Here is a 121,896-nt window from a genome sequence, read left to right as displayed (position 1 = left end):
ATACAACTAGCAATACTTTACTGTTTAATAAGACTTGACTGCCTACAGGGGGCTGACACACAGAGCAGTATGTAAGATTTGTAATGGAGGCTTGCAGCCTCATGGTAGTGTTCCCTTTAAAGAGGGAAGAACCTTTTCCTTCATCCATGTGTTACCTAAGAACTCACACATATGAATACAAGATGAAACACGTTGTGATACAAATATTCATATTATAACCATCTTATGATATTACTATGAAAATAGTACACAAAAAGTTCATGAATTATGTGGGGAAGATGATGTCCTTGTGCTCATCTTTAGGCCAGCTCTTTGCTGAATGCAGATTTGAAAACTGTGTAGAGAAGGATACAGGGCTCCTGATCATGGTTCATCTCCAGTGGCAGCGCGATCTATGGTCTGTTCCCAGGGACACACTCGGAGCCGACATCCGGAACTGCTGGAAAACCATAAACCCAGTGAAAGGTGCACTTTGGGCAGCCCAAAACCTATTGGTCTTTCACCATACTGAGATGTTAGTCCTGGAGTGCTGGCTACTGGCTACAGGAGAATGTGCTGAGGGACACACTGAGGCTTGGTGGAACCAATACAGGGGTATTGTGGGGTAGGACACAGTCTAGAATCCTCCCATTACTGGGTACTGAGGGGAAGCCAACAGAGGTGGGGGGGGGGGGGTGAGAGTGAAATGACAAGGTGCCACAGTGGTGGTAACTGGGTATTGAGAGAACAAAATATGTACTTTGATGAGAATTCTGTAAAATCAGTGATGAAATTGCTCCAAATCTCAGTCCGAATTCTGCAACTGGGTCCTTGGTGCTGGACCCCTCAGCCAGGGGAAGCATTTACTTGTCAAACACTTCAAGAATCCATTTTTTTAAAAAAGGTTGTATATTTTTACTGCCTTGCGGGGAGAAACACAAGGCGGGGAAGAACGGCCAAGTCATCACCTTCCCCTGCAGGGAGCGGGGCTGTGTGCCACCAGAGGGAGGTGTTAGACGAATTCTTAAAATAGTGAAATAACTGTAGTCATATTCTCAGGAAATTTAAATCTGCATATTATCTAAGTAACTGGTCATAGTTTCCCGTTGCGGTTGGGCGCGCAGATATGACTATAAAAGTTTGCAATCTCGCCTGGAGTTTGCAGTGTTCACTGTGAAAGCAGCAGTAGACATCTCTGGAGAAAAAAGAGACATGGCACAAGGTGAGTGAAGTTGAGGACAGCGGATTGTTGTAAGAGTCTAGACTATAAGTTGGGGGGGGGGGGGGAGACACAAACTTTTTTCCCCTCTCTCGAAGTTAGAAAGAGTTGGAAAAGTTACGTGAACACCTGTTAAATGATCTGAAATCTTAGAAAGGGTGCGGAGAATGGAATCACTTTCGAGAAAGTGAGACTAATTCAGTGGGTTTTGGATTTATTTTAAAATCTCCCCCTCTTTGACTGTTCGGCCCGCAGCGCTGCAAGGGGCAAGCTTCGATTTGCAGTGTCACGCTAACAACAACGCGCACAACACCGCCGCCTTCGGCTTCACACGTCTGGTCCTGAGACGGGGCCAACGATTCACCGTCACGGTGAACTTCACCTCGAGGGGATACCAGCCACAAAGGGACACCATCGCCTTCATCGTGGAAACAGGTAAAGGGCGCAAACCAATTTTGACATGCACGAAGTGATGAGCTTGCATTGGTGTGCCGCTTGTCCGCACATCCCAGCCCAGGGATGACCCTAGGATGGTGGTGGTGAAGGTGGCGAAGCCGATTTCCGTCCACGATCTCACCGCCAGATGATGGCCAGGGGGTGCCTTTCACTGCGATGACAGCCAGAGGTTGGCCAGCCTCCGAGTGGAAGGGAACTAGAATTAGCACGAAGTTGGCGAGTTGTCGCCAAGTTCCCGTGTTGGTGAAATGAAAGGTCATTGACCCCCCTCCCCCCCCCCCCCCCCCCCCCCCCCCCACCTTCACTCTCCCCCTCTGCCCAGCCTGTTAGGGCATTCGGGCAGATCACGCTGACAGCAAAACTCTCCTTGTCAAAAAGAAAAACCAGCAGCAGGTTTGGAGGGGCTGCTTTAGGGGGAAGGGAAGTGTGGATGTTGCAGGTCTCTCCTTCCAAATGCCGAGCGTCCTTCTCCCCTCCCCGACACCATGTGGCTTCACTTGGTGAGATCCTCCAGCAGTTTGTGGTTTTTTTTTGCTCCACGTTCCAGCATCTGCAGTCTTCTACTCTGTAACTGGTCAAGAGACACAAAATTAGCCAGAACCTGATAAATTGCTTTCAAGTACCTTTTGTGGGCTTGCCCCTCTCCTGCTTCAACTTGACATAGTCTGAGGTACCTCTAAAAGTGTTTCCCTCAGCATTGCACCATTTGAAGCAGTTGACGGTGACTTGCCTTGTTTGGATCTTCCATGGAATTGTTCAACTCTGAAATTGTCTCCCTAATCCTCCTTACTTTCATCTTTAAGGTGTTGGACAATCCACCTTCCTGACAAAGCCTTTTGGGTCATCTGCTGTAAGATATGGCTCAGTATCTATTTCTATATTTTGGATATCATAAATATGAATTGTTGCTCAGTGTTAATGCTCTTTCCTTTCGATTGAATTAACATTCAACATTGAATATATTATGTTATTTAAGTTTATAGGTTTAAATATTTGTGATTGCCTATCGCGGCCATGTGTTGGGCATCCTCTGATATCAAAGCTTATCTACATACTTTTAATAAATCATATTCTTCACAAGATTTGTCTCCAATTGTTTGAAACTGCAGAATGGTGCTTCGTACAATCAGATAGTGGGTGGGCACACTCACGGCATGTTACAACCCTCTTATTTATCATAGTTTTATTATATGAAGAAGAGAAATCTTGCTGTCATCCAGTTTGTTGCCATGTGAAGTAGTTATTATCAAATCATGTCGTTCATTGAAGTTAAATTACTCTTCTTTGGAATTTTCAACTGAGAAGCAATTGTTCTCCAAATATGGAAGAACAATACAAATTCCAAAGAATATAACAAGGATGAGTTAATGGCCGGAATTTTGCAGGTGAATTTCAGCATTTACATAGGTATCTAATAAGTTCCTCACGTAACTGTGGTAACTTCAGAATTTCTACGTGAAACTCTGAAGGTTGCTGTTAGTATCTCAGTCTCCAAATGTGCTCTTTGTGGAGTCCAGAATGTGTTTGAGTTTCCACTACTTCCGGTGAAGAATTTGCCCCTGTGTCATGCACCAGTTGGCTATCTTGATCAAAATCAGACAAAAGAATTTGGAGGAACACTGCTAATCTGCTTTTGGACAACATGTTTATAAGACTTTCAGAAAGTGAGATGAAAATGAAAAATTAAGTTAAAAATGGCTGTAAGGCCAGGAGGCAAAGAGAAAGAGCAGAACCATTTCTGATCATTCATTCTAGTCCAACAATTTTATTTTGGTAAATTAAAATCATTTATTACTGATGAATTTCTCATCAGAAATGTGCAATGTCTGGTTTTCATGATCACACTGAAACCTTTTATGGTAAAGATAATGCTGATAAATATAAAGAAGATTTACCCATTTGGAGGTCTGGAATTCAGGGGGTTGTCTTAGGATGAGAAGTTGACCACTTAAATCTATGATGAGGAATTTCTTCTCTCTGAGTGGAAGGGAACTAGAATTAGCATGAAGTTGGCGAGTTGTCGCCAAGTCCCCGCGTTGGTGAAATGAAAGGTCATTGACCCACCCCCCCTCCACCTTCACTCTCCCCCTCTGCCCAGCCTGTTAGGGCATTCGGGCAGATCACGCTGACAGCAAAACTCTCCTTGGCAAAAAGAAAAACCAGCAGCAAGTTTGGAGGGGCTGCCTTAGGGGGAAGGGAAGTGTGGATGTTGCAGGTCTCTCCTTCCAAATGCCGAGTGTCCTTCTCCCCTCCAATTTGTATAATTAAAAACTGAAAGATCAATTCAGCCTTGTGGTTCGTCTTTAAATTGATAGGTGAGAACTGCTGGAGAGGGCATAAAAAAGTTTTCCAAGAACAATTCCAGGAAGGTTGTGATTATTGGAGTTATCTGAATGGACCAGGACTCTTTATGATGGAAGAAAATAAAAGATGGATACTAGATTAGTTGTGTTTAACTGTGAATCCCACATCAAGACAGAGAATGTGGGCTAATGCTGCTCCTTTTAATGAAACTTATGGATATATGGAGGAGGGAGCACCCAAGGGAGAAGGAATACTCATATTATTCAGGTAGGCATAAAACATAATCAAGGATTCCACACAGCCAATGTTTTTGAATATTTTAATATGAGATTTCATATCCAAAGTACAGAGAACCTATGGATAGATGTTAAAATTCTCAAAGATACACTACACTTAAAATCACCAATGCCTGAAGAGGACGCACAAAATCAGTGCGGACTCGAAAGGTCAACATGGCCTGTTTCCGCTCCGTAAATGGTTATATGGTTATGGTTATATGATTGATATGTTTTTGTTGTCGGCCCATATTCAAGGGAGAATTAAGAAAACTGAATATAAAGCTAGATTGCTATCTGATCACTCACCCCTGTTGTTAGCAATAGAACTGGAGGACATCCCACCAAGAACATATAGATGGAGGTTAAACTACATGCTACTTAAAAGGCAGGAATTTAGAGAGTTTATTGAACGCCAAATTAAAATGTACTTTGAAATAAATATGGAATCAGTGAAAGACAAATTTATATTATGGGATACAATGAAAGTCTTCATTAGAGGGCAGATAATAAGTTATGTAACTAAAATGAAAAAGGACTACAATCAGGAAATAGAACAGTTGGAAAGGGAGATAGTAAGTACAGAAAAGGAACTAGCAACAAGGGATGATATAACAAAAAGAAGAGAATTGGTGGACAAAAAAATAAAATACGAAACATTACAAACGTATAAGGTGGAGAAGAACATAATGAAAATAAAGCAAAAGTATTACGAACTAGGAGAAAAATCACACAAAATATTAGCATGGCAACTTAAAACAGAACAAGCTAAAAGAACTGTATTGGCATCAAGGAAAAAGGAGAAACAAATTACATATTATAATCCAATGGAGATTAATGAGAACTTTAAGGAATTTTATGAACAATTATACTAAACTGAGAATGAGGGGAAAGATGATAAAATAGAAGAGTTTTTAGCTAAAATTGAACTGCTGAAATTGCAAGAAGAGGAACAAAACAAACTGATAAAACCATTTAAAATAGGGGAAGTACAGGATATATTAAAAAAAGCTGCCGAAAAATAAAACGGCTGGAGAGGATGGATTCCAAATAGAATTCTATAAAACATTTAAAGAGTTATTAATTCCTTCTCTCCTGGAAGTAATGAACCAGATAGAAGAAACACAAAACTTGCCAGATTCATGTAAGACAGCAATAATTATAGTAATACCAAAGACGGGGAAGGATCCATTAACACTAGCATCATATAGACCAATATCTCTACTTAATTCAGATTATAAGATAATAGCAAAATTTTTAGCAAACAAATTGGCCAATTGTGTACCAAAAATAGTAAAACAAGATCAAACTGGATTTATCAAGAAAAGACCAACAGCGGATAATGTCTGTAAATTTATTAAGCTAATTCATGCAGTTCAAGGAAATAAGGAGCCAACAGTGGCTGTTGCTTTAGTTGCAGAAAAAGCCTTTGACAGGGTAGAATGGAATTATTTATTCAAAATATTTCAGAGTTTCAATCTACCAGAAAAAAATATATTAATTGCATTAAAGCATTATATAATGGACCATTGGTGAAGGTGACAGTAAATGGATATGTATCGAACCAATTTAAATTAAGTAGGTCAACTAGACAGGGATGTCAATGATCTCCCTCACTGTTCACTTTAGCAATAGAACCATTGGCAGAACTGATAAGAACATAAAATAAAAGGGATAAAAATAAAGGAGGAGTATAAAATCAGTTTATTTGCGGTTGACATCATAGTATACTTCTCTTTGGCTTGGCTTCGCGGACGAAGATTTATGGAGGGGGTAAAAAGTCCACGTCAGCTGCAGGCTCGTTTGTGGCTGACAAGTCCGATGCGGGACAGGCAGACACGATTGCAGCGGTTGCAGGGGAAAATTGGTTGGTTGGGGTTGGGTGTTGGGTTTTTCCTCCTTTGCCTTTTGTCAGTGAGGTGGGCTCTGCGGTCTTCTTCAAAGGAGGTTGCTGCCCGCCAAACTGTGAGGCGCCAAGATGCACGGTTTGAGGCGTTATCAGCCCACTGGCGGTGGTCAATGTGGCAGGCACCAAGAGATTTCTTTAGGCAGTCCTTGTACCTTTTCTTTGGTGCACCTCTGTCACGGTGGCCAGTGGAGAGCTCGCCATATAACACGATCTTGGGAAGGCGATGGTCCTCCATTCTGGAGACGTGACCCATCCAGCGCAGCTGGATCTTCAGCAGCGTGGACTCGATGCTGTCGACCTCTGCCATCTCGAGTACTTCGACGTTAGGGATGTAAGCGCTCCAATGGATGTTGAGGATGGAGCGGAGACAACGCTGGTGGAAGCGTTCTAGGAGCCGTAGGTGGTGCCGGTAGAGGACCCAGGATTCGGAGCCGAACAGGAGTGTGGGTATGACAACGGCTCTGTATACGCTTATCTTTGTGAGGTTTTTCAGTTGGTTGTTTTTCCAGACTCTTTTGTGTAGTCTTCCAAAGGCGCTATTTGCCTTGGCGAGTCTGTTGTCTATCTCATTGTCGATCCTTGCATCTGATGAAATGGTGCAGCCGAGATAGGTAAACTGGTTGACCGTTTTGAGTTTTGTGTGCCCGATGGAGATGTGGGGGGGCTGGTAGTCATGGTGGGGAGCTGGCTGATGGAGGACCTCAGTTTTCTTCAGGCTGACTTCCAGGCCAAACATTTTGGCAGTTTTCGCAAAGCAGGACGTCAAGCGCTGAAGAGCTGGCTCTGAATGGGCAACTATAGCGGCATCGTCTGCAAAGAGTAGTTCACGGACAAGTTTTTCTTGTGTCTTGGTGTGAGCTTGCAGGCGCCTCAGATTGAAGAGACTGCCATCCGTGCGGTACCGGATGTAAACAGCGTCAACAGAACCAGAAATATCAATAAAAGAACTACTTAAGAAATTGAAGTAATATGGATAAATAGTGGGGTACAAGATCATTGCAAATAAAAGTGAAGTGATGCCAATGAGTAATGCGGATTATACAGAATTTAAAAAAAGAATCACCATTTAAATGGCAAACACAAGCAATCCGATACCTAGGAATTAGGTTAGATAATAATTTAAACCACTTGTACAAATTAAATTATCAGCCACTAATAAAGAAATTGCAGGAAGACTTAGAACATTGGAAAGAATTACCGCTAACATTGATAGGGAGGGTAAATTGCATTAAAATGAATGTCTTCCCAAGGATACAATACTTATTTCAATTGTTACCAATTCCCTTAACAGATAAATTCTTTAATGAACTAAAGAGGAAATTTTATGGAAAGGAGAGGAAACCGAGGATAGCATTAGATAAATTAAAAGAGGTACAACCAAGGTGGTTTGCAGTTACTAAACTTTGAAAAGTATTATAGAGCACCACAATTAATGTATTTATCAGATTTTTATCAGACAACGGAAAAACCAGATTGGATTAAGATAGAGCTAGATAAAATAGGGGAGAAGGTACCGGAACATATACTTTATAAGTGGGATGAAAAGCTGGTACGATATAAAAGCTCACCAGTGTTGCATCATTTACTCAATATATGGAAGAAGATTCACTTAGAAAGGAAAAAAACTAATTACCAAATACCAAATTATTATTGACGTAAAATCAGCTAATCGCTTTTACAATAGATAACCTTTCCTTTAGAGAATGGGGGAAAAAAGGAATTAAAAGAATAGAAAATTGTTTTTTTGGGGAAAGAATTTATTAACATTTGAACAAATGAAGTACAAATATGGAATAACTCACGGTACAATGTTTGCATTCCACCAATTGACAACCTACTTAAAGGGCAAATTGGGAAACAGACTGAGATTACCAGAAGGAAGCAGCTTTGAATATGTGATTACAGACTCAATGATAATTAAAAGATTTATAACGAACATGTACATCAAGCTGCAAGAGAAAGAAAATGATGAAATAAGCTATAAACCCAAACAAAAGTGGGAAAAAGATTTAAACATAAAGATAAAGAATGAAACATGGGAAAAGTTATGTTCTGGAACTATGAAGAATATAATAAACACAAGATTACGGATGATACAGTATAATTGGTTACACAGGCTATATATCATGCCCAAAAAGTTAAAAAAATGGGATCCAACATTATCAGATAGATGTTTTCACTGTAAGAAGGAAATGGGAACAACAGTACATGGGAGAAAGTGAAAAAGTTTTGGGAAGATCTAAATCAAGTATTAAATAAAATCACAAAAAAACAACATACCAAAAAATCCAGAGATCTTTCTTCTAAATAATATAAGAAGTAAGGAATTAGGCCTCAAAATGGATGAAGTGCAAAAAAGATTTATTATGATAGTCTTAGCTGTACCAAAAAAATGTATAATGTCAACTTGGAAATCGGAAAAGAGCCTGAGAATACAGCAATGGTACATAGAAATGAATAAATGTATTCCATTGGAAAAAAAATAACATATAATTTAAAAAATAAAGTCACATTATTTGAACAAATTTGGGACATAACAGAGAGGGCTTGCCTCGGACCTTCACCCCCTAAAATGATAAGAAGACAAACTGACTTGATCCAGTGTGTAAAAGTAGATGACAGATTTTTCTTGTTTATTTTTCATTGTGTGATGACATTGTTTAATGGTTTTATTGTATTGTATATGTTGAATGTTTATTGGTTTTGGGGGGGGGGGTGGGAAGGGGGGAAGGGAAGGTAGGGGGGAAAAAAGGGGAGAAAATGCCACTGTGTATATTTAAGAGGCAAACGTTTGTATGTATTTTGGTTGATATGGTTCACAGTGTGAAAAATAAAAAAAATATAAAAAAGTTACAAATGCTTTCTTTGGGGTAGCTGTCGAGAAAATAATTCTGAGTTCAAGTTTAGAAATAAAATGTAAGAAAGTCTTTAATAGAAAATTCATTTTGAACTTTACCCAGATAAAATGATGGAAAATTGCTCCCACATGGAGAATGTTTAGAATCATATGAGGTGACTATAAGTGGAAAAGAGATAAATGTAGAAGGAAAGAAGTGATAATGCTGTATAGGTGGAATGGGAGGAGGTGTCATATGTGCGATATTAACACCAGAATACACTGTTTCATCTCTAAATTCAGCATGATATCCATATAGTAAAATAAACAGAAAACCAGCAGCCTAAGCTTCCATTGGTAGTGGTGCTAAAAGAAAATATTCTCTTTGTGATTAAATAGACATTAAACTTGTACATCTTGAGACAGCAGTGTGAACAGCATCTTTCATGAGGGAAAAAAACAGTAAACTCTTTGTTGGAGTTCTTGTGGTTAAATATTTTTGCTAACTACATATATGGTTTTCATCTTCCAAACTGCCTGCAAAACAAATCAACATTTGAAATCATGTTGAATAATGTTCGCTTGTACTAATGCCTGCTGAAATCCTTAGATATTCATTGAGCTTCTGCATAAAGTAGGCACTGTAAAGCATGGAGATGGAAAGCTGTGGAGGTAAACGGGAAGTTTGTATGTGATTGGTATTAGATGGGTTCATATTATATTAAATGGTGTTCACACCTCAGCCTGACAACGCTGTATATGCATTTCCTGCACTAGTCTTTTTCTTTGGCTTGGCTTCGCGGATGAAGATTTATGGAGGGGGTAAAAAGTCCACGTCAGCTGCAGGCTCGTTTGTGGCTGACAAGTCCGATGCGGGACAGGCAGACACGATTGCAGTGGTTGCAAGGGAAAATTGGTTGGTTGGGGTTGGGTGTTGGGTTTTTCCTCCTTTGCCTTTTGTCAGTGAGGTGGGCTCTGCGGTCTTCTTCAAAGGAGGTTGCTGCCCGCCGAACTGTGAGGCGTCAAGATGCACGGTTTGAGGCGATATCAGCCCACTGGCGGTGGTCAATGTGGCAGGCACCAAGAGATTTCTTTAGGCAGCCCTTGTACCTTTTCTTTGGTGCACCTCTGTCACGGTGGCCAGTGGAGAGCTCGCCATATAACACGATCTTGGGAAGGCGATGGTCCTCCATTCTGGAGACGTGACCCATCCAGCGCAGCTGGATCTTCAGCAGCGTGGACTCGATGCTGTCGACCTCTGCCATCTCGAGTACTTCGACGTTAGGGGTGTAAGCGCTCCAATGGATGTTGAGGATGGAGCGGAGACAACGCTGGTGGAAGCGTTCTAGGAGCCGTAGGTGGTGCCGGTAGAGGACCCATGATTCGGAGCCGAACAGGAGTGTGGGTATGTGCACTAGTAAGTTACTTTTAAACCAGCGTTATGACATTCACTTTGTCCAGTATCTTCCTCCTGCCACCCCCCCCCCCCCACCCCCACCCCATGCATAGTGATTCCAACCCACAGAGAGCCTGGATCAAACAAGGTTCTTGAAGCCCATAATTGTCCTGTTACATTTCATCATTCATTGATATTATTTTAATTTAGAACATCAATTACACCCAATTGAGCTATAACTCACATACACTTTGAAAGGCAAGGAAACAGGAGCACCTGCAATAAACCCACGTAAACGTGTGGAGAACATACAAACTCCTTACAGACCGTGCTGGACTCAACCTGGTTGCTAACACTGTAACAGTGTTGCACTAACCGCTACACTAACCCTTAAAGTTAGATAGACTTCTGTCTGACTATCTGGAACTACCAATGGTTCCAGCATCCAGCTCACTTGGTGACATTTGCTTATGGTCCCATCCACTCACTGAGGCTCTGATACTGCAGACTTCACTTACTTATCAGGGCCCCATTTGTCGTGCCTTCTTTCCCCTCACTTGGACCCTGATTCCTGCATTGTCTTTACATTCACCTCCTGCTATTAACTGTGCTCCCTTGAAGCATTTCTGTTTCTGTTTCTCACGATCAGTTTAAATGACTGGGGCTTCATTTCTTGCATTCTCTTTAAATAATGTTGAAGAATTTATTATTTTGCCACATACCTGCAATATTTAAGGAAAAATTGAATTAAATATGTAAGGGAGTACTAATGAAATAACATTCGATAGTCCAAAAAATCTGCCACTCCAGCACCACCAAAATACCCATCATTGCGTATCAGTGGAGTTTTACTGTAGATCCCACATTAAGACATAGAAAAACCATAGCAAATCTTGTAGAGCTCTCACTAGCAAAGGTTTTACTCAAATCAAGATAATGATGTCAGAAAAACTTACTTTTGAAATGAATAGTGAAGACAATGCAAGTATCTAGCACCAGTTATCCAGTTATTTTCCTATAACTATCCAGTCTTGGGCTTCCTGCCTTGTATAGAGATGTCCAGACATGAACACCAAGCTGCCTGCCTTCCATGTTTGGAGATTCTGAACCAGAATCCTGGAAATTATATTTTGGAGAAGAGTTTGAATGTTGCTATAGGCAGAGTGCTTTATTGAATTATTTGTATAATGTTACAGATTGACCAAATGGAATTTTTCCCACCATACAGTATCTATGCATGGAATAGTCAAATTTTGTGTACCAATTTTTTTAGGGTAAAATTTAGTGGGTTGACTATTGCACACATACTACTTTTGACTGCGGTAAGTACCTGCGTTGTTTGGTTTCAACTTCTTTTTTTCTTTGGCTTTGCTTCACGGACGAAGATTTATGGAGGGGGTAAAATGTCCACGTCAGCTGCAGGCTCGTTGGTGGCTGACAAGTCCGATGCGGGACAGGCAGACACGGTTGCAGCGGTTGCAGGGGAAAATTGGTTGGTTGGGGTTGGGTGTTGGGTTTTTCCTCCTTTGCCTTTTGTTAGTGAGGTGGGCTCTGCAGTCTTCTTCAAAGGAGGTTGCTGCCCGCCAAACTGTGAGGCGCCAAGATGCACGGTTTGAGGCGATATCAGCCCACTGGCAGTGGTCAATGTGGCAGGCACCAAGAGATTTCTTTAGGCAGTCCTTGTACCTTTTCTTTGGTGCACCTCTGTCATGATGGCCAGTGGAGAGCTCGCCATATAACACGATCTTGGGAAGGCGATGGTCCTCCATTCTGGAGACGTGACCCACCCAGCGCAGCTGGATCTTCAGCAGCGTGGACTCGATGTACTTCGACGTTAGGGATGAAAGCGCTCCAATGAATGTTGAGGATGGAGCGGAGACAACGCTGGTGGAAGCGTTCTAGGAGCCGTAGGTGATGCCGGTAGAGGACCCATGATTCGGAGCCGAACAGGAGTGTGGGTATGACAACGGCTCTGTATACGCTTATCTTTGTGAGGTTTTTCAGTTGGTTGTTTTTCCAGACTCTTTTGTGTAGTCTTCCAAAGGCGCTATTTGCCTTGGCGAGTCTGTTGTCTATCTCGTTGTCGATCCTTGCATCTGATGAAATGGTGCAGCCGAGATAGGTAAACTGGTTGACCGTTTTGAGTTTTGTGTGCCCGATGGAGATGTGGGGGGGCTGGTAGTCATGGTGGGGAGCTGGCTGATGGAGGACCTCAGTTTTCTTCAGGCTGACTTCCAGGCCAAACATTTTGGCAGTTTCCGCAAAACAGGACGTCAAGCGCTGAAGAGCTGGCTCTGAATGGGCAACTAAAGCGGCATCGTCTGCAAAGAGTAGTTCACGGACAAGTTTCTCTTGTGTCTTGGTGTGAGCTTGCAGGCGCCTCAGATTGAAGAGACTACCGTCCGTGTGGTACCGGATGTAAACAGCGTCTTCATTGTTGAGGTCTTCCATGGCTTGGTTCAGCATCATGCTGAAGAAGATTGAAAGGAGGGTTGGTGCGAGAACACAGCCTTGCTTCACGCCATTGTTAATGGAGAAGGGTTCAGAGAGCTCATTGCTGTATCTGACCCGACCTCGTTAGTTTTCGTACAGTTGGATAATCATGTTGAGGAACTTTGGGGGGCATCCGATGCGCTCTAGTATTTGCCAAAGCCCTTTCCTGCTCACGGTGTCAAAGGCTTTTGTGAGGTCAACAATTCAACCATTACATGTGTATTTATGCTACTAAAGAGATTAACTTAAAATACACAAACTTTCATGTCAGAATAAAGATAACTTGGAGAAGCCATTCAAATGACTGTCAAAAGACATCTATCTATTTCTCTACTAGGGAAAGGTAGCATGTGTTTGTAGAGTGTGTATCTTTAATGATCTTTAACAATGCAGCATTTAGCTTGAATGAGCATGTCACCTTGGCTGAACTTCTTCAGTTGGTGGATGTGTTGCCTCATTAGACCCTTGAAGTTCTCATCATGGAGGCTTGATGTTAAGTGGAGGATGATGCATCAGGAAACTTTTGCTCTATGGTGACAGTGATCATGAAATCTTTGTAAAGACAATGGTCAATTCAAGAACCTAGTGTCAAATCTTCAGATGAGACAAGACCTTGTCACTGAGTAGAACCTGTTCTCTTATGACTGAGATGAAACAGTGCCTAGTGACAGAAGTAATATCTGAGTGAGAACAAGCAATGAGGCCTCTTGACTCGCTACCAATATAATAATAATAACCATCGAGCTGCAGGCAGGTGTAGCCTTGATCATTTTGTCGGTTGTCCCAGTCCAGCAGCAGGAACTTGGGTGGGGAGAGTGGGGTGGAGAGGACAAGCCACATTTGTAGGACAGTCAGAATATCTGAAAACTGGGACAGACATACCTCCAGATGAAGCTGGGTGTCAATGCAGCCTAGACTTGGAATGTTTCTTGCTAAAACAATCATTTAAAGATTTTAACTGCATAAAATGAAAATTAAATCACTTGCCAATATAAAACATTAAAATAATAAGAAACATTAGAGTAAACTCAATTGTGTTAAAAACCTTTTTCAATCTTTTTATTAGTCATATAGGTAAATAATACATGAGAAGAAGAAAAAATATGACATCACATGATGTAACATGTTGTTACACCACAATTCACAAATATATTTTCCTCTCCTCAAAGTGAAATCTTCAAAAAAAATAAAAAAATATTATATAAAACCCCACCTAATCTAAGGAAGAAAAGTCTGAGTAGCCTATCCTGGGAAGTTATGAATAAACATGGTCTTCACCAACAAGGAGAAAATCAAATCTAGTCCGGAAGGGAAAATAATTATATGAAGTAATTTAGAAATAATTTATAAAAAGCCAACAAGTCTTGCCAAAAACTGTAAACTCAGTTAGTCCAATGCTATTACAACGCCAGTGACCCAGGCTTGAATCCAGTGCTGTCTGCAAGGAGTTGGTATGTTCTTTCTGTGTCTGTGTAGGTTTCCTTTAGGTACTCTGGTTACCTTTCACTGTTCAAAATGTACCAGGGGTTGTAGGTTAATTGGGCAGCATGGGCTCATGGGCCGAAAGGGTGTTACCATGCTGTACTGTATGTTTAAATTTAAAATCTAAATTAAAAAATATATAATTTAAACCCTTCTCTCTTGAAGTCATTCATTTCCATTGAAGTGAATGAGCTCCATCTCATGCATTTAAAACCATGAAAGTTCAGCAGTCAAATTTCTAAGCAATTACAGCAGCTTTGTGCTCCCCTGCCAAACCAGAATGATGCCAATGCATGAAAATGCTTGCACATTGTTGGTGCTGTACTGACAATAACCACACCAGCAGTGCGAGTATAAGACAGCTTTAATAAACTAATATGTACACTAAGAGGTCTTGGCTCTCTGCAAGATGAACCTGGAAGGCTAGACTGTAGCTCTGGACTGCTTTATATACAAGGTCACTGAGGTGACCCCTGGTGGCCTAGTGGTGTAATTACATATCACCACAGGTACAGCAGACATTTTTGTCATGCTCATCTCCTTAAGAGAGTGGAGATCAAAATTCCAAGAGATCGTGTCTGTGAAGTGGCCCCCTTCCCAAATGTTGCTTTCAAACATCTTTGGTATGAAACTTGAAGCCACTCTCCAAGTAATTCCCCCTGAGTCAAAGCTAACCTGTGACTGGGTCTCGCTGCCTGAAGTGCATGATAAAGTTCAATGAAAAATAGTCAAGCTTGAAGACATCAGCAGTAAGTCAATCCACCTTCTCTTTTTTTGAAACTTTATTTATTAATTTTAACATATAAAGAAAGTCAGTAATTCACATACAAAATGAAGTAATACAAATACAAAGTAACATAATTAATACAATACCAATCTCAAAATCTCCCCCTGACAACTAAAAACAAAGACTAAAAGAAAATAAACTATTTTTAATCCCTAAACCCCCCCTCCCCACCCCCACAATAAAGAGTGAAGAATTAATAGTTAGTATAATAAGAGAAATTTTTTTTTAAAAATCTTAAAAAGAAAATCAATATATATATTTAAAAAAATATTAATTAAGTATTAATTATTAGTCCACAAAATTTTTATTATATAAAACTATATATATAAAAAAACAAAAACAAACAAAAAAAACCTTAAAACGAAAAAAAAGGCAACTAATAAAAAAAACTAAAAAAAGGAAAGAAAAAAAACATATATATAGAAAAAAATATATATATAAATGAAAAGTTTTTTTTAAAAAAAAAGAAAAAAAAAGAAAATGAAAAAAAAAATTAATTCAAACTTATTTAAATTGTATCTAATCAATGAATGGGGTCGACTTTAACTCATAAAAAGACATCTTATCTTGTATAGAAAATGATATTTTTTCCATGACCAAACAAAACTTCATCTCTGAATACCACCTATCTAAAGACAATACATTTCTATTCCAAGTAATCGCTATACATTTCTTAGCCACTGCCAACGCTAAATAAATAAAAGAAATCTGGTAATTATCTAATTCTAAACCAATCAACGGTTGCATATTCCCTAATAAAAATATATCAGGGTCTAATACAATATGAAGATTATAGATTATTAAATACAGATTGAATACCTTTCCAAAATTGTTGTAACCGATCACACAACCAAACAGCATGTAAAAAAGTACCAGAAACCTGATCACAACGAAAACAAAGATCTGACTTACTAAAACCAAATTTTTTTAATTTTTCGGGTGTTAAATATAATTGATGTATAAAACTATAATTGATCATCGCCAATCTAGCATTGATCAATTTTCGAACACTGTTACGACAAATTTCAGACCAATCTTCTTCAGTTATTGTTAAGCTTAAATCTTTTTCCCATTTCATTTTATCTTTATCCCAATCTATTTTACTTTCACATTCCAACAAAATACGATACAAGCCTGATATATAACCCTTTTTTGGAAATGAGAGCACGTATTTCTCAAAATCAGTTTCAGACAATAAATTCATTTGGCGACCACATACCTGTTTTACAAAAGATCTTAACTGATAATACACAAATATAGAATGACCACTTATATCAAATCTCTTTTGCAATTCTACAAAAGAACAAAAATGACCTTCTAAAAAACAGTCAGATAAATTATGTATTCCTTTCTCCTCCCGTTGTTTCAAAATAGTATTAGATACCGTGAAAGGAACAAGTTGATTATTAAATAATGGTAATCTTCCCGACCACTTATTTTTCAATCCCATTTAATGTAATTTACTTGTCCATAAATTCATTAAATGTTTCAATATTGGTACATCATAAGTTCGTAACAAATTTTTATTCCATCGAAATAAAAATTCATTCGAAAATTTTTCAGAAATAACTGCCAATTCTATCTGTGCCCAACTAGGCATTTCTTGTGTGGCCATTAATACGCTAAGAAATCTAAATTGAGCTGCTTCATAATAAAATTGAAAATTAGGTAGTCGTAACCCTCCAAATTGAAAATCCCACATCAATTTTTTCAACGCCACCCTAGGGAATTTTTCTTTCCACAAAAAATCCCTAATTACCTTATATAAGTCCTTAAAAAATCTTTTTTGTAAATAACAGGGAATTGATTGGAATAAATATTGTATACGAGGAAAAATATTCATTTTTATAGTATTAATTCTTCCAAATAAACCCAAAGGTAAATCTTTCCATTTAACTAAATCTGCCTTAATCTTCTTCATTAAAGGAAGATAATTAAGTGAATATAAGTTTTGGTAATCAGTATTAACATTAATTCCCAAATATTTAATTTGTTTCATCCACTTCAAATTCGTAATATTTCTAAACATTGAATAATCATCTTTACTAATTGATAAAATTTCACTTTTAGTCCAATTAACCTTATAACCAGATAATTGACCATAAATCTCTAAAGAATCTTGAAGTGCTGGCAGAGAAACATCAGGATCCACCAAATACAGCAAAACGTCATCTGCAAATAAATTTATTTTATAATCTTCATTCAAAACTCTCATATCTTTGATACTTTCATTCTGACATATTAATTGTGCTAAAGGTTCAATAACTAAAGCAAACAAAGCAGGTGATAATGGACATCCTTGTCTAGTAGATCTTGTTAAATTAAAAGATTCTGAAAGCAAACCATTAGTAACAACTCTAGCTTTCGGGCCATTATACAAAGCCCTAATCATACCAATAAATGAAGGACCAAATGAAAACTTCTCAAGTACTTTAAATAAAAACTTCCACTCTACTCTATCAAATGCCTTTTCTGCATCCAATGAAACCACCATTGGATAATTCTTCTGAGATTTAGATCTATTTATTAAAGTAATTAATCATAAAATATTAACCGAAGCATACCTATTTTTAATAAAACCTGTTTGATCACGATGTATTATCTTTGGTAAATACTGAGCTAACCTATTAGCCATAACTTTAGCCACTATTTTATAATCTACATTTAACAATGATATAGGATGGTAAGAAGCTACCTGCAAAGGGTCTTTATCTTTTTTTGGTATAACTGTAATTATAGCATTAGAACAGGACTCAGGTAAATGAAAAGTATCATAAAGTTGTTGTATTACATTCTTAAATAAGGAAGATATATCAACATAAAAAGTCTTATAGAACTCAATAGAAAAACCATCTCCACTGGACGCTTTTCCATTTGGCATATCTTTTATAGTCATTTCAATTTCATTATCCATAAAAGGTTTATCTAACTCCTGTCTATCTTCTTGAGTTAACTGTGGTAAATTAATATTTTTCAAAAAAGAGTCTATTGCATCTTCTTTTATCTCTTTACATTCAGTCAAATAAAGTTTTTTATAACAATTACAAAATTCATCATTAATTTCTTTTTGACTAAAAGTAATACCCGATTTATTTCTAATAACTGATATAATCCTAGATAACAGTTCTTTTTTTAATTGCAAAGCTAATACTTTATGGGCTTTCTCACTCCATTCATAAAATTTATTTTTTGAACGATTCAACAGACATTCAAATTGATATGACTGTAACTTATTATACTTCAACTTTAAATTAGTTAATTGGATCTTTTGAAATTCAGTAGCTTTCTTTTGAAATTCTTTTTCACAGATTGTTATTTTCTTCTCCAAATCCTCAGTTTCTCTAACTCTCTCTTTCTTCAATTTAGATGCATAACTGATAATTTGACCTCGTAAAAAAGCTTTCATTGCATCCCACAAAACAAACTGATCAGAAACAGAATGAACATTATTAGCAATGAAATCCTCAATTTGTTTTTTCAAATAAACAATAAATTCTGGCTTTTGTAGTAACATAGTATTAAATCTCCATCTTAAAGTATGTTGTGTAACTTGAGAACTTTGATATTCCAATAATAACAATGAATGATCCGAGACTAACCTTGCCGTATAATCCACAGATATAACTTTATCCTGTAAATGTGCCGAAATTAAAAAATAATCAAGTCTTGAAAAAGAATTATGTCGAGAAGAATAAAAAGAAAAGTCTTTCTGTGTAGGATTAAATCTACGCCAAATATCAACTAAATTCAAATCTTTCATCATATTAGCCATATGTATCGGCATCTTTGATTTCTTAATTACCTTTGGATACTTATCCAATAACGGTTCTAATACCATATTTAAATCCCAATAATAAAGATATTTCTGTAATAAAAGCAGAGTCTTCAATATTTGGGGCATAAACATCAATCAAAGTCCAAACTTCATTAGAAATCATACAGTTCATCTTAAGTAGTCTTCCTCCATTTTTCTCCTCGTCTTGCAATTGAAACGGTAAATTCTTATGTACCAAAACCGCAACTCCTTTTGCCTATGAATTAAATGAAGAATAGAAGACTTGTCCAACCCAATCCCGCTTAAGTTTCAAATGTTCTTTATCTGTCAAATGAGTTTCCTGTATAAAGGCCACATCTACTTTAAATTTTTTTAAATAAGCAAGTACTTTCTTACGCTTTATAGGATTATTCAAACCCTGAACATTAAGAGAAGCAAACTTAAATTTTGACATATCTTTCAACAATTAGAAAAAAAACCCAACTCTTACCCCTTTACCCTCTCTTAATACAATCAAAAAAAAAGAAAAAAAAGAGGAAAAAAAAGGAAAAAAAAATTTTTTTATTAAACAAAAATAACCCCCTTCACTCTTTAATCTGATAATACAAAAAAAAGAAAAGAAAAACCGGGTAGGAGGTTAAAAATACCTCCTCCCATCTAAACCGCACAATGCGGTAACTCCCCCCCAAAAAAATGGGTGTGAGATAACTCACACGTAGCTGATGACTGCTGGAAAATACTGCCCATCCAGCCCCCTCTCCCAACCCCCATATCATATTAACATAATCATTATCTAAAACCATCTCCAGAATTTTCTTTTAATCAATTTAATCTCTACGGCCACCCTTATCTCCATCTCTTCTTGGGGATCATTTCCCTTCTTCCATCTCCAAATTTTTCTGAACAATTTTATCTCTCTTATCTCCCTTATCTCCATTTCTTCTTGAAAATCGACTCCCTTCTTCTGTCTCCATTCTCTTTGGAGACCGTGGTGGACTACGTCTTTCTTGAAATTGCGTAATTGACAAAGATTGAGCAAAATCCATAGCCTCCTTAGGATTATCAAAAAATTTAGGTTGATAACCATCTTGAAAAATCTTCAATACTGCTGGATATCTAAATGTTGCTTTATATCCTTTTCTCCATAACACTTCTTTCACAGGATTAAATTCACGCCATTGAAACATAACTTCTTGACTCAAATCCGGATAAAAGAAAACACGATTATTTTCGACCATCAAGGGGGATCTTCTTTGTTGTGCATTTCTTATAGCCGTGCGCAAAATTGTTTCTCTATCGCAATAATTTAAACAACGAACCAAAACCGATCTTGGATTTTGTCCTGAAAAAGACTTTCTTCTTAAAGCTCTATGGGCACGTTCCAAAATTAAACCATCTGGGAACTTATCCCGTCCTAACACCTGCGGGATCCATTCAGTAAAAAATTTTCTTGGATCCGGTCCTTCCATACCTTCTGGTAAACCAACAATTTTTATATTATTCCGTCTAGATTGATTTTCTAAATAATCAACCTTTTTCATCAGATTCTTATTCTGAATTTGTAAATCTTCAATTGTTTTATTTACTTCTTGCATTTGTTCCTGTACTATATCCATTTCATGATCAACATCTTCAAATTTTTCTTTCACTTCAAGCTTGAAAGCTCCATAATCAGCCATCTGTTTAGTGATAGTTTCTGTCAAAACCTTAAGCTCAGTATTAGTTTGAACTACAACTCTGGATAATTGCGTCATTGTAAGATATATCTTGGTTTCAAAATTCTGAAAATACATATCCATTTGAGTAGATTCAACTACAATAGGCTCCTGCCGTTTCTGTTTCACTGAAGGATCTTCTATTTTTTCCCTCATTTTAACTTTAGCAGTTTTTCTTATAGTTTGGCTGCGTGTAGAAACCCCTGCCACAGCCTCCTCAGCAGTATCTGGAGGTCTGTGGCTAGGGATATTCTTACCCCATATTTTATCAAATACTTCTTGTAAATCGGGTTTTAGTAAAGTCTCCTTTGTTAATAGTACATCTTGCAGCACTGGTGCTTTATCCAAGGTTAAATCTCCACTCCCTGTCGGATTTTCAGCAGACAGCGTCTCAGCTGGTTGTAGGAGTAAAGGTTCATTCATAATATTTACAGCTAGTGCTGTTTCTCGCACATGCGCCCGGCTAGCCCTTTGTTCTAAGGGCTGCCGGGCGCCATCTTCAAAGAGTCCTACCGACAAAGAACTGGACTCCGCTGCCGAACCTCGGATCTCCTCCCCTGGGTCCATCTCGCACTGTAGTCTGGCTTCCCGTGTGCAGGTGGGCTTGGAATCTTTAAGTCCTGGAAAATGTAGTTTCTTGACAATCTGTTGCCATTTTTTAAAAATTTTCTTCAACAACTGTACCATCAGGGATTAGCCTAACACCTCTAACTATTTTTAAACTTTTAAAAAGTTTTAATGGGCATTTCTAGACAAAACAATAACAAAGAGTCGGGAGAGGACTGGAAGGCACGTCTGATTCTTATGCCATCTTGCCACGCCCCCCGTCAATCCACCTTCTCTGACGGTGAGGTTACATGATGCGCATTGGTTAATACAGGCAGGGAAAGCACATGACAAAGTGGTAAGACATTTAGACTGCAGAACAGAAGATACTTAAACAGGGAGTCAAGATTTTTGACCCAACAGTTAAATAGCCTAGTTGGTCAAATTGATGTTGTTTAGATGAGGGAAGCTGGTATTCATCATGGCAATGGGACCAATACCCTGGTGGATGCTGAAGATTGGGACACTGGAGCTAAGGATCTGGGTGGTGATTAATATTTGGAGTGAGAAGAGATAGGGGGAAAAATGGCAAGTGAAGAAACAGATTTTAGCAGAACAACAAACAGAAGGAAAGTGACACATTTGTAAAACTAACAGGAATTAATTGGTAAATGGATTGGATTAGCTGAGAATATATATCAGATTTATTTTGAACAATTAATTGATGAACTTTCAGTATCGTAATTTAGGTTAGCTGTCTAGTTCATCTTTTGGAAAGTGCTTATCTTTTATTTTCCAGGTTTAGAAGCTGTGGAGATAACTGAAAAGGTCGAGTTTCCACTTTCACAATCACTGGCTTACGATTCATGGAATGCTACCCTTGTGAGCAATGTCAGAAACCAAATGACCTTGTCTATGTGCTCACCGCCCACCAGTAAGATCGGCCACTACTCCCTGAAGATGTTGTGTTCAACACAGGATCTGTCCAGCCTGTTTAATCTGGGAGAATTCATCCTGCTCTTTAACCCCTGGTGCTCAGGTAGAATATCTATGTGAAATTAATTGTCTCAAAGACAAAACAATTTGTGGTAATTGTATTTTAGTCCGCATTATCTACAAACTATGAACAAGAAACAAAATAAATCTATCTAATTTATGTTAAATTACGATGTTTTGAACAGTTTTGGTTCAATAACTTTGAATAATTATGCAATGATTCATAAAATTTTCGTCTATATTTGATTCCTTATATTAACAGTGTTGTTTTTTTATGGGAAATATTAACAGCCTGAGGAACAGAACCTTTCCAACATTTTATGTTGCCATTGACATATATCCGGGAGAAATAGCATCTTCCCCAATAAATTCCATCTACTCTTCTCTACTTGTAAACTTGGAAATGGTCTTCTTGTACACCTGGTTTCTGTTTCTTTGAAAGGCACCTTCCGAATGCTTGTAATTTTATAGTTTAATCAACATTGGGCAAAGGACAGTACCTACTGGTTAAGGATTAAATGTGCAGCTTTTCATGTAATAATGTTGTCAACTGTTTGACAGTAAAATGCAAAATAAATCCTCCTAATGAGTTTTCCCAAAGCCCCATGTACTCAGCAATGTGTTAGAGTCTTAACTGCTACTGTGTTGAAACATAATTAGAATAAACTAGAATGGACTGCCAGACATGGCATTTTTGGTTCCTCTGAGACCCTTGTCTCAAATGATAAACTTCAATCCCCTGAAGGACAGGGGCAGAAAGCTTGGAGGTCCCATTGCACCACCACATTCAGATCATGGAAATGTAATGCTGTCCCTTTATCATCATACCACCTCAATCCTGGAACCCCCTACCCAACATCAGTTTGGGAATATCTTCCCCTCCTCTCCCCCCCAACAACAACAGTTCATTAAGGTAACCCATTCCCCATCATCTCAGGGAAAGACATGGTTCACCAATAAATGTTGAGCTTGTACATGAATGAAAATTATAAGTGGTACACAGATACAAATGAGCAGAACTATGTGTGGATTTGCCTGTTAATGGCTGAAGCTGTGATTTTTTTTCAAATTTCAGGTGATGCTGTCTTCCTAAATTCTGAGGCCCAACGAAACGAATATGTGCTGAATGACCAGGGTCTGACATTTTCGGGTGCAAGTAAAAACATTTTCTCCTCAGCCTGGGATTTTGGGCAGGTAATGATGATTTTATCAGTGTGAATGAAGAATGTATTTAAGGAATGGTTGCAAGCTCATGGATGAACATGCACACATACTGTATATGCATATCAACATGCACATGCATACACACACTTTATGAACATGTACAGAAACAAACATTTATGCAGTAAACACACATGCATAAAGTATATTGCACATGCACACATTCAAACACAAACACACACACACACACACACACACACACACACACACACACACACACACATGTCTCTGTGTTACTTGGGAGGCTTCTTAAATTATTTGAGAGATGCAAGATTCAAATAACAAAAGAGAAAAATTTACTCACTGATACCTTCCACCATCTCAGGAAACTGTTCACACACTGCCATATGCATATGCCCCACAGTGGTGCACTACAGTTACTACAATGAGAAGGGTGTATTCTTAAGCAGTTACAAAATAGTTCACATTATCCTAACTATATAATATCCCTCATTCTCAAGATAAAGAATAATTTAGTGTTCTTTATCACTTCCTTTCCAGTGCAACTTAAGTAACTGAACTTGTACACTAGTTTATTTACACAATTATTTTTAAATAGTTATTTTCATTATCGCTCTGGCGGCAGTATGTTGTTTCGCCATCTTGTGGCTTTGTCTGTGACCATTGGGCTCTGTGTTGCTGGTCCACGTGTAGGTGATGTAGCTTGTTGTGCTTCACCTGACAACTGCTGTGTTGATGTTTCAGTATTAGTTGTTGTGGTCTCTTCACTTGATACCTCGCTTGGTATTGGCTTTGTTGGTATGAACACTTTCTGCTTCACCACATCTTGTGTCGGCCGGATGTGTGAATTCTGTTGCCCTCAGCTGATTTCCAGAGTCTGTCTCGACAACGTATGATCTTGGTGTCTCAGCTTCTCTGATGACCTTTGCTGGGGTCTTGAATATGCACATTCTGCCCTCTGAAGAGTTCTGGCAATGTTTGTGTATGTTTGTTATAATGTTGGTGTCCTTCTTCTTGCGTGTCAGCCAGTCTTCTTCCAGTTTCCTCCTGGTCTGGTGGGTGTACATAGGATTATACATAGGTAGATGGGGGGGTGGGGGGGAGTGCCAGGGGGCAGAACCTGTCATCAGTATAACACACCACCAGTGAATCTCAGTTCACTGCATTCACCCTTTCCTGCAGAATTTAGGATCTGTGCATGAAGACAGAGAACATTGATTCAGAAAACAATATTCAAAATATACAGTAAATTATAAATTTAAGCAGCCTGAGCGTCTGGAGATCCTGGTGGAGGGTCTAAGCATGGGAGGCCCTTGGGCTCCTTGGGTCTCCTGGTTTCCTTGTGAGGGAGAAGTGGCGGGCGGGGTCTCTGGCTCTACGGTGGAGGGGGATACTCTTTCCTTTTGAACTGGATTCCCTGAAGCCTTGACTGGGAATGGTGAGAATGAATGCAATAGACCCTCTATTCTGGAGGGTGCCAGGTCCCTGATGAGACGGTGTCCTCCTTGCCATCCAGGTATTCCACATAGGCGTATGTGGAATTGGCTTGTAGCAGTTTCACCCTTTCCACTAGGGCGTTGGTCAATGACAGAGAGGAAGAAAGTGTTCCCATTGGTGGAGGGGAAAGATCCCTTAAAATCGACACTGAGCTGTTCCAGGGGCCTGGATGACTTAATGAGGTGTGCCTTTGTAGGGCAGTGGAAGTGCAACTTGCACTCCATACAGACCTGACAAGTCCTGGTCATTTCCCTGACATCTTCCATGGAGTAGGGCAGATTGCACGCCTTGACAAAATGAGACATGTGGGTAATCCCTGGATGGCAGAGCTCATTGTGTAGAGACCGTAGTTGGCCAGTGTGTGCAGCGGCACAGTTTCCTCTGGATAAGGCATCTGGAGTATCATTAAGGACTCTTGAGCCATAAGCAATGTTATAATTGTAGTTGGAGAGCTCGATCCTCTACCTAGCAATTTTGTCATTTTTGATTTTGCCCCTCTTGACATTATTAAACATGAATGCAACAGAGCGCTGGTCAGTGAGGAGCGTAAATTTCCTACCAGCCAGGTAGGACCTCCAGTGCCTCATGGCTTCATCAATGGCTTGAGCTTCCTTTTCCACAGAGGGATTCTGGAGCTTGTGGCCTTGCAATGTCCAGGAGGGAGGGAATGCAACTGGCCTGCCCACCTGGTTGAGGGTAGTAGCCAGAGCTACGTCCGAAGCGTCACTTTCCCACTGGGAAGGTACATTCTCATCCACCACGCCCATGTCAGCTTTCGCAATGCGGTTTCAGAGGTAGTTAAAAGCCATTTGACCTTTGACCGGGAGGGAAAAAGAAATGGTTTTTAAGAGAGGGTGAACCTTATCAGCGTATTGAAGGATCCACAGGGCATAATATGAGCAAAATCCTCAGACATTTCCTCAAAGCCTTCAGGATCCTGGGAACGGGGAGTTCTAATAGGGGGAACATCCTATCAGGGTTGGGGCCAATGATGTCATTCTCCACCACGTAGCCAAGGATAGCCAGACGTTTAGTCCTGGACACAAACATGCTAGTTATAAGTGAGGTTCAGGGCTTTCACTGTGTGGAGAAAACTCTGAAGGTTGGCATCATGGTCCTCCAGGGTATAGCCACAGATAGTGATGTTATCGAGGTAGGGGAAGGTAGCCTTCAACCCATACTCATCCATTATTCTGTCCATCTGCCTCTGGAAGATAGAAAATCCATTAGTAATACTGTAAAGGACCCTTCAGAATTGATAGAGACTACTGTTAGCTTTAAATGCTGTATATGGACGGACCTCGGAATGGATTGGCAGCTGATGATAAGCAGCTTTCAGGTTAATGGTCGAATAGACCTGATACTGCACAATATCATTCACCATGTCCACAATTTGAGGGAGGGGGTAAGCATCCAGGAGCATGTACCAATTAATAGATTGGCTATAGTCAATTACTACCCTGCACTTGTTTTCCCCTTTTACCACAACCACTTGCGCTCTCCATGGGTTGGTGCTAAGTTTGATGATACCTTCATTGAGTAGATGTTGTGTCTCAGACTTTATGAAGTCTCAATCTGCTGAACTGTATCTCCTGCTCTTGGCAGCAATAGGTTTGCTGGAAGAGAGGTTGTGGGGGGGGGGGGGGGGGAGACGATATTCAGTGTGGAGAGGTTGCATGTGGGTTCTGATTTTTAGAGGCCCTCCATTCTGAACCATTATGGGGGGAGGGGACCAGAATACTCCAACGTCACGCTTTTAAGGTAACACAGGAAGTCCAGACCCAACAGCATTCAAGCACACAATTCATCATGTACATACAGTGGTATCTTACAAAATTCCCCCCACAAATGAAAAATGTACTATACAATGTTGTTGAATATGTGTAGAATGCGAATGAGATGCAAGGAATGTATGATAATTGGAAGGATACATCTTTGTTGTATTCTTGTACAGTCTGTGAGTCTATGAAGCTTTCTGTAGAGCTTGTGTTGATTAGGCATTTAGTGGAATGTCCATTTACCTTCACAGTCAGTATGGAGTTCCTAAGATGGTGAGGTCTGTCTTGTTCTAGAACCATTGAGGTTAGGACCATTGAGACTCCGTACTTCTCCCTCATGTCCCCCACCATCCTGGGTTGCCAGTGGGTAAGATTTCTTCCTCCTCTGACGATGATGGCGCAGAGTTTGAATTTGAGTCATGGCAAGATGGTTGCCGAGCCTTTTCGCACAGTTTTCTTGCAGGCACCCTCCTTTGCACCTGGTGCATAGTGCAACAATTGGGTTCAGGTGAATTTGGGGCAGATGATTTGCGGCTAGAATCGGATCCAGGAGTTGTGCAGGCCATGGGCTTCCTCTCGCGTGGAGAATCCTTGCCCAATGTCCTTTCTTGCCACAGTTGGAGCAAACAAAGTCTTTATCCGGGCAACGAGATCGAGGTGTTGGCTCTTGGCGCAGAAAAAGCACACCATTGCACGGCAGCGCTCCCTAGCACGGGAAGTGGCTGCCATTAGGGCTGGGGTAGCAGGTAGCAGAAAGGGGTCACCTGGGTGAGTGAACTTGCTGGCTTTGAGGCTATCATTCTGGAGCTTGGCCTGTTCCAGTGACTTGGCCATTTTGACATGGCTAGCCAAGTCCTTCTTACCCGACTCGAGCTGTCGCTCTCTCATGTTCCTCGACTGGATCCCCGCAACTAGAGTGTCCCGAATCTGTTCTTCACAAATGTGGGCCATAGCCATTTCATAGCTGCACTTCTTGGCAAGCATCCCAGATCCAGCAGGTAATCATCGATGGTCTTTCCTGGCCGTTGGCGACATAGAGCGAGTTGGTGCCTCACCATGACCTTGTTTTGCAACTTCAGGTACTGAGCCTTCAAAACCTTGATGGCAGCATCATATGTAGTTCATTCCCTGATAACTGGATTCACTTTCGTTCCTACCCTTGAAATGAGTGCCAACCTCCTGAGTTCAGGAAGACGCCACTGGTCACGTTCAGGTAGGTCTGGAAACAGTCTAGTCAGTACATGAACTCTACAGCCACGTTGGGGACAGGGGGTCTATCAGCAACATACCTGGCTTGAGCAGCTCTTCCATCTTCTAGGGAATAAACTAATAAAATTGTAGCATGAATAAAAGCTCTCACGACTGGAAGGTGAACATACACTTTTATTAACTTATAACTGAGGGTAAGGTCTCACAGTAGTCTTCAGAAGGGCTCAGGTTTTAGGCAGGAAACCAGAGTTATATATAAGTAGATAGGTGTGGAGCCAGCCATCAGTATAACACACCACCAGTGAATCTCAGTTTACTGCAGTGTCCTCATTGTTGTTTCCTTTTATGTGGTGGATCTTCTTCTTGTCATTTTTCTTCACTGGTATTACTGTTTTCTTCATACCAGACTTGCACATCTTCGCCCAGTGGTTTGCTTTACCACAGGCTCTACATTCAGAACCTTACGGGGGGCATTTGTTTCGGTCATCGGAGGAGTGCTGTCTGCCGCACTTCCTGCAGGTCTTGGAGGTTTGCACTTTTCTGATTGTGTTCTTTGTAGCATCAACCTTTCCTTTTCTTTGTTGTGGGTGAGTCTGCGTAGTTAGGGATTTCATATGCATCCTTGTGGCTTTGACGGCTCTGGCTGTGTCTGCAGCTTTGGCGAGCTTCTCTTCCCTATAAGAGACTTTTGCACTCGAGATGGGCACTCCCCTATATTAGTTGATCAACTAATCTTTCCCCTATATCCTTAAATCTGCATTTTGCAGCAACAATTTTTAGTCTAGTGAGAAAGTTATCAACAGTTTCATCAGTCTCTTGCATAAAGCCTTGAAATTCACAGTGTTTAATTCTAGGATTAGACCTGGGTTCAAGGTGAGAAGCAAACTTTGCAAATACCTGCTCTGGATCATTTTCTCCACCTCTATAAGCTCCCAGCTATTAAATAAGTCAAGGCCTCGTTCCGGTGTCCAGAGAAGTAGAGAACTGACCTTCTCTCTGCTGTTGCATTTTTAAAATAGCTTTTGAATGATAAATTGCCCTTCTGTTGAAACTTTTTAAATGATTCAACAATGTCTTCAGCCTCCACGTCCATCACTGGGTGAACTACTGTTACTCCAGCCATTTTATTTCCAGTAATATTTTTCTCTTCTTCCCCTTCATATTTCAGTGACTTACAATCAATTATATAGCTTTATTCTTGTTCTCTTGTAACTGTGCTATGTCTCTGTGTTACTTGGGAGGTTTTTTAAATAACTTAGAGATGCAAGATTCAAATAATAGAAGAGACTTTACTGTGAGGCCTTCTTGATTTTGTTAGAGTTTTGGATCAGGAGCTCAGATGCCAGTGGTTTGGACTGAAGAATGTGTGGCTGCGGGAGTGCAGGAAGTGAATTCATGGAGAGTCAATGACTTTGGGAGACTCTTTTGTGTCTCTTACTGACTGTAAGGGACACTGGGCAATTTCTGATGGCAAATCTTTGCCTCACGGTAGACCAAAGGAAATTTTGTGTGAGATGATTTTTGTTTTATTACATGACAATAAAATAATCTTGAATCGACTGTTTTACATGAGGTGGATTTGGAGAAAAAAGATGTACCAGTTATTTATAACATTCTTTAGTTGCTGGGATATGTCCCACAAATTGGAAGATATCGAACTTAACTCCACTATAAGAAATGATGGAAGAACAAAATGGGACTGTTACTGACCAGCCTGACAGCAATACAGGCTGACTCTGGGTAATGAACGTTACAGATAATCTTTCCAGTAAGTGGGAAAACGCACAAAAGATTTCTCTGAGTTATTGAAATAACTCCCACTGCAAGTGTGATTAGAAAGTGGAATTGTTACTCTGGTTAATTTACCGAGAATCCATGGAAGAAAAAAGCATGGGGTTATAGATTAGAGAGCATCTGGTAGCCCAGTTCCAAAAAAAAAAATTGGTGGTCCAAATGAGATGTATTTCTTCATTTTTTTAAGGGTGATGATACCCACTCTTGGGTATAAATGGGATTGTATAGGATTTTATTTATAAATGGAATTCCAGAATTATAACCAACAGGACAGATTACCCCATTTTAAAACACTTGGTTATAATAAATAAATGGACAAGGATGTGGATGATGAAAAAATATTGAGGTCATTCATTCTGGAAATGATCTCCCTCCCCCCCCCCCCCCCCCCCACACACACACACACACCAGAAGGAATGTGAGACCTCATTCATGGGTACCAACCATTATTTTATTAAATGGGAGATATGTCAGACTTCACAATGTAAAGTGCAGCACACTTTTTGCCAGAATTTGCCACAAATCTTGCCAAAGTTTTAGAGGTGTGGTGGAAAGTGTGGTGATGGCTGCATCACAGTCTGGTATGGGAACCCCAACACCCCTGAGCATAAAGCCCTCCAAAAGGTAGTGAACACAGCCCAGAGCATCAGAGGTAAAGTCCTCCCCACTATTGAGTACATCTACAGGGAGTATTGGTGTCAGAGGGCAGCAGCAATCATCAAGGACCCACACCATCAAGCACATGCTCTGTTCTCGCTGCTGCCATCAGGAAAGAGGTGCCACAAGACTCGTATCACAGGTTTAGGAACAGCTGCTACCCCTCCACCATCAGGCTCGTCAATGACAAACTCAGAGACTCATTTAAATCCTCTTTTGTTTATGCTGTGTACAGTTATTTTGTACTACCAATTAGTGATAATTCTGCCACACCGACAGGAAAAGGGCTCTCAGAGTTGTATATGATACATGACACAAAATCTGAAATCCTTATTATTGTTTCTTACTTTCAGTTTGAAGATGGCATTTTGAATATTTGCCTGAAACTCTTGAACAACAGCAAAAACTTCTTGGAAAATCCAAAGGAAGACTTCTCCAAACGAAATGATCCGGTTTACATCAGCAGGATTGTGTCTGCTTTAGTAAGCACCAAAACTTTATACCTGGCATTACTGTTAGTGACTTAATAAACTTCATATTGGAGGAAACCAATAATTTTTAATGAAAAACATCTACAAATGAATTTTGAAGGAATTATTTGTTGACCCTGCCATATTAATTTGGTAAGACATTTGAAGCTTCCATTGCATTAACAATGGACAACAAAAAATTTTCTTCCTGAACAATTTTGGGTATATTTTATGGATTTTGGGCTGCTGGTCATGAAAATCACCTCAAGGTTTTCCTATTGTGTGCTTTCTTTTTACATATAAACTATTTTTATGATTTCCTGTCATATTTTAAATCTACTAGTATATTGCTCACAAAGCAAACTGTTTTGGTCAGTCCAAGCAGGACTGGACATGCACTTAGTGCAGGTGCTATGCAAATATTGTCTTGGCAGACAGGCTATAAAAGCAGCTCACATATACAGATGCTGTGCATTACATTGATATAGACTAAATGCATGTTGATGCACATGAATGTTAACATGTTTCAAGCTTGCAACATTTCTTATTTGTGTAACACACGTCAACTCCCTTTATTGGGAATTGTTTGTTTTCGCATAAAGGTCCAATATTTACTTTATCCTCCTGTTCTGCATTTAGTGAGATTGAGGGTGTTGCTAATGTTAGGTGCTCCCCAGTGTGACTGTACCTTGAAGAGGTGGAACAAGATGGGGCATCTGACTCAATACCATCTTTATTGGACGCCTTCCTTCTATAATCACTCATGATGGTGTATGAGGCTTGGGAGGGAGGAGGAGAACAAAGAAAGGGAGAGAAGGGATGGGTGTGGGAGGTCTTGAGAAGATAAGTGGGCTGAGGTTATAACTGAGTCTGGTGTAGAGGCACCACAGGGGAAGAAAGCGGAGGAGGGAATAAAGATATTTGGTGGAAATCGGGGAATATCTGGGGTAATGTGGATTAGGGTAATGGGATGAGAGAAGTGTGGGCCTACTCAAGGCATCAGCAGACCAGCAAACAGAGAAAATGTTGGGGGGGTTGGGGGGGGGTTAGTTGTTAGGTGTGATCGCTCCAGATGTAAAGGTTGATGCATCCTCAAAGAATCATCATTGCTGGCTACTCATTAGTAGCCCGATGAGGAAGAAGGAATGGCCTGTTAAGGTCCATGCTGTTCATCCGTGGAATGCACGCAAGGAGTATTGTGCATTGCCCCACACCATCCACATGTTGCCGCATCACACATGGCATGGAATCTTCCCCTTGTATTCAGTCAGGTCGAAGAAAATCACAATGACATAATATGCTGTCCTGTCACTTTAATATTTTCAAGTAAAAATAGTATTCTGTCTTTAAAAATTCCCATACTTTGTGATTTTATTGCAGTTTGAATTCTCTCTAAGACCTGGTGAAAGTGGCATTAATGCATGCAACAAATTCCTGATGTAGGTTCACTCAACCACACAGGAGATTTGATAACCAAAGTCTTGCATCTCTGCTCTGCTCAATTAAGCTTAAGAACAGGCATTACGTCCCAGACAGCTGGTAGTTAATCCTTACTGCACTGATTGTGGTCAATTGATGGCAGTAAGTTTCATTTACCATTTCAACCCCTTTCCCTCTCCATTCAAAAAACGTTCCCCGTTCCCCTGTTTGCTGGCATGTCCTCCCTCCCGTATCCACTTATTACCTCCTGCCTGTGAGATTGTGCTCCTCCCCTGTCCGTCCCCCATCATTTTGTTGGGGCACTTGCCTCCATTTTGTCATACTTTTACAAAGGGCTCCAGCCCAGAAACATTGGCTTTTTGTCTTTATCGCTGGACTGTTTGAGCAGCTGAGTTTCTCCAGCATTTTGTTTTCACAAACCAAGTTTATGTATTGCATTCAAACCACTAGTTCTAAAACACTTAGTTGAAGTCTACCATTTCCAGTATTTCCTGTTCATTCTATATGTTAACCAGAACTGTAATCTTCAAAAGAAATTTTACTGCCATCTAAACTGGGAAAGGAGATATTGGTCCATGTATTTGGTTAATGTTCCAATTGATGAGTGTGAAATACACATCTCAAAGGCCAAACCTCCAGTCTTCCACAGACATTTTGCATCTTATTTAATCTTGAGAGATGTATCCCTCATCCTTACTTCACTGTTTAGTTTTTGAGTTTGAATGACTGTGCAATAACATAGACTTGTTCTCTTTTCTTTACAGGTGAATTGCAATGACGATGATGGGATCCTGGAGGGGAGGTGGGACAATGATTATTCAAATGGAGTACCTCCATTAGCATGGAATGGAAGCGTTTCTATTCTTCGTCAATGGAATAATTCAGGGTGTCACCGTGTCCGCTATGGCCAGTGTTGGGTGTTTGCTGCAGTCGCTTGTACAGGTATGTAACCCTTCAGGCAATGATTTGATAAGATATAAGATTTAACATCAGGAATTAGCATACCCTTTAATTGCTCAGTTTGGATTAACTGATAATGTTTTATTGACTAGATCTCAAAGCCAAATTTGATCTTTTACTTAATTAATAGCCAGGCATGCAATATTGATCAGTGGAAGGGCCACCCTCCACCTACACATACACAATGGTTAAGTGATATGATGTCCTGATTAAGTTGAGAAAAAAGTTATATATACCATTAAAGATTCAAATACTAATTTCTTAAACACATGGTGTCCTTTCATGGACCATGAACACAATCTAAAGTTTTAAGACTGATCAAAACTTTGATGCTGTGTTGGCAGGTTTCAAGTTATCATCACTTGATATCTGCATGTTAGCATTTTTTTCTAACCTTGCTAGATGGAAGGGGTTTTGCCAAAAGGGGTTTTTCCTCCTTCTGTACAGTTTAATTTTTATAATTTTAAATTCCAATTAAAAATATTTTGAAAAGAAAGGAATTAGCATGAAAGTGAAAAGCTTTGGATTAAGAAACAGTTGTGATTCCAAAGCAATGAAGTGTTCAAACCTTATTATTTCTGTTTTGATTTCACACATTTTCACGAATTCAAAGATCAAATTTTATTGTCAGTGTACCATCACACACACTGAGATCCCTTCTTCCTGCTGGTCAGGCAGAATTTCTAATTACTGGTTGTGATAGTACAGATTCTATCACCAATGTGTATAGGTACAGATTGTAGTGTAGGATGACTGTGATTGGCTGAGAGTGTAGCCACGCCTACTGGCAGGTCTTAAAAAGGTTGCTCCTAGCCAGACCAGGTCATTCTGGACTGGTCGACCTACATGTGATACGCTCCAGTCTTCTAGTTAATAAAAACCTTGGTTTGGATCAACAAGCCTTTGATTCTTTTGACGTGCTTTACACTGGTAACTATAAACTTTACTTAAGAAGAAAGAAATGTAAATAAACTGACTGCAAATATAGAAACATAATATTCAGTAAATAAACTGACTGCAAATATAGAAACATAATATTCAGTAAATAAACTGACTGCAAATATCGAAGCATAATATTCAGGAAAAAATGAGCAATGTGATGATTTAAAATAATCCTTTGTTTTGATAAAACATTTCTTAAATGGTTATATTAAAACCATTATTTAAATGCATCTCCTTGGTGTGGATTATATGAATGAAAAAAGATTTTACTTGCAAAAAGGCTCACAAAGTAAACCAGTGTGATTCTATTGGGAATAAAATTATAATTTTGTCTACTTCTCTCAGGTTTGGCCCTTCAGCATTAGAATGAATTGTAGAACATTATGGCATTGAAGGAGATAATTCAGGCTATTGTGTTTAATCTGGTTGAGAAGTACTAATTTGCCCGTTTCGACCTGTTATCCCCAGCCTGGTTGTGGTACATCAAGTATACATTCAAGTGGTTTCTTCAAAGCGCTGGCAGTCTGGCTCATCAACCCTCCAGCCATAGTATTCTCTTTCCTATTACATTTTCCTCAACATCTACTAATCTTCTTAACAATTGCCTTAAATGTGTGCCTCACTACTTCTTAGCCTCACTGATAGAGACAAATAGACTCCAACTACCACTCAGTCCCTAGCTTTCATGATTTTACACAACTCCATTTCCTTTCAGCTTCAAAGAAAACAACTCTAACTTAGTCAATCCTTCTCTCAACTGAGTATCCCCCAGCCTTGGAAATCTAGTTGTAAATTTATCTGCACTTTCTCAGATAACTCTTGCATTCTCCTAAGAGTGGAGTGGCTGGAAATGCAACTTGTATATAATGCACTGTGACCTAACTCAAGTTAAGTATAGTTTAAGTATGTTGTACACTTCAATCAATAAAGGTAAGTACAGGGTACTTCATCTCTCTCTGTTTAACACTTTGTTAATCCATTCTGTAACATTCAAGAATCTGTGGACATGCTTTAAGTAAATCTTCTTTCAGCTTGTATTACTCAACGAAAACCTCTTTTTCTGGAAACAAAAGAAAAATATTCATATAGGCTAATTCAATGCATTTTGTCTCCTCAAACTGATTGTTTTATCTTTAATATCCATTTCTTCCTGTAACATCAATGTTCAGAGTGTTCCATCACTGTAGTTAACAATGTTTTTATTGCAATCTTTTCCCTTGAATGTGTTCCCTTTCCACCATTGTTCTGATGTTTATTTACCAACGAGTAACTTTCTCTAGTTTCCTTGCTAATTAAATCTCATCCGAATAAAATTGGTTCTCTTCAGTTTATAACCTTGCCTTCACCTTTTCCTTATGGTGCCAATTTGAATTTTGATCACAACTAGTTTATGCAAACTAAGGAAAGCTCATCACTTCCCTTTCATCCCCCACTTGGTCTCTACCCCTGCGACTGCAAGAAATGCTATACTTCTACCCACACCTCCTCCTCCTCTCACCCCCCACCATTCAGGGCCACAAACAGATCTTCCAACCCTCCCCACCATTCGGGGCCCCAAAGAGATCTTCCAAGTGAAGCAATTCTTCACTCGTGAATCTGAAGGGTCATCTTCGCATTTTGTCCTCCCGTTGTGACCTCTTCTACATCGGAGAGTCTGGGCGAAGACTAGGAGATCTTATCACTGAGCACCTTTGCTCCGTCCCCTACAAGAACGGGGATCTCTCAACCATTTTAATTCTGCACACCATTCCCACACAAATGGTATCATGCAGGGCCAAACCAAAGTTACCTTCAAATTGGAGGAACAATACCCTGTCTGAGCACTCTCCAACCACATGGCATTAACATCGGCTTCTCCAATTTCCATTCGGCCACTCTGCCATCCCTCTCTCTCTTTCCCGAACCCTCTGTCTCTTTTCCTCAAGGCCCCCCAGCCCTCTTCCTCCTTCAGAGACCTACCCTCTTAGCTTTTTTCGCTTCAGCCCTCCCACCTATATCCATTTATAACCTCTTATCTCCTCCCTCCGCTCCACCTTTTTATTCAGGCACAAAATGTTGGTTACCCTTTACCTTCTGCAATGCTGTGTGATCAGCTGACATTTCTCCAGTGCTTTAGTGTATTGAAAGGCTCCTTTGAATGCATTTTATGATTTCTGATCACATTATTGATAACAATTCACAGTTCCTGCATGTTTGCTATTTTCTCTCTTTTCCATTCTCTCTCTCTCACACACTCACATTCTTTCCTGCATTTCCAGCTATGTACTATATTGCACCATCAATGGCTCTGAAATGCAATACTTTTGAAGTAAAAGCTAATAGTTTTGCATTGATCTTCAGTGGGACTGACACTTCCTCTTCTATGTTATGATCACATTGTCTCCATCGGATGCCTTAAAAGATTCCGGCAATTTTCTGATTATTCCATTATTCAAGTAAAAACCCTGGAGGGACTTATTTTCTGCTGATCTCCCACCACTGGTAGAACCTTCTGGCAAATTTATATGCAGCAGGCTCCATCTTAACTACCACTTTATTGTGCTTCTCTGAAGCTTAAGTTAACCCTGATGACAGAGACCTTGTGATCTTTCAAGTAATTTATTATCTCAGTTAGGATGGAGCATGTGGAGTTGTTCAGGGATAAAGAACAAAAAGGAATCATGATATCAGGTAAACGTTCCAACAACGTTAACCATGTTAGAGAATTGGAGCTGGAGTTGGATGAACTGTGGATCATTTGGAAGGCTGACAAGGTGATAGGCAGGAGTTATAGGGATGCAATCACACCTCAGATGCAGGAAGGAGGTAGCTGGGTGATGGTCAGGAGAGGAAAATGGAACAGGCAGTCATTGCAGAGTACCCCTGTGGCCATTCCCCTCAATAACAAGTATACCTTTTTTAATACAGTTGAGGGTGACAACCTCTCAGGGACAAGCCATGGCGGTCCCTGTGGCTAAGAAGAGAAGGGAGGAGAAGAGGCGAGCTGTAATGACAGTAGATTCCATAGTTAGGGGGGCAGATGAGAGGCTGTATGGAAGAGATTGAGAATCCCCAGATGGTATGTGGCCTCCCAGATTCCAGAGTCTGAGATATCTCATATCAAGTTCAGAGTATTCTGAAGAGGTAGATGAGCAGCAAGATGTCATAGATTTGCAGGGAGATGGGAACCAGAGAGCCAGAGGAGAGAGTGGAGTAGAGCAGGCAGATGATGCTAAGACTGCATTTTGAGACAAAAATCAAGGGTTGTGCATGGTGGAAATAATGTTCTCAGGTGCATCTATTTCAATGGAAAGTGTATTGCAGGAAAGTCAGATGAGCTTAGAGCATGGATTGGCACGTGGAATTGTGGCTATTAGTGAAACGATTGTAGGAGGGGACAGGACAAACACAATAGAGTGGGAGGGATAAAAGGGGGAGGAATGGCCTTGCTTATGAGGGGAAAAAATATCACAGCTGTTCTCAGACAAGACAGACCAGAGGGGTTATCTATTGAGGCTCTATGGGTGGAGCTGAGGAACGGGAAAGATATGACCACATTGATGGGGTTCTATTATAGATTAGAATTGAAGGAGTAAATCTGCAGGGAGACAGCAGACAGCTGCAGGAAACATAAAGTTGTGATAGTAGGTAACTTTAACTTGCCACATATTGCCAGGGACTCCCATTCTGTAAAATGGCTAGATGGTTAAAAGTTTGTCAAATGTGTTCAGGAAAATTTTCTAAATCAATATGTTGAGGCACTAACTCAAAAAAGTGCAATTCTACAGTGCAAATACTTAAGTGACAGAAGTATGTGTAGGGGAACATATGGGTCCAGTGTTCATAGTTTCAAGATAATTATGGATAAGGATAGGTCTGGTCTTAGGGTTGAGGTTCAACATTGGAGAAGGCCAATTTTCAAGAAATGAGAAAGCATCTCAAAGGCATGAATTGACTAGGTTGTTTTATGGCAGTGATGTGCCCAGTTAGTGGAAGACCTTCAAAGGTGAAATTTTGAGAATAATGAGTTTATATGTATCTATAAGGATTAAAGGCAAAGTGAACAGGCAGAAGGAGCATTGGTTTTTGAGGGATATTAGGGATCTGGTTAAGAAGAGAGGTGTAGAGCAGATATATAGTAGGCAACATCCTTGACGTGTATATATTTTTAAAAAAAGTGAAATAAGAAGGAAATCAGGACAGCTAAAAGAAGTTGAGGTTGGTTTGGAAGACAAGGTGAACGAAAATCATAAGGGCTTCTATATTAGGAGTAAGGGACAAAATTGGTCCTCTTGAAGATCAGAGTGATCAGGTAAGTATGGAGCTAGAAGACACGGGGGAGATCTTAAATGTTTTTGCCACTGTATTTACTTAGGAACTGACAGAGTCTAGGGAAGTGTGGCAAACAAGCAGTAAGGACATGGAACTTGTACAAATTAAAGCGGAGGAGGTGCTTGCTGTCTTAAAGTGAATAAGGTAGATAAATCCCCAGAGCCTGGAATAAGGTATTCCCTTGGACTTTGAGGGAGGAGGGTGCAGAGATTTCAGAATGTTCCTTGCCACAGATGAGGTGCCAGTGGATTGGAGGGTAGTTCAAATTGTTCCATTGCTTTAAAAAAAAAAGACTCCAAAATAACTCAGGAAATTATAGGCTGTTGAGCCTGATATCAGTAGTACGTAAGTTATTAGGTGTTCAAAGAGATTAGATGTACCAGTTTGGCATAGTAGGTCGCATTTAACAAATCTTGGTTTTCAAGGTTACCAGGAAAGTTGATGAAGGAAAGGCTTAGATGCTGTCTCCATGGACTTTAGTACGGCTTTTGAACAAGGTATCACATGGGAAGTTAATCATGTAGGTTCAGTTGCTCAGTATTCATCATGAGATAGTAAACTGGATTAGACATTGGCTTGTGACAGATTGTTGTGTTTGTTTTATATATAGATATGTATTTGGGAGATAAATTGGGACAGGTTTTTTTTTTAAGTGTAGGTCACATACAAACACTTCAAAACTGATCTCATTTAATATACTGGAACTCTGCTCAAGCCAGACAGGGTGGCTCCGGGGTCCTTTGCAGAAACTTTGGGGAATGCCCAAACGACTTCACGAATGGATTGTTGTTTTGAAAAGCAACAGATGAAAGAGATTGGAGGAGGAGTTTGGAGCCGTTGGCTGTCTGGAGTGCGGCTTGCTGTTCAGAGAGAGTCAAACAGGCGTTTTCTCAGAGAGAGAGAGAGAAATCATGTCTTTAGTGTTACAGTCAGCAGCAGCCGGGACTAGAACAGGACAAGCTGGAAAGCTTGTGGAAAAACCCCATTTGGAAGATGGGTTGTGAGTGCTTAGTTCAGCCTGGTCAAAGCCCTTGTGGTCCATGCAAGAGGAGAGGACTGGCTGCCTAATGTTTCACTTGACATAAGAGAAACAAAAAAGGAACTCTGTGGTGACCTCAAAGACAGAGGTTATCATCTGGAAAATCCTAGTGGGGCAAGTTTCTTCGGCAAGACTCTTAAGTGGCTGATTAAAATGGATCAGTTTGTGCCATAAACAACAAATCTCTCTCTGAAAAACTGACAAGAACCTCCCTGAGGTTTCAAGCATCAAAGCCTGGTGAACTTCATAAATGTTAAATTCTGTGCACAGTATAAGTAAATTCTGTGCACTGCAACCAGTGAACTTAAACGAATGAGAAGTGAGATTGGACTGCGAATCAACTTTTCTGAACGAGCCTGCACATTACATAAACATGCGCTTAGAATTAGAAGGGGATTAAGTTAGGTGAGTTAAGTAAATAGTGATAAATTAAAGTGTGATCCCGTTTTCATGTTTAAAGATAATTAAAAGAAACTTTTGTTTAAGTAACCATTTGTCTTAGTGAATTTCTATTGCAGCTGGGTTTTGGGGTCCTCTGGGCTTGTAACAGACTATATGGGAGAAGTCAGAGAGTGATAGTGGATGATTATCTCTCTGACTGGAGGCCATGACTTGTGGTATATGTCAGGGATCAGTGCTGGGCCCAATGTTGTTTATCGTTTATGTCAATTATTTGGATAATAATGTGGTAAATTGGATCAGCAGGTTTGCAGATGACACTAAGATTAGAGGCATTGTGGACAGCGAAGAAGGGTTTCAAAGCTTGCAGCAGGATCTGGACCAACTGGAAAAATGGGGTGTAAAATGGCAGATGGAATTTAATGCAGACAAGTGTGAGGTGTTGCATTTTGGAAGGACAAACCAAGGTAGGATATAAACAGTTAACTGAGGAGTGCGGTAGAACAGAGGGACCTGGGAATACAGATACACAATTCCCTGAAAGTGGTTTTGTGATAGTACGGATTCTATTACCAATATGTATATATTGTGGTATAGGATGGTTGTGATTGGCTGAGAGTATAGCCACGCCTACTGGCAGGTCTTAAAGGGTTGCTCCTAGCCAGACCCAGATCATTCTGGACTGGTCAACCTACATGTGATACGCTCCAGTCTTCTAGTTAATAAAAGCAACAAGCCTTTGATTCTTTTGATGTGCACTACAGGTGTCTTGGGTTGTAAAGAGAGCTTTTGGCACATTGGCCTTCATAACTCTAAGTATTTAGAGTAGGACTTGGGATACCTCTGATGAAGACATGGGTGAGGCTAAATTTGGAGTATCATGTGCAGTTTTGGTCACCTAACTACAGGAAAGATAAATTAAGAATGCAGAGAATATTTACTAGAATGTTGATGGGACTTGAGGAACTGAATTACAGGGAAAGGCTCAATAGGTTAGGACGTTAATCCCTGGAGCAGGGAATAATTAGTGAGGGTTAGGGTTAGACATATACAAAATTATGAATGGTAATAGATAGAGTAAATGCAAGTAGGCTTTTCCCACTGAAGTTAGGTGAGATACAAGCCAGAGGCCATGGGTTAAGGGTGAAAAGAAAGATTAATCAGCACATTGGGGGGAATTTCTTCACAGAGGACGGTGTGAATATGGAATGAGCTGCCAGCTGAAGTGGTGAATGTGGGCTTAATTTTAATATTTAAGAATAATTTTGACAGGTACATGGATAGCAGGCTATGGATAGATATAAAATGAGTGCTGATCAGTGGAACTAGGCAGAATAATCATTCAGCACAGACTAGAAGAGCCAAAGGGCGTGCTTTCTGAGCTGTAATGTTCTATTGTTCTAATCACCGCATCTAAAGGTGCCTTTGTAGAGCTCGTCGAAAGAACCAAAGACTTGTTGATCCAAACCAAGGCTTTTATTAGCAAAAGACAGGAGCTCTTCACAGGTGGCCGACCAGTCCGGAATGATCCGACCTGACTAGGGACACAACCCTTTAAGGCCCAGACAGTAGGTGTGGCTAAGCTTTCAGCCAATCGCTGTAAGCACAGTCATTACATACTCTAGATACTGTAACTATATACATTGGTGATAGGTCTGTACTATCACAGCCTTCACTAAATGTACAGCTATCATTCTTCCAGTCAGTAAGATACTCAGAGAAAATCAGATGGTTGCTGGAGAGTTGAGATTGGGCAGTGACCATGGTGGCTTAATCCAATCTTAAATATCATTTGCAAAGACCTCTTCCTAACAATTGTTGCTCTGTTCTAGTTTTGAGGTGTCTTGGAATTCCCACACGAAACATCACAAATTTCAACTCTGCCCATGACAAGGAGCAAAATTTAAGAGTTGACAACTTCAGCGACGAGAATGGTAAAATCTTGAATTTATCAAAAGATAGCATATGGTGAGTTACATATTTACAGATACAAACACAACAGCTAATACAGTGGAAAGCCAAATTTTGTATGGATGAGATTAATAACTAGTAAAGTGTATCTTTAATCTCTGACATAGTGGTGACCCTTATCATTCTGCTAAGCAGTAAAAAAATTATTTCAACATATTAATGGAGATTTCAGTTTTATTGAGTTTATAGAAACATTGGCTATGAATTCAGAGTAGTAGAATTTATTTTTAATTTTCATGGCTGGAGAAGTGATTCTGTTCCAGAGGGGAGAATCATAACGATGTTTTGAGGGTGGAACTACATTACTTTGGAAATTTGACTGTAGTTTCAGATACAGAAAGGTCAGTGATGATGTAGTGGTTAATAGGCCCAATTCTGTGATTTTCAGCCCTGGGACAAACTGTGTTTATGTGGGTGATACATTCTGCATTGGATATGTATTTAATGAAGCCGTTCTCCATTCCATTAGAACATCACTGGACCAAAAATTTCATATTGTTGTATGTAACATGCGCCACTGCTGAAGGTTTTAATGGTGTGACTTCTTCTGCAGCCCTGCATTTGATCTCTCTGGAACATTGAAATGACAGTCCCTTTTTCTTGCTGTAACTGCAACTGTGAACATTTATTTATCTATCCCTTTGCACTTATTACATGTCAATTTAATTTGTACCAATGCAATTGGTGTATCTTGCATCTCTTGTGTGATACCAGCAAGTAAGGATTTCAGTTCATCTGCACATTGCACTCCTACATATGACAATAAATTGTCATATCGCTTATGGGAGGTGTGCGGAGGTCTCAGCTGAGGTCCACATTAGTTTAGTTATATACCTCCCAGCCAGAAAATGCACAGCTGACCAACCTGCCCCTGTCTCAGTTCTCCCAGGACACCCCCTTCACCGCAACCTAATTCATGAGCTGAAAGTGCTCATTTGATGAAAGTTCTGCACATGCAAATTACAGTCTATGACCTCACATTAACTCAGGGGCCAATATAATTATACAACGGGCTGTCCACTCACACCACGACCAGGATGTGTACCTGAGAGTTTCTCCGCGTCCTTATTTTGCTTTGGCTCCTCCACCTTGGGTTGGCTCATAGTCAAAATACTTGTGACAATGCTGTTTTATGGCCACTTACCAAGTGACTGCAGGCAGTGTTGAATTCTAGGCTGTAAAGACACCAATAATTTACCAGGCTTTCCAAAAAAATTTTTTACTTTTGTTGCAGATTGCCATTAATAAATTTTGGGATATCCATCCCTGAAACCAAACAAACCCATATTTGGTTTGTTTGTTCCTCTGTTTATAACCAAATTATAGTCATTATTTTTGACCAATCATGTAATATCTGACATTGTTGGATACACCACAACCTGATTCTTCAGTGGAATGAAAAATTGGAAACAATTTGTAACATTCTTCTGATCTCACAATCAAAAAGATCATTACTAACCCTTAAATTGTGCCAAACAACAAGGAGCAAAGAGCACATTACTATCAGGTGTCTTCATTAAATGTGAATTAAACAAGGAAAATGTTCCATCTATACAATGTTTAATTACAGTGCGTTTCCAACTGCAGGGTACAGAGTGAGGGGTGAATATACTGGGAATGCAATTGGAAATAATACGTAAACAAATTGCTATTTTCTGAAAATGATTGTATTTTGTTTTCTCAGTGATTTCTTGAAGTTAGTAACATAACTTAAATAGGAAAGCTAACCAGAAAATGGGCCTGTCTCCTGGTTAGCCCATTGGTCTTGTCAGGGGGATGGCCTCATTTTATTTCTGGCTAAAGGCAACAATTTAGACCAGTGGTTTTCAACCTCCCCACCCCCCCCCTCCAAACTCACATTCTACCTTAAGCAATCCCTATGCTCCAGATCTAATTGTTACTGAAATATTTTGCTTGAGAAAAATTTCCATGGACTCCCATTTCCTTTGGAGTTATGGACCCATGCACATAACGAGTCAATTAGATACGATTAAAACAGTGGCTTTCAAACTTTTTGTTTCCCTTTTTTTTTTGCTTAAGGTCAAATTTCATTTTAGGGGGAAGTTTTGAAACCACTGCTTTAGACAGAGGTGGATTAATACCTCCCTAAGTAGAGGATTCTCTTAACCTGGTTATTCAAAGCAACCTTTGAAATAAACACTATCTATGGGTTAGAGGGTGGTTTCATTCCATACCATAAGGGTAGATAAGGTGTAAGGAGGGAGGGAAGACCAGATTATTTTCAGAGTACATACATGTTATCATGTACAACCCTGAGATTCTTTTTTCCTGTGGGCAAGGTAGAATTACCATTTGTTTAGAAGTGCAACAAAACTCGACTCAATGTACACGTAAACAAATAAAGAAATGTAAACAAACTGCAATACAGAAAAAAAAATCAATAAAATGCAAAAGTAAGAGTCCTTAAATGAGTCCCTGATTGAATTTATTGTCATATGGTGGAGGGGTAACAGCTGTTCCTGAACCTGGTAGTACAAGTCTTCTGGCACCTATACTACTTTCCTGATGGTAGCAGCGAGAACAGAATGTGTGCTGGTTGATATGTATCCTTGATGATTGCTGCTGCTCTCTGATGGCAATTCTCCCTGTAGATGTTCTAGATGGTGGGGAGGGTTTTGTCTATGATGTCCTAGGCTCTCTCCACTACCTATTGCAGGGCTTTTATGCTTAAGGGTGTTGGTGTCCCACTATCAGACTATGATGGAGCCCATCAGTACACCTTTCACCACACATCTGTAGAAATTTGTATGGTTTCAGATGTCGTTACCAAACCTTTGAAAACTACTGAGGAAGTAGAGTTGTTAACATGATTTCTTCATGATGCCATTAGAGTGTGGGTCCAGGAAAGATTGTCCGTGATGGTGACTCCCAAGAACCTAAATTTGCTTGAGCATCACCGACATGAGACTGTCTTGGTTTGAGATATTTGATTCCTGGGTTGAGGAGTGAACAGGTGATCTACCATCCAACTGGCCTGCAATGTGCAGATGCATTTCCAATCCCAATTCTCATATGGATCAAAGTCCTGCAAATCTTTCATCCTACATACGTCCTGAACTAAAATAATAATAATTGTTGTCTGTAATTTGGACACTTTAATGTAACTTAAAATACATCTTTGAAGAATTTGTAACCCAAGCTAACATTTATTTAATGATTTCTGAGAAGGTTTACTTCAAGAGCCGATATAGATAGTTTGGAATCTTTAAGGTGAAAAATATGTGATCTATGGAATGAAAAGCCAGGAAATGCAAGGTGCCTTTGAACTTGATGGCTTTCTGAATGGTGAAGTGGGAAGTACATAAACGTCCTTGAAAACATTAAATCCTTAACTGAATATCACTTCTCTAGATTTCACAGCTTAATCATCTGATGAACATACACTTTGAAAAGAGAATAGTTTTGTGCTCGATTGTACAAATTGTTGTTAACTCAAGTTATTCTCTTGTGACATTGAAGGAACTTCCACTGCTGGGTAGAATCTTGGATGACACGCCCTGATTTGAAACCAGGCTTTGATGGCTGGCAAGCATTGGACCCAACCCCACAGGAGAGGAGTGGAGGTAATTGCTAATAACACAGGGTATACAATGTCTTTTTATTAACAGATTTCAGATTTATTGTCAAGGTGCATACATGACATCACATCCAACCCTGAGATTCCATTTTCCTGCGGGTGTGGCAGTGCAAACAATAAATTGTACACAGCATAAACATGTAAACAAATAAAAGAACTATAAACAGATAACAAATGTAAACAAACTGTGCATTACAGAGAGAACAAACGAAAATCAATAATGTGTACAAGTTAAGAGTCCTTAAATGAGTCCATGAAAGAGTTTGTTGTTGAGGTGTCTGATGATGGCTGTTCCTGAACCTGGTCATGCGAGGCACCTATACGCCTTTCCTGACTGCAGCAGCAAAAACAGAACATGTGCTTGGTGGTGTGGGCCTTTGAGGATTGCTGCTGCCCTCCGATGTCAGCGTTCCCTGCAGATGTTCTCAATTGTGGGGAAGGTTTTTACCTGAGATATCCTGGGGTGTGTTCATTACCTTCTGGAGGGCTTTACGCTCCACAAGTATACTTGGGGATTTCTTTCTCTGTCCAGCATAAATATAATGCAGCAATGAGTGTGAAAACACATGCTCTCCTCAAGTAATATTTTTTTTATCCCAGTTAGCAGATGTAGATTGTTACCCAGTGAACTAACAGCGATAATCTCTGTCAAAAAAGAAGATTGGTTGAGTTGATTGGTTGAGTTGAAAGTCTTCCAATTTGCAAATATAGAGATAAAGTTGTTCCTAAATAACTCCCAATGAATAGGCAACTCAATAATTTGGTGGAAAAATTTCTGAAATGAAGCTTGAAAAATTACAAGCTGTTGTAAAGATCCTTTAGATTTAACAATGTCAGCTTTAATTGTTTTGATGTGTGCCAATAACCTTCCTTCTTTTAGGAATAATTGAAGCATGGCTGTAACAGGACTGATCATGTCAGCAGATCAGCACCAAACCTGCCTCATATCCCATGTACCTAACTCTGAGAACCCTGGTGGAATTTCACTGGCATTATATTTTCTAACAAGTTAAGTCACCTGCCATACAAACTCAACCCCTCATAGTTAATAATTACCTAAAGCCAAGGTATAAGCACTTCTGAGCCTCCATTACTTGGGAATATAATTGGTAAGTCAACAATTAAAATTGACTATATGCTTAGATCATGAAGGATTGAAGTAAGAGCACATCATTCTACACCTTGCACTTGCTCTACCAGTCAGATGATATTTCACCCCATCACCATTTTTCTGCACTAAAGCTTGTCATTATTAATTCCTTTAATATCTAAAAATCTAATAATCTCTGCCTTGATTGTACTCAGCATTCACAGTACCAGTGGATACAGGACTTCAAAGATTCATAATCCCCTAGGTAACCTAATTTCTTCCTATCTTTAACAAGAATGGTCCATACCTTATTCTAACACCATAATCCCTGCTTGTATACATTCTAACTTCAATCTACAACATCTCTGCATCTACACTATCATGCTCTGAAATAACTTTAGAGAGCCAAGATCCTGTCCATTTAATCACAGGGCCATCCCTCTATAACTCAGAATCAGTTTGGTGAAACTTCCTCTATTGGAAGATTTATCCTTGCTTAGGTAAGGAATTGAAACTGATAAACAGTATTCCATGTGCTGGAAGCTACAGCAGCATAGAACAGAGTTGGTGTTATACATGTTTAAAATCGATAATGGTGGAATGTTGTCATGAGAGTGATGTTAATCTTTGTTTATTTTAGGAATTTTCTGCTGTGGACCAGCTTCTGTTAAAGCGATTAAAAATGGGGATGTTGATCAGGCATATGATTGTCCATTTATCTTTGCTGAAGTCAATGCAGACTGTGTGACTTGGCTTGTCCATAAAGATGGTTCAAGGACAGAACTTGGTGTTAATAATAAATTAATTGGTCAGCACATCAGCACAAAGGCTCTTGGCAAAGATGAACGTGAAGACATTACACACAATTACAAATATCCAGAAGGTAAGCAGAGAGGAGACTGATCTTGGCACTTGAGTAAACATCAGAAATTGCAGGGGATATTTCAGACTCAATTGGATTGATTAAATTTATATACTTTTTAAATTTAAACATGCAGCACAGTAACAGGCTCTTTCAGCTCACATGACCATGCCACCCAATTGACTATGCCACCCAATTGACTTTCAACCCCGGTACGTTTTGAATGGTGGGAGGAAACTGGAGCCCCTGGGAAAGTCCCGCACAGGCACAAGGAGAACATGAACTCCTTACAGACAGCATGGGATTCAAACCCAAGTCCTGATCACTGGTGCTGTAACAGTGTCCCTTACGCGAACCATGTTGCCCACTGAATGGAATTATGAAATGTTAGATATGAACTGCTACTTGGACATTGATTCCTGAATCAACGAGCATACCCTGACACACGTACAAGTGACCTCCAGCCGAGCATAGATCTTGCTACTTTCGATCACCCACGTCTCCAAACCCCACTACACTCCCAGCTGACCAGCATCAGAGAGAGATTGGAAAAACTAAGCTGGTTTTCCTTAGAGAGCAGGAGATTGAGAGGGGATCTTATCGCAGATTATAAAACCATGAGCAGCAAAGATGAGGCGAATAGTGACTGTCTTTTCTGTAGAGTGGGAGAATCTAAGATGAGAGGGCATAACTGTAATTTTTTTTGGGGGGGGGAAACGATTTAGAAGGGAAGTGAGGAACAATTTTTCACTCAGAAGTTGGTGGGCATATGAAATTAACTGCTAGACAAGGTGATGGAGACAGATAACTTGTTTCAACCAAAACCTGGTTAACTATGTGGATGGGAAGGGATTGGAGGGGTGTGGGTCCAAAATGGGCAAGTGGGAGGAAACCAAAAGGGCACTTTTTAGAGCAAGGACACACTGGGTGTGTGGGACTGTTTCTGTGCTGTCGTACTCTATGATCTGATGCTGCTGCTTGCACATTCTGCCCCAACCCCAACTTATTCATGAGAGTTCATAGCTCTGATTATGTTTTCCTTAGGTGCAAGTTCACCTGGATTTCACGTACTGGATGTCAGACTTATGAGTTTACAAGTAGCATCATTGTGCTGTGGCGCATAACCTATCAATGCCCCTCTGCAGGATGTGGTGAACCTCTGAGCCAGCCTCGCTTTTATAGAACACAGAACATTTCAGCACAGTACAGAATGTTTTGCCCCATAAAACTTACCCTCTGGTATTTGCTACAGATGCCCCACTAAAAAGGTGATGGCTGTCCACCCTCTCAATGACTCTTGTAATCTTTTAGATTTCTACTGTCACCTCTTATCATTTTCTTCAAATAGAAAAGTCCTCGCTCTGTTAACCTCCCTTCCCCACTCTCCCATTAGACACATTCTGCAATCCAGGCATCATTTTGTAAATCTCCTCTGCACCCTCTCTAAGCTTTCACAATCTTCCTGTGATGAGAACAATATTCCAAGTGTGGTCTGACCAGAGTTTTATAGAGCTGCAACATTACCTCTGTGCACAAACCTACAACTAATGAAGGCCAGCATACCACAAGCTTTCTTCTATCAACCTGTACAGCAACATGGAGAGATGTATATGTTTGGACCCCAAGGTCCCTCTATTTTTGTACAGTGTTTAAGAATCCTACCATTAACCATGTACTCTGCCTTCAAGATTGACCATTCAAAATGCATCATTTCACACATCCAGATTGAACTCCATCTGCCACTTTTCTTTCCAACTCTGCATCCTTTCTATATCATCCTGTTGTTAACCTTCAGGCGCGGTCAACCTTTTAATTTAGATATACAGTGGCAACAGGCTCTTTTGGCTCATGAGTATGTTCCACGGGTGTAGATTTATTGGGCAGCACTGACTCGTGGGCTAAAATGGCCTTAATTTATGTCTAAATTAAAAAATAAAAGGTTGACCACCCCTGTACACTATCCACACCACCTCCACTCTTCATATCTTCTGCACACTTACTGCCACATCCCTCTACTTCTTCCTCTAAGTCATGTATGAAAATCACTAAGAGCAGGGATCCAAGAACACCTGCAGAAATCCATTCATCACTGACCTCCAGTATGTTCCACCTTCTATCACCCTTTGCTTTCTGCAAGCAAGTCAATTTTGAATTCACATAGCCAAGGTTTCATGGACCTCATGCCTCATAACTTTGGGGATCTTGCCTTACTAAAATCAATATACACCACATCTTCTGCTTTATCTTCATCAATTTCAGCTGACCTCTTCCCAAAAATGAGTTGTACAACAGAGGGAATCCAGATGAATAATGACATACAGATGATTAATAATGCTAGTTATCTATGTACAAAAAAATGTGTCACTTAAGATTTCTTTTTTTTTGTTTACTTTTGGTGGGAGGAAAGAGCATTTTTAAGCTGAAAGAATTTTTTTTCACTTGTGAGTATTTTTCTGATGGAAAGTTTTGCACAAAAAACTGAGGTACTTCTTTTTGAACATTAAAAAACTGTTTAATTTTTCAAAGGTTCGGAGGAAGAACGGAATGTTTTCCGTAAAGCAGACAAGAAAGTTAAATTGCCCAATGAGCCAAAGAAACTTTTCACTATAAAACTGAAGAGCAACAAAACCAATTTGAACGGGAGTAATATTGATGTCTCTCTGACTATCTTGAATAATTCCTCTGTGTCAAAGAACTGCAGGGTCATCCTGTGTGCCCAAACTATCAGGTATAATGGGAAACCAATTGAGGAATGTGGATGGAAAGATGTAGAGCACGCCACAATTGGACCTCAGGAAGGTAATGTTGCGATGGTGAAGTGTTGCATGGTTAAAATGCGAGTCTTCAAGATAATGTTAGAACAGCTTCTACCTTGACTATTTTCCATTTTGCGAAGATGTTTCATGAAAACACAATGCAATGTTTGAATCTGAGTGCTTAGAAGAGTAATTTATGTGGAATAGCAAGTAAAAATTACAAATACTCTGCACAACAAAATGGGTAAGCACACTGGGCAGTTATAGTCAGTTGAAGGGAGGATTTGAAGAAATGAATGCTCAGTTATAGCTCAAAAAAAAGATTTAGTTGAGGCATAGGGGTAGATATTCCTCGGGAACGTGCAATTAACAGATGATAAACTGCATTACACAAATGTACAGGTAAAACACCGTAGGTCATACAGCATCCATGTGTTTGTGCATTGCACTCAGCCTCTAGCAACTGCATACTTTCTTGTTCAACAAGATGACATAGTATGATGTGGGGTTTCTATCAATATCATTGTTAGAGGTGAAATGTGACAGGAATTCACTAAATATGTCATCATTTTATTGGTTAAATAAGCAAAGATGGTCTTTCTCTTAACCCCCCCTCTCCTTTCCTCCTGCTCCCCATCCCATTCCCTTCCTTCTCCTATCAAAGAGCTCCCTTCTACTCTCTCCCCATCCCTACTCAGCTTTTATTCTCTTCCACCCACCCACCTGTATCCACTTATGACCCTATACTTGTTAGTCTGTGCTCCTCTCCCAGCCCTTCCTCTTTCCTCTCCTCCTACCCGCTCCACCTACCTACCTTGTCCCTGATGAAGGATTCGGGCTCATATTATTGGGTTACCCTTTTTACTTCCTATGGATGCTAATGAGCTACTCCAGCAGGTTGGTGTATTGCAGAAATGTTATTTGTACAGTTGAGTTCCTTGGCACTAATTTGTATCCTGTGTGGTGGAGAAAATCACAGTCAGGGCAGTCTCTCCTCAGTCCCACAAGTATCCTTGTAGGTCTCTTCTGCCCTCACTCCAAAGCTTTCACATCCTTCCAGTTGATTGGTGATCAAAATTGTATTTGCATCATTTCATGTAATGTTAGACCAGATTAGCGTATACAGAGCCGTTGTCATACCCACACTCCTGTTCGGCTCCGAATCATGGGTCCTCTACCGGCATCACCTACGGCTCCTAGAACGCTTCCACCAGCGTTGTCTCCACTCCATCCTCAACATTGATTGGAGCGACTTCATCCCTAGCATCGAAGTACTCAAGATGGCAGAGGCCGACAGCATTGAATCCATGTTGCTGAAGATCCAACTGCGCTGGGTAGGTCACGTCTCCAGAATGGAGGACCATCGCCTTCCCAAGATCGTGTTATATGGAGAGCTCTCCACTGACCACCATGACAGAGGTGCACCAAAGAAAAGGTACAAGGACTGCCTAAAGAAATCTCTTGGTGCCTGCCACATTGACCACCGCCAGTGGGCTGATATCGCCTCAAACCGTGCATCTTGGCGCTTCACAGTTTGGCGGGCAGCAATCTCCTTTGAAGAAGTCCGCAGAGCCCACCTCACTGACAAAAGACAAAGGAGGAAAAACCCAACACCCAACCCCAACTCACCAATTTTCCCCTGCAACCACTGCAACCATGTCTGCCTGTCCCGCATCGGACTTGTCAGCCACAAACGAACCTGCAGCTGACGTGGACATTTACCCCTCCATAAATCTTCGTCTGCGAAGCCGCCAGAGAGAGAGAGAGAGAGAGAGAGAGAGAGACCAATGGTTCTCAATCTATTTTCTTTCCACTCATATACCACTTTAAGTATTCCCCATGCCACAGGTGCTCTGAGATTAGTAGGGGATTGCTTAAGGTGGTATGTGGGTGAAAAGAAAAAAAGTTTGAAAACTACTATTTTAATCGTACCTAATTGACTCATTAAGTGCACAGTTCCATAACTCCAAAGAAAATGGGCCAATGACAATTTTTCTCAATCAAAATATTTCAGTAACAAATGGGTCTAGAGCAATGATTCTCAACTTTCCCTTCCCGCTCATGTACTACCTTAAGCAATCCTGTACCAATCACAGAGCACCTACAGCATAGGGACTACTTAAAGTGGTATGTGAGTGGACAGATTAAAGCTGTCTTAATCTCACACTGCTGGTGTGATTATTGTCAGTACAATTTAGTAAACTAATATGTACACTAAGAGGACTTGTCTCTCTGCAAGACAAACCTGGAAGGCTAGACTGTAGCTCTGGACTGCTTTATATACAAGGTCACCAGGATGACCCCTGGTGACCTAGTGGTGTAATTACATATCACCACAGGCACAATGTTTAGTTCTATTTGCAATATATTAGATAATGAGGCAGTCCTTTATTGCATGCAGAGAGCACAGAGAAATTAATGGGTAATAAGTGGCCAGACAATTGCATGATGTGGATCCTCTCCTACAAGAGGATATTTCACCTTTTCCTCTTGATGGGTATAAGGTGGTATGTGGGTATATTTACTATCAAAGCCCTGGATGTTATTATTGAAAAGTAATTTAACTAGAGCAGATGCCATGGCTGCAACAGCTAACCAGAGGCTGTGGTGTCACTACCTACAAAGGATGCCTGGATAAGCATAGTCTGAAAGGCAGACTGACCATTCTGCATGCTTTAGGACAGATAAGCATGTATTATTGATGCTCCCCTATTATTTAAAAAATACTGATACTATCACTGGTGAACAAGGGGCCAGAGCAGTCTTTTGAAAAGAGCTGAGACCTCTATCACCTGTAGTGTGGAGGAAACTGATACATAGAAACAGAACTACCTCTCTCCATATGAAATGTATTAGGGGTAAAACATGAAAGTCTGCAGATGCTGTGAATGCAGTCAAAACACTCAAATGCTGTCAGAATTCAGCAGGTCATGCAGCGTCCACAGAAGGTAATGACATAAAGGTATCTTGAAGAAGGGCTCAGGCCAGAAACATTGATTATAGTGTGATGGGCCTAGACGACCCCAAAATCCAGCAGCAATAGAAATTCGCCAAGACAAATGGTTACTTAAACAAGATACTTTTAATTTTCTTTAAACATAAAAACAGGATCAAAATTTAATTTATAACTATTAACTTAACCTAACTTAACCCCCTTCTAATTCTAAGCGCATGTGTGTGTATACGTTCAGAAAGTTCTTTGATTCACAGTCCAATCTCACTCCTCCAAGTTCACTGGTTGCAGGCAATTCTTATACTGTGCACAGAATTTAACATTTGTGAATCTTCACCAGGCTTTGGTGCTTGAAAGTTAAATGGTTACCACTCAGGAAGGTTCCAGAGAGAGATTTGTAGCTTGTTGGATACACACAAACTGCTTCCTTCCGATCAACCACTTCAGTGTCTTGCCGAAGAAAGTTGCCCCATCAGGGTTTTCCATATGATAACCTCTTTCTTTCAGGTCACCACAGAGTTCCTTTTCTGTTTCCTTTATTTTGAGTGAAACATTATTCAGCCAGTCCTCTCCTCTTGTATGGATCACAAAGGCTTCGAGCAGGCTACAGAACCAGACCCAATCTTCAGAGTCTGTTCACCTGTTGCTTTCCAAAACTATAATCCATTATTCCACAGCAGGTTCAATTAATGCCTATTTGTGAAGTCCTTTGTCTTTACAAAGGCATTGGGAGCCTGGACTGTCTGGCTTGAGCCAAGCTCTTGCATTTTAAATGAGATCAGTTTTGAGGTGTTTGTATTTGTTTGTGACCTACACTAAACCCCTCAACCCCCCCCCCAATAATTTATCTATTTTAAAATATATCTATATACAATATAACATAATCTGTCACATCTTTATCACCTGTTGCAACTATTTTCCTTTATAATTGCCTGGAGAATCTAGAATGTTATGATTGTTTATGATTCATTCAAAAAAAGATGCATACCAAAGTTCAACAGAGTTTTCCAAGTTTTATTAAACCTTATATATGTTACTATATTATTACAACTTTTTTTAATATGACTAAATGATGCTTAAAACGATACTTAAAACGGTCAACAAAAGTTTTCGGTCTATTCCAAATCCCTCCATCTTTGCAGATCAAAAGAAAATCAAAACTGAATTGCTTTATCTTAAACAAACAGAGAGAGAGACCTTGGCTAAGAATATGTTTCTATGGAGACACTCAAAAATTGTCAACAACGTCTTCACACAGACTTCTTGAAGAATCTGCATTTTAACCCTACATCACCTACAGATGCTGTGTGACCTCCTGGATTTTTATGTTTTTGATGAAATGTATCGAACTAACTTCTCAGTTGCAGAACCTTCATTGCACGATATTAATTGACTTAAACATGTGTCTCATCACAACTTTCTCACATGAATTAAAGCTGAGCAATTAGTATTTTCTATGCTACTAAGATCTATCTGCCATGAATAAATAAAAGATCCAAATACTGGGATGAAAGTCATTTACTCACTGGTTATACCTCCTCTTTAGTCAAGGCTCATGGTGTTTTGTTTACCAGTTTACATGATTACATTAAAGGATGTTCTCTCAATACAAAGTTCTAAAATGAACTGAAATTAACAACTTGTACAATAATTATTAAACCCTTCTAATCAATATATATGTCCTATTCTAAAAGTACACTTCACATTTCTTGACCAGGCTGTAACCATTAACTTTTAATTAACCAGAGATGATGTGCACTAACCCGGTCAGTATCCAGTTTTGTGATAAAACATCCCTGTGATTCAACCAAATAATGACCATCATATCCCTTCAAAGGTCATTTGTACCTATAGGATTGTTGTATCAGAAGCCACAATGATCTCTTCATGCTTGTGTTTCAAAGTTATTACCTCTCCCCATATTCTCAGAGAGGTTATTGATTTGGGAACCAACCTGTGGTCCCTAATTGATCTGAAGGTCAATTAAATCATTAATCTTCACTTATTTGTTCTCACAAAGCTGTTAGCTCACTTTCAAAGACAAAGTCTGACAATGGGGACATTTGGACTTTTACACTGTTTCAACCAGCTGCTTCAATGTTCCAAATGCCCCAAAAATATAACCTTACAATACTAGGCACCAACACCAATAGGAAAGCAAGAAAATCCATCTATTTTTTAACAAAATATAGTTGAAGTTTTATTCAATGTTGTTTCCTTCCTTCAGTGAAAACCGAAACACTTCAGGTGCATTATTCTGACTACAGCAGGACCATAACAGAACACAATCAGATTTGCATCACTGGCCTTGTAATAGTGCATGATGCAAATGAAGTGCTGTTTGCCAAAAAAGTAATCTCACTGCAGAATCCAGATCTGCAAATTAAGGTAAAGATTTCCAGGAGATGCAGTTTTAAAAAAAAATCATTGTTAAATCTTTTATGTATGATATGCATTTGTACTATAAAACATGCACGATCTCTGTTCCTTGTTATCAAGTGGTCAGCTTAGTGACAAATACTTTGGAATTCTTGCATCTGAGTTTGCCTTTGCCAAATATTAGACCAGGGTTCAGATTTCAGATTTATTGTTAGAATACATATATGACATCACATACAACCCTGAGATTCCTTTTTCCTGCAGGCGTGACAGAATCGCCACTAATTGGTAGTGCAAAAATTAAGATGCACACAGGGTGATTATGTAAACAATCAAAAGAACTGAGCAATACAGGGAGAGCAGTTGCTCAATGTTGTTTCTGACTAACAGAAGTGATTGTTTAATGTGGCAAATAGTGTCCAGCACACCAGACACCACTGGGTAGTACATTGGAGCAGCTTGCAGCTCCCAATGACCCAGGTTAAGTCCTGACTTCCAGTACTGTCTCTGTGGAATTTGCACATTCTCTCTGGAATTTTTGGGTTGCCCAGGTGTTCCAGTTTCCTTCCAGGTCCATGAAATGCACAACTTGGTATGATAACTGGCCAAGCTAAATTGCCTCTAATATGTCAGTTAACAGGCAGTTGATGGAATTGTGGAAAGAGTTTTAAAGATGGAATTACGGGAGGATTGGTGGAAAAGTAGGTGCTTTATGATTAGCCTTATCCTGAAATATTTCATTGCTGTATGGCTCTGTGACAAGAAATAGTGTGTGTGTGTGTGGCTTCCCAATCTGAAACTTCTGCTAACTCCTGAGAACCACTAAATCAAACATGGGGGAAAACCTGCAGGATTCCTTTCATTGGTTTGGCAGTAGAGGCAAGTGAACTTAACCCAAAGTGGTCCATCCATGCTCAACTTTTCCCCTATTCAGTCCTATAATCCTTTCCAAGGTGTGGCCATTGCATCCCTTCTTATAGAGTTCAGCGTTATCCTAGTAGTTGATGGTTAGCTGACCAGATGGTGGTTTGCTGTTTATTTTCTTTTTTTCCTTTCTAAATGATAAAGTCAAACTTGCCACCCTTAGCAAGAACTATTGCAGAACTTTAAGCAAGAACTTCAACAGTTTATACACCCATCTCTTTAAAAACTCTATGGGAACTTACCTTGTTTTCTGTGATATAAATCATTGTGTTTGGAGTTATTAGCTTTTAAGCTCACCAACTCCCCCAGTAAGATTTTTTGACTAAGGCTTCCTTTGTTAATCTAGTTCCAATATTTCTATTCCGAGAGACATTGAACCAGTCTATACATGCCCAATCCTTTGTTGCCTGCACTTTGCTTACCATCACTTTGCAATTGCCACAAGTTCTACTTTCCCCTTCAACCTAACTCAACTGCTTTCCACTTCTGTTACTCAGCCTTCTGTTCTTGGTGCCATTGCCAGCAGTGCTTTGAATCTCAGCTGCTAAATAGATATTGTTTAATCATATACAATGCCATTCAGCATGGGCGATCATGTCTCTCCATCTATCGTAGTCTCTGACACTCTGAATTGTATTTGTTGCCTCCACTGTTTCTAACCATGATGTTAATCCATCGATTATTTTCATTATCTGCTGCCCTCTGCTTCTTTTTCCTTCCAGCATTCATACATACCGTTGATAAAAGCACACTTTAAAATTGTTATTCAATGCAACAGGACGTCAGATCAAAGAAGATAAAATTTGAAAAGTCCTGCTCTTCACTATCAAAATGAAGTATTTTGTTAATTTAAGAAATGAAGAATAATTTCATTTGAAATAATTGATTTAAATTTTTCACAAAACAAAATGTATCCCTTGTTTCTTGGTGAGAATTAAAATGAAGCTTTTACTCCCTCAGATCATTGGGGAACCGATACAGCACCGAGAACTAGAGGCAGAGATTTACTTTATCAACCCACTGCCAGAGGATCTGTGCAATGGTGTTTTCTCGATAGAGGGAGCTGGCCTCACCAATGAACAGAAGATTCAGTGCCCGTAAGTAGAACACCTGGTTGTCGGGGACCATGTAATGTGCTGCTTTGGAGCATCCTTACCTGTAACCAACACTTGGATATGGTCTCCAAGCACTGATGGAATTGTAGATTTTGATTTAAAGCAGCCATCCTCAATGTGGTGGTGGTGGGGGGGGGGGGGGGGTGGTCACTGTATGTCTCCATCCTGGGTGTCTCAGCACATTAAAGGGAGGCCTCGGAATAAAATCATAATTTTTTTTAAAAAAGTTAAGTAGTCAGTAGGAGAGAAGTATTGGAGGAAATCATCTCAACTTACTGCTTCACAGGGAAGGGGGCCCATAAACTTGAGAGGAGACCTAAGGGGGGGTGGGGGACAGACCCAAAAATGGCTGATTTAAAATATTAAATCAAAACTCAACTGGCCCCTTGAGAGAACATAAAACATTGAGGATGTTTGTGCTAGTTCTCTCAGAATCCTGGCCAAGATTTATCCCTTAAGCATTTTAGTAAAATAGACCAGCCTAGAAATTCATTCATGATCAGCACCATGCAAATTCAGTGAAGGAAAATTCACTTTCTTTTAAAAAAAAGGAACAAAAATAATATCAAGTCAAGTTACAATTTTTGTCATTCATACCAAACATTGCACAGTAAAGATAATGTTTCTCCAGGACCATGGAGCATATTTACATAAATATAATTGAAAATAGAAGTTAAAATATTAAGGCATATACAATAAAAGTTCATGGCACATTATCCACATATGTTCTGGTAGTTCAGGAGCCTGATGGCTTGAGGAGAAAAAAACTGTTGCCCAATCTGGACGTAAGAGCCCGAGTCCTACCAAATGGCAGAAGGGAAAAAAGTTTACATGAAGGATGTGTGAAGTCCTTCACAATGTTTATTGCTTTCTGTGTGCATCTGGTGTTGTAAATGTCAGTCATGGTAGGAAGAGAGCCCCCAGTGATCTTTTCCACTGACTTCATTATCCTCTGCAGGGTCTTACAGTCTGAGTGACATGGTTAGCGTAGCAGTTAACACAATGGTGTTACAATGCCAGCAGTCAGGGTTCAAATCGAGCTCTAAGGGGTTTGTTCATTCTCCCTGTGTCTGCGTGGGTTTCCTCTAGGTGTTCCGGTTCCCACTCACCCTTCAAAACATACAGGGGTTGTAGGTTAATTGGATGTAATGAGGCAGAAAGGCCTTTACTGTGGTGAATTTAAATGTTAAATATAATAAATTATAAACAAAAGGGAACTGATTTATTCCAAATAAGTAAAACTAAATATGCCATATAGCTTTGGCCACATAAAGTTTTACTCATCAAGGATAAATGTTAGTTTCTTAGCTTTGTTCCTTTTTTCCACAAACATTCCTGCCTATCTACATCCTTTAAATATTCCTTTAAAAGATTTTTCTTTGACTGGCTCGGTGTCATTTTTAAGCTGAAGTACTCATGCTGGGTAGTTTGCAAAGTTTTATAATGTTAAATACAGAGGCAAAGTGCAGTGGATTCTTTCCAGCCGTTCTTAAGAGATTTTTCTTTCTGGAGAATATAGCCCTGGCAAAGGATTAATTTGAGAAAGTGATAATGATCCCGCCATGACTCTCATGTTGTGTTGTGTAGAATCCTGAGTTCACCAAGTTGGCTGGTTGATTTTTAGTCAAACTGACATAAATTGAAATTTTAAAATGGCCAGCACATTAACAGTTGAATAACCTTCCTCTTTATTTTTTTACAGGAATAGGTCAATTGGCCCAGGCCAGGAAGTGAAAGTAAAGGCTAAATTCATCCCTTTGAAATCAGGTCTGAGAAAACTGCTTGTTGATTTTGACTGCAACAAGCTGAAAGATGTGAAAGGCTTCAAAAATGTGATTATTAAGTCAAGCTAATGCTAATAACCGAAGGAAATGTTGCATCTAGGATTACACCTTTACGAAACCAATAGATATTAGGAATTGCATTCCCTTGTCCCTTTAAAAGTATTTCACTGATATAGATAAAATGAACCATTGTTGAGTAGCTTTACTCCATTTTGCTCCTTCTAAAGAAACAAACTGTTTGTCTTTGGTGTTAAACAGGAAAGTCTGCAGACACCAGGATTGTAGTGTGATACACAAAAGTGCTGGAGAAACTCAGCAGGTCATTCAACACCTATAGAAAGCAAAGGGAACCCATGTTTTGCCTGAAACATTGGTAACCCTGTGCTTGCTATAGATGCTGCATGTCCAGCACTTTTGTGTATGGATGTCTTTGGTGTGAGGTTTCTGCAGCGATGGGGAAAGAGAAAGCACGGGTTACCAATGAAAATTCAGAATGTCTATTAAGATTTTTACTGAATTCCCCGTCTGCTGGCTCACCTAAGACCATGTCCATAAGACATAGGAGCAGAAATGGGCTATTTCGCCCTTTGAGTCTATCCCACCGTGCAAACATGAGCTAATCCATTTTCCCATTCTGCACTATGGCCTGGCCTTTCCCCATCACCTTTACCACGTTGGCCAATCAGGAACCTATCAATATCTGCCTTAAATACACTCAATGACCTGGCCACCACAATGGCATGTGGCAACAAATCCCATAGATTTACCACCCTCTGCCTGAAGAAATTCTTTTACATCTCTATTCAAAATGGACTTCAAATCTGAAGTTGTGCCCTCTTGTGCTAGAATCTCTAACCATGGGAAACAACCTTCCAACATCTACTCTGTCCACCCCTTTGAACATTCAAGATATTTCCATGAGATCACCCCTCATTCTCCGAAATTTCAATGAGTCCGAGGCAAAAGCTGGCAAATGCTCCACATATGATGCCGCTTTAATTCCCAGAATCGTCCTTGTGATTCTTAAATAAGGAGCCCAAAACTGCTCACAATACTTCATGTGAGGTCTTACCAGTGCCCTTATAAAGCCTCAATGTCACATCCCTGCCCATATATTCTATACCTCTTGAAATGAATGCCAGCACTGCATTTGTCGCCTTCACTCAACATGCAAGTTCACTTTAGGCTATCCTGCACAAGGACACCCAGGTCCTTTGCATCTGGGTATTTTCACATTTCTCCCCATTTAAAAAAGCTGCTCTAAAAAGCCTTTCTGTAATCTAGCAGCCATTAAACCCTGCAACATAATGACCCTAACAGGCATAAAGATGGGAAAGATTCACAGAGGGACTTGCAGTAAGGATGGAGTGTTCTTGAGTGGTACGATGAGGGAGGGGCAAATGTGAGGAGTGGAACCATACATTGTAATTGTGGGATAAAACACAATGAGCCAGGGGCTGATGATCAGTTGTGTGTTTCTAAATCTTTCAGATTTTTGGTATCTGAATTTTTTAAGCTTCCTTTACTGTGATGTTCAGGAGAATTATTTAGAATGTACAGAAGTAGAACACTTGGTCCTTCCAGTTCACATGGGTCATCCAGCTTCCCTAATGAACTGCATTATCATATTCTTCTCTCTGCTTGGACATGTTTTGTTGCCATGAAATGAAACAATAAAAAAATTGCGAACCATCCACTTTGATCTTGCATTGGGTGAATGTCGTCAGAGAAGGGGGAATGGGCGGGTTCGTTTATGCAATACTCATGGGTGGTGTGTAGGAGGCTGAGGGGAGACCTGATATAGATGTATAAGTCATGAGAGGCATGATAGTGTGGATCTTTTTTTCTGGGGGAAAAAGGTTCACCCACATGAGGACTAGGAGGGTGGGAATTTGTTAGGGCATGGACTAGTAGTGGTTATATGGTTATAGGAGAAAGATTAAGAGAGATCTGTGGGGTGCGATGAACTGCTGAACTGCATTGTATTCCTGAGTTCCTCATCATTATTGTTTAACAGTACTGTGTCCACAGATGGAACATAGGACATAAAAATTTACAGCACAGTACTGCCCACAATGTTGCACCAATCTAATAACATACTCTAACAAATTCCAGGAACCTCCCTATTGCCTAACCCTGCAGAGTCTGACATACTATCAATGATTCTACCTGGTTTCCTAGCTGTGAGATGTGTTGAATGTCCTGAGTTTGTAGAAGTTAGGGTATAAATACAAATTCCTTCTTCAATTATCTTTAAATCAGCTTCAGAAAAACTGCCCAGCAAATCTTGGAACGTCAGTTGAGTTTAAATTTTTTAATTATACTTCATGTGGAATTTTAATGGGAGCAATACTTTATCTGACAAATCTAAGCTTTGACTCTTTTGCAAGCTATTCTGCTTATTAGAATATTGCTGATTATCCTATCAATAAAATGTTTTACAAACACTAGAGAGGAGTTGTGTGGTTTTTCTCAAAGTGTTCTTCTATAAAATTTACAACTTTAAACTGATTTTTGTCTTTTAGTTTAGAATCCTGTCACATCCTCATGCTTACCTGTCCTTTGGAGAAGAGGGGACATTCTGCTCCAATGTTTTGGCCAACAGTCCATTTACACCCCTATGTATATCAGGCAGTTACTGATTAAAAAAAAAAAATCCTGCACATTTTCTGCCAAGCAGAAACTAAGGCCCCCATTTATTGCTTGGCTCCTTGGGGCCAGTTGCAAGATTAATACAAAATAGTGGTGAAAATACTTCTTCAAATGCTTGTATTTATGCCTTCCATTTCACTCTAGGTTTAGTTGTCAACATCTACCTAGTAGAATGAGAAGGGTCCTTCTTTGAGCAGTCTAATAAGTTATTCCTAACAATCATACAGACTGTGTAAAGAACACAATTTGCAGAGTTTCAAGGAAAAGAAATAGCAATTAGTCCCAAGAAAGGGGAGCATGATAACACTTTAATGGGATTTATTCACCAGCCTGATGACTGCAGGGAAAAATCTGTCTCGAAGTCTGTTGCATGTTTTCACACAGTTATGGATTCTCCCTGGCAGGAGGTGGGAGAGGAGAGTGTGTCTGGAGTATGATGGGCTTTTAAAAAATACATTTTGCAGTTCTCTGGGCACAAGGGAAGATGGGCATTAAGTAATTCAATTGGGCTGCAGAGCTGTGCAAGCTTTGGTGAACTGCCACTATTTTATTTCCAGTTTTGACTGTGGATCAAAATTCCACTTTATATCAATTCTTTCACTATTTTCACTCATGCAGACACCAGAAGACTAGAGTAGGCAGGTGGCAAAAACACAAGTTTTATAAACTTGGGCTTGATGCAGGAATCCCTAGAAAATAAAATTCAGCAGAAGGAAGCTGTTTGCTTTCACTACCTACACTCATGCTATTAAAAAGGGACTATCAGATATGAAGAGGGGCTGGAGTTGTTTTGCTGATGTTGTGAGAAGTTTTTAAGAAAGAATATTATGGAAGTGATGTGGCTGAACCTGCATCAACTGGAACCTTCACCTATTCTTGGTTGTGACAATATTTGGGATATTAGGCTGCTGTGTGCCAGTGAATGTGGCAGAAAGACTAACAAGGCATGTGCCAAGAAAGCCAATCTGCTTGAAAAATGAGGAAGGGAATGTTCATGGAACAACACTCACCCATGTATGCACCTCAGAAAAAAAAAGCAAAGGCACAAAGACTCCTTATTTATTCAGAAGGAGGGCACAGAGTTCTACCACATGATGCAGGTGCACTGATCAGAGCCAGGTGTGCTTGTTTAATGGCCAAAGTAAGCCAGGTAACTTCGCCTGCTGGACGCATCAAACTTAATGAACAGCTGGTCTGTGGTTAAAACCAGACCATTAAACCATATTTTAGCATCTGCATTTTGGATTTTCATTTCCTGAATTACTTTATTTTCAAGATGCATTTTATTGGATTCTAATGACAATACTTTAAATGTAAAATAACCAATCCTGACAAATAAGATAAAAAGAATTGAGAAAAATATCTATTGATTTCTTCAGAACAAAGCTGGGTGTTGCCTGTGTGTTAGCTTCCCTTCCCCTTGATCTATACCAGGGGTGGCCAAACTTGCTTAATGTTAAGAGCCACAAACAATAAAGCTCAGATGAGAAAGCAGGACATGAACAAAATTCACCCACATGTTTTTATTGTTACATACACATTTTGTTCAAAAATCTTATATAAATTTAAAGAAATGCATATTTAAGCATCTTCTTGTAAGGTAGTGTCAATCTCTGTAACCACTCATGATGGATAAGGCCTGGAGTTTATACTATTCTTGCTACAACTTTATGGGGTCATGAAAGAAAGTCTTTGAAGGATTTCCTGTCCGGAAAATAGGCACCATCCTTATTATAACATCCTCATTAATCAACAAGTTAGTGCAACCTTTGGAGCTTAAGCACAAACAATTCATCAACTTTAATTTCCATTCAGCCTTTCACACAGTAAAAACTTTCAAAACACAATTATCAGACAAATTGATAATTATCCAGATAGGCATGTAATAAGAGAAGCAAAAAGGATTTGATCAATGGAAATCGGAAAGTATTCCTTAAGCATAAAAAGTATACTGGGGAATTGAGCGTATTAAACACTGAAAAGAGAATTTGTGGATGGATTCTGAGGCAACTGTCATGGTAATAAATTAGTATTTGTATTTATTTTCACCAAGGAAGAGGGCTTTACCAAGGTAATAGTCAAGGAAGAAGTAATTGTCCCAAGATATAATAACATTTAATAGAATGAAGATATTAGAAAAGATGGAAAAGAAAAGGTGTCTTGGACCCACAGCCCCTCATTTATCAGGAAGGCATCACAGCAGATATACTTCCCAAGGAGTTTGAGGAGGGCAAGGCTACCAGCCCCCATCTTGACATTTTACAGGAACACAATTGAGTGTCCCTGCATCACTGTATATAGAATAGCTGCAAAGCATCAAACTAGAAGACAATAAGTGGAGCATTAAGATGACCAAGATCACTGAGGTCTCCCTTTTCTCTATTGACAGCATTCACTAGGACTGTTGCTTTAGTAATAGGAAAAGTTTGAGAAGCATTGAATCCTGCCTATGATTGATTGATTGATTAATTAATGTGAGCCAGCTTGGACTTATTAAAGCCAAATCAAGTTGAACTATTGTAATTGACATATTTGATGAGATCTAGTTAGTTGATGAGGGTAATGCAAAGGATGTGGTTTCAATGGACCTGATCAAAGGTTTGTAAAAAAGGACGACTTATCAGTAAAGTTAAAACACATGGCATAAAAAGGAACATTGATTACATGGATACTACATTGGCAAGGTAGCCAAGAGTTGTGGAGAAAGGAAAATTTCTCTGAAATTGGTTTTAAAGACATGAAAAAAAATACAATGTTTTTTTTTCTGTGGTCTGTTATCCACCTGTGATCAGATATCTGACATACAGATGTCAATGCATGAAGGGCCTCTGCATGTGATCTGCTGTTTCATTGCTGGAATAATTCATGTTTAAGGCCATCTTTAATGATCTTACCACTCAGCTTTATACTGTCCATAGTTGACACCTGTATGGTGGCTATCTTTCATTGTGAAGGTAAGAGTTTAACTTTTAAAACTTTTTAAAATAAATCAGATAATTTATATTATTTAAATGTGGGTTGAAATGAATGTATAGTCTTTCATTTTTAATGTATTGATTGCTTTAGTATTATGAAGCAACACTAAAGGCATGACAGTGTGATTTTTTTAAAAAAATAACTTTATGATATCCATGGGCAGAGTTTCACTTTCTGCTACCTGTGACTTGTTATTCATGGTTGATTCATTATTTGGTGAAGTGTCCCTTGAGGTGAATACAAGATACGGCTTCACCCTACTAGGATCTGGTCCAGGTTTATTTGTTCATAGGATCTGAATGTTTATTGGCTCTCACTAAGTGCTTTTGAAAAGATGATATTGAATGGCCTTCTTGAAACTATGGTTGTTTTGGTTGAAATGGATATGGGATTTCCGTATATGGATTCAATAGCAGTGAAAGGCCAGTGAATTTGAATGGGACTGAATTATGTTCCTCTACACATGCTGCTCTTGTCCCTTTTACTGGGGGAGGTCATGAGTTTTGGAGATACTTAAGGAGTAGCCTGGATGAATAAATAGAGTGTGTTTTGGAGATGATGTATGATGTTCCCTGCTGGTGGAGGAAATTAATGCTTGGGGTGCTTGATGAGGTGGGTAATTTTGTCCTGGTTAGCCTTCAGCATCTTAAAACTTTTTGGATCTACAGTCATGCAGGTAAGTAGAGAGTGTTCTGTCACCTTCTTGTGACTAGAGGAAAGGCTGAGTGATGTGAGAAGGTGTGATGTTCTCCTCCAAATCCCTAGCCTTTGACCTACTATATGGCTGTTCTTGTTGAGTTTCCAGTCAAGGGGAGTCATAATATTGATAGTGTGAAACTTGGTGATAGTCAATGGTTGGAGATTGCCATTCCCTTTTATTGCATTAATGTTACTTGCCACTTATCGGCTCATCCTTCACTGTTGTCTCATCAGCTTCAAATGACTTTGAAATGGGCCCATTAGAACTTTTGAAGCAATGTTTTGCTCTGGCTGAAATAAAGATGTAAGCCAAGATAGGACAGTGTGGTTAGCATAACGGTGTTACAGCACCATGTCAGTGACCCAGGTTCGAATCCAGTGGAGTTTGTACATCTCCAGGTGCTCAGGTTTGCTCCCACTGTTCAAAAATGTACCAGGGTGGGGTCAATAGGTGGCATGGGGTCATGGGCTAAAAGGGCCTGTTACCATACTGTATGTTTAAATTAAAATGCTTGGACACCACCTAACTTGTCTGAACTTTATTGAGAACTCATTGTTAACCTGCATTAATGGAAAACCACCTTAACAGTAATAAAAAAATGTGCAGTAGAATTGAACTAAAATACACTAATCCATTAAAGTAAAATAAGTTTGTCTCTTGTATATGAGTAAAATATACAAGTGGTAATGGCATCATGGTGAGTATAGGAGTTAGCACAGTGGTTCCCAACCTTTCTCTTCCCACTCACATTCCACTTTAAATAATCCCCATGCCATCAGTGCTCTGTGATTGGTAAGGGATTGCTTCAGGTGGTATGTGAGTGGGAAGGGAAGGTTGAGAATCACTGCTCTAGACCCAATTGTTACTGAAATATTTTGCTTGAGAACAATTGTTATTGGCCCATTTCCTTTGGAGTCATGAAACTGTGCACATAACGAGTTAATTAGGTACGATTAAAACCGTGGTTTGCAAACTCTTACTAATTACAGAGCATCTATGGCATAGGGAATATTTAAAGTAGTATGTGAGTGGAACGAAAAAGGTTGAGAACCATTAAGCCCAATACTAATGCCACCACCAGTGATCTGCGTTTGTATCTGCTGCTGTCTGTAAGAAGTTTGTTCATTATGCCCCGTGTCTGCGTGAGCTTCATTGGAGTGCTCAGGTTTCCTCCCACCATTCTAAAATATACTGGGGTTGTAGGCTAATTGGGGTATTTGGGCAGCGCCAACTGCAGGGGTGGAAGGGCCTGTTAAAATCTAAATTCAATAATGTTTGTAATTCTTTCCTCTGGTTTTTTTTTTAAAAAAACAAAAGGATCTTGAGTATTTTAAGTAATGATTCAGTTAATTGTTTAGTTCCTTCTAATATGTGTTGCCACTTATAAAAGAAGTGAAATGGAGCAAAAGGAGTTGGATTAGAGCTATGGTTCAGGTGTCTTGCTGTATGGTGTGGGCGATCATGTCTCTCCATCCATGACCCTCTGAATTGTAGTTTTTGCCTCCCCTGTTTCCAACCTTGATGTTAATCCATGGGGAATGCAAGAGGAAAGCTTGGAGTAGATAAAGATGGTTCATTAGTACACAATGCTTTAACATCAATGAATTTTTGAATGGCTGCAAATATCTCTTGAACCACCACAAGCCCTCCAATAACTCTTTGGAAGGACTGAGCAAATCCTGGAGAAACCTCTTGCAGCACATGGCTCGGTTAACAGCTTGATTTAACCAATTGTGTCTGTGCTTAAATCTTCTCTGATATTGTTTGCATCACCTGAACTTTGCAAAACTGACAACAGCACCTCCAAATGTAAATTGGAATCTGTAAAAGCCAGGGATCAAAGTAATTAATCCAGAAAGTAATTAAAATGTAATTAACCATGCATCCTTTAATGGTTTATTGATTGCACTCTGGTGAAAACACTTCGTCTTAAGACTAAACTTTGTTAGGATGCACCAATTCAACTGCAATAGGCACAGTGGAGATAGATAACCAATGACCTGCCAACTTCAAAGAGAATATTAAGTCAAAAAAACAGGGAAACCACATTCAGACAGGATCCTACCACAGGAAATGGAAAGGCCACTCCAGATTAATTCTCCAGAACACTGGTCCCAAAGCAAACCAGGTGGACACAACTAGATTTGGAGAAACTGCACTAAATCAAGAAGGCCCCAGATCACAATACATAGGAATATCGAATACCCATCCAAGCAAGGTATTCTTTCAGGGCTCATTGGAAAGAGCATGTTTCCAAGTGAACCTCAAATTGTCAAAAACAGTCCGAGTAATATTTAATAAATTTATTTTAAGGAAACTTTTCTGCCTGATGTCTGCACAAGACTAAATGACACCCTTTCAAACTGGTTAGTAACTCTTGAAGTGGTATATAATTGTTAGTATTTTGTAAATTTGTTTGAAGCTTGTTTTGCCCTGTTTGTCTGAGAAAACTGTTCACCAACGATGTATTCTTTAAAATGTTCAGTAACTTGATAATTTGCAGAAGGTATAAAAAGATTGAATAAATCATTTCAAATAAACTGTGGGCAGCAGAGTTAGTGTGGTGGTTAGTACAACTCTAATACAGCACCTGTATACTCTACCGGCCTCACCTACGGCTCCTAGAACGCTTCCACCAGCATTGTCTCCGCTCCATCCTCAACATTCATTGGAGCGACTTCATCACCAACATCGAAGTACTTGAGATGGCAGAGGCCGACAGCATCGAATCCACGCTGCTGAAGATCCAACTGCGTTGGGTAGGTCGCGTCTCCAGAATGGAGGACCATCGCCTTCCCAAGATCGTGTTATATGGCAAGCTCACTGGCCACCGAGACAGAGGTGCACCAAAGAAGAGGTACAAGGACTGCCTAAAGAAATCTCTTGGTGCCTGCCACATTGACCACCGCCAGTGGGCTGATATTGCCTCAAACCGTGCATCTTGGCGCCTCAGTTCGGCGGGCAGCAACCTCCTTTGACGAAGACCGCAGAGCCAACCTCACTGACAAAAGACAAAGGAGGAAAATCCCAACACCCAACCCCAACCAACCAATTTTCCCCTGCAACCGCTGTAACCGTGTCTGCCTGTCCCGCATCGGACTTGTCAGCCACAAACGAGCCTGCAGCTGATGTGGTCATTACCCCTCCATAAATCTTCATCCGCGAAGCCAAGCCAAAGAAGAATACAGCACCAGTCACCCGGGTTTCAATCAGGCACTGCCTGTTAGGAGTTTGTACATTCTCTCTGTCTGCATGGGTTTCTTCAAGGACTCCAGTTTCCCCCCACCCTTCAAAATATATCTGGGTTAGTGACATGTTGGTTAATTGGTGTATTTGGGTAGCATGTGCTCATGGGCTGGAAGGACCTGTTACCATGCTGTATATTTAAAAAAATTCAATTTAAATATTGTCTGGTCTTTTAATGTCTATGATTGCAATAGGCAATTTATGGAAACTTGCTGGGCAAAAGATAGCTGCATTTGGCCCAAAGGAATTTGCAAAACAGTGGAGATGTGAGTGAGAAATTCATCTATAATTGCTAGACTGACAGATTTTCCCATGCTACTGGGAATTCTTGTTATTTTAATTAAGTGTTGATGTAGTATCTTCCTTAACATCCATCATGTAGAATGACCATTCCACCAGTGGGTATGCTTAGTTGCTGAGATGGCTATGCCAGAAAGATCGGGTCCAGATTCATCTTGTGTGTGTTTCCTTTTTCTGAATCCACTTTATTCAGGAAGTTGGCATCTTTGGAGAGGGTCCATCTTCAATGATGTAATGGTAAGCTTGAATCCACTTTGAGCAGCATGGTTGGCATAACAGTTAGCCAAATTCCTTTACAGCGCCAGCGATTGGGACCAGGATTCTCATTCTGTGCTGTTTGTAAGGAACCCACCACCACCATGTCTGCATGGGTTTTCCCTCCCCACCATTCAAATTGTACTGGGGATGTAGGTTAATTGGGTGTAAATTGGGCAGCACGGACTCGTGGGCTGAAATGACCTGTTACCATGCTGTAGGTTTAAATTTTAAACAAACAAAAAAATTGGTGAGGGAGATGCGTTACCATGTTCAAGTGTTCATCTTGATCATTGGTGTAGGTGAAGCAATGGAGACCTGGGTCTTACTGAGAATTGCAGTTCTGATCTGAGAAAGGAGGGAAAAAATATTAATTGGAAAGTTCAGAAAAAATAATGGCTGCTCCAATGATTATTTAACATGCACATCATTCTCTTGATTAGGTGTGATTAACTCCCAATTTTATAATATGTATGCATAATTCAATAATCTTTTGTCCTGTTCTTTGGTTTTGAAATCTTCATTGGCACCTGGAACTTTAGTTTTATCTCAAAGAATTTATTCAGTACCTCAGTCCATGGTGCTCAGGAACAATCATGTTTCAAAGCTTTTTAAATTGAAATTAAGTTTGATTCTTTTATGTCGTTTAATAAAACAAAATGTAATATTCGATAATATAACTACTTCAAAGACCGAACAAAAGGATATACAATAATTGTTTTTGGCAAGATTACCTATAAATCTATAAACCTAAAAGAAAAAGAAAACAATTCTTTATTTTAAATTAGCCTGAAGGTATTTTAATGTTGATTAATTTCTCGCCCATTTGTTTGGTGAGGTAGCCTATGTAGGTGAGCTTACAGTCAGTTTTTTGTTGAAGGCAGCATTTTTCCAGAATGCTTAATTGTGTGATCCTCCCTCTAGTATTAAACATTTGACGAGAACTGTTTTTTTCCAGTCCACTCACCAAATGCTTTCCTCTGGTTTAATTCCAAAACATCTGAACGTTGCACCTTTTTTTTCTGGCAATATATTTGTCAGTTTCTCATGGGAGCACTTCTGAGGAAGACCTGGTGATGGGCTAGAGATATGGACTTGTAATCATGGCACTGAATGCATCAGGTCCCTTGAGCGGAGAGACTCCAGTGTCAAAGACAATGCATGTTTCAGACATGTTAGAACAGGTGTTTTGGGATCATCTCTTTTTGGACCAAGCTGAGAATGAACAGCTACAACCTCAGCAGGTCCAGCAAAGATGATTCTAACAAGGAAAATTGGAAGCCACCTCTCTATTGACTGAAAAAATGAAAGAAATTTGTGCCTGAGGAACAGAGAGAGTGGAAGTTCTCCAAGTGGTCATGGCACTAAAGCAATGGGTAGTAATGTGCTGGCATCATTAAAATTGATTTTTGAGGAGTGCCCATCTGCATTATTTGGGCCAAAGGAGGAGAAAAAGGTTTTTTTTTTGAGAGGTAATCCAAAATCGAGGAGAAAGCATGTCAAAATTGTATGTGGGAGATTGACAGAAAGTCCACAAATGAGGAACCAAGAGCTATAATGGAATTGTAAAATGGCAGATGGAAAGGTGTCCGACCCCATCATGGTTGAATTTTGTAATTTCCAGGTAAGTAAATGAATGCTCAGACCTTTCTCATAAAAAGGGAGTTTGAACACCGAACTCCAAGAGCAGTGTGCATGCCTGTCTCACTGAGGCAACAAGCAATACCAACATTGCTGTCAAAGGGCAGTGATGACCTTGAGCAGAATATCCCTATCATGGAAGCTCACGGGTGGAAATCTGGCACTGTGTGGCATAAGATCAAGAAAACCAGAGGTTTGGGTGACGGGGCAATGTATCAAGTCAAACACTGTCCAGTCTCAGCAGCCTAAACCTGAGTAGATTTTGGACAATGTGAGTATTCAGTCTTCAAAGCAACCAGAACAAAACTCTGACCAGTTTCGATAATTTCTAAATTGAGTGGTTTGATAGTTTCGGAAGTGCCATCTGGATCACCATGGATGCATTAAATAACATGTTTAAATGGACAATTTCTTCAATGAAAAGTGAAAATTGCTGTGAAGAAACCAAATTGTACGATAAAACTAAATACATGTGTAAAGAACTTGGTGTTATGATTTCAATAAAACTGAATGATTATTGACCTGCCTCTTGCATTAATGAAATGATAATGTCCTTGTTATTGCCTAGCATTGTAAAATAAATTGGATGATTTTTTAAAAAAATTGATAAACAAAAACCAAAAAAGTTGTGATCGTTATCAATATTAAATTTTGGCAGAATATTAGAACTTGAAAGAGAAGATGATCGTATGGAAGAGTTGAGGATACTAAGGGTTAATGAATTCTGTCTGAACTACCTAATCTGAACGTATAGCCCTTTTCACATTGGCTAACTGGTAAATTGTCTGTTCAGCAAAACATTTTTAAAGATGTTGTTTTTAGACCACTGTTAATGGTTCTCTGTGTCCTTTCAGACACGCCACCAGGCCTCCCCAGGGAGAGGGGTGTCTATCCTCCACCGGTGACATTCTGAGTGACGTAATAGGCAATCACTGGAAGTGTCATCTCCTCCTCAATCAATGAGATCTGTATGATTGTCTTGAAAATGTGCACTTCTCTCCAACAGGCAGATCCTGTCAATATCCTTTTCAGAAAGATGACGCTGTAACGGAGCCTGATCAAGACCATTTACACCCTCTCAAGTGGGTGAATTTGAAGATGACCATGGAAATTTTGAGGAGGAAAGTGGGGCTGAGCTGAATAACTGTCAACGAAAACAGCTGGTGATCTTAAAGAATTTTGAACAGTTATAATAACAGAAAAATCTGCAGGATAGATAGACCACAGGGGCCCATTTTCTGGTCTAGTATCATCAATAATTTTGATGATGGGCAGTGGCGTGACCATTTTGGAATGTCTTGGAGTACTTTGGAATTTATTGTGGATCTCCTCAAGCCAGAGCTGGGGCAGAGGGACAGCAACTGCCAAAGGTCCATGGAACCTTTGCTCGGACTTGCCATTTCTTTTTGGTGGTATGCCACCCCTTGTAAGTATCGATCCATCAGTGTTATCTTTGGTGTGGGTATCTCCATTATGTGTACAGTGGTGTGCCAAGTGACTGTCGCGTTGAGGGAGACCCTGATGAAACATTGACCTGCTGAATGGAGATTGCCTTCAAGAGGCAATCGATGTAGTCACTGTCTTCCACCACCACCTCCTCCTGCAGTGCTAAACTGGCTTCAGGTGAGTGTACAGGAGCCTTCTCACTGGCAATCAGGGAAATGGGGTACGCTGATCGGCTGGTACCCCAGATATTGTAGGCCAGGTCGTAATATGGCCAGTCCAGGTGGTCCATCCACATCTACTATTGTGATCAATAACCTGAAGAAACTTCCTCTGAAGAGCCTTGAGTTTATGATCACCTGGGGCTGGTCCCTGGCAAACACCATGGCTCTGAGCCTGGCTGCAAAACTTGCATATAATGGGCCATTTTTAACTGTGCCAATTAAATGAAAAGAGGTTGCCTCCTCAAAATGTACACTGGCTCCTGGTCCTAATAATTAACAGCCAATATACTGGTTAAGGGCCTGTAGCGTGAATAAAAGTGCTCGCGACCGGAGGGAGAACAAACACTTGTATTAGCTTATAACTAAGGGTAGGGTTCAACAGTAGTCTTCAGAAGAGTTCTGGGTTTAGATGGGAAATCAAGGTTATATGTGGGGGCAGAGCTGGGAAGCAGGGCCAGCCATCAGCGCAACACCCTATCGGTGAATCCGTTTACTGCAGGGTCCAGTGTGCAGGTGTTAAATCGTGCTGGGAATGGACTGCCTAGTTAGGTTATATCATCCCTGGGGCCTTTTGATGCCTGTGTGCTGATTTAACTCCATGTGAAAGGGACATGGACTATCCAAAGACACAGTTGATGATGTTTTTGCATGAGTGCAGGTAGGTGAAGGAAACAAAAGATTAAAAATATATAAACTTTCTCTCTCTCTCTCCAGTCCTTGAGAGAGAGAGAGAGAGAGAGAGATCTCTCTGCCACTTGGAATTCTGACAGGGCCAGTCTGCTAATGCTCTTTTCCCACAGTCTTCATTATGTGGCTGTGTTTTATATCACTTTCCCACTGACATTTATAAAGGTTTATATAGGTTGGCACTATAGGGACTGAAGCTTAATTATGTTATAATTAGGCATGATAAATTTTTAAATACATGATCATAATACATTGATCAGCATTTAGGGCAGGTCCACCGTCGCTGGATGTGCCAGTCAGACATCACCAGTGGAGGATAGAATCCCCTTGAAATGAATGTGAAAGGACTCAGTGATTTGGTTCACAGTGATCTAGTGTGAATGGAAAAATGGCTTCTTTAACCAGTTCATGAATGGCCAATTTACTGGTTAGCCAGTGTGAAAAGCTCCCTATCAATCCCAATTCAAGACTATTTTATTTCTAAGTCTGAATTAATGAAGGATTGGGGAGAAGTTGGGCCTGCCTGTACCTCCGATGACATCAGGAGACTGAATCAACATGCGGTCACATGCACTCGCGCAAATACGTTATCAATGTGTCACTAAATTGTCCCAGGATAGCCCAGTTCTTTTCACACTAAACCAATTGGCACACAGGCATCAGATGGCCCAAGCGATGATACACCCTATTTAGGCAGTCCATTCCTGGGGTGATCTGACGCCTACATGCCGATTCGCACTGGTGCATTAACCTGCATATTGGCAGATAATTACTGGAACAAAGTGCTGGTGTGAATGGGCCTATAGTCAGCCAGGCAAGTTTCTGATGTGTAATTCTTTCTCTCCTTTCAGTAATCTTTGTGGTTTCTCCCTTTTTCAAATGCAAAAACTTAACACGATATAGGAAACAGAGAAATTGTTCTAGATGTTTAAAACAACTGCAATGAGTAACTATTACTGCTTATGTTAACTAGGTCAAGCATTTTTATATCAAATTAAGTGCAACAAGATTTCAAATACATGAGTATACTAAGAGTATGTTGCTATCTTTGGCTTTGGGCACTGGACAAATAGCTCAAACATTTGACATTAATCAGTTTGGACTCAAAATCCCAGCTCACTTACTATTTCAATTCTATGAATTGATCTGTTTAATTCATCTGAAGAACAGTTTGCTTATTTCATGATGGGGTTTCTTGACTTGAAGCTAAGCATTTGCAAGCAATTAAAAACACTCGTCAACTATTTATGATCAGGCTTAATCATATGGATAATGCCCCATTTGGCTTCCCTGCTTCCAGAATGTGTGAAGCATGGCATTAAAGGGGCAAGCCATGTTAAAGATGAGCTTTATCAAAAGCAGCGGTGGGTGGTGGGGGGGGGGGAAAACTCCAGGAAATTCACTAGTGATTCATTTGAAAGCATTCTCGGAGTAAATTTAAGACCCACACTGTTCTTTAAGATCAAATCGTAATCGCTGTCCTGCAAACATTTCTGAGCTGTGATTTTAATTCAAATTGGTTTATATTTTCAAAGTTTATTTGGTACAAAATTCCTGGTACAGTGAGAAGGGTTCTTTTGCAAACAGACCAACAGGTTATATCTAACATTTCATACAACCATGTGAAGAGCACATGCAGAATATAAAATTATAATGATTGGAAAAATGTTCATTAGCACCAAACAAGGGCATTGTTGTGGGGTTGGTCAGGAACCAGATGTCCAAAGGGAAGAAACTGTTTTTAAACCTGTTTGTGCATGTTTTCACTCTAGCTTTCTCCCCGATGGGAGAAGAGTATATCTGAATGGTCTTTCTGCATATTGGCTGCTTTCCCAAGTCAGATGGAGGGGAGGAAACTCAGTTGGATGGGTGGTGCATATTGGAGTCCATGGAGGGGTGGGAGGATTTCATTGTTTTCTGAGCTGCATTCATTATTTTCTGTAATTTCTTCCAATCTTGTGATTAGAAAGATCTGAAGCAGAGAATCAAACAGGAATTGGACTTGAAGTGAATTATTTTGTCAGCCAGCTTTCTCTAATGCACCAGTCTTCTGGAGTTCAACAACCTCAGGCATTCAATCAACTAAATGCAGTCCAGCCTGACAAATAGTCCATGCAAAGTTCTTTCAATATAAATACTTAAAATACAGATGCACTCCAACAAGGTAATATCTGATCTCCTCTCAAGTCATCAAATAGACCATGGCTGTTACTCTTGAAGGTTTCTTAAATTTGGGATCAGATTACATTAGTAAAACATGAAGGCCTGCAGACACAGTGGTTGAAGTAAAAACACTAAGCTGGTCAAACAGTACTTTATATAGTAAAGATACTCAACCAACATTTCAGGCTTGAGCCTTTCACCAAGGCATAACAAAATGTCAACAGACACCCGAACATAATGTAGAGGCAGGAACAGTGCACGGTCCCACAGGCAGAAGGTAATAGATGGATAAGGAGGAGGAGGGATGGTTTTGTTAATGGAGAGGGAAAGGAATAGGGAGCTGGAAGGAAAGGGAAAAGGGAAGAACAGAGAGGAGGCTAGCAGAAACCAGTCAAGGCTACATTGGAGAGTGCTCAGATGGAAAATCAAGTGTAATTCCTCCAATTAGCCAGTGGCCAACAACTTCATTTCTGCCTCCAACTCCCATTCTTACGTCTGTCCATGACCTCATGCTATCCTACCAAGACCACCCATAAATTGAAGGAACAACACTTGATTTTCTCTTTGTGCACTCTCCAACCAGGTGGCATTAACATCAACTTTTCCAGTTTCTGCTAGCCTACTCTTCTTTCCCACCCCCCCCTTCCCATTCCCTCGGTCATCTTTCCTCTAGCTCTCCACCCCCTTCCCTCACCATTTACAGACCCATCCCTCCTCCCCTGCTGCTTGGCGTTCCCTCCCTCCCTTATCCACCCATTACCTCCTGTCCGTGGGACTGTTCTTTTCTTTCCCCTACCCCAGCATTTTGTTTGGGTGCCTGTTGACATTTTTTTTCATGCCTTGATGAAGGGCTCAAGCCAAAAATATTGGTTATTTATCTTTGTTACATAATGAACACTATTTGACCAGGTTTTTTTTACATCAGATGACATTATTTAATCTCCATAGCAACATGCTAATCAAATAGATACTCTTACTTCACATTTAACCAATTGAACTAATGTATCCATTAATGTTAGTGTGCAAAATTACATTACTGAACAATTTTTTTAAAGTATGGCAGGATCAGCCTTTGTAGTCCTCCACAAGTCCTTCAATCACTCATCACCAAGGACCTTGTCCACCAGGGAGTGATGGAGAAGAACATGCAGAATCTGATTATCATTTAATTTATTTTGAAGTTGATCAGAAAATATTTTAATTCACAATTTAAATTCTTTAATTAAAGTTGTTGACTGCCTCTGTCAGCTTCCAGAATTGAATTTTCAACCCATAATTTTTAAGTGTTCACTTCATTGGTTTCCTGTCCAGTCCAAAATTCTTTTTCTTCATTTAAAAACTTTCAAATTAGGAGATATGAGCAGAGATGTCATTGTACCACCTGTCCAGGACCCTAAACAAATGATTGGAGCCATCGAATAATTACAGCATGGAAACAGGCCACCTCGGCCCCTCTAGTCTGCGCTGAACCATTTTTTCTTGTCTAGTCCCACTGACCTGCAATCAGTCCTTACCTCCTATCCATATACCTGGCCAAATTTCCCTTGAATGTTGAAATCAAGCCTGCATTCACCACTTCAGCTTTCACCTTTAACCCACATCCTCTTGTTTGAATCTCACCCACCTTCAATGGAAAAAGCTCATCTACATTTACTCTGTCCATCCTCTCATAATTTTAAATACCTCTATCAAATCACTTTATTCTTCTACGCTCTAGGGAATAAAGCCCTAACCTGTTTAACCTTTCCCTGAATTCCAGGCAACATCTTAGTAAATCTTCTCTGCACTCTTTTAATCTTATTGATATCCTTCCTGCTCTCTCTCTCTCTAATTGATATCCTTCCTGTAGTTAGTTTTCAGAAATCCTGAAACCAAATCCTACAAAGTCCACTTGAGAGATTAAACTAACAAAAATCAGTAAGTTTAAAAACTGGATCTCTGTGAAATGGCAATGATTCCTGTCAGATTCTCAGAAGAACTTTATTCAATGCCTCCTGAAAATAAACCCATAGTCCTTATCCAAACTATCCTGAGTACATCTTCAATCCCATATAAATGAGCTTTGAAAAAATCTCTATTGGGTTCAGAAATAAGAACCATTAATTTTTGTGTCTTAATTGTTCTCTGAAGTGATATTACAAGAACTTGTAGATACACCGCCCTCAAAAACCTGCTCCTGGGGAAGTTTGGCCTCACTCACCAGCAGCATGCTTCCAGGCTCTTGCACCTGGATGGGTTGGGGGAACAGCAGCCCTTTAGCTCTCATGGATGAGATGCTGGCCCTGGTTGAGGATCACAAGCCGTGTTTCCTCTGCTGCCAGATAGTCCTTGAACAGATGCCAGAAGATATCTGGTTTCATCTGTCTGAAGAAAACTTCTCTGACCCCTGTAAGACCGCAGCCCAAGCAGATGCCCTCTGGCACGCAAAGAAGGAAAATGAGGCAACCCTCAGCCAGGTTTCCAAACCGGGGCCACGTTGACTGCAGGATGCCCCCAAGCACAAGCTGGAGGAAACCCAGTCAACATGGTGCTTTTACCACCAGCACTGGGGAGTGAAAGCCCACAAGTGCCACCAACCCTGTAATTTTCAGGGAAAAGGCCAGGCCAACCGTCGTTGATGGTTGGCCACGTGAACAGCTTCCTTTCCATTACAGACAAATCCACGGGCCGCTAGTTCCCTGTGGACACGGGGGCTGAGCTGAGCACCCTCCCCCTTACAGCACTGGAGACTCTAACCCAGACCCCCCTGTCCAACCCTGCGGGCTGCCAACAGCTCTGCAATCAAGACCTATGGCACCTGTAGGGGGCAGAAACAGATCAGGGAAGAAAGGTTCACATGGAGGTTAATCCTGGCCTTGGAGGGCACCACGATGTTGGGGTAAGACTTTCTGAGGGCTCATGGCCTGCTGGTGGATGTGAGGGTTAGGAGGCTGCTCAACACCTGCACTTTTCACTCAGTGAGACTGGGCACAGCGGATGACAACAGACCCAGAATTGCCATAGTAGCCGCCGCCACGGATGAATATGCAGAGATCCTTAGTGAGTTTCTCACCGTCCTGGAGCCAGGATTCAATGTCGCTTTCCCCCAACACGGAGTTTTCCACCACATCGTCGCACAAGGCCTCCCGTTACATGCCAGAGCTAGACAGCTGCCACCAGAGAAACTGAAACAGGCAAATGAGGAATGCTCCAGGAGTTGGGCATTGTCCGGCGGTCAAACAGTACCTGGGTGGTGCCTCTGCACATGGTCCCGAAGTTATCTGGTGGTGTGAGGCCAAGTGGAGACTATAGGTGGTTAAATGATGCCATGACTCCAGACAGGTAACCGGTCCCCCGTATTCAGGACTTCAAGGCCAACCTCCATGGCGCATGGTTCTCTAAAGTCTATCTGGTGCGTGGATACCAGCAGATCCCAGTTCACCCTGACAATGTTGGAAAGACTGCAATTATCACCCCTTTTGGCATATTCTAGTTCCTCCAGATGCCTTTCTGGTTGAAGAACACGGCCCAGATGTTCCAATGCCTCATGGATGCAGTGGGTAGGTATTTGGACTTTGTCTCATCTACCTAGATGACATCCTGGTAGTCAGCCGCAAAGAGCACAAGACCTATCTCCGCACCCTGTTTGCCCGTCTGGCAGAGATTGGCCTCACAGTCATCAAGGCCAAATGCCAGTTTGGGAAGCAAACATTGCAGTTCCTGGGGCACACCATCTCAGCGTCTAAGGCAGTTCCGGCACTGGAGAAAGTGGCAGCCGTCCAGCATTTTCCCCAGACCCTCCACCCTTAAGGTTCTACAAGAATTTGTGGGGATGGTAAATTTTTACCATAGATTCAGCCCCATTGGTGCCTGCACCATGAGCCCTCTATTCGTGTTGATCGCAGCAAAAGAGGTGGCAGCACTGGCCTGCAACTGCATCTGGTGCCAGACGTCTAAAATCCACAGGCACACTCAGGTCCCTGTTCAACATTTCAACTCGACAATGCGGAGGTTCCAGCATATCCATGTGGATGTCTTGGGGCCCCTTGCCGGTCTCCAGGGAGTCGCGGTACCTGTTCACCATAGTGAACAGAGCAACGATATGGCTGGAAGCCATCCCGGTCCATGAGGCATCAGCGGAGATGTGTGCCAGAGCCCTGGTCAGCCAGTGGATCACTCGTGTCAGCGCACATCATGAGTGACAGAGGTGCCCAGTTTACCTCTACTATGGGCTTAGCTGGAAAGGCTTCTAGGGGTAACACTTCATCACACTATGGCTTACCACCCACAGTCTAACGGGCTTGTAGAGAGGCTCCACCGACACTTGAAGTCCGCTCTGATGATGAGACTTTCTGGCCCCGACTGGGTAGACGAGTTACCCTGGGTCCTTCTAGGGATCAGAAAGTCGCCCAAGGAGGACCTGCAAGCCTTGTCCGCAGAGATGGTCTACGGCACGCCACTCTCCCTGCCAGGTGAATACTTTGGCCCAGAGGCCGAGGCGACACACAGCGAAGGTGAGCGGCTTGCGGAGCTCCAAAAAGACTGGCGAACCTAACCCTGTCACCCCATTACACCATGGCACCCGATCATCCCATTGACCCAAAGAACTGGATGTGATGCAGTTTGTATTTGTCCGGAGAGGACCACAGAGGGCCCCATTGCAGCGCTCATTCGAAGGGCTGTATGAGGTTCTCTGGTGGTCGGGTGGGACTTTCACCTGGGATGTGGGGGGGGGGGGGGTGGGGGGGGGGAAGGAATTTTTTAGTATGGACTGCTTAAAAGCTGCTCATTTGGACTTATCCCAGCCGGTGCAGATGGCAGTGCCCAAGCGCCGGGGTTCTGGAGGGGCTGTGAGGTGGCGCACATCCTCGTGGCGAACTGGCCCTGCATGTATTGCCATGTGGTGAGGCAGCCATGGGGAGATGGCATCGTCAGGGGTTTCTCTCTGACTCTAGCCTCCCTTCCAGCACACACCTTGGGCAACAATTATGACATCACCACACGCATGGTATCTGAGCCCAAGCTGCCCTTAAAGAGGCACGCACTGAGTTTAAATAAAAAGTCGTTAACAATCTTTGGTGTGGTGGCTGTGTTTTTCAAGCACCACAAACCAGTAATTTTTGTTTCTTAATTACTCTGAAGTAATATTACAGGAACTTCTAGATACACAAGAACTGCAGATGCTGGAATCCTGAGGACAATGAGAAGCTGGTGAAACTAATAGGTCCACCAGCATCCATGGCGAGGTGGATACTGCCATGCAAGAAACTATTTTGAATGTCTACAGAGAATGCAGCTGCCTTTTTTTGGAGAGCTCAAAGGAATTAAACATGATGTTCGCACATGGAGAATGTGTTTCAAAACATCCTTCTGAGGTCAATATAATTAGGTGAAATTCTTTTAATATGCTGTAATTTCATTGAATGGTACACCACAGAAGGAGTCTATTTTGTCCATTACATTTTAAGTTAATTGATAAATCAATCATATTGTTTCACTCATCATTGTCTTAATTCTTGGATAATTATTTAACACCTGTTTTATGGCTACGATTGAACTAGTTTCCAGATATTATTCAACATTCAAATTTTATTGACAGAACATACATGGCATTACAGGACCCGGAGATTCTTTTTCTGCAGTTCAGATTTAGTAATCTCTATATTAATAACTGTAAATTGAACTTGAAAGAAAAGTAAATGATACAAATGTAGATCTCTATGGTAATTAGCAATAATGAGTCCTTATGTAAAGTCATGAAGTCTGTTGTCCAAGACCGTAGAAACTATTCCTGAACCTGGTGGTAAAAGCCCTGTGGTGCACCTGCACCACCTTGATGGCAGCAGTGAGAATACAGCGTTTCCTGAGTGGTGTAGATCCTTGACAATTGATGCTGCTCTCCGATGACAGCGTTCCTTGCAGATGTTCTCTATGACGGGAAGAGTTTTGCCCTAGATTTACTGGACTGAGTCCCACTACCTTTTGCAATGCTCTGGTGTATTGGTGTTCCTGTACCAGGCCGTGCTCACTCTCCTCCGCACATCTGTACAAGTTTGCCAAGGTTTCTGATGACATACTGACCTCCACAGACTCAAAGTGAACTCTGTTCCAATTGAAATTTAAAAAAAAAAGAAAACTACTAATACTTGGCAGGTCTGGCAGCCAAAATGTAGATACAAGGATGTATCAACCCGGCTGTCTTAGTCCACCAAACCCAGATACAGGACTAGTTGAAAATTTTTTTTTTTTTAATATATAAAAGTCAAATAAATCTTGCTCTTATTACAAAAGAGGAAGCCTGTTAAAGGATGTCTGTTCATCATTAATCTGATTTCAGTATGAATAATTGAAAACGGTCAACCAGTTTACCTATCTCGGCTGCACCATTTCATCAGATGCAAGGATCGACAATGAGATAGACAACAGACTCGCCAAGGCAAATAGCGCCTTTGGAAGACTACACAAAAGAGTCTGGAAAAACAACCAACTGAAAAACCTCACAAAGATAAGCGTATACAGAGCCGTTGTCATACCCACACTCCTGTTCGGCTCCGAATCATGGGTCCTCTACCGGCACCACCTACGGCTCCTAGAACGCTTCCACCAGCGTTGTCTCCGCTCCATCCTCAACATCCATTGGAGCGCTCACACCCCTAACGTCGAGGTACTCGAGATGGCAGAGGTCGACAGCATCGAGTCCACGCTGCTGAAGATCCAGCTGCGCTGGATGGGTCACGTCTCCAGAATGGAGGACCATCGCCTTCCCAAGATCGTATTATATGGCGAGCTCTCCACTGGCCACCGTGACAGAGGTGCACCAAAGAAAAGGTACAAGGACTGCCTAAAGAAATCTCTTGGTGCCTGCCACATTGACCACCGCCAGTGGGCTGATAACGCCTCAAACCGTGCATCTTGGCGCCTCACAGTTTGGCGGGCAGCAGCCTCCTTTGAAGAAGACCGCAGAGCCCACCTCACTGACAAAAGGCAAAGGAGGAAAAACCCAACACCCAACCCCAACCAACCAATTTTCCCTTGCAACCGCTGCAATCGTGTCTGCCTGTCCCGCATCGGACTGGTCAGCCACAAACGAGCCTGCAGCTGACGTGGACTTTTTACCCCCTCCATAAATCTTCGTCCGCGAAGCCAAGCCAAAGAAAGAAAGAATTGAAAATGAAACTATTGCAGATACTGGAAATTTTAAATAAAATGTAAAACAGCGAAAACACTCTGCAGGTCAGGCAAAAATCTTTTCAAATCAAAGGAGCTCTGTAAAACAGCAGCTCTCTCTTTCTATAGGTACTGCCAGATCTGTAATTAAAAAAAAAACTTAACAGATACTTGGCTGGTCTGATTTTTAGCAGTGGGAGGAAAGCTGAACACCTGGAGGAATCGTAGGTAGACAGGGGGAGAATGTACAAATTCCTTAGGCAGAGCAGGAACCTCTGATGGCAGAGGGGAAGAAGCTGTCCTTGTGCTGTTGAGTACTTGTATTCAAGGTCCTGTACTCTTTTCCCAATGGTGGCAGAGTGAAGAAGGCATGGGCTGGGTGGTGGGCCTCCTTGAGGGTAGAGGCTGCTTTCTGAAGACACTGCCTCTTATAGATGTCTTTGATGGATTGAAGACTGGTGCCCATGATGTCACAGGCCCAAATGATATCTCCTTGTAGTTTGATTCTATCTTGCTCAAATCTCTCACCATTCATTTTCCCCCATCCCTATTGCCTAATCTTCACCAAAGATGTGCAATCCCGATACACCTCCATGCCCCATCATCGTGTCTCTGGCCCTCTGCTTCTTGAGCACAGATCTAATCAGTTCCTCTCTACCTGTACTCATATTTACCTTGGTAGAACTTTTCTCACTACTTTGAATTGGTCCACTTTCTACAGATCTAGGATCTAGCCATGGGCAAATGAACCCAGTTCTCCCTACCATTTTGTAGCTATGAGTTAAAATGATTCTGGTGTCATTCCCCAACTCCACTCCATCCTCTTGTACCTGTGCAGAAATCTTGTTCATTAATTTTGCTGATTGCTTCCACTCTGTCCTCCAATTCATTTGGATTGTCTTTCCTCTCCTCTGTCTTCATCTCAGGAGACCAGTTATCCAGAAACATTTATTATAACCTCACTGACTCTCATGGCTGCCTGGACCACACTCTTCCCATCTTGACTCTTGCAAGGACACTATCCCTTTCTCCTAGTTCCTCTGTTTACCACAACTGTTCCCAGCAATGGTTCTTCCATGTGAAATGACTTTCTTGAGGAAATCTGACTTTTCTGCCTCCCTCATCCTACATTTCTGCCATTGGTGAACTCCTTGCATCCATCATTTTGTACACTGCTCTAACCCTGACTCACCCAGACAGAACAAGGATGGAGCTTGTTTTATCCTCACTTTTCACATAATTCTTCAATGATTCTGCCAACTCCAACATGGTCCCATGACCATCCTTTTCTTCTCATTCTGCTCCTTGAAGGGACCACTCTCTCCATGACCTGAGTTTGATCTCTTCCCCCCCCCCCCCCCATCATCTTTCAATTCTTTTATGTACCTCTGACTGAAGCTGCAGTAGGTAGAGTTCTTGGCCCTGCATCTCTATGTCCCTTTCATCCCTGAGCCATAAACAGAAGTAGAAATATAATGGAGCAGAGTTTCACATGCACCTCCTCCAACCTTGTCAACCAGATTGGTGCTCTTGGTGAGACCTTGTCTATAAGAATCAGAATTTATTGTTATGAAGAAGTGTTTTGCGGCAGTATCACAGTGTAAACATTCCTATAATGAACCATCTTGCAACAATAATGTATATTTTTTTAAAGTGTACAAAAAGTAAAGCAGTGTCCTTGGTTCACTGATTATTCAGAAATCTGATGGCAGCTGATCTTGTGCTGGTGAGTGCTCATCAGGCTCCTGTACCTTTTTGCTGATGGTAGAGTGAAGAGGGTATGGCCTGGGGGGGGGGGTCTTTGAGGATAAAGGCTGCTTTTTTTTTTAAACAGACACTGCCTTGTGTAGATGTCCTCGATGGAGTTAAGTCTGGTGCCTATGATGTTGCAGGCCGAATTGACAACCCTCTGGAGTTTATTCTTGTCCTGAGAGTTGGCACCTCCATACCAGGCAGTGATGCAACCAGCCAATATGACCTCTATGGTACACCTGTAGAAGTCTTTGAGAGTCTTTGGTGACATAACGAATCTCCTCAAAACATTTCTTAAAATATAGCTGCTGGCGAGCCTTCTTTGTGATTGCATCATCATGGAGGCTCCAGGACAGATCCTCAAAGATGTTGACACCCAGGAATTTGAAATTCTTGACCCTCTCCACTACTGAGCCCTTGATGAGGACTGAGCTATGTTCCCCTGACTTCTTCCTGAAGTCCACAGTTACCTCCTTGGTTTTGATAATGTTGAACACAAAGTTGTTGTGACACCACTCAATGAGCTTCTCTATCTCTTTCTAATTCAGACCAAACATTGATTAGGGCCATCGCTTTGCTAAGCACTTGTTCTCCATCTTTGGTTGCTGGCTACAATTCCCATTTGCGAGCTTTGACTTGTCTATTGCCAGTGTCAGGTCAATCATGGAGGTCATTACTGGCTGGTTGCATCACTGTTTGATATGGAGGTGCCAACTCTCAGGACAAGAGTAAACTCCAGAGGGTTGTTAACTAAGCCTATGACATCAACCGGAGGAACAACATGTCATATTCCACCCAAGTAGATTAAAAGTAAATGGTATAAACTTTGTATTCTTCAATCTCAGGCAAGCCCCACCCTGATTGTTCCACTGTTTCCATCTGTCCTTGACCTGTTCCCATCACCCACAGTGGTCTCTTCCTCCATCTGTCTCCCCACTCCACCTCCAACCTTCATTTGTCCAGTATTGTATTATCTCTTGGCCTTAGCATACCAGTTAGCGCTACGCTTTTACAGACCAGAGACCAGGGTTTGAGTCTGGCCCTGTCTGTAAGGAGTTTGTATGTTTTCTTTCTATCGGTGTGGATTTCCTCCCACTGTTCAAAAATGTAATAATTGGGCGCAAGGGCTCGTGGGCCAAAAAGGCCTGTTACTGTGCGGAATGTAAATTTGAAATTTTCCCTTCATTTATGCTTGCTATCTTCCCTTCTTGGCCTTGAAGGATCAGGACCCAAAAATGTTGACTGTCCGTTTCTCTCCATGGAGACTGACTGACTGGAATGTCTCCAGTATCTTTGTTTGCTTTGTGACCTTTAAAGACAGATACACTCTGTCCCTATACCCCACAAAATTAAAATCTTGGCATTTGACTTAATTTGCTTTCCCTTGATTTTCTCACCAAAGGTGTAGCTTTCATCTCCTAATCTTCATGCCAATTTTGCGCTTCTGAAATGTATTGCTATCCTTTGTATATTTTTATTGCTTTTTGAAATTTCATCTGCAGATTTGAATATTAGCCAGTTCATTGACCACATCAAATGTGATGTCTCCACTGACCTCCAGTCGACAATGTAGCTTTTCATCATTAATCTTTGCCTCCTGCCTAATTTTGTGTCTGTATTGCCAATCTTTTCAACATGCAAATCGTAATTTTTTTTGGAAATGTGCTATGATGAGGCACTTTACCAAGTGCATTTTGTAAGTCAATTAATTTGAAATCAATTGGACAATGTATAATTGTGGGGGAAGCTTTATTTTATCATTCTGTTAATATCAATTGGCAGGATCCCAAAACTTGCATGCACAAGTATTGGAACTCATTTATCATATTGTATTTGCATTAAAAATAAAGGGGCAGTAGAAGTCAAAAGTATAATACATTCTTGCCAATGACTTGATATTATGGTATTTTTATTTTTCATGAGCCCATTTTCTGTTATTTGAATCCTCTTATCTCCTGAATATATTAGTGGATATTTATATTTAATATTTATGGGATTAGTCCTGAATATTTTTCTTAAAGCTGCTTGAATGGGCTTTGTCTTTAGATCTGTACTCTCAGTGCAATATTCCCACACTAGAATTGCACTGATTATAATATTGTAACTTGTGGAAATTTCAAACTTGGAATTGAATTTTGTTATGTGGATGAAGGAACAGTGAAAATTGTTGGGTTTCATGCTATTCAGGATGGTCAACCCATATTTAAGGTAGTGCAAAAAAAAATTAAGCAATTGCGGGTTGTTGTGTAAGAGAGAAGTACTGTTAAGAGTACAAGAATTTGTGAGACAAAAGATCTCAATGATGGGTGTATTTAAGACTCTGGCAGGCAGGATAGAAACTGCCTTGGAATGTGGTGATGGGTGTTTTTAAACTCTTCTGCCTGACCGGGTTGGGGGGGGGGCGGGGGAAAGAGAGAGTGACTAGTGGGATGAGTCCTTTTTAAAAAATTTTTTTTATTTTTCACACTGTGTCAGAAACACAAATTCTCACAAATGAGTCTCTTTAAGATCGGTGACACGACAAGCTTTATTCACAAGTCTGCAGAGTTGGACTCAACCGGCTTCTCGCCAAGTCCAGCCCCGATACATACAGTGCGTTGTTTTTTATACAATTTGCTTGTCCTTCGGCATCTCCACTACACTGCTTTAATTGGTTAGTTTTTGCAGAATCATCCTGATTACTGTTAGTCACGCACACCACGATCATTCATGACCTCTGCTCACACCAAATTCTGTTTTTCACTCTTTATCAATCTTTGGCTCCTGCATGTCTTTCTGTAGTTAAATCTGTTGCAAGTCTGTTGTAACATTTTCCAGCTAAACTCTAGTTGTTAGCCCCCTTTTATGACTAATCATCACATTTTAACTTAAACCCTTTTTAACCCAAATTCTCTATCTATAACACTATGAACCATACTGACCAAAATACACACAAACATTTCCCTCTTGAATATACAGTGTCATTTTCTCCCCTTTCTCCCCCCTCCCTTCCCTCCCTCCTTCACCCCCCCTCACTCAACATTCAACATGTATGATACATTAAACCCATTAAACAATGTCATCACACAATGAAAATAAACAAGAAATTTGTGTCTTCTACTTTTACATACAGGGTCAGTTTATTTCATTGTCTTCTCCTTCTGTCATTTTAGGTGGTGGAGGTCCGTGGTAGGACTTCTCTATTGTGTTCCATGTACGGTTTCCAAATTTGTTTGAATACTGTGTTATTTCTTAAATTATGTTATTTTTTCCAATGGAATACATTTATTTATTTCTATGTACCATTGTTGCATTCTCAGGCTATCTTCTAACTTCCAGGTTGACATAATACATTTTTTTGCTACAGCTAAGGCTATCATAATAAATATTTTTTGTGCTCCATCCAAATTGAGTCCAAGTTCTTTACTTCTTATCTTACTTAGAAGAAAGATCTCTGGATTTTTTGGTAGGTTGCTTTTTGTGATTTTATTTAATACCTGATTTAGATCTTCCCAAAACTTTCCCACTTTCTCACATGCCCAAATTGCCTGTACTGTTGTTCCCATTTCCTTCTTACAACAAAAACATCTATCTGATACTGTTGGGTCCCATTTATTTAACTTTTGGGGCGTGGTGTATAGCCTGTGTAACCAATTATATTGTATCATGCGTAACCTCGTGTTTATTGTATTTCTCCTAGTTCCGGAGCACAGCTTTTCCCATGTTTCATTCTTTATCTTTGTTTAGATCTTGTTCCCATTTTTGTTTAGGTTTACAGCTTGTTTCCTCGTTCTCTTTCTCTTGCAGTTTGATGTACATGTTTGTAATAAATCTTTTAATTATCATTGTGTTTGTAATCACATATTCAAAATTGCTTCCTTCTGGTAACCTCAGTCTGCTTTCCAATTTGTCCTTCAAGTAGGTTTTCAGTTGGTGGTTTGCAAACATTGTACCGTGAGTTGTACCATAGTTGTCCTTCATTTGTTCAAAAGATAATTTATTTCCCGAAAACAATTTTCTATTCTTTTGATCCCTTTTCTCCCCATTCTCTAAAGGAAAGGTTGTCTATTGTGAATGTGTTACATGTGTTCCCAGCAGGAAGTAAAAACAGAGTTGATGGAAGGATTTTGATTTGTGCGATGGTCTGAGCTGACTTCTTAACTCTTTTAGTTTCTTGCAATCTTGGCCAGAGCAGCTCCTACACGAAACCATGATGCCACCAGACAGGATAAAATTACAAACCCTAATTGAAACTGAATCCTGAAATGGGAAATTTATCAGGATTTAACAAAAGTACTAAAAGAAACCTATTTATCGAGTAGTTCTGAGATTTTATTTTGTACTACACTGACAATAAAATATCTAGGTCTTCTACCATTTTATTTTCCTTGATGAGATGCTGAAGAATTCTTCTCATTAGACAATCAATTCCTATTGATAACATTGCCAGCTCATTAGATCTACAATAATTTGCTTGTAGAATGTGCTTAAGTTTAATGGAACAAATTAACTGAACTTCTACTCTGTCGAGACAAGGGCAGTGAATAATGGCAATGGTAGGTAGAAGGAAGTAAAAGGCAAGATTTCTCACCAAGAAAAGAACTATTTTATCTTAAAATGGGGTCATGTACTTATCAGGCAGTTCAAAGTTACATGAGTTTAATAATCAAACCAGATGTCCAATGGATATGGACACTAACATTAAACAACACAGACCAAGCAACTCAAAACTAGATGTCCATGTAGTAGTGTTTGCTATCAGTTGTAATAGGACTAAATTTCACCACAAACGTTGGTGCTATGGCCTGGCATATCCATCACTCTAACCTTATCAAGCAGGGGAGAAATCTGGTTCCATACAGAAGGACGTGACAGGAGCAACAATAGAAGAACCTGGGTGTGAGTATTTACATGATGAAGCTGCACCAACAGAACTTACTTGCTAAATGGCAGAAATAAATTACCAGTGTGAGCAAAGTGAACTGAACGTGTGTGTGTGTGTGTGTGTGTGTGTGTGTGTGTGTGTGTGTGTGTGTGTGTGTGTGTGTGTGTGTGTGTGTGTGTGTGTGTGTGTGTGTGTGTGTGTGTGTGTGTGTGTGTGTGTGTGTGTGTGTGTGTGTGTGTGTGTGTGTGTGTGTGTGTGTGTGTGTGTGTGTGTGTGTGTGTGTGTGTGTGTGTGTGTGTGTGTGTGTGTGTGTGTGTGTGTGTGTGTGTGTGTGTGTGTGTGTGTGTGTGTGTGTGTGTGTGTGTGTGTGTGTGTGTGTGTGTGTGTGTGTGTGTGTGTGTGTGTGTGTGTGTGTGTGTGTGTGTGTGTGTGTGTGTGTGTGTGTGTGTGTGTGTGTGTGTGTGTGTGTGTGTGTGTGTGTGTGTGTGTGTGTGTGTGTGTGTGTGTGTGTGTGTGTGTGTGTGTGTGTCAAATACAATCTCTCCCAGTTGTTACTATGTCCAGGAGCATCAGGAAAGTCTAATTGCTGCCTACGAATCTATGCCAATAATTAACAAAATGGACAGCAAGGGTCAACAGCTGGATTATCTAGCAGTTTGTGTTCTGTTCCTATTTACTAACCTTTAGAGATTGGGTTTTGCTGGAAGCATTTGGCTCCAGGCCTCATTTGCTTTACTCCAATAATTGACAAAGGATTTGAAATCCGGAGAGAATGTGAATGACATCAAAATATTTATGCTATCAAGGAGCCTTAATAAACCGAAGCTCAGGGGAAACAACAAATTCAATGAAGTCCATGAAGAATGGATAAAATAAAACAATGGCACAATCTAAGGACATTTTTAACTTTTAAAAAATCTGAAATAAAACTGTGTAGTGATGTAATGTATTATGCTGACTGCTTGATATTGGTTAAGACTGTAGATTGGCTCCACCCTACTGGTGTAACCGATGGTACTGACCAATGGTCTGGTCCTTGCTTATGGCCTATCAATTTTATTAACAGAAGAGAAATCCTGGATATTTCACTGAAACCTGGAAGACTCCAGATAGATCAAGATGCCACCTGAGCTGGAGAAAAGTTCCACCACTGGCTCCAATGCTTTGAAGCGTACATGCGAAGGAAAAATGTCATGCAAGGCACTGAGAAAATGGGCCATTTTGTGGGTCTCCTCAGAGACTTCCACAACTCTGTGGTCAGAGAGGTAGCTGGCTTCCAGAATGCAGTGAATCTCCTTAAACCCTACTATGATAGGCCTCAGAACACCCTGTTCGCAAGACACCAGCTTTGCATTCAGAATCAATAAGCAGGTGAGAGCGTAGATGTTTTTGCACTCACCCTGAAGGGACTATCCAGGAACTGTGCCTGCGTTCCCATCACGGCTGAAGCTCACCATGAGTCCCTGTTGTTAGACGTGTTCATAAGCAGTTTGGAATCCAGATACGTTAGACTGTCTACTGGAGACTCCGGGCTTGACTTTTAATGCAGCTCTGCAACATGTGAAGATGCTCCTAACTGCATTACAAGGGGCGAAAGCATTCGAGCAAGGGAAAAGTGCTGAAGTGGCACCCCACAGATTGACCTTTAGTAAAGATTCGCTACTGAGCTCGACGAAACCATGACGCAAAAGCCGGTCCCCAAAATGTTACTTCCGCGGCTTGGCATTACATGCCTGCAACCAGCACCCTGCATGCCAAGATACCTGCGCCAACTATGGGAAGAAGGGCCATTGAGCCAGAGCTTGCCAAGCTCGAGAGTCAACTTATGGCACTCGTGGCAAGGAGGAGAAGTGGAAGAAGCGCTCAAGCACTGAAACTAAGCAAAGTTGTCGTCGTAATGCCACGATGCTGAGCTGGAGAGTCAATGACTCACCAAGTCCGACCTCAGCTTCTTTGATTTCTTCTGAATCATCCAGCAGATTGATCAGTGATGAGGCGAGGCCCTATATGCCAATACCACAGGGGGATCCAATCCTGGCTTCCGTGAAGGTAAACCAAGATAAATCCTCATACCTGCAGTTGTCCACGATGAAAGTGGAGGTAAATGGGCAGCCTATTAACTTTATTTGATTCAGGCAGTATAGACAGTTACATTCACCCTTTGACCACTAGAGCTCTAAATCTTGTGTTATGCCCGGCCAAGCACACAATCACAATGGCTTGCTCAGGACTAGAACAAAATACTACATGTTATTTCAAGATTAATTTAAAAATACATGACAATGAGTATACTGATTTCAAGATTTCTGTACTCCCCGGCCTATGCGCTCCAATGTTTCTGGGACTAGACTTCCAATGCCAAATGAAAAGTATCATATTGGCATTTAATGACCTTTGCCATCCATCACCATCTCGCCAAAGAAGTTTTGCGGTTTGTCCTCATTAAAAATTAAACCCCCTCGTCTCTTCACTAATTTGACCTCTGATTGTAAGCCTATAGCTACAAAAAGTAGGCGCTACAGCAAAGAAAACACTCTTTATTAAAGATGAAGTTAAGAACTTGTTAAAGGAAAATGTCATTGATCCCAGGTCAAGTCCTTGGCTTGCTCAAGTAGTAGTATGGTGCGAAACCGAGAATGGTCGTGGATTACAGCCAAACTATAAAGCGATACACTCGACGAGATGCCTACCCCCGCCTCGCATTTCAGACATGGTTACTCAAATTGCTGAATAAGAGATGTACTCTACTATTGATCTGAAATCTGCTTACCACCAAGTTCCCATCCATAAGGAAGAAAGGCAGTTTACTGCTTTTGAGGCAGATGGCAAACTCTTCCAGTTTAAGAGAATTGCTTCTGGCGTCACTATCGGGGTATCTGTTTTTCAAAGAGAGATAGATAGGTTAGTGGACACCTATAAGTTGCAGGCCACTTTTCCTTATCTGGACAATGTTACCATCTGTGGCAAAGACTTGAATGATCATGATCGGAATTTGCAACGGTTCCTCCAAGTAGCCAAAACCTTGCGTTTAACTCTGCATAATGACAAATGTGTGTACCACACGAAGAGCCTGCCAATATTAGGCTACGTAGTAAGTTAAGGAGAAATTATTCCTGACCCTGAGAGAATGCGACCACTCATGGAGCTGCCCGCTCCAGCAATGCTAAAGGCCCTTCAGCGTTGTTTAGGGTTTTTCTCCTATTACGCCCAGTGGGTACCACACTACGCCGACAAAGCACGACCTCTTTTTAAAACAGCCAATTTTCCTTTGAGTAATGAAGCCCTCCAAGCTATTGAAAACATTAAACAAGATATAGCTAAGGCCTCCATGTCTGCCATTGATGAGATTTACCATTTCAAGTGGAATTGGATGCATCTGATTTTGCTCTAGCTGCCACACTAAATCAAGTTGGCAAACCTGTAGCCTTCTCTTCTCGCACCTTATGCGGGCCAGAATTAAAACACTCTTCCATTGAAAGGAAGCATGAGCTATCTGCTACTGAAGACATTTCTTAGCTGGCAGGAAGTTCACCTTGTTAACTGATCAGAAATATGTTGCCTTCATGTTCAACACTAAATTGAAGAGCAAAATTAAAAATGATAAGATTATGCGATGGTTCATCAAACTTTCTATCTACGACTATGACATACTCTATCGTCCAGGAAAATTCAATGATCCCCCAGATGCACTCTCTCGCAAATCTTGTGCAAGTCTGCAGTTAGACAGATTAAAAGTTCTTCACTAAGAACTGTGCCACCTGGGGGGTCACCAGACTTTATCATGACGTGAAATCCCTCAATCTGCCGTATATTGTGGAGGATGTGAGAACCTTAACTGGACGATGCCCTGTTTGTGCTGAATGCAAACCTCGTTTTTACAAACCTTCACCTTCCTCATTGATAAAAGCTTCTAGATCCTTTGAATGTCTTTGAACCCTTTTGCTATCCCTTGTACTGATGTTTCTGCTGTAATTAAATGTCTATTCTATCTTTAGTATTTTTGGTTATCCAAATTTCATTCATAGCGACAGAGGTTCAGCCTTTGAGCTCGGAGCTTCAGCAATATCTCCTTGACAGAAGCATTGCCAAAGTCACACTACCAGTTATTTCTTTCTTTGGCTTGGCTTCGCGTACGAAGATTTATGGAGGGGGTAAAAGTCCACGTCAGCTGCAGGCTCGATTGTGGCTGACAAGTCCGATGCGGGACAGGCAGACACGGTTGCAGGGGGAAATTGGTTGGTTGGGGTTGGGTGTTGGGTTTTTCCTCCTTTGTCTTTTGTCAGTGAGGTGGGCTCTGTGGTCTTCAAAGGAGGTTGCTGCCCGCCGAACTGTGAAGCGCCAAGATGCACGGTTTGAGGCGATATCAGCCCACTGGCGGTGGTCAATGTGGCAGGCACCAAGAGATTTCTTTAGGCAGTCCTTGTACCTCTTCTTTGGTGCACCTCTGTCACGGTGGCCAGTGGAGAGCTCACCATATAACATGATCTTGGGAAGGCGATGGTCCTCCATTCTGGAGACGTGACCCACCCAGCGCAGCTGGATCTTCAGCAGCGCGGACTCGATGCTGTTATAACCCTCGGGGAAATGGGCAAGTTGAACGCAGCAATGGTACAATCTAGAAAGCTGTTACCATAGCACTCAAATCTAAAGGTCTGCCCACCAGCTGCTGGCAAGAAGTGTGACCTGAAGCTTTGAACTCTATCTGTACTTTACTTTGCACATCAACTAATGAAACACCTCATCAGCGTTTGTCGTCCTGGCTTTCTAAACCTGGATAAGTTTTACTGAGAAAGCATGTTAGACAGAGCAAGGTGGATCCATTAGTCGAAAGTGTACGACTGATTCATGCTAACCGCAATATGCTTAAATTGCTTTTCCTGAAGGGAGACAGGACATTGTTTCCCTTAGGGATTTTGCTTTGCCAGGGGTTGCTTCGCCAGAGGTTCTGCCTACAGCTTCTAACCATTTTCCCGCTCCCACTAATCTCCCTTTGCCCTCCTCCGAACAGCATGTCTTTGTCCCTGAAATTCAGTCTGTAACACACAGAGACTTACTCCAAACAACACCTGCTACTAATCAATTCTTACCTACTGAAAAGGCAGCTTCTCCTGTAAGCTTACAAGAGCCCTCTCCAGTTGTTTTACATCAGTCTCAGAGTTTCAAGGCTGCCCCAATGGCTTATGATCAGCTTTAATTGCTGCATTTCTCACAGATTTTTTGACTACTGATTTTCTCTCTTCTTCTGTGGTGCTTTTAACCCTTTTGATTCTTTTTTACTATTACTTAAAATTTGTTAATTTTAGAGGGGGGTGGTGAATGTAGTAATGTATTATACTGACTGCTTGCTATTGGTTATGACTGTAGATTGGCTCCACCCTACTGGTGTCAAAGATGGTGCAACTTATCCCACTGGTCAGTAGAGGTGGCTTCTTCTGTTAATAAAAGCCTACCGTATGATACAAGTCTAGTTCTTGCTTATGGCATGTCAAACTGTGATTTAAAAACATGCAATGTCAGACAATATCCGGGAAAACGAGGTTACATTTCAGTCTAATTTTGAGAAATGAGAGTGTGTGGGCATACCCATTGGCCAACTGTGCCTGTGGCTCCTCCCACAGGCTCCAGAATGTTCCATAGCCCTTCCCAGTGCAGAACAGTCGAGTAGCATGGATGTGCTTTTGTTCTAAACCTTTTGTTCTAAAGCTAATAAAAGCCTATCAGTTTGTTCAACTTCAGTCTTTTGGAGTCATTGATTGAATGGTGCATCAATTTTATTAGCTTTAGTTTTATAACGGAGCAGAACCTGAAGCTCGAAGCTGGAGATTGACCCTCAATCACCTGAGGCATCGACCAACATCGAACTCTGGCTATGCTGTTTTGAGGCGCTTCCTCAGGCATCTTCAGCCACTGTGCCATCAGAGACCAGTGAGTTGCAGGTACCGCACTCCCAAGTCGGCACTCTGATCAGGAATACCTTGTTGTATCAGGAGGCCATGGACATTCTAAAGGGCCAGTACCTAAAAAAGATTAATAAAGTCTGCACCAGGCATCTCCTGGAGATCTGAAAGCAGTGACCCAGAGAGTCAATGCCAAGTTCCTCTGGGCCCTGAAAACCCTTGGAAAGGCCAATAAATGTAAGGCCATGTCGGTTGTGGGGACCTGATTAAGGATGCCTATGTGGCAGGGATTAGGTCGAACTACATCTGCCAAAGATTATTGGAGAAGGAGGAGGAGCTCAATCTGCAGAGAGTAGTTGAGCTGGCAGGTACGCTGGAAATGGCCCTACAGAATATGGAGGCCTACTCAACCTACAAAGCAGTTTGGCGCACCGCCATCTTGGGACATGCTGCCACCCCTTTCTCCTGCTAATGATCTGACCATGGTGGCAGTAACTTGCAAATGCCTTCAATTACCTCTGCCAGGTGCAGCCAGTGACCCAACCACAGCCACTGTACTCTGGGAGCTCCTGAAGTGTTATTTCTGCAGGCTGGGCAAACACCCAAGGAAACGCTATCGCCAGCAACTATCAGCGCCAGGTGCAAGTTGCAGGGACCATCATCTTGGGTGCCATCTTCGGGACTAGGCAGCACTGTGTATGGACTGTGGGGGTGGCCATCTTGGGCACCACCATCTTCAGAATCAGCATGCGATCTCTTCGCCAATGTGACAAGCAACACTGGCCTTCATCACACTCAACCACGACAGCCTGCATCAGCTCACCTGGTCAATTAAGTAAACAACCACGTGACAAGTTGGCTATTCGATGGTAGGAACATGGAGAGCTTCATTCATCCTGACATGGTGCAGTGATATTCCCTCATGGTATGGCCAGCAAACTAAAGGATCTCCTTGGCCTCAAGGTCACATACGGCAGAGGAGTCATATGATGGAGTAGTGACCGCTAGGGTAAAACCAGCCCTCTCCAGAAAAAAGAAAAAAAGTCAAGAAAAGACAAAGTTCAACAAATATAAAGTATAAGAAATTGAAGATAAAGTTGCAGAGAAGAGAAAGGAAAAAGTAAAAACAACGGGGGAAAAAAAGAAGTCACCGGAAAAGAAAGAAGGCCTTGCCTGCATGAAGGAACAGGAAGTCGTGGTGGCGAAGAACGTCTGTTCTCCGAGGTAGGTGCCAGCGCAGCTGAGTCGTGACCCCCGACCGGTGGACTGCAAAACTAGCTCTCTGAGCCAAACAAAAGTGCGCAACTGTCCATGCGTGAGGAGTAGCACATTTGCAGTGCGCAATCAAAGGTAAAAGAAAACACCGACGGGAGGGGGACTCAACTGAGGAGCAGGCAACCATGGCTTGACCAGCTGAGGGAAGGCCAATGCCAGGGCTCAAAGCTGGAAGATGAGGAAGGTGGAAGGAGAGGGAGTGAAGAACTAGGCACGGAAGAAAGTTGACAGGGTGAACGGCAAGAGGAGCAGCAGCAGGAGGCCTGACAGTTGAGCAGCCCAGAAGGGGAGGACCAGCAGCAAGAGGCCAAGCAAGAGATCCAACAAAGTGAGGCAAGCTACTCATCAGAAAAATCAGAAGAGACACAGATACAAGGAAGAAAAGAAGAAGACACAAACACAAGTACACACACAGAAGAAGTGGAAGAAGACCAAGATCTTCACAGAGAAAAAGAAGGTAAAACTGATGGACAGAATATAGATAAAGCTTTTTTGAAGAACAAATAAGAGCATTAAAAGTATGGTTGACATTAGAATTTAGTGCAATTAAAAGAATAGAAGATGAAATGCAAAGATTAGAACTAGTCATGACAGAAATAAGGAAAAGAGTAGAAAATGTGGAAGAACTAGAAACGGCCGTAGAAATGGAAGTAAATGACTTGAGGAAAATTGTAAGAAAGTGATTTTTTTTTTAAATTAGACAAGAGTTGTTATCTCAGAAAATTGATATGTTGGAAAATTATAGTAGGTGAAACAACATAAAAATAGTGGGCCTGAAAGAGTGTGAAGAAGGCACAGACATGAAGGAATTTATAAAAGGATGGATCCTGAAGGTCCTGGGAATGACAGAAATTCAGGAAGGAATGGAAATAGAAAGGGCACACAGAACACTAGCTCTGAAACCACAGATACATCAAAAACTAAGATACATCTTAGTAAAATTTTTGAGATATACGACAAGAGAAAATATACTGGAGCGGGCAAGGAATAAAATTAGAGAAGATAAACCATTGGAATACAAGGGTTAAAAAATATTTTTTTACCCAGACATAAGTTTTGAACTCTTAAAGAAGAGGAAGGAGATTAATATAGTAAAATCGATCCTATGGGGGAAAAAAAGGTTATAAATTCATGTTAAGACATCAAGCTGTGCTTGAAATATTTATACCCGGGGAGCAAAACAGACTGTTCTCGGATCCGGAGGAAGCATGAGAATTTGCAGAGCGTTTGCAGGATAGAAGAAGAGATGTAATAATGTGATAAAATATATATAAAGATGTAAAAACAATGTATATGTAAAGAACTAGAGGGAGAAGTTATATGTGTGTTTTTAGATTTTTTTAAAAAGGTGTTTTCTAGGGGGAGAGAATAACCGTCACTGCGAAATCAGTTGACGCTTGCGAACAAGATCCCCAACCAAATGGAAAGGGGAGTTGTGGTTGCCTGGCAAGGAATAAGGGGCAACCTAGAGAGGGGGGGCATTTGGGGTTAAGATAATATTGGGTGTGGGAATTGTTGGAGTATTTTGTGTTTTAAATGTGTTGTCATACATTGAATTTAAAAAGGAAAACTGAGAGATGAAAATGGGGAAAGGGGGGCTGGAGGTGGTGAGGAAGCAGAAATGAAGGGTAAACAAGATATAAGATGGCCACATTGAACTATATGACCATAAACATTAATGGAATACATAACCAAATTAAAAGGAAGAGGCTACTAAATTTATTCAAGAAAGAAAAAATAGATAGATGAGTTTCCTGCACAAATGCTATAACTGAAGTAGAACATAACAAATTAAAGAGAGACTGGGTAGGACACATAGCGGCATCTTCATAAATTTAAAAGCTAGAGATGGAGCCATTTTAATTAATAAAAAAGTACCAGTCAAAATAGAGGAGGAAATCATAGATCCAGCAGGGAGGTATGTCATGATAAAGTGTCAGATATACTCAGAATTTTGGAATTTGCTCACTATATATGCACCTAATGAGGAGGATCAAAAGTTTATGCAGGATATTTTTTGAAGATTATAGATACATAAGTAAATGTATTGATAGGAGGGGATTTTAACCTTAATTTGGATCCAATGTTGGATAAAATTGGACAAAAGAACAGCAAAAAGAATAAAGTAGCCAAATGTATGGTTAAATCAATGCAGGAAATGAAACTTATGGATATATGGAGGAGGCAGCACCCAAGAGAAAAGGAATATTCATTTTATTCCAGTAGGCATAAAACATACTCAAGGATTGATATGTTTTTGTTGTCAGCCCATATTCAAGGGAGAGTTAGGAAAACTGAGTACAAAGCTAGACTACTATCTGATCATTCACCCTTTTGTTAGCAATAGAACTGGAGGACATCCCACCAAGAACATATAGATGGAGGTTAAACTACATGCTACTTAAAAGGCAGGAATTTAGAGAGTTTATTGAATGCCAAATTAAAACCTATTTTGAAATAAGCACTGAATCAGTGAAAGACAAATTTATATTATGGGACACAATGAAAGCCTTCATTAGAGGGCAGATAATACATTATATAACTAAGATGAAAAAGGACTACAATTGGGGAAATAGAACAGTTGGAAAGGGAGATAGTAAGTACAGAAAAGGAACTAGCAACAAGGGATGATATAATGAAAAAGAGAATTGGTGGACAAAAAAATAAAATACGATTCATTACAAATGTACAAGGTGGAGAAGAACATAATGAAAATAAAGCAAAAGTATTACTAACTGGGAGGAAAAAACACACAAAATATTAGCCTGGCAGCTTAAAACAGAACAAGCTAAAAGAACTGTATTGGCATCAAGGAAAAAGGACAAACAAATTACATATAGTCCAATAGAGATTAATGAAAACTTTAAGGAATTTTATGAACAATTATACCAAACTGAGAACGAGGGGAAAGATGATAAAATAGAGGTTTTAGCTAAAATTGAACTGCCGAAGTTGCAAGAAGAGGAACAAAACAAACTGATAAAACCATTTGAAATAGAGGAAGTACAGGATATATTAAAAAAAAGCTGCCAAATAATAAAACACCAGGAGAGGATGGATTCCCAATATAATTTTATAAAACATTTAAAGAGTTATTAATTCCTTCTCTCCTGGAAGTAATGAACCAGATAGAAGAAACACAAAACTTGCTAGATTCATGTAAGACAGCAATAATTACAGTAATACCAAAGATGGGGAAGGATCCATTAACACCAGCATCATATAGACCAATATCACTACTCAACTCAGACTTTAAGATAATAGCAAAATTGTTAGCAAACAGATTGGCCAATTGTGTACCAAAAATAGTAAAACAAGATCAAACTGGATTTATTAAGAAAAGACGAACAGCGGATAATATCTGTAAACTTATTAATCTAATTCATGCAGTTCAAGGAAATAAGAAGCCAACAGTAGCTGTTACTTTAGACGCAGAAAAAGCCTTTGACAGAGTAGAGTGGAACTATTTATTTAAAGTATTACAGGGATTCAATCTACCAGAAAAATATATAAATTGGATTAAAGCATTGTATAATAGGCCATTGGTGAAGGTAACAGTCAATAGATGTGTATCGAGACAATGTAAATTAAGTAGGTCAACTAGACAGGGATGTCCATTATCCCCCTCATTGTTCTCCTTAGCAATAGAACCATTGGCAGAACTGATAAGAACATAAAATAAAAGGGATAAAAATAAAGGAGGAGTATAAAATCAACTTATTTGCAGATGACATCATAGTATACCTAACAGAACCAGAAATATGAATAAAAGAATTGCATAAGAAATTGAAGAAGTATGGAGAAATATCGGGGTATAAGATCAACACAAATAAAAGTGAAGTGATGCCAATGAGTAATGTGGATTTTACAGAATTTAAAAAAGAATCACCGTTTAAATGGCAAACACAAGCAATCCGATACCTTGGTATCAGGTTAGATAATAACTTAAGCAACTTGTACAAACTAAATTATCAGCCACTAATAAAGAAATTGCAGGAAGACTTAGGAGATTGGAAAGAATTACTGCTAATGTTGATAGGGAGGGTAAATTGCATTAAAATGAATATCTTCCCAAGGATACAATACTTATTTCAATCGTTTCCAATTCCCTTAACAGAGAAAATCTTCAATGAACTAAAGAGAATAATAAGGAAGTTCTTGTGGAAAGGGGGAAACTGAGGGTAGTGTTAGATAAATTAACAGAGAGGTACAACCAAGGTGGTTTGCAGTTACCAAACTTTAGAAATTATTATAGAGCTGCACAATTAAGGTATTTATCAGATTTTTACCAGACAAGGGAAAAACCAGATTAGACTAAGATAGAGATAGATAAAATAGGGGAGAAGGTACCAGAACATATACTTTATAATTTGGATGAGAAGCTGGTGCAATATAAAAGCTCAACAATATTGCATCATTAATATATGGAAAAAGATCCACTTAGAAAGGAAAAAAATGAATTACCAAATGCCAAAATTGTTATTGATGTAAAACCCACTAATCCCTTTTACAATAGATAACCTTTCCTTTAGAGAATGGGAGAGAAAAGGAATCAAAAGAATAGAAAAATTTTTTTGGGAAATAATTTATTAACATTTGAACAGTTGAAGTACAAATATGGAATAACTCATGGTTCAATGTTTGCATATCATCAACTGAAAGCTTATTTAAAGGATAAATTGGGAAACAGACTGAGATTACCAGAAGGAAGCAGCTTTGAATATGTGATTACAGACACAATGATAATTAAAAGATTAAAATGAACCTGTACATTAAGCTGCAAGATAAAGAAAATAATGAAATAAGCTATAAACCTAAACAAAAGTGGGAAAAGGATTTAAACATAAAGATAAAGAATGAAACATGGGAAAAGTTATGTTCTGGAACTATGAAGCATATAATAAACACAAGGTTACGCATGATACAGTATAATTGGTTACATGGGTATATATCACACCCCAAAAGTTAAAAGAATGGGACCCAACATTATCCGATAGATGTTGTCGCTGTAAGAAGGAAATGGGAACAACAGTACATGCAATTTGGGCATGTGAGAAAGTGAAAATGTTTTGGGAAGATCTAAATCAGATATTTTTAAAAAATCACAAAAAACAACATACCAAAAAATCCAGAGATCTTTCTTCTAAGTAATATAAGAAGTAAGGAATTATGCCTCAAATTGGATAAAGTGCAAAAAAGATTTATTATGATAGCTTTAGTAGTAGCAAAAAAATGGAAAATGGAAGAGAGCATGAGAATACAGCAATGGTACATGGAAATGAATAAATGTATTCCATTGGAAAAAATAACATAATTAAAAAAATAAAGTCACATTATTTGAACAAATTTGGGAATCGTACATGGAGCATAACAGAGAGGGCTTGCCTCGGAACTCCACCCCCTAAAATGATAAGACAAAACTACTTGATTCAGTATGTAAAAGTAGATGACACGTTTTCTTGTTTATTTTTCATTGTGTGAAGACATTGTTTTATTGTATTGTATATGTTGAATATTTATTGGTTTTGCTGGGGGGTGGGAAGGGGGGAGGGAGGGAGGGTAGGGAGGAAAAGAGGGAGAAAATGCCACTGCGCATATTTAATGAGAAACATTTGTATATATTTTGGTAGATATGGTTCACAGTGTGAAAAATAAAAATTAAAAAAAGTCACGTATGGCAGATGACTGTTGCTACTGCATAGTGACTCTAACCGTGCGCGATACAGACTATAAAGGCTTTAAACTTTTGGAGGTGCCACAGCTCTGTGCTGTCGTGCTACTGGGTCTTGATTTTCAATGCCACATTAAAAGCCCCATCACTTTCTGTGACCAGCAGTTCTCAAATCATCCACTATGCTCCACTGACCCTTCAGCCCATCACACCCAGCCAGCAACCCAGTCACTCATCATGCACGACCTCTGGACTCCGAGCTCAAGATCACCCCTCCACTGTTGTTTTCCATTCTCACCCCAACTAAACCTATTGCCACCAAAAGTAGGAGATACAGTGCTGACGACAGGGTCTTTATTCTGGTGGAGGTGCAATGATTATTTAATGAGGGAATTATTGAGCCAGCACCAGTCCTTGGAGAGCTTGAGTATTGGTAGTAAGGCATGGAGAACAACAGGATGGTCATCAACTACCATCAGATCATTAATAAGTACACACAATTAGATGCATACCCCCTCCCCTGTATATCTGAGATGGTGAACAAAATTGCATAGAATTGGGTCTTTTCTACCATCAACCTGAAATCTGTATATCAGCTCCCTATCCATCTAGACTCTAAAAGTAATAATCCATTATATATTTACTACACAAGGTCACAGTAATGAATAGAAGGGAGGAGGTGGCAAGAGATGATGAATTATGTGGTAAGAATACAGAATAGGAGGGATGGGTAAAAGTTAATGGTGGTGGAATAACATGGAGGATGTGGTTTGAAGCATGATTAGATAAAGGAAAGAGAAATCATGGAAAACTGCTGCTAAGATGAGGGACATGATTGATTTAAGAAGCAAGGTTAGAATTTAACATAAAAAGAAGACATAAGTTGTGATCATTTGGCACACTGGTCTTTTTTTTGATTTGCCTCAGCTTTTGTTTGCAAATAAAAGCTTAAACTTTTCTGAAAAATTCTCTGCATTGCCTGACTCATTTTTGGTTATCCAAAAAAAAACAACAGAATTTAGTGTTGCGAGCATGTTTGGAAAGACACTCGTCAGAGAAGAGGTGGCTAGTCGAGAGCGCTTCCCAGCCCCTTGGGGATCTTCTCGGAACCAACAGATAAAGGGTGGCCACCCGCAAAAAAAGGTAAGTGGTTTTCACTTTAAATTTGAACTAAAATCTGCAGGGAACGGGATCCAAAGAATCTGCTGACAAATTGGCCTAAAAGGAGGTTTGGAGAATTGATCAGGAAAACTGTGCAGTGGGGTGAGTAATGATAAACGGTAGAATTTGACTAAAGGAAAAATCCTGTGGATACCACCCTAGGTAAATAGGGGTCTACATGGGCAGGATAAAAGGCAAGTCTTTGTGGATACCACTCTAGGTAAATAGGGGTCTGGACAGATGAGGCATCCTGTGGATACTGTCCTAGGTAAATCTGGGTCTGCACGGTCAGAACAGGTAAGCTAGATAAAATTAGAATCAATTGGGCAATACAAAACCACAACAATGGTTACCTCTACCACTTCATGTGAGTCACTAATGGAATTTCAGATGTCCATTGGGAGATGGACCACATGGTAGATCCGTATGAGCTGTATGGCACATTCCCGTATCGCGACAATGTCACCATCTGAGGCCATGACCTGCAGGACCATGATGCCAACCTTCAAAAATTCCTCAAAACAGCCAAGCTTCTCAATCACATGTATAATAAAGCCAAGTGTGTATTTTGCACAACTTGCCTTGTCATCCTTGTCTGTGCTGTCGAGAAAGGAATCTTCAGGCCAGACCCTCGCTGCATGCATCCACTCCTAGAACTCCCTCTCCCCCACAGCCTTAAGGCCCTAAAAACATGCCAGGGTTTTTTCTCTTACTATGCCCAGTGGGTCCAGAACTATGCAGACAAGACCCACCCCCTTGTCAAATCCATCTCTTTCCATATGACACTAGAGGCCTGTGCAGCCTTCTGCTGCATCAAGGCAGATATTGCCAAGGGCACAACGCCACGTAGTGGATGAATCCATCCCATTCCAAGTGGAAAGTGATGCATCAGACTTCGCTCTGGCTGCTACGCTTAACCAGACAGGCAGACCCATGGCTTTCCTTTCCTGTACCCTCCAGAGCCCAGAAATTTGACATTCCTCTGTCGAGAAGGAGATCTGTTAACTGACCAGCGGGCTGCTGTGTTCATGTTCAATAATCAGCAGTGGGGTAAAATCAAGAACGACAAGATATTGAGGTGGGGAATAGAACTGTCCACCTACAATTATGATATCCTGTACCGGCCCAGGAAACTCAATGAGCCTAATCTTGTGGGACCTGTGCCAGCACACAGATTGACCGCTTACAAGCCCTTCACAATGATCTCTGCCACCCCAGAGTTACCAGGCTCTTCCACTTCATCAAAGCCTGCAACCTGCCATAGTCCACTGAAGAGATCAGGTCAATGACTAAAAGCTGCCAAGTCTGTGTGGAGTGAAAACCACTCTTCTACCTGCCAGACAGAGACCAGTTGATAAAGGCCACTCATCTCTTTGAATGCCCTGATGTTGACTTCAAAAGACCCCTGCCCTTCACAGACTGCATTTCTTCAATGTCATTGAGTACTCCCGTTTTCCGTTTGGTCTGATGTGACACCTGCTGTGGTCATCAAGGCCCCATACAGTCTTTTCACTCTATTAGGCTTCCCCAGCTATCTTCATAGCGATCGGGTGCCCTCATTCATGAGCAGCGAGATGCACCAGAACCTGCTGGCCAGAGGCAACCCCATGAGCAGGACCACCAGCTACAACCCCTGTGGGAATGGGGAAATGGAGAACACTAGAGTCTGGAAGGCCATCCTCCTAGCCCTACGGTCTAGGGTACCTTCCAGAATCATGTGGGCAAGCGGCCCTCCCAGAGATGCTCAACTCCATCAGGTCTCCTATGTACTGCCATGAGCGCCACACTGCATGAACATATGCTTTCCTTTTCCAGGAAACCAGCCCAACCCACCAGCCCAGTGGCGACAATTGCACACAAGCACCCCAGACTGCCCATGACCCCGCCAGTGTGCCACAACTGCAGCCTGAATTATAAGGATCTCAGTGAAAAACCAGACCACCTGATATACTTAATTTGTAACTGTATCATCACCACTTCACCCCGCTGGAATCTTTTATTTAAAAAAAATAACAACTGGTGAATGTGGTAAACCACTGTATGCATACATTTGTCCGTTTGGGTGGCTGTGCCTATAACTCCTCCCACAAACTCCAGAATGTTCCACAGCCCTTTCTGGTGCAGAACAGTTAAGCAGCATGGATCTGCTTTTGTTCTAAAGCTAATAAAAGCTATTAGTTTGTTCAACTTCAGTCTCTTGGAGTTATTAATGGTGCATCAAAGATAAAACCAGATAAATTTGATAATTTTGTAAAATACCAGAACCAAGTCATCGCTGTGGCAATTCCTGTAGCATTTCTTATCTGAATGAAGTGGTGAGCAGGCAGATTAACTATTTGTCAAGGAAATAGTCTCTATCTCCTAAATGCATCCTGTGTCTCAATGCCCCACCCCCAATTGTAATCGACTAACATGAATGCATTTGTAAGATGCCAGCGAAGCTGAAATTATACCTGATAAAGTTCTTCTGACAATATATCAGAAAAATGTTGAGAATGTTTTCTTCCTGCCAATTAATATTTGTTCAGCTGTGAATAGGAGCCACCTGAGTGTAGTCTGAGTGGTTGTATTTTGAGGTCCCTGCCTGCTCCTGTGGTCTGAAAAGGTAGAAGTTTTCTCTTCCAGAGTGAAGATCTTGCTAAATGAGTGGTGGCTGTGACTGCAAACTGGGGCAATTATTTGGTGAGGAAATTAAGAGCAAAAGTGATCTTGATGCATAGCATCCAAGTCCTTAGGTTACCTTAAGCAGAAGATAAGACTTGATTCCAGGAATTCCTCCTAGCATTTTTCCCACATTAATCATCCTCTTAATATAATTTACAGTGACCTTCCACTATACCTTAACTCGCATTTGTACAGAACACTACAGAGCACTTGGAAATGGACAGAGAAGTTTGACTCTCTCCAATTAATTATGAATGGACATGAGAGAATTTTCAGTCTGGTTTCCCCATTTAAAAAAAATGACTTTGTGACAATGAACATGAGGCACTTTTAAACTACTAAATAAAGCATTTAGTATGTGAATAAAACCAAAAGTCCCTTTTTAATGGTGCAGGATACTGTAGAAATTTAATTATAATTTAATCGAAAGGCCCTATTAGTGTGATTTACTTTTCAAGATTCATACTTGCCAATAACCAAAGAGATAGTTGAGGATAATTGCCCATGCTGAAACGATTGTACATGAAGTATTACATTAGAAAAATATCGGTGACTTGAGAAATGTACCTAATCAAATAGGCTTCAAAAAATTTCTTTTTCCTTTCATTGCAAATGTTGAAACCTTGGTGTGGTGATTCACTCCAGGATCACAAAAATGAAATTTGGGATTATCAGGATGTAATATTAGTTTCTGCTTCTCTTTCCAGATGAGAAATGATCCAGATCAGCAATTGTCCTCAGAAGTTTCAAATTAATGCATTTATTTGCAGTATAAAAACTATAAACAAACAGTATAATAATGACTCGTTTTCAGATCGTGTTGGATTGGGGCCACATTGAGGAGAAGGTTGGGAATCCCTTTGATGGAATTTGGTAATATGATGAAGAGGTATATGGAATGAAGAGGTAAAACTTGTAGAATGATATTGATGATAGGGTTACCAATGTAACTTGATGGTTATCACTGAACAAATACTTTAAAATCAGCCCCAGTTAGTTGCAGTTGGAGTCTGCTTAAATTTACAAATATACATTAGCTTACAATGCAAATTAATATTTCACAAATTATACATTTTAAATCAATTTAGACATACAGCACATACAGCATTTCGGCCCATCAGTCTGTGCTGCCCAATTTATACCCCGTTAACCTACACCTCTGATATATTTTGAATGTTGGGAGGAAACCAGAACCCCCAAGGGCAAATCCACACAATCGCTGGGTGAATGTACCAACTCCTTCCAGCGCGAGATTCAAACCCTGTTCCAATCCCGATCACTGGCACTGTAAAGGCATTGTGCTAACCGCTACTCCAAATGTGCCACCCCCATTGAAAGAATACGTGAGGGAACTGGTGAACTAGGGAGGGGTGAAGGTTGACAGGCAGAGGAGTTGATTAGTAGGTCCAGAAGCAAGAGAATCAAAGGGATCTGGTGGAGGAAAACAAGTCATACAGGGTGAGTTGAATGAGTTTTGGAGACAAAAAGTGCCTTAAAATAGGCTTTTAGTTTAAAATTATTTTACTATTTGTGCTACTTCTTGAGGAACTCAAATTGATTGTAATGAAATGCTTTGACCATAATTTACACATATTTAAGTAAAGGACTGGAATTTGCCGGACCATCACATTCGCTCCACAGGAGACCCAATTTCACTGTCTTTCCATTCCACTCGAGATCACCTAGAAAACAACAATTCAGGAAAATAGCTCCTCTTCATCAATGACAGCTCAGCCTTCCAACACCTTATTTGCTCAGTGCTGGTCAGCAAGCTCCAAAACTTGGGTCTTGGTGCTTCCCTCTGCAACCAGATCCTTAAAATCCTCATCATTACAAATTGGAAGCAACATCTTATTGACAATCAACACAGGTGCACCTCAAAGTTGCATGCTTAGCCCACTGCTCTACTCGCTCTACACCCCCACGACTGTATGCGAGGTACAATTCAAATACTATCTACAAATTTGCCAATGGCACCATGGTCATCGGCAGAATCGTAGACAGTAACGAGGGAGATAGATCAGCTGGTTGAGTGGTGTTGCTACAACAACAACCTTGCACTCAACGTTAGCAGGGCCGAGGAGATGATTGTGGATTTCAGAAAGAAATCAGGAGTACTAAATGGTCCTCGTGGAGGGGTCAAGAACTTCAAATTCACAGGTGTCATCATTTCTGAGAATCTGTCTTGGAGCTTCCATGTCAAGGCAATCATGAAGGTGGTTTGCCAGCAACTATACATTGTGAGGAGCTTGAGATTTGCTACATCACAAAAGACTTTCTCAAACTTCTACAGATGACTGTGGAGAGCACTCTGGCTGGTGTATCACTGACTGGTATGGAGACACCAATGCCCAAGACAAGAAAATACTCTTAGAGGGTTGTTAACTTAGCCTGTGATATCCTGGGCACCAGACCACTCTATTGAAGACATCTAGAAGAGGTCTTGAGAAAACAGCCTTTATCCTCAAGGATGCCCACCACCCAAACCATGTCCACTTTACTCTGCCACCATTGGGGGGGGGGGAAGGTACAGAAGCTTGAAGACGCGCACTCAGTGACACAAGGACAGCCTCTTCCCCTCTGCCATCAGATTCCTGATTGAACAATGAACCACAAACATTGCCTTACTTTGTATTTTCATTTTTTTTGCACTATTTTTATTAATTTTGTTCAGTGGTTATAGAAATGTTTGCACTGTGATGGCGCAAAACAAAGAATTTTGTAACATTCATGCCAATAAATTCTGATTCTGAATGTAATAGTGAAACCATTCCTGGCCCCAATTCATATGTACGTCACACTGGATTTGTAGATGTTCAATTTGTTTCTTAAGAAGATATCCTGTGATTTAATATTCAAAGCAGAACTTGTGTTCAGCTCCCAGTGATAAACATCTGTATTCAACATCATGCATTGTCTTCCATTGAACGTGAGGGAAATACACGTAGAGACTAATACTTGTGCATTGCCTTGGTAACAGTTAAATATTTGCATCTGATCCTGTAAGATTTGTGCACTTAGTGGGTTCATAAGCTGAAAATTGTAGTCCAGCATTGACTGTTCAGACTGATGCATGTAAAACATGAAGAGCTCATGCTTTGCGTGTTCGTTATATTCATGCATTCTCTCCAGAATGCTCTCACACATGTCTTCAATCAATGATTTTAGTGGAATGGCAATTGTCCATTAAATTTGTGTTTTGGACTTCCATGCTTATAACTTCTAATAAACAGTTCCCACATTACACATGGGTTCAATCTGCACAAGACAGTTTGTTACAAATACAGAGAACGATTTCTATCAAGGAGGGTTGTTCATATATTGACAAAATAATTTTTTAATGTCAGTATCTGTACATGCATCGCCCACTGAGTGACGACTATTGGGAAACGGTTGTGATCATTTTCAGTTACCATTAGAAAGCAATGATCAAATAAAGGGCAGCGTGATTAATATAGTGGTTAGGGTAACACTGCTCAGCGCCAGTGACAGGGATTCAAATCCAGCACTTACCTCCCTCTGTTCAAAACAAAAACTTACCTGGGATGTTGGTTAATGAGGTGCAATTGTGCAGCATGGGCTTATGGGCTGAAAGGGCCTGCTACCCTGCTGTATGTCTAACTCTAAATTTAAAACCATTGCTTAACTTTAATTAGTTGCTGAAGTTCCCAACATATCTATCTAAAATGGTAATCCAACAGCTTGCTGAACTGGCATTTTCTGGCTTCCTCTTAATTTGTGATTTAAAAAAAAAATATATACTCATTTTGAACAGTTTTAAAAATCTGTATAAATGTGATAAGCCATCAATAAAAGTATAGACAAGTGAATGGAATAATACTTGGCTTTTATTAACAGACTCAATGCGACCTTAGTCTGGCCAGTGGGACACTGAGCACCATCTGTTCTACCAGCCAGGCAGACCCTCCTCCAGCAGTAGCCAATACACAAGTACATTTAGGTGAGTGACAGTCAGTAATAGTACAAGATGTCATTTTTAAAAGTGCCTCGGCAACATGTCAATAACTTACTGATATACATGCCATTGTGTTATTCTTGTTACTTGGGGTCACGCAGGCTAAAGGAAGCCCGGAGACCTATGAACCCTTCACTTGCTGCCTGCACCAATTCCCGTCTTCTGCCTTTTCCCTTTCGTGCTGTGAAGCTGCACCCATCCACCACACTTACCCTGTTCTGTCTTTGTATCTGGTGAGTTGCAGGTGACAGGGATGTGCTCTTCTCCACATTGCCCATGGCCTCCATGATCTCCGCTGTCTGTCACTCTTCTTGGACTGTTTGGTCACACTGGATACCGTACACGAGTGCTTTCTTTAAGCTGTTTGTATATTCTCCCCATGTCTGTGTGGGGTTTTCTCCAGGGGCTCCGGTTTCCTCCCACCATCCAAAACATATTGGGGTTCTAGGTTGATGGAGTTTAAATTGGGCTGCACAGACATGTGGGCTGAAATGGTCTGTTACCGTGCTGTAAGACTCAGAGACTCATTTATTTTAATTGAGTCAGTTATTTCGGATTCTGATGGTTGCAGGATAGCAACTGTTTCTGAACCTGGTACAAGTCCCATGTTACCTATTCCTCTTTCCACATTGCAGCAGCGAGCACAGACCATGCGCTGGGTGGTGCGGATCCTTGAGGATTGCTGCTCCTCTCCAATGGCAGTGTTCCCTGTATATTTTCTCGACTGTGGGGGGAGTTTTGCCTGTGATGTCCTGGGCTGTGCCTACTACCTTCTGCTGGGGTTTCCACTCAATTATTGGTGCCCCAATATCAGACCATGATGCAGCTGGTCAGCACACTTTTCGCTAAACATCTGTAGAAGTTTGCCAAGGTTTCTGATGACTTACTGAACCTCCGCAATCTCCAGAAGAAGCAGAGGAGCTGATACACTTTCCTCATGATGACATTAGTATGATTGGTCCAGGAAAGTTCCCCAGAGATAGTGACCCCCCAAAAAATTTAAAGTTGCTCAGCATCTCTACCTCTGATTTCCCCCAATGATCATTGGATCATCTACCTCTGACTTTCCTTTCTTAAAGCCAACAATCAGATTTTTGGTCTTGATGTCCTTGAGTGAGAGTTTGTTGTCCACAATTCAGCCAGGTTTTCAATCTGCCTCCTATATACTGACTCATCACCACCTTTTATACAGTGAATTAAGATTTGCTGTCTTCTATTACCTCCTATTTGGGTGTTTTTTTTAGCAGAAATTATACAATGCCAATTTTGTAGATGCAGGACTCACCAAAAACAGCAACAAGGATGTGCCCCCTGAGGTGCCTGGAACAGCAGCCTGAGGTGCCAGAACAGCAGCCTGAGGTGCCAGAACAGCAGCCTGAGGTGCCAGAACAGCAGCCTGAGGTGCCAGAACAGCAGCCTGAGGTGCCAGAACTGCAGCCTGAGGTGCCAGAACTGCCCCCTGAAGTGCTGGAGTGGCCTTCTGTGAACTCCTGCAGCACTGCACCCCTGGGTTGCAGGTTATGTCATTTAGGCCCTGCCGCAGCTTTTGGATGTCCACCATTGTTTCCATTATCATCCAGAATTCAGTTCTTGGAAATATGAGTAATTCTGATAAGGGAAGGGTTTGTGATCATCTTAAACTGCTGCATTTCCTGTGATAAAGAATCTCCTATAAGTCGGTTAGGCAGTTAAGAACATGAAAAGCTGGATCAGAGATGGGCCATTGAGCCTCCCAAGTCTGCTCCATTTCACAAGATCAAAATTGTTCATCTACCTCAACATTTTTCCTGCTCTGTCTTTCATTCTGTGTTAGCTCCCTCATCCAGAATTCCATCCATTGTAATTATGAATAAAATTGAAGTCCAACCTTCCACAAGCTTCCAGGATGGAGAATTCTAAAGATTTACCAATCAGTGAAGGAGTTCCTCCTTGATGTATTCATAAATAGCCTATCTCATATTTTGAGAATATGATCCGTAATTTGGAACTCCTCAGCAAAGTGAAAAGTATTCCATGTATCCACCATTTTCCAAGAATTTTGTACATTTCAATAAGGCCATGTCTCGTTCTTCTAAATGCCAATGAATAGCAACTTGGCCTACTGTATCCTAATGGTGAAATGTAAGGTAACGTATGCTGTGGTCAGAATTGGGCGAACCTTGCTGAAGAACTTGGTTTCTAGAATTGTTCCATTGTCATTCTCAGCTTTAGCGGTCATAGCTTTCAGAGATGGAGTCAATTAAATTTGGGAAGGTTCATGGGTAGGAAGTGCTCAACAGACCAGTTTGGTGGGTGATGGGATTTTGTGAGCATCTGGCTTTTTTTTGGACTTGACCCCATGTATTTCCTTCGTGGTGGTTTGAGATCAGTGCCATTTCTGACGCCCCTCCTCCTTTTGCTCTAAAAGCTGGATATGTTATCGCAGGAGACTTGCATAGCATCTTTGAAGTGTTTCTCAGTATCTTGTGATTGAGTTCAAGCAACTCCATTACAACATGAAGCACTTGGATCTTGGTACCAGGCATCAAAACAAATGGCCTCTCCTATGGGACTGGTTGATTGTGATCAAACTTTCAGTACTGGTAAACTGGCTGTGGAGAGGATCTGGACATTGGTTAACCTATCTTGCCCATGGGTAAGGAAAACTTTAGAGGCATGGAATTCATGGTGCATGTCCAGTACCTGGAGTTGTTTGCTGAAAAAATCAGGAGGGAAGGTACCTCTGACATATTTTAACATGGGCACTGAATTCACAAAAGCCAGGTTTTTTTTTAATGCATTTTACACAATTGGTACTTTTCAGTTTTACTTCTAAATTTATATACCTGGTTAAAATTGAGCATTTGACTGAAATATTCAATGGCTCATGTGGCTAAAGCAGTCATGAGCAGTTGAAGATTCCAAGCTTGATTCATATACAGGGATAGATGTCCTGATCTTGCTAAAATCCCAATAGCTCGTTGGGTTACAGTAAGGAACAGTCATCCAGAGTTCAAGTTGCTCTTCATTGACCCTTATGGAGAGTTCAGTGTAGGCCAAGAACACATTCCCATAAACAAATCTCCCTTCAATATTTTACTGGTTATCACTATCCAGAAGGATTTAAGGACAAACTGAGGGCTTTATTGGTTTGGCAAGAGGAACACAGTCTATCCATGGATGCTGCCTGACAAGTTGACTCTTTCTACTTTCCTTTTTTCTCCAATATTTGCATATTTTATTTCTCCTGTTTTCAGATCATCAGGTTATGGAAATCGGATCAAAATCTAAATTAATCCATGCATTTACAACTGCATGTTCAGGATTGCATACAACTTATCAGAGCAATATTGAAGTTCCAAGGTCAATAGAACAAGATAAATTTACTTCACGTCCAGCTAACGGTCAAGTAGCACTTATTTGAAATTCACTATGAATTTTGGAATAATCTGAAAAGATGTCATAAATCTGATATTTTGTAAAGCAGCTATTTATTTCTAAATCTTGGATCTACTTTATTGTCGACATCTAGTTAAAATCTACATCATGAATCTAATTCCATTCTCTCCTTAACACAGATTATAAGATAATAGCTAAACTATTAGCAAACAGATTGGCCGTCTGTGTACCAAAAATAGTAAAACTAGACCAAACTGGATTTATTAAAAAAAAGACGAACAATGGACAATATCTGTAAATTCATTAACTTAATCTATGCAGTTCAAGGAAACAAAACTCCAACAGTAGTAGTTGCTTTAGACGCAGAGAAAGCCTTTGACAGAGTAGAATGGAATTATTTATTCAAAGTACTACAAAAATTCAACCTACCAGAGAAATATATTAATTGGATTAAAGCATTATATAAGGGACCATTGGCTAAAGTGACAGTAAATGGATATATATCAAACCAATTTAAATTAAGCAGATCAACAAGGCAAAGATGTCTACTATCTCCCTCATTATTCCCGTTAGCTATAGAACCACTAGCAGAACTGATAAGAACAGAAAATAAAATACGAGGGATAAAAATAAAAGAGAAGGAATATAAAATCAGTCTATTTGCAGATGGCATTATAATATACTTAATAGAACCAAAAATATCAATAAAAGAATTACATAAGAAATTGAAGGAATATGGAGAAGTATCGAGGTACAAGATCAACGCAAATAAAAGTGAGGCAATGCCAATGAATAATGCGGATTTCACAAAGTTTAAGGAAGAATCACCATTTAGATGGCAAACATAAGCAATTCGATACCTAGGTATACAACTAAATAATAATCTCGGCCATCTATATAAACTAAATTATCAGCCGTTAATGAAAAAATTATAAGATGACTTGGAGCACTGAAAAGACTTACCACTAACACTGATAGGAAGGATAAACTGTATTAAAATGAACATCTTCCCAAGGATACAATACCTATTTCAATCATTACCAATTCATCTAACAGAGAAATTCTTCAAGGAGCTAAAGAAAATAATAAGAAAATTCTTATGGAAAGGGGAGAAACCGAGGATAGCACTAGATAAATTAACAGAATGGTACAAACAAGGAGGCTTACAACTACAAAACTTTAAGAATTATTATAGAGTAGCACAATTAAGATACCTATCAGATTTTTATCAAACAAGGGAAAAACCAGATTGGACCAGATTAGAGCTAGATAAAATAGGGGAGAAGATACCTGAGTATACTCTATAAGTGGGATGAAAAATTGGTGCAACATAGGAATTCACCAGTATTACACCATCTGCTCAACGTTTGGAAGAAGATTCATGTAGAAAGAAATAAAATAAATTATCAACTACCATAATTAATATTGACACAAAATCAACTAATTCCTTTCACAATAAATAATCTTTCCTTCAGAGAATTGGAGAGAAAAGGGATCAAAAGAATAGAAAATTGTTTTTTGGGAAATAAATTGTTATCTTTTGAACAAATGAAGGACAAATATAATATAACTCACGATACAAGGTTTGCATACCACCAACTGAAAACCTACTTGAAGGACAAATTGGGAAACAGTCTGAGGTTACCAGAAGGAAGCAATTTTAAATATGTGATTACAGACACAATGATAATTTAAAAATTTATAACAAACATGTACATCAAACTGCAAGAAAAGGAGAACGAGGAAACAAACTGTAAACCAAAACAAAAATGGGAACAAGATCTAAACATAAAGATAAAGAATGAAACATGGGAAAAGCTATGCTCAGGAACCATGAGAAATACAATAAACACAAGGTTACGCCTAATACAATATAATTGGTTACACAGGCTATACATCACACCCCAAAAGTTAAATAAATGGGACCCAACAGTATCAGACCGATGTTTTTGCTGTAAAAAGGAAACGGGAACAACAATACATGCAATTTGGACATGTGAGAAAGTGGAAACATTTTGGGAAGATCTAAACCAGATATGAAATAAAATCACAAAAAGCAATATACCAAAAAACCCAGAGAAGCTCCTAAGTAATATAAGAAATAAAGAATTTGGACTCGATTTGGATGGAGCACAAAAAGATTTATTATGAAAGCCCTAGCTGTAGCCAAAAAATGTATTACGTCAACCTGGAAATTAGAGGACAACTTGAGAATACAACAATAGTACATAGAAATAAATAAATGTATTCCATTAGAAAAAATAACATATAATTTAAGAAATGTCATCACAATATTCGAACAAATATGGGAACCATACATGAAATACAATAGAGAAATCCTACCATGAACCTCCACCACCTAAAATGACAGAAGGAGAAGACAACAAAATGAACTGACTCAGTATATAAAAGTAAAAGATAAAAATTTCTTGTTTATTTTTATTAAGTGATGACATTGTTTAACGGATTTAATGTATCTTATAGATTGAACTTTGAATAAATGGGAAGGGGGAGAGGAAGGGAGGGAAGGGAGGGAGGAAAAGGGGAGAAAATGACACTGTATATATTCAAGAGATAAATGTCTGTATGTATTTTGGTCGATATGCTTTATTGTGTAAAAAATTTTTTAAAATTTAAAAAAAAGGAATCTAATTCCATTAATGATATTTAAGAACCACTTATATGGCCTATATTCAATCATTGGATTTTATTATCAAATAATTATTGATGAAGGTTTTTATTTGTCTATTTTAAAGCCAACTCGTTGTTGTATCTGATTTTTATTTTGAGATATTACAAGATCCATCTCCCAATACAGGTGCATTTGATGGTTCTTGATAACTATTTTATGTCTTTCCAATCAAAAAAAAATCACTAGTTTGAACTTCTGGCCTCTTGTTCTTTCCAAATTATTTTTAGTGAGTCATAAAATTTTCATTCCTATAAACGAGTCTGCTAAAATTATCCATTCTTGTTTGAAGACTCCCATCTTTCTTCATCTCATGCCTGACAACTCTTGACTAAATAACTATTTTTGAAACCTCCTTTCTATTTCTTGCTGGCAACTTGTTGAGCCATTATCATTGATGAATTATACCATTTCACTGGTATAATTCAACATTATGCTTTATTGAATGTTCTAATTCTCAATTGGACATCTTGGCCATAATTTTAACAATTCATTTGGCGACCTATTGAGAGAACATCTTCCCTGACACTTTTATTTATTTTTATTTTTAAAATTAAACCATGTTGTGCTGTGATTTACACAAATAGGCCTGAAAGAGACTAAAGCTTGGCCATACAGATGGGTCTTGTCAAATCAAAGAGAGCTTACAAATTTATTAAGCCTTCTTCTGCTATGTCCTCTGGAATTTCCTTGTTGAACAAAATCATAAAATGATCATTGGTGTTATGTCTCTGTGTTACTTGGGATACAAGATTCAAATAACAGAAGAGACTTTACTTTCTGATTTCTTCCATCTTGAGCTGTTACAAAATAGTTCACATTGTCCCTCCTTCTCAAAATGAAGAAAAATATAGTGTTCTTTATCACTTTTCTTTCCAGTACAATTTAAGTAACTGAACTTGTACACTAGTTTATTTACACAATTATTTTTAAATAGTTATTTTCATTATCGCTCTAGCGGCAGTATGTTGGTTTGCCATCTTGTGGCTTTGTCTGCGACCATTGGGCTCTGTGTTGTAGGTCCACGTGTAGGTGATATAGCTTGTTGTGCTTCACCTGACAACTGCTGTGTTGATGTTTCAGTATTAGTGGTTGTGGCCTCTTCACTTGATACCTCACTTGCTATTGGGTTTGCTGGTATGAACACTTTCTGCTTCATCACATCTTGTGTTGGCCAGATGTGAATTCTGTTGCCCTCAGCTGATTTCCAGAGTCTGTCTTGACAAAATGTATGATCTTGGTGTCTCAGCTTCTCTGATGACCTTTGCTGGGGTAAATGTTTTCAACATCGGCTCTTGAATATGCACATGCTGCCCTCTGAAGAGTTCTGGTAATGTTTGCTATATTGCTGGCGTCCTTTTTGCGTGTCAGACAGTCTTCTTCTGGTTTCCTCCTGGTCTTCTGGAGGGTGTATTTTGCTTGGCAGAGTTGTTTTATATCTCTTGACATTTAGAAGTTCTGCTGGGGACTTCATGTCAGCCCTTAAAGGTGTTGCTCGTAATGATAGAAGAGCTAGGTCTGGATCTTCATTTGTTTTGCAACACTTGACTAGTGTGCCTTTCACAGTTTGCATTTGTCTTTCAATGAACCCATGACCTTCGGGACAGTATGGGGATGATATAGTGATGACAAACCCATACTCTGCTGTTAGCTTTCTGAATTCTTGTGATGTGAACTGTTTTCCATTGTCACATATTACTTGCTCAGGTATTCCTTGTTCAGCAAAAAGCGCTCTCATTTCTGAGGTGATAGTTGATGCTCTCGGGCCTTTCACCCTTTTGCTGAATGGAAACTTGGAGTAGTACCAGGCTACTTGCTATTAAGTACCACTCTCCCTGAGCAAGTCTGCTCCCACTGTGCACCATGGCCTGGCAGGTAATTCTGTGAAATAATTTCCTCATTTTGTTGTGTGTTTCTGTACTTTTGGCATATTTGACATGTAGCCACTATATTTTCAATGTCTTTGTATATACCAGTTCAGAACCCAGCTGACTTCACGTGACCTTCATGTATTTTCTGGACAATCTCTTTATGCATTGTTTCAGGTATAATCAGTCTTGATCCAGCCAGCAGAACACCATTCTCCAATGATATGTCACCTCTGATAGACTAATATTGACGTATTGAAGGCTGTATCTGCTTTATCCCCTCTCCCATCCTTGTATTACCTGTTGAGAAAGCATTTGCAACACCTCGTCCTTACTGGTTTCTTCTCAGATCTGTCTTAGTTTATTACTGATCACACTGATGAGATGATGTATCTTGATCCCCATGTCTTCCAATTCATATTTTTCCTTTAGGGGAAAGTCATGATAAGGTATCTGCAATCACCATCTCTTTGCCTGGTATGTATTTTAAGTTGTAGAAGTAATCTTTGCAGGCTAGCTGGTGCCTTGTTTAGGTTCTTTCTTTGGATGTGTTCCAGTGGGCAATGATCACTTTCCACTATAAACTTCCTTCCAAACTGCCAAAATCCTGATGATGCATCTAACTTGCTGAAGAACTTTGCATTTGCAAACTGTGATATGATTTCTTCACACACCAGAAGCTTGAAGTTTTCTCTCTATTGCTCTGTTTAGGTCTCTTGGATTCAGGCAAATTCTAAGCTTTTCATTCTTTTCTCCACATCGATGAGTGAATTTGCCCAGTAAGGACGAGGTGTTGCAAATATTTCTCAATAGGTAATACAAGGATTGGCTCATCTGAATCGCGTTCAGGCTTTCCATTCTGTTTAACTCTGCTTTTGGCTTCTTTTGAAGCACAAATGGAACTTTCTGCACTGGTGTGTTATCAGTGGCACAAGTTTATCCATTCTGATCGTGTGTTCTCCTGGAAGGCAGCCTTGATGAAATAAATTCATCAAAGACTCTATCTCCTTTGTTTTCCACAATGAGGACTCTCTTCACCAAATTCAGTTTCTCACAAACTGTTAAGCCTGTACCTGTATTATTATTGACTGTCACTCACATGGATGCACTTAAGTATTGGTTACTGCTGTAGGAGCATCTGCCTAACTGGTAGAACAGATGGTGCTCAGTGTCCCACTGCCCACACTAAGGTAGGATTGAGTCTGTTAATAAAAGCCAAGTATTTTTCCATTCACTTGCCTGAACTCTTATTGATGGCATATCAGTGCCATGATGAATGCAAGCATATAACCTTTGTCCTTGTGTTTCACTTTGACCATGGATTCTCCTTGCACTGGTATATTGATACCTGAATATACTGTCACTTTCACTTTTGTTCCATACATCTTTGGTCTCGGTCTAATCTTCTTAAAAATCAGTCTCTGATATTACATAAATTTGTGCTCCAGTATTCAATTTAACATAAATATATATGTCATTCACTTTTAATCTCAACATCCAGTCTCTGTTTTCTTTCTTGTTTTCAGTCATAATGTCTACATAGACTTCCTTTATCTCCCGTTCTTCTACTACATGAACCTTGCTTTGTTGCACTTGGTTCCTACAGCAACGGACATAATGGTTGCTTTTGTTGCACACATTGCATGTTTTACCATATGCTGGACACTTTTTTGCTAGGTGTTGTATACTGCATCGACGGCATGGCTTTCGATTGTCCCCTTTTTTTTGCTGGCGACGCCTCTCTTTCCACTTTGGCACTTTTTTAAAAAACGGTTTATGCCTGTTCTTTCTCACTGCATCCACGTTGCAGCTAGTTTCACTTAACAGCCCTTTTGCCTGCACTTTTATAGTTTCTGTAGCCCTACAGAGTGCTATCGCTTTTTCCAGGTGTGGATTTTGCTCACTTAGCAGTCTTTCCCTTCGACTATTATCTAAAATACAACACACAAGTCTGTCTTTGATCAGCGAATCGGTCAGTCCACCAAATTCATCCGTTTTACTTCTGTTTCTCAATTCAGTCATATACTGAACAATACTTTCTTCCATTTTCTGTATAATGTGAAAAATCTGTGCCTCTCATCATCACATTATGTTTAGGTATGCAGTATGCCTCAAACTTTTCCATTATTTTTTCCAGTTTTATCTTGTCTTCTTCAGCAGCAAATATGGTATTATACACCTCTAGGGCTTCATCACCCATGCCCTGTAAGAAAAATGACGCTTTCACTTTATCACTTTTTTCATCAACTCTGACTGCTGCTAAATACAATCCCAAACATTGTCTAAATCTGTTCCATTTTCAGCCACATTACCTGTCTACTGAAATTTTGCTGGTGGATGTAATCCTTCTATTTTTCACTTTGTTAACTTCCCTTCACTGATCAGTTGCTGACTTTTTCCTTTTAAATTATTTCCTTTTAACTTCTTTCATACCACTTCTGACACCATGCTTCATCTTGTATTTATATGTGTGAGTTGTTAGACAACACATGGATGAAGGAAAAGGTTCTTTACTTTAAAGTTGTTGTAAACAGCCCATGAAGCATGCCATGAGGCTTCAAGCCTCCATTACAGATCTCTCTTACAGCAGTGTCTTCATCTGTGTGAGCCCCCTGCTGGCACCCAAGTATAATTAAACAGGAACTATAATCCTTAAGACCTTGCCAGTTGCATTGCAAGCATCATCACTATCATTACAGGCTCGACATTCAGAACCGTACGCGGGGCATCTGTTTCGGTCATCGAAGGAGTGTTGTCTGGTGCACTTCCTGCAGGTCTTGAGGGTTTGCACTTTTCTGATTGTGTTCATTATAGCATCAACCCTTTATTCTCTTTGCTGTGGGTGGGTCTGCATAGATAGGGATTTCATTTGCGTCCTCGAGGCTTTAAAGGCTCTGGCTGTGTCTATAGCTCTGGTTAGCTTCAAGCTATCCTTCCCTATAAGAGACTTTTGCACTCAACAAAGAAGGCTTTGCAACAGGCCCTTCAGAACATGTGCCTGAGCTGAACATGATGCTGAAATTAAATTAAAACTCTGCTGTTTGTATGTAATATGCATCCCTCTATTCCCTGAATATTCACGTCTGTTAGGAAGCCTGTTAAATACTACTGTTGTACGTGGTTTTTTGTGTGTGTAAAATTAAATCTTGCCTTCCATATCCTCTAAATTAAACTCAATGCCCCACCCAAATAATGCAATAGCACCATAAACCTTCATTACACTTCAACTACTTGTGTGCCCACTTTCAAGGATCTATAGACCTGAACTCCCCAGATCCCTCTGCACTTCAATGGTTTTAAGAGTTCTAGATTAAAGATGTACATTGACTTTGCATTTGTCTTCTCCAAGTGGAATACTTTATTTGTCTGGATTAACAACAGGGGTCCCAACCCTGATCCTTGTAGAACACCTCCAACCAGAATAGCACCCTTCCCTCACTCTCCTCCATCTCTATGGGCCAGCTTGAACCTCACTCGAACTGAGCAGAGATTGTAAATCTCACCTAGTTTAGATGATGACCAAATAGCTCTTGTTTCATGGCAACTCCATTGTTACACGGAACCCACCCAAAACGAAATAACATGCAGAACAGTGGCAACACTTTGAGGTGATTTCTATTAACCCAGGAAGGGGCCTGTTACTGTGTTGATGTCCGATATTTGCCATCGTCAAAGGAAACTCGGTATCCAGTTGTTACTGTTAAGATATTAAAAAATGATAACTTTCCAGTCTGATCATGGAATCTCAGGCAAATGCTTGGGCTTTAAAAAAAATAAATGCACAAGTATCTCAATTATTCTCTTTGATTAAGGACTGACTCTTACTTGGTAACACCCCGACAGTGTTGAAAGTTGGGCAACTGTCAATTTTTAAAAATATATTTTCTAGCTATTGACTACATGAGGGCAACCAAATTGATTTTCAGCAAGCTTCAATTGAAGTATCAGACCTCTCCTTGTCAAATACAAACACAGGAGTAATATGTCTAT

General features: G+C 40.3%; 1 protein-coding gene across 3 annotated transcripts; it reads left to right on the top strand.

The window, feature by feature from the left end:
- The first annotated feature begins 1,100 nt into the window (after nucleotides 1-1,100).
- LOC138735946 (protein-glutamine gamma-glutamyltransferase 2-like) lies at nucleotides 1,101-61,728 on the top strand. 3 transcript variants are annotated; one of them, XM_069884635.1, is made up of 13 exons: nucleotides 1,101-1,201; nucleotides 1,454-1,633; nucleotides 21,972-22,211; nucleotides 23,244-23,362; nucleotides 30,639-30,767; nucleotides 32,960-33,137; nucleotides 41,679-41,814; nucleotides 45,298-45,401; nucleotides 47,146-47,388; nucleotides 49,894-50,166; nucleotides 55,304-55,464; nucleotides 57,340-57,476; nucleotides 59,197-61,728. In XM_069884635.1, the coding sequence occupies exons 1-13, from the start codon at nucleotides 1,192-1,194 to the stop codon at nucleotides 59,345-59,347; spliced, it is 2,061 nt and encodes a 686-aa protein (XP_069740736.1). In that variant the 5' UTR covers nucleotides 1,101-1,191; the 3' UTR covers nucleotides 59,348-61,728. The 3 variants fall into 3 exon arrangements, with proteins under 3 accessions (XP_069740736.1, XP_069740737.1, XP_069740738.1); XM_069884636.1 differs by lacking the exons at nucleotides 1,101-1,201; nucleotides 1,454-1,633 and adding an exon at nucleotides 20,791-21,224; XM_069884637.1 differs by lacking the exons at nucleotides 1,101-1,201; nucleotides 1,454-1,633 and adding an exon at nucleotides 21,752-21,839.
- The last annotated feature ends 60,168 nt before the right edge of the window (nucleotides 61,729-121,896 follow it).

This window comes from Narcine bancroftii, chromosome 6 (assembly GCF_036971445.1).
Source record: "Narcine bancroftii isolate sNarBan1 chromosome 6, sNarBan1.hap1, whole genome shotgun sequence".
Classification (NCBI taxonomy): Eukaryota; Metazoa; Chordata; class Chondrichthyes; order Torpediniformes; family Narcinidae; genus Narcine; species Narcine bancroftii.
The sequence above is the reverse complement of the archived record's forward strand: the minus strand, read 5'-3'. Positions and strand labels throughout refer to the sequence as shown.

What these genes read in the sequence shown, in the direction of transcription:
- LOC138735946 (XM_069884635.1), top strand. An exon ending in CGCCTTCATCGTGGAAACAG is followed by an intron (nt 1,634 to 21,971) that starts GTAAAGGGCGCA and finishes TTTATTTTCCAG; the next exon opens with GTTTAGAAGCTGTGGAGATA. An exon ending in GCAGGATTGTGTCTGCTTTA is followed by an intron (nt 30,768 to 32,959) that starts GTAAGCACCAAA and finishes TTTTCTTTACAG; the next exon opens with GTGAATTGCAATGACGATGA.